The sequence below is a fragment of the Phalacrocorax aristotelis genome, chromosome 3, assembly GCF_949628215.1.
Source record: "Phalacrocorax aristotelis chromosome 3, bGulAri2.1, whole genome shotgun sequence".
NCBI classification, from domain to species: Eukaryota; Metazoa; Chordata; class Aves; order Suliformes; family Phalacrocoracidae; genus Phalacrocorax; species Phalacrocorax aristotelis.
In genome coordinates this window covers 50574937-50719115 of record NC_134278.1, presented here as the reverse complement: position 1 = coordinate 50719115, position 144179 = coordinate 50574937, and the positions used below count along the sequence as shown (strand labels likewise).

The following is a 144179-nucleotide window of genomic DNA, read 5'->3' as shown; positions in this document are numbered from 1 at the left end:
TTTCCCCCCTTCACTCAAGTCATTTAAAAAGCGCAGGCAGAAGAGGCAGGGAGAGCCACATCGGGAGGGGAGAGAGGCGGGGAGGGGGGGGGATATCAACAGCCACCTCCACACCGGCAGGAATCGAGATCCGAATTCACAGGAGGAAGAAGCAGCGCTGCTGCATGGCTCCTTGCTGCTCCTGCGCCTTCAGCTCCGAGGAGCCTTCCCTTTAAAGGCGAAGGAGGGGAAAGCGGCAAACCGCCCGCTCCCTCTGCTCGCAGCCGGCGAGAGGCAAGCGATCCGCCCGCGCCCCGCCAGCCTGCCGCCGCCGCCGCAGCCCGCCCGAGCAGCCTGTCACCCTGCTCGCCGCCGACTTCCACATCCCTCCCCCTAACAACCACCGGCAGCAACACAAAGTTATAGACACACGCAGGGAGCCTCAACCTAACCGCACGGCACGGCACGGCCCGCCCACGGGCGGAGTAGAGGGCGGGCGGGCACCGCGGAGGGGCCGCCCCGACGGGGCGGGAGCGCCGAGCCGGGCCGGGCCGGGCCGGGCCGGGGGCGAGCAGCCGGAGCTGGTCGGGCTGCGGAGGCCGCTGGCAGCCGGCGGGGAGAGCAGCTGCCCGCTCGCTTTCCCTCCGCTCCGGAGCGGCATGTCCTCCCCGCCGGTGCCGTGCGTCCCCCGCCGGGCCGCATCCTGACGACGGCGCCGCCCGGGCCGCGGGAAGGCGGCGGGAAGCCCTCGAGTCTCTCAGAGCGTCCGGGGTCTCTTCCCGAGGGTTACGCTGGCCCTGGCTCTCTGCGCTTGTCAGAACTCGAACGGCTAAAGGAGGCCGTCGCGCTTTTCCATGCCCCGATCCCTGCCGGGCCCACCCGGCCAGGGGGGAGCAGCGCTTCAGCCTTTGCCGCCTTTGCCTCACCACGGAGCCAGCTCTGGCCGCCAGTCACGGTCGAGCGATAGTGCGCTATTTCCTTCTCGACTTGTTTCTGCTGGTCATAAATTATTGGTGCACAAGTTAATTCTGGTAAACTTTAAATTCGGAGTCCAATTTTGTCATTTTTTGAAAACTTCCATTCTGCCTGTGGGTGATGGGGAGCAGGTTCAGACGTGTCTGCACGTGAATGTAATCCTGCTGTCCTTCCCCGTCGTAGGCCGTGCCCTGGCAGAGAGCCCTCCAAAGTAGCTCACTTGAAGACGTAGTTAATTATGGGTTGGATAAAGGGGTGACCCACAAAGCCAAGGAATATAGAGCTATTAATATAGATGTAGTTATAACATTACATAGCAATGTGTATGCATCAGTTCTCACCTAGCTTTGTACCGACTTAAACTATTGACTAGATTTAGCACAAAAATAGTGTTGTCTTCCACACCAGATACAGACAACTGCGTGCACTGAGAAGTAGGTGTGTTTCTGAAGCATTGCTAGGTAGAATTCGCAGACAAATTCGATTATTCCAAATTTATTTAGCATTATAGAGAAGCAAGGAAATTTGAAAATCATTTGGGTTGATTAGAAAACAGCAAGGCCCTCATGCTGCATGCCTTACACGTCCTGCTAAGTAAGGGCTAAGGCCCTCAGGGTCTAGTTAGGTTTCAAATTCAAGTGGCACTCAAGTTAGGAATAGTTCGGTGTGATTTTATTACAAGGGACAGCATTTCAGCATGCATACAATTAATCCTCAGTTATCTAAATATAGTAGGAGGCACTGAATTATTCAGAATGAATGCAGGTTCGAGTAATGGAAATAATTTTCACTGCAGCTCCATTTTGGGTCACGACGTTTCGTGCCCAGCCATGGCTTTTGTTGTAGCGTGGCCCCTTACAGGAATGCAAGGCAGCTCTAAAAGACACCAGCTACTCTGTAGTTGCGATACTGGCATTCATGTGTACGATTTAGCAGTTGGTCGGGGAGGAGAGCGCAGTAGCATTGAAGAGTCAGGAACCGAGATCAGACAAGCCCATGCACAATGAGAAGACGCTTAGACCAACATCGTGTGTCTGAGGAGCCTCTACTCGTGGCTTTCAGCGGTTAGCTGGAGAAGGCCGGCTGCAAAACTGTGACTGACGCTCAGCCCTTTCCCAAAACCTGCTGCTGCTTGGGGCTGATTTTGACCAGTGCAGAAACCTCTTTGTGGAGCACTTCCTTAGGTCCTGATGTTCCAGGGAAGCACAGCACTTTGACCTTGGGCTGGATTGCAAGCTGCAAATCTAGTCCTAAATGATATTATCGTCTTCATTTATTTATTTAATTGGCATTGCATTACTGTATGGGCATTGCCATTAGATCTCATTGTACTGAGCGAAGGCCCTGCATGTGGTAAGCAATGCTCCACTCCCTGGCAGAATTGCAGTCTAAGTAAGGCAGGCCAGGGCGGGAGAAAGGAAATAAGTAGTAACCCTATTAAAGAGATGATGGACTGAGGCACCGAGCAATTATGTGACTGTGCTGAGGTCATACAGGAAGCCCATGTCAGAACTGAGAAATAAAACTGGATCTCCTGAGTGCCAGCTCCAGACCTATACGGCAAGATTATCTGCCCTCTTCAGAATTCACTGGTATACCAGCTGTACAGCTGTTGTCACACAAGTCACGGTACCAGTTCTTCACAGCTCCACACAGCACGTGTGTGCCCATGATATTGCAGTTTAGAGGCAGAATTAAAACCACAGTGTAATTGCTCCTACACATTTTACTCACCAAACGTGCATGCACAAAACAGAAAGACAGAGGAGCCCTTCTTACTGCTGTTCTGTGGCTGGGCCCACCGAAATACGTATAAAAACTGATCAAAATTGATCTAAAGCCTGCACAATTTCCAGTCTTCTTCCTTTAAGTACTTCAATGCCCCAAGGGTGGGTTTTTCAAAAAGGCTCAGTTTATGGGAGTTTTATCACTGACTTCAACAGGAATAAAGCTAGGCCAGCCCTGAGGCCATCTGAAAGCCTCGCTCACTCATTGTGCCTACTTAGACTGCGAGTGTTCCATGGGAGCGCTGCGTCTTCCTCTGCATCTCCTTTCATCTCCTACCCCTGCTCAAGCCCATACTGTGAAGATGCGTACCCGTCACGGTAACCGATTATACGCATCCGGTGGGGTCACGGTTCCTTTGCGGCTCCAAGTCACCTCTGTGGGCAACCTCAGCCATACGTGGACTGTGCAAGACCCGCAGCATACTGCTTTGGGGAAAGTTAACGTTTGTATGACAGCACCCTGGGTGGGAATCCTCATATGTGATTTTTGCATTGAGATAACTCTTTTGAGCTGCTACATTCAGCTACAGCAGGCTACCATCGGCTCAGTTTTCATTCTCATTCTTCCATTGTGTCAATTCAGAGCGTCACCTTCCTGTAAGGTAAGAGCGTACCACCAGTTCATGCGGCTAACCCAGGTGCATTCCATCCTTCGCTCTGCCATAACCTGCATCCTCCCAGGCTGGTAGCTAGAAAAGTGCAGGTCACGTTACTGGCTTTACCTCTCTTACTGCAGAAGCACTGTTGGAGCTAAGGCTGCATGGTGGGGGTGGGGGGCCTGGAACTTCTCATCATTACATCATTACATCATTACAGAAATCTACCATAAAGTGTACTGCCGCTCAATAAAACGATGTTATATTGCAGTTACATTAAACAACGGTGGCATTGTCTACATGGACTTCACATAAACAAGTGTATGACGGGTAAGCCACCTGCAGCCTGGTCTCTGAGAGGCTCATGGCCACTGCAGTAACCCCATCTCCATCTCCTGCCCAGCCCGTGAGCCCGCGGCTCCCTCAGTGCATTTTTTTGTTCTTCCCACAGTCCCCTACTACATCCTTTAAACACAGGCTGGGCAAAGGGCAGTAGGTTTTGTGACTGATTCAAAGCAACCTGTGTGCTGATTAGAAAGAAATGTCGTCTATAAGCCAGCCAACTTCATACTTTGAGACTTTAACCTTTCTGCCCAATTTGGCTAAAACTGGCTAATGGGTTCCACAGTTATTACAGGGAGATTGGCTGACTGGCAGATAGACGCAGAGCAAGGGTCCAAATTGTTCCATGGAGACATGAAAGGTTTGCCAAAGACGGCTACAGAGTTCTGACTATAAAATTTTCCTCAAAGTGACGAACAGCAATTTAAAGATCGATTGAAGTTGGACTTCAGCCTGTGAACTGGCTGACTGACCACTGTAAGAGAGGGGAGGGGAAAGAAGAGAAGTACAGTAGCAGAAGGAAACAGTGACATTACTACCATGCAGAGAAGAACTCTTTCCTCAACTGATCTCTACAGTTTGGGGGACCAAAAGCTAAGGCTGGAAGCATTCAGCTCGGCATACACCTAAACGTGAGCACCCGGAGGAATTCTGGGCCTGTTTCTGCACTGTGTGGAGCTCGGTGACTGCAGCCATCCACATTAAAAGACAGGATCACCCTTCTGGAAGAAACAATGTTGACAACGAAACCTCAAAAAACCTGGCTGAGTAAGGAGCTGTGAAGCTGAGGAAGTGGGAAAATTGAACCCTATAGCCTCAAGTTGTCATTAAAGTGGCCTCATCTCTGCTGAAGCTGCATTGCCAAGGCCCACCAAAAAGCTGCCCCTCTTAGGCAGAGAAAAGTAGGTTTCTAACAGTGTTTCGTGCACTTGCTAACAACCACAAATAGCACATAGTGGTGTTGCCAGCTTTCTCAGCTTTACTTATGAGTCCTGAAATATTGGTGTTTTTCTGAAATCCCTGTTCTTAAAGTCCCATTGAAGTATCACCTCAGCTTCCATTTTGAACCAATAGCCAAGTTCCTGATGCTCCATGGATGTGACCCAAGTATGCTTTCAGGGCCAGGAAGAAAGGGGGGGGGGGGGGGAAACCCCTAGTTTCATATTTTTAAATCTTTTTAAACCTGGTTTTTAAGTTTATATTATGCTACTCAAAAGCTTGCATCATAATTTTTGAATACTTCGGAGTACATGCAGTTATCAACTCATTATCATTAGGGTGAAAAGAGTCAAACTGCTAAGATCTGGCAAGAAACTCCATCTTTTTATTATTACGTTTGGCTTAGATGATACAAAAGGATTTAATCCTCAGAACAGCAGCTTCGGTTAAGGATTCAAGGAGACATTTAATCACCTCCCCTTGCCTCCTGCCCCATCAGGACACCTCCACGAACCGACCTCTCCAACACGTGTTAAGACAGACAGGCAGACAGGCAGGCAGGCACACAGACACCAACCAGCTTTCCCGCTTGGCTCCGGAGCTGGAGCAGAGCAAAACGCCGCTCTGCCCCGCCACTGACTCGTTGTGCAACCCGGGCATGTCACTTAACCCGTCTCGGTTACCCCATACGGGCTTAACTATACCCACTTATCTCTTAATTACTCCATTATTAAAATTTAACACCCTCCTCCTTTGCCCACAGCCCGGGGGGCAGCGGCCCCGCCCGAGGACCCGCGGCGGGGTTACCTCAGCGCAGGGGTCGGGGGGCAGGGGGGTTCAAACCGGCGGTTGGGCGCCCGCACTCCGCGAGCCCAACGGTCGGCGGCTGCTCCCCGCCTGTTAGGACGGGACAGGACGGGGCGCCTCGCCGCTCGGAGGGCCTCCTGGCCGGCCGGGGCTTACCGACGCCCCGCCGCCGTCAGCAGCATCAAGGCGAGACGACCGGAGAGCCAGGCCGCGACCGCCGGTCCCGCCGCGGCGACTGCCCGCCCCCGCCCCTCCCCCTCGCCGCAGCCCCGCCCCCTCCCGACGGCCCCGCCCCCCGCCCCCGCCCCCGCCCCGCCCCGCCCCGCCCCGCCCGCACTAAGCTAGGCTGCGCCGTGCAAACAGATGATGTCATGCTCTAGAGCCGCGCGTGACCGCTGGGGCCCGCCCTCGCCGACTATTGGCTGGCCCCTCTCGCCCGTCAGGGCAGAGGCGCTTTTCATTGGTCGGCGCCTCCACCCCGCCACCGCCCACTAGAAAATAATAAACAATCGAGTAAAATGCGGCGCGGGGAGGGGGCGCGAGGCGGGGGGAGGGGTGGTCCCGGTCCCCCGATGGCCTTGGGCGGGCTTGGCCGGGTCCGCTCCCGGGCGGCGGCGGTCCGGGGGGGCTGGCTGGGCGCCGGGCCTGCTGCGCGCCTGGCCGCCGGGCTGGCCCGGGGTGAGGGCCGGTGGCCAGGCCCTGCCCGGGCCCCATGGCGTGGAGCTGCCCCTTCGCTCAGCCAAAGGAGAAAAGCCTTTCCTGAAGGTACCGCGGCCCCTGCGCTAAAAACTACCTTCAACCAGAAGCCGCGGCTGCACGGAGGGTCGGGGAAAGGGATCTCTCGGTTCCCCTTGCCTCGCAGCTGAGGCGAAGCCCACCTCTGGGGGGACCGGCAGCCCTGCCCGAGGCTGCCGAGGGCCGCGTGAGGTGCGAGAGAAGGGGACCGGGCGCTGGGATCCAGGGTGCTGAGGTAGGGCGCCGACAGGGACGCCTGAAAGCTACGCCTCTGAAACTGTGGCATTGCCGGTTGTCTTCGTGCGACAAAAAAGGTGGCTGTCCTGTCTGCCCGGTGCTGTGCAGAGAGATGGAGCCTCGATCTTTGCTTCGTTGTAGCGATGCTTACCCACCACAGCCCTAAAATAACCACCTTTCACAGTCCTGCTTCCCTCTACCTGTAAGCATAAGGCACACTCGTATAGCAGAGGTTTTAATCGGGGACCAGGTGAAGAGAATGAGGGCTGCTGGAAAGGATTTCCCTTTGCCGAGGCTCCCAGCCTGGCTTGGCCTTTTGAGAGCAGGTACCTACATACACCCTATTTCAAAGAATTAATTATTTTCTCCTGTATGTGTCCCCTGGAGGAAGACGTCCAAGTACCTCCCACTGTTATTCTGTATCTCCAGTGATCAGAGCACTTGCTCAGGAGCTGGAGATGTGGCTCACAGTCCTTTTCCCAGAACTCTGAGTTTTGTCCTCTGACAAATGTTCGATGTAAAGTACATAGAGCAGACTTGGAAAAGGGGACTGAAATCCAAGGCTGTTCCCTTCCCTTCCCCGTGGCAATGTTATTATTGCTAGGTCATGGCCTCTCCTTGATTGCTCCCATGAATCCTGAATCCCCACCCTTTCCCCCGGGCAGCAGTACGGGTTCGACAGGCTGGTTGAAAATGGAGTGCGTGTTAGGCTAGCCTACCCCCCGGGTAAGATACTCTTCAGGAAGGTCAGAGACAGGCTTCTGAACCCCATCTGGCAGAAGTGGGGAGACATTGACCTTGGGTCTCCTGGCGTGGGGGGCACTGCAAGGCACACAGCAGGAAGGAAGTTCCCCCTGGGGAGTTGAGAAAGGGTTCAAAGAAGCTGGTGAAGTGTTAAGCAAAAGCAGTCAGTGGCTCAGCACATGGTGGGGAAGTCGATGATAAGCATTTGCAGCTGGTTCTCTCTCTTTTCCACCCTGGAGGAACTGGGTGGCTGCTGACTCAGGAGCTGCATCAAGCTGAAGGAATGGGAAGGGGGTCACATTTTCTGAGTGACTGAGACACAGTGCAGCGAGCGATGGGATAGGATAGCGACGGGCACCTCCTACCTGTTGTCCCTTCTGGGAAAAGCCATCACAGCACTGTCCTGTAAGGAGATGGAGTCCGCTGGTACGTGTTGGATGTACTCTGAGCAGGCTGCGCAGCCGGAGCTGTGGGTCTCATCTTGCATGGAGACGTGTCTGAGCTCTGAATTCCAGTGCTGGGCTCAGGGGGAAGAGAAGAGAGGCATGGGGCTGCCTAACGTGGGGTGGTTCTGTGTATGCGAAAAGCAGAATGTCCTGTATCTTGGGATGCTGAAAGCCTAAAAATAGGACTCCAGAGCCTCCAGGATTAGGCGTGAGTTGAGCAGGAGCTTTTGGGAGGGCAGTTCTGAACTTTAATGCCTCAGTTCAGCCCTGTTCCTGCTTCTGGTATTAAAGGCCTTGCATTCCTTGCAGCTCATGTGAATGTCACTTAAACATGCTCGGGGCATGCAGTTATAGCTAACTGCCCTGTAAACTCCTCCTGGAATCTGAAAAGTTGAATTCTTCCATTCATGCGCACCCTCTCCTTCCCTGCAAAATAATTTTCTTCGGTCTAGCAAACAGCTGTGTTAGAGGTGTGTGTCTTAAGTTGTTCACTGCTGTTTTACCTGTGGAGAGCCAATGACAGAGTGAGACCTGATTTTATTCTTTTAATTACTTTTTGGGGGTACCATTTCAGTGAGCACTCATAATTGAATGCATGCCGAGAACTGATCTGCTGAAGAGTCTGTTTCTAAATACGGTAGCTACTCTTCCTAATAGGCATGTTAAACTTAAAATATATCTAGTCGGTATATTATGAGCCTTGTTTTACCAAAATGGATTTTTTTCGTTGGAAGTAAACAGGGATAACTGGGGAGGAACTGTAGCTGAGGTCTAACAGATGTTCAAGTACGTGAAGCTTAAAGAGGAACGTATGCTATTCAGTTTGCTCACAGAGGCTTTGTGACCTGTGTCTTCACAGTAATGATGACACAAGCTTTTTTGAATAAAAGGAAGAAATTAACTGCCTTGGCTAATTGTACCCTTGCTAGCTAACTAGCTAACCAAGGACACCATTTGACTGTGAAAATTGTTGGTGCACCCAAATCTCTCAGCTGGGGAGAATATCTGAAGTGAGAGTGTTCCCCTATCTGTGGGTTAGAAGGGCTATTTTAAAATCTTCCTAACAGGAAAATTAAACACTATTACTTCAAACCAGTGGTGCACTGCTTTGAAAAATTAAGACCATATGGAATCATTTATTACTTTTCAATATGTATTCAGTCTCTGGTGCAATTTTATGTACCTGCTAATGCATAAAGTCTTTTGGAGCAGGAATAAAGCATCACAAGGCATGATTTAATGCTATAGGATCACCAAATCTGTTTCAGATTACTGGATGTTTCAATCTGCTGAGAAGAAGGGGATGTCCCTGAACCAATGAAACAGTGATGAGGAGGTGGGGAAGCCCATACATCTGAAATGCTTTGGAAATATAGTGCACGTATTAACAAAAACTTTTAAAGGGTTCAGTGGGCATTTGGTCACATAAGAGATACAGTTATGAAACAAATTATACTAAGTAAGAGGAAAGTTAAAACAAAGTCAATATTAATAGTACAATATTTGCCATTTAAAGCATCTTAATGAATCATGTTTTCAAAGAGTACAGGCCCACACAAGCATGTGACTGAAAGAGAAAATAAGAGCAAGTAATCCGGGAGTGCACAAAAGTGCCTTTGTTTATAGTTCTGCAGTCACTGGAAGTGCCTATTCTTGTGCTTATTCACAAACACCTCTGGCTCTTTCTTCCAGAAATCCTATCCAAATGTTTTTGTTCTGACTTCATTAGAAGAGGACTTTGTGCTTCGGTTCTTTTCGTACGACTTCCACAAGGTTCAGTCTTACAGTGCCCTTCCTCTGGCACTCTGGCGAGGGACTGAGATGGTCTGATGCATTAGCTGCTCTCTCTTTTTTTTTTTTTTTTTTCTGTTTTTTTTCCCCCCTGAGTGACAAGCTGTGGGGCAATCTTTGCTCTCAGGGCCTGGGCATTTTCCCTTCACTGCTTCAGCAGTGACCAAGAAGAGGCCAAGGCTGACAAGGTAACCACGCATGGTCCGTGCCACCTGGCAATGAGCTCTGCAGGTGTGGGAGGCAATCTTTATGCCTTTATCATGAACCCGAGAGCAGCATAACTGTCTGGCTAGTTACAATTTAACAGAAAACCCATTTTTCATCTTGCTGTGTTGTTGTGCTTTCTTTTTAATGTCATTTGTAGAGTCTCCCAGTGAGTGGGAGCTTCAGTTTTGCTTTGTATTTCTTTCAGATGCTGACAAAAAATTTTTCATACGAACATGGTTCACTAGGTTACTGAAAAAGAGCCAGATTCTTTTAGAGGCATAGGCAAGCTAAAAAGAGTTCACAGTAACTTTTATACTTCAGTCAAACTATTTTGTCAGTATATATTTGTCATTTATAACCAGTAGATTAATTGACTCGTTCTTTTACTAGGGTTGAAATCTTACATTTTTAGAGGAGTTATTAAACAAGTAAATTAATCTTCAGCTTTCCCGTAGCACTGAAGCTTGTTCATCACTGTTGTGCCTTCCATAATTCATTAAACATTGGATAATCGATAGTAGTAATTTAAAATACATTTAGGTCTTTCATTTAAAACATATGGAGTATGCACGCTTCTTCTGGATCGACACCTTAACGTGACCTCTCCGCCCTGCTCAAATTATAGCATCAAAATAAAATTCTTCAGGCAAAATGAAGGCAGTTGAATGAATACATAATTAGGAGTAAGACAAATACCATAAGAAGTAATTGCTGTCTGGGTATAAATTTTATCCAGATCCTATTATTTAGCCCTTGAAAAATCTTAAACAATATTATCTTTAAAGTTCTTTAAAACTTTCCTGAGAGTAGTTGTCAGTTTAGGTATGTATTCTGACTTTAAGTATGGTTGGTAAGACTATTCCTTGCCCATAGATGGCAATAGCATTACACTGTTCAAGTAGCCCCCAGCCTACAAAATGAGGCTGTGATGGTGGTGAACTTGGGGAATGGAAAGAAAAAGAAAAGATATCTTGCCTTTTTGGGGTTTTTTGTGTGTGGGTTTTTTTGTTTTTTTTTGTTGGTGGGGGTTTTGTTTTTTCTTTTGGCTGCAGCAGTGGTGATGGGGACTGTTCTACTTGCAGGAATGTTGGGACTAATCATGTGAGAAAAGATCCTGGAGTGATGAGGCAGCATATTTCCCATGTCTGAGGTCAGGATTTATTCTGTGAAGCTGACCTTTAAAACAGCCTGAAAATGAGGAACGTGGCACCAGAGAGCAGAGCAGGAAGCATGAAATGATGTAAGATATGTTTCTTCTGCATGTGAAATACTTTTTTTTTTTTTTTAAAGCTCCAGATTAGTGATTTAACATTTTCTGCCACTGACAGAATATAAGAAAGGGGGAAACTGTGGAAATACAGAAATTGCTATTGTTCTAGTCAAAATCTAATAAAATATTAGCCATCAAGTATTTTTGTTCTCTTCTGTTGAGATGGGGGGGGTCGGTATCTTTTCCTCAAATCACTTTTCCCTCAACTTCCTGATCTGAGAACCCTGGAATGGTAGAAAAAGTGGTATTTAGGCTCAGCCTGGAGGCCTCATCTACCTATAAGGGGTGTGAAGTGCCACCAGCTTTGTTGGTATTGGATACCTGGGTGACTGCTGTTTGAACTCTGACAAGTGACAGCAGGACAAATGCTGCTGTGATAAGTCTTCAGGGTGCTGGTGCTGGGTGGATGTTTGATGCAGGATGGGCAGCTCAGGGACCCCCCAGGGCTAAAGCATCAGCCCATATGAGGTTGCCAGCCCAGGTTTGGTCCCAGCTGCACAGTGATGCAAGACCACAGATGTAAGCCTTCCTCTCTAAGCTTATGCAAAAGTGTCTTTACTGCCTTTTCGTCTTTATTTCTTGCCTTTTCTTCCTGTGTTCTTTCTCTTGCTGAGACTGCTGCACTGAGAGGCCTGATGTACCTGCTGGAGGCGCTGCTGCAGTGGAAATCTTGGCTCTCCAGTGCCAGTGTGAGCGCTTAGACCACCACTGGGTAGGAAAAGGATGCCCCAGCCTGTTGCTGCCTCTCTGATCTGAAGCCTGCTGACCTGTTAGGAAAGAGGGTTCGTAAGGACAAAACAAGGGAGTCACTTCATCCTTCTCCCTCCTTTGAGGCTGGTTCTGTTAAGATGGTGTTGTGGTAAAGGGAGCAGCAGTGGGGAGCATTTCCAGGTACTGGAGCTCAGCTGCATCCATGGCGAGACTGCAAATGGTGCCTGGCACAGTGCTGGCCCAGGCTTCTAGCACTTTCCCAAACAATTCCCAGGCAAGGACATAAAAAGTCTGGCTGCAGCCACTCTACTTTCATGAGTAAAGAGGGTTTAACAGCCTGGAGACAGCTGCTCTGTGCCCGTTGGCGAGTTTATCCCTATGGATGTGGTCTGGGTGCGCCTGGGGCAATCTGCACTCAGAGCAGGTACCCTGCGCAGGGGCAGCCTTGCTTTCCAACGTTGAATCACATCACAGTGGACAAGCAGGGAGACAGCCTTGTCATGCTTTCTCTTTACCTGCTGAGATGGCAGCGCCAGCAGAGGTGACTGATGGCTGTTTTTCGGTTGCTCCAAATGCCAGCCAGAAGGAAGCCGGCTTGCATCTGCCTCAGCCTCTGAATAGATTTTTTTTTTTTTTTTTTTAAGAGTCCTAAGGGATATGCAACTGGATATGAGCAAGTACTGTATTCGTGAGACCAGCACTGGGATGGCTTGTGTGTTTTAAATTGATGTTGAAAAATGGGTAGTGGAACATTAGAGCCACACAAAATGATTCAGAGCCTGAAGAAAATGCTTTGCGATGGGAGACACGAAGCACTCGCTCTCTCTAGCTTATCAAAAAAGACTGAGCAGGGAATTGATTATGATGGCGGAGGAACTTCCTTGGGAGAAAAATACCAGGTACTGAAAGGCTCTTTAATCTAGTAAATTATGGGAATGTGTAGCAGCAAGCTGAAACCAGATAAATTCATATGAAAAACTGGGCACAGATTTATTGGAATGAAGGTAATTAATCACTGTAACAAGCTGTCAGGGCAGTTGGCGTGTTTTCCAGATGTGTCCGAGCCAAGACGGGCATGTTTCTGATGGATGTGCTCTAACCACAGTTAAAAGCGTGAGTGACGCTGTAGTCAAGTCTCAGGCAAGGTAAGCAGGTGAGGTTTGAAGGGCTGTGATATACAAGAGGCCTGACTAACAGTTCCCAAAGGAGCCACAAATATCTAATGGTTCCCATCTGTCCTTAACTCTGAGAGACTGAGAAAAACAGCGGTGAGGAGAAAGCAAAGGAAAGAATCAAAATGACAGCCCCATCGCTGGCACACTAATGTGCCCTCTGTTTCTGCAAGGACTGAGTCTTTCACCCACTCAGGGCTTTACTAACATATTCGCAACACCCTTTGCAAGACCGATCTTTCTCCAGTCCACAAGCACTCTGTACAGATTGGTGTCAGTCTCTTTCATCTGAGGAGAGCTTGAGTAAAAATCCGTGGTGCTCAGCAGCTCACATGATAGCTCAGATAAGTAGTTTCTTTTTTGTTTGTTGTAATTTCATCTTGAGCTTCAGACTTGCCTGTTCTCCAAATAGTAAGTGAGAGTCCTGAGGTTATTTTTAGGGGGGGAGGGACCCAACTTTTTAAGAACAAGAAATGTTTTTAAATTTTTTTTTTTTTTGAGGAAATGCAGGCAGTCTTCCATGCAGTTTTCCAGAGACCCATATGCCTTGGGAAAGTAGTGGAGGTATTTCCATGAGCAAAATGCTCCAGCCCAGGAAGGTATAGAGAGTAAGAAGAATAAGAGTGTGGCTGGAGAGATGGAAATGGCTTAGTTGGGGCAACAGGTGAAGTCCTACAATGGCTGATCTTATCTGCAAAGATTGCATCTGAAAACAGACCCAGGCAGGAGCTGATCCAGCCTATTCCCAGCCTTTGGGGGACATTCAGGTGTGGATCTGAAGGAGCCGTGGTTTAGGCTGAACTGAACCCCTGAGTCTAAAACTTCGTCAAAACTCTGGGGAGATGTTGCTTTTGACCTCACTCTGTAGCTTGGATCCATTTGCTTAGTCACTGGCCAGATGAAGGTTATTCTCAGTGTCAGGAAAAGATCTACCTTTCTCTAATCTGAGCTCTCTGGCTCAGATTATCTTACTGTTGCCCACTGGTTTATCTGGTTTTATATGCACAGCCTGCTGCTAAATGTGGGTAAAATAAGCGGCTAGTCCTTTTACTCTCTTTCCTTTCAGCCTGTTGATCACAGGATTCAGTCATACGCATAGTAATGTGTAATTGAAGGATGGTGGCTTTGCCCAGCTGGCTTACATCTCACCTCAGGTAGTCTTCTTGAGTACCGGCTCAATTTTGAGTGGTGTGGGAAGCTCTCTAGGGCCCAGAATGTGAGAAGTAATCAATTCCTGTAGAAATGTTTCTGTGATGTCGTGGAATCCAGCCAAGAGACATGATGAAAGTGAAAACTGTTTTCTAGGACATCTAGTTTCATTTGATTTTGTCGTGCCCATAGAACTTCTCAGCAAACGTCTGTACCTTTCCATGTGTTGATTGTATCCTGTGTCCTTTTGTGATTTGGTTACCTTGGCAATCCAGCTAATTTTCCAGAAAAGTCAGCTCCATCAGAGTTCATTGACTTGTTACGTTAATGGCCTGCTTGCTCCTTCAGTAGACTTCAGCATCCGTTGATTGCAGGTTCTCTCATGGGCTTGGACCCTATGAGAAGAGATCTGCAGAGAGGGTTATGCCTTAGCGTGTTTGATTGGAGCTGAGTTTTTTTCCCCCTTGTTTCTTCTTCGCTCTAGCTGGACTGATCATCTTTCTTGTTTCTTGAAATACTGGGGCAGCTTTTCTACATATTACCAGCCTTCTGTTCCAGCAGGTTCTCTATAGGAGTGCAGTTTTCTTGTAAAAGTCTTCTCTTACATGCCTCCCTTCAACATGTTTGTACAATAGTTTGACTTGAAAAAGTCTCAACATCGTCTCTGCCTCTAGGCAAGCCACAGAGAGGCCAATGCATACCAAGTTCATCTATATTTTCCACTTGAATTTAGCATTTCCTAGAGCTTGAGGATTAAGAGATACAGCCTAAAACATACTTAAATATGCCACAACACTGAGCATTCAAATGCCTGGCTCATTGGATGCCACGTGGGTTGCTTGTGCTCTGTATGGGGAGAGTCAGAACAGAACCTGACTGCACAAGGAGCTGCTTGCACCAGCCAACAGAGGATATGAGCCTGGAAGGGGAAGTCACACGGGGAAGCCCATGCAGTCAAGAGCTGTGCACATTTTAAAAATAATTTTAAAAAATCAAAAAATAAAAATAAACCCCACCTAAGCATTAAACGTTAAACAGAGGTTGACCCACTTCCTTTGGTATCTACCTCGCTTCTTTGGCCATGTTTTGGAAGAGGATACAGCCTGCACGTTCTCCTCAGGTTACTGGCAATGGAGAGGATTGCTGCAGCCTGAACCACGTGGGAGGAAGAGGAGTGGAGAGACTGTGGTGATGAAGGGGTGGCAGAACAGGACTGGGGAGCTTCCTGAAGCTCTTACCACAGCAAGCCCAAGCAAGGGCCATCTCTTTTTATAGAGGCATAGTCATGGGGTTTTCTTTGAGGAGTCCACTGTAAACCAAATCCTATGAGCGCTCTGGATCTCAGAGCACTGGGGTTTCAGGCTTGTTCAGGCCCTCCCAGTTGGAAGGGCACTGGCTTGTACTACTGGGGGAGGAAACAGGGCTGTATCAACTCCAAATCTGTTCCAGGTGTTGTCATTTTTTGAAAGCAATGTCAGGATCCCAGCAGATTAATAAAACACATGGCACCAGGGAGATTTCTTCACTGAGAGCAACTTTTCATCGCAGCTGCCCTTGAAGCTGGGTAATTCACAGCTACACCTGAAGTTGGGTGATTCTCTTTACCTCATAAGGTGACTTCTGTGTGCAGTGAGCACCCCAGAATTAAATAAAATCCCAGGCATGGATGGCACTACTCACCAGATCCACTTGCCAAAGAAACCCCACATGCAGGGGCAGCAGTGACTCCTCCAAAGAGCTTCTGCACTCCAGGGTGGAGAAGGCCTCCCAGTACCAAGCCAACTGATAAAAAGGGTAGGCTGGAGACAGCCATCCAGGTAGGGATATGCCTGCCTGAGAAGTCACGAGGTAGCCATGCAGAAGCCCTGAGCTTTCCAAATGCTTTCAGGGGCCTGCCGGTTGCTTCACGCAGGAGCACACGTGCCTCGTACCCCGCACCGAGGGGTCCGGCGTGGCGGTGTGGCTGGGACGATTTTGGTAGAGCCATTGCAAGGCAGAATCTGGCTGTGGAGGGAAGGCTGGGACAGGATCAAGTGATGTTAAATACTATATTTACCTGACTATTAGGCAACCCCACTTCCAGGGAAGCCCTCACTTCCCAAAACCAAAACGAAGTAATAATTGAGTGGTTGTATATTAAAAATATAAATCTTCTGTGTCCTGCTCAGGGTCAAGTCACCCCAGTCCTGCATGAGGTTCCACTGCCCACCTGCCCTGCACTGCCCTATACAACAGCTTCCCCGTACCCCCATGCGACCCCTCTGCCCCGCTGTCTCGTGATGGCCCTGCCTGACACGGGATGCAGGCTGTCCCCAAAGCACCCGGTGCGATCACACACATGGCTTCTGCCTCCAGCCAGCCATCCAGCGTGCCCCAGAGCTGCTCCCAAAGGGCACTGCGGAGGCCCCTGACGTTTCTTTACATGCCAGGAGTGTGCGTATTATAGCCTCCATTTTTCCCCCACACTTTCTGAAAGGAAACTCTACCCAAGCTAGCACGGTATATTTATTTTACTTTGTTCTCAGTCTGAGGACAAGGTGAAAGTGGGCATATTTTACCCATTTCTTTTTAGAATTACCTTTGTAGAAGAAGCTAACACCTTTTGCAGTGACATCTGCTCCCCGGCCAGCGGCTGGGGCCCCATGTGCCGTGATGCGGCCCTGCCATCTTGTGGGCTTCGCCTTCCTTGCAGGCCACCTCGGTTGTCTTCACAGCATAACACTCATATGCTCATGCAGGGTACTGGGAGTTTTTTCATAACTTTTTCCAATGCTGTTTTAAAATTTGAAAGCTATTTTTAAAATAAAAGTGGGAGAAATCCTGAGGCACCGTCCTGGGGCACACAGCCCATTTTATCATCAGGGAAATGACAGGCGACAGAGCAAGTGGACACGTTTTCAGATTCCCCAGTAGCTGCAAGCTTTGTGGGGGTCATGGGCTGCCCAGATGTCTCCTTCCATTAGCCTAAGGACAGGTATCCCGATACGTCTTCGCCAACCTAGAATTTTATAGCCCCAGCTCGCTAATATTTTTACCATCAGAGAGTCCAGTGTATGCAGGTGCTGGAGAAGATGAGTGAAGGAGAAGAGGGAATGCATTTCAGTTGCAAGTGCTACTGAACTGCACAAATGATGAGCGTGATTTATGTGAAATCGCCTGCTCGGTACTAGCGAAACACCCCGCTGAAGAGAGTGCATTGCTAATACTCGCACCTTGGCATGGGAAAGGGTGAGGGAAAAAAGCTCTCCCCTGTGGTAAGAGGAGCGATTCCCAACACACGGTGGAGCTAGACGATGGCGTTTGATGCACCCGAGTACAAAGGTGTTCCTACAAAACAGGATTAGGGACTAGCTGTCTCTTCTCAGAATGAGGCTTTCATGCTAATTTACTGCTTATCCTGTCTTAGGCCGGGTTCGTCATTTTGCCTGGATTATGGAACAGTGGTGCCTCAAGTCACTTAAAATACAGCAGTGAACGCGTCTGTTGTCACTGATGGTGAATGCACCAAAGTCAGGGGCGAGTGAGCCACAAATCCTGACTGTGGGTCTAGCCTCTCCCTTCATCAGGAACATCTCAGCCCGGGTGGAACAGTAAAATCCTCCCGCGAGCTGTAGCGCATCCCCCGCCCCACTTCCCCCCCCGCAGGGCTGTGGGGTGAAGGCAACGGGAAGAGGGGAGTTTGAGTCTGGTTTTAAGCCAAGAAATGGGAAGCTCTGCTGAAACCCACTTCCCCCTGCTTTTAACCCTTGCTTACCCTGTTACACGCAAGACACGTGAATGCAATCATCTTCCTGATTAAAAGACAGGCGGTGCTAAAGCCCAGCTCCTTCTTTGCAGGGACCTACCTTCCCCTCTAGGCAGGTAGCCACGTACACTGGAGGATTTCGACCCAAGGGCTGAGGCTTTTGCAGCTCATTTCTCACTTGGGACATAGGCAGGAGCGTGTGGCATTAGCAGCTCAATGGCTTCAGCTCCAAAGGAGCTGGCAAAAGTGTTCTCAGCCCAGAAAGTTTTTCTGTTTTCTTTCCAGCTGTAGCAGTTGATCAGAGAGACACAGGTGGTTTACCAGCTGGTCACGCTCTCCTTACAAACCTCATTCCTCTTCCACACCAAGTCAGTAATGACACTTAGCCTTTGCTTCATCATAGCCTTCTCATTTTGGAAAACTTTAAGTTAAATAAACCCTGGCCCAAACAGAGGAGAACCGCAGAGCTGCCTGGATGCTAAACTGCAGCGGCGGATGGTTAAACAGGAGGCAGCTGGCTATCGAGCCTTTGAGTTTCACAGAAGGAAGAGCTGGGGCAGAGTGAGGCTGGGGGAAGAGGAATGGAGGGTGCCCGAGCAGCACCGTACAGCCGACCAAGGGCAACCAAAGGGGTGGCAGGCAGGTCCCTGTTCGGCAAGGGGACACTCATTCTCGGACCAGGAAGAGACACTCTGGCAAGGCCAAGGACACAGCTTTGCAGTGGTACGGGGGACCCCTGGAAAGACCGTAAAATGAGAACAATCAATTAACAAGCTGCTGTGGCTTCAGGAAATCCATTATAGACATACTGGTGTAATGAGCACATCTGATGCACAAAAGCTATTTAACCTTCAGCCTTGTGTGTGTTATAAAGCACCTCTGGGGCACTGGGTAAGGCTGTTAATTATTAGGGTCAACCTTACCAGACGGAGATGTCCTCAAGTATGGGTTGCTGTGATACACTCATATAATTTCTCCATTATGCCAATAACTAATTTCCTAAATTGTTCAAGAATTGACAGATTGGCATCCATTAACCAGGCCTTAACTCATGGCTGTGGGAGCAGTTACAGGCCACAAGGACTGCAAAATCCATTCATAAGCCCTTCAGTAAATATATATACACACACACCCCTTTAACGGCTTAGTGTTAGCCATCAGTAAAACAAATAACCAATGCATACAAAAAGCCTAAGCAGACCATGAGACATTGGCTTGAGCAGATGCTTGACCACTGTTTTCAGGTGCTCTGAAAGCAGAGGATGAAGTCAGTCTGACTTTAAAGAACTGTGTGTTTAGAAATTGTAAATGAACAGAATCGCAATCAGACCAAAATACCAATTCTATTTGCTACCAAAAGTTAATAATTTTTTTTTTTTTAAAATCTATACAGAAAACATTTAATGGATTTGATAGGCTGTGGCTTGTTACATCGTTCACCCTTATGCTGCAAGACAAATCTCAGCGCTCTTATTAATACAGGCCATATAATTTTTTGTACTTAAATGCAAACATTTTTCTTCCAAGTGTAGCCTGTGAAGAACTGGTGTATATGGAAACTGCAATGTAGGTAGGTAGGAAATCCCACTGAGTCACAAAGAAGTTTTATTGTTTTGTCTCAAAGCCAAGCACAACTGGAAAAGCAACTGTCCTAAGCGGAGCTGTTGTAAAGGGGTGCAGCGCTGACGGCTTCGCTGCCCGAGCTGGCACGCGACTTGTGGAGGAGAAGGGAAATGGCCGCATTACTGTGTCAGAGCATTGCATGTGCCTAAGCTTACCTGCCTGAGACTCCTCTGGCTGACTGCCTGGGTTAAATCAGAGGCGGCCAAGGAGAGACAGGAGAGGGGAGGAAATTAAACGATGGTGATAAGGCCTAATAATACCAACAGTCCTTCAGGGGATCAGTGGGGAGCGAGGTACTGGAATAATGGCTGCCAGCCTGCTGCCAGAAGGGTGACAAGCTGTTTTTCCAAGGCCAGAGATGAACATAGAAAGATATTAAACCCTCCCCCAGTATAAATGAAAGGACTGAGGAGTGGGGGGTGTGGAAAAGGGGGAAGAGAAGCCTCATAAGGAGAGATGTTACTGGAGCTGGAGATGTACCCAGAATGCTGGGGACCGATGGGCTGCGGGGGGGTTTCAGGGGCTTGTCCAAGCTGCTGGAGATGTGATGCAGGGGAAGGCCTGAGCACCGAGACCTCCTGCAGGCTTAGCCCTGTCTCCTGGTTTGCAGCAGGCTTTTGGCTGTACCACCAGCTGTTCTATCCCAAAGGGAGAGCTTCACCTGTCCATCGCAGGCGGTTTGGAAGGGAAGGGGCTAGCAGGCAACGTGTTCAAAGAGAGCAGTCCTGGTTTGTATCAACACAGTGAGTGGGGTGTGGGGGACAAAATTGGGTGCCAGCCACAGCGCTTGGAGAGAGGTGAACATGGCAGCAGCCCTCATCTGCTGAGCTTGTGCCCTGGGAGAGACGGCAAAGCCTGGATAGGGAGACACACCACGCCCCCACCTGGAAGGATGTCCAGCACTTTTTTTTCCCCCATAGAGAGCCTTTATTAGACCAGCTGCTACCACCTTCCCCCACAAAACTCATCTCAGCTGTGTCCTTAGACTTCCAGGGCCGCAGCATCACTACCCTACCTGCGAGCAGGGGGCGAGCGCCCACAGGAGATGCCGCCGGGGCAGAGCGAGCCCAGGTGCACCACGTGCCAGAGCCATCTTCCCACCGAAACTGGCCAGGCGGCTGTGACTGAAATTTAATTTGCCTGGTGCGTTCAGTGGACATTTTAATCAGCATTTCCTACAATCTACTTGGCAAAGAGGCTCAACTGGCAGCTGCCTGACTGAATGGGCTTTGCACCCAGTCTAACCTTCTCCATTTGTAATTTCCAGTGCTGGAAAACCTCTCTGTCTCGCTCTCAGAAGTTTCTATAGCAATCACGGCCGTCCTAGCGAAGCACTGAAAATGGCAGCCCATTCAGATTGTAATTCTGCTGGACAGTAATTGCTTCTTTCTCCATTGGCCTCTGAAATGTTACTTTTCAGGAGATATCGACCACAACTGGAGAAGACTGGTCCTGTGCCTATGTTTTCAATGAACTTCGTCCCCCTGACCCCAACTAACTTTGTTAGCTGTCTGCAGCGTGCTTGAACCTTGACTAACAGGGAAGCGTTGTTGGGCACACTGTACCTCAGCTACAGGAAAGATCTGATGTGAGCAATGCTCTTAACAAGCCTGCAGGAGAAAAACCTCGCCGCCCAACATGTCACGTTGTGACCTGAACATTATATCCATCACTGTAGGTAAAAAAGTTACACAAGTGTGTGTGGCTTTACTAATTGCAAAAGACTGGAGGATACAAAGAAAGCTTTTTCTTCATGTCATTGAGCTTACTTTTCCTGGTTCAGTTAACTTCAGCTTAAATAATCACTTGATCCTTTGTTCCGTGCTTCGTCTTTCAGCAGCTGTGATCTCTTTTAATTACTGTGACACTGCACGCTAAAAATATATTAAGTAACAGAATGAAAGGTTTTGCTTCTTGCAAGAAGAGGATGTGGTAGCATTTTACCCAGCTTGTGAAGGAATCGATCAACCATTTCTCAAGCTCTTCTAATAATCTTTCCCTATACTTTTACAGCTATTGTTGCCTGCTGGAAAAATTAGCTTGAAGCTGAGTAAGGGGAATTGTGGATAAGTGTTTGCAATTTGGCTTTGGACTGACACAGTGTGATTGCACTCAAAGAATTTGAAGTCTTTGCACTGGCAGCAGTACTTGAATCTGGGAATATAGGATTCACATTGGAAAAGAGTGGATTTTTATAACGATTTAAATGAACAATTTCAGCTAGAGAGTGGATTAACAGAGCCAACTAAACCCTTCACCCTGACAAAGAACTGGCGGGAGGACTATAGAAACTCATCCAAAATTTTACCAACATGAATGCAGAGTAATAGGTCAGTGAGAAGCATTTCTGTATTTTAATGGCGCTTTTAGAATTCAATTCAATTTAAAACAAAAGTTGTTTTACAAATACGTGGAGAATGCAGAAGGCTGGAGAGGGAGCAAGTGGCCTGCATCCTCCATCTGCTCCATCCTCCCCCTACTCTCGTGCAAGGGACTGTCACTGCAAGTCCTCCTTCTCGGCAGACAGAAAGGCAAATGCAGGCACTGCCCTAACCCAAGGATCAGAAACTTCTCCCATTCTGCAGGAGCATGGATGCACCCCCGCATCCCTTACCCTGTATTTCATGTGTGCCACAGCAGCAGGAAACTCAAAGCCCAGGGGTCTCGGGGAAGCTGAGCCTCCGCAGGCCAGTGCTCCTACCTCAGACATGAGGTTGCAGAACAACAGAAGAAAGAGGAAGTATCCCAAGATGAGCAGCGCTCTTCTCTGACAAGAGATGGACACGTTAGCGATTGCCCATCTCTGAGAGGAAACAGATTGGGGGATACGAGAGAAACATCCATTGGACAAACAGAATTGCAAAGGCACAGTGGCTGCATCTGTTCCTGAAGTATCTTGGAAGAATCAGCAAAGCATGCAAAGGGACTTTTTTTGAGCAAAATTGCTAATCAGACCCTGATGGCTGACCGCTGCAGGATGTTTGAGGCCAAAAAAAGAGGGATCTTAAATCAGTCTGGAGAAGGATCCAATGTTTACATGACTAACACGGCATGACTAACTTTTGGTAAGGATGCAGCCTGCTGCTTCACAAACCTGTGTGAATCTCTAACTGGGTATTAGGGAGTTTTCTGGATTCTCTTCTCAAACATTACACTGCTGCAAGCAAGATACTGGAGCAAATTGGTCACAGCTATCAAGCTGTGAGTATCAATTCAATAAGATGATCCCTCTCTTTGGAAAAAATGGGGAGATTGAGGGGTTACAGTAAAAGGTATGAGAGAGGGAAAACATCTGGAGACAAAAATAGAAATTGCCCCAAAATTAAACCCCTCCTGAAAATTTTTAAAGTGCTGGTTTCTCAAGCCCAAACTGTAAAACACTGTTGGCCATCTGTCAGGAAGAACAATCTGTCACTAGCATCCATGGAGAAGGGTCATGCTGCAGCCTTGCTCTCCCATTCACAACACTAATAGGTGCTGCATGAAGGCACCTGCACTGGGGTGCTGCAGCGACCCTCAGACCCTCCCGACCCATCAGTGCAGGGACTTCTCTACCTGCCTAAATATTAACTAACTGCTTCCAAGGGGGAATTTTCCAAACTGCGTAAAACCTGTAACAACTAACCACACAACTAATTGGCTGACAGCGAAAGCAGATCTTGAACAGTAAGATCCCAAATTAACAGGGGAAAAAAAAAAGAGCACTTTAATTATGGTTTGCACTCAGCTGGAGCACCGCACCCTCAAGCTGCTGAAGAAAAGAGTCAGACACGGAAAAAAGGTTCCAAGACCAAAAACAAGGGGTGCCGGCAGCAGTATCCGAGGAGGACGAGTCTCTGGAGGAGAACCTTTCTAACAAGCTCTGGATACACCTACCAAAAGCTAAGCCACATGTCGGGCAGTGGCCTGCGGTGCTACGGCTCATCCAGGCAACCAAGTGCCCAGGAACTGGCAGTGCGGCCAGTCCGGGGTTGCCACCTGGAGACAGAGATAAAAAAATACCCCAAATCTCATTAAGTAAACACAAAGCCTATCCATTCAGAACACATACCTTAAAAGAGCGTGAAAGATAAATGAAATGTTTATAAAATCTGGATTTATTAATTTTTCTTTATTACAACATAAATTATTCTCAAATAACAGCAGGATTTAACAGTGTTCAGCTTGTTATATGTTAAGACTCAAAATGACATATTTTAAAAAAAATTCTCAGTCTACAAGGAAAATCCCAACAGAATTTACAAAGGCACTGTAACTCACAGGTACAGTAGCTGAGGTTGTAATGAATCATATAGGAAATCTGGCATTACAGGTAGAAGACAAACTACATGAATTGGTTAGGGTTTTAATCACAAACCTCAGAATTTTTCTTTTTAATAATTCATCTATTTTAAGAAGAAAAATCATCACCACAAAGAGGCACGTGGTGTTTAGTTCATGGCATTAATTCTGTAACCCAAACAAGGAAACTAATCCACTTTGAGTAGCTAAATTATTTTTTGCACTGTTTACATACTTTACTGAAGTATTTTCATCCCAGAGCCTCAGCAAGCATCTTAGAATATTAATGAGTGAAGCCTGGCAGCACTCCAGTGTTAGCAAACAAGAAAATAACATCGTTCCCACTTAAGCAACAGGGAAACTGAGGCACTGGGATTATTCAGATCCAGGTAACTGCAGAAAGAAAACTCCTGGATCTTGATCCTCTTGATGGAGAGACTAGTCTTCCTCCTTGTTAGATGGCTGGTGACCGTGCTGAGCACTGTTTGAAACCTGGTCAGTTTTTTTCATGTTTAAATTGCTGCAAAATAGGTGACATTTATCCAGCTATACTGTCATTATGATCACCTTTGCTCAAAAAAAAAGCCATTAATAGTTTTCCTTTTTAGATCAAGAAGTGCACCTTCAATCCCTCCACAGAGCTGTGGAAGGCAGCTGTCTTGTTTCACCCAAAATACTGCAATTGTTCCCTTCATCTGTGCAAAGGTAAATACAGAAAACCCAGTAACTTTGAAAGACAGAATTGCATTATTCATACAAAAAAGGTAAGTAAGAGCAACTGCACATGAATGCGAAATGAAAACCCAGCTTTAAAGATAAAATGTCTATACGGATAGAGCAACTATGCTCACAGAAGCTGTAATTTAAATTTTCAGGCATTGGGAACATTCCTTTGTCAATCAAGTATTTGAAATAAGTTACCTGAGAGATTCTGAGCCAGGATGTGGCCTTTATATGCTAACATAAATTGTTTCTCATGGTCCATCATCACAAGGATTTTACTTCCTGTGACAGGAAAATATCATACCACATCAATAAGGTTACTTATGAAGACCTTTAAGAATAACTCAGCAATGATGTTTGCTAAATGACTAAAGGGAAGTAAAAACATGTTGCAGATTTGAGATTAAATGAATTTGCAAGTTAAGAAAAACCTGAAAAGCCAATACTTGAACTTGGGATAGAAGCATCCAGGATAAATCCAGCAATTTTAAGGCAATTAAGGAGTTCCGTGTAATTTATTCACAGGCATCTCACTGTTTACATTTTGGCAACTAAAACATCTTAAAGTGGCAATAAAAAGTCACAAACTGCTGCGCTCTGACAGCAGCGAGGAGCAGGCCAGGCAGCGGGGGACAGGACTGCTGGGAGCGTAGGTGAGCCAGTGCCCTGGGGCAGGACATGCCCAGTGTTGTCCGTTGTGCCCCAGTGACAGATTTTGGCCAGCACCAGTTGCCTGGAAGTTGTTTGGCCTCAGAAGAAGCATCCCCCAATTTCACTATTGGAAAGAGCCTTCGTGCATGCTACAGCATTATTAGCAGCATCGTAAAATAAGCATATAGGGCCTCACTTTCTTTAGGTAAGTGGACAGACATAAAGATGATGCTTCTGTGGTTACTGCAGGGATCTCTGCCTCGGCACGTGGCCTGGCTGACAAACTGGTCCCATCAGTCTCTCCTTGTGGTCCTGACCTAAAAGTGACAATCCACACTCTGCAGTGCAACCACAAATACTTCAAAGTGATTTAAGTAGCTTTTCTTGTTTACAGCCTCTTTCAGCCCCCAAACCCTTCTGGAATATTCTCTTGGTTTTTTTCTCCTTGATTACAGCTGGAACCTACCAATGACTTCCAACAAACAGCTTCCTTGCTGGCTGAGGAAAGACCGCACTGTGGTTTCATTTAGGAATATGCCCTGGAAGCAGCGCTGGCTCTGGAAGCTTTTGGGAACTTCCACTCTCTGGTTTGACAGAGCTTTCCTACATCCCAGGAGGCTTTCAATCACACCTGAGTCCCACAGCATTTAGGAACTTTCAGAAACCTGGGGTATCTGAGTTTGGGATGGGTGCTCAGATTGCAGAAAAGCCTCAAATACCACCATGCAAAGCTGCACCAGCTGGAGCAAAAGCACAGCTGCTCAGCGGGCTCCAGGAAGCCCCTGGTTAAATGAGGTCCATCATCACCCACACGGACCAGGGAGAAACACTTCGCTTCCCTGGCCCAAGACGGCCTCCGTGGGAATGCAGAACCTGCCAGAACCGCCCCCTCACACATCCCAACCATCTCACCTGTGTTCTGCAAGATCATGCATTTCCCCTGTACCACACGACAGAGGAGGACATACAGGCTAAACATATAAACAACTTTTAAAATAGTGCAAATAAATATCCAGGTGCAAGATGCTTTAGGGTATCTACCACCACCTCCCGTTTTCCCACAATACATTCTGGTTCAGACAAGGCAGGAGGCATCTGGGAAAAAAGTCAAGGCCGAAGCTTCAGGAGAGTTACCAGCGCAGGCCCAGGCTGATGGCTATAGACTGTCATGTATAAATATAGAACCACACACACTTAAATTATATATATTAGTTTTATCTATAGCTATATATATGCATAAATTAAGTATACATATGTGTGTGCATATACAGACACACATGCATGAATCTCAATAGTCCCTCTGTTGAGAAACCTAATAGAAATCTCTGCAAATATACACCAATTATTCAGATATTCTTAAGTATAAGAAATGTTTTCTGATTGGTTTTTCATAAATATGCATTAAAATTCTCCACGGTAGTCACCCTTGTGGGAATAACAACATAGCTGCGTAAGCTGTAAACTATAAATGTAAGTTTAAAAAATTCTTTGAAGAACAGGTATAGCCAGTATAAGTAACTTCCAGGGCAAAGAGAAGTGATCGGAACAGAAAGCTGGACTTGAACACATGGCTCCAAAACATCTGTATTGCCACAGCACACGTGAGTGCACAGGGACTCTCCAGTCCTCCCCGCGCCACAAAAGTCCCTTTTAAAAGCCTTCTGTAATTGTGATGGGAGTTATGAATAATACATTTTAATCAGGCTTAACAAAGGCAGAAGAATATTTTTGATAACAGATAAAGTACAAGAAATAGGTCATGTTGCAAAATCCGAGAAAACCCCTCAAATGTGGGGACAGTGTGTTATACATCTCCTCCCTAAGAAATTAGGGCAATCTTTTCAGTCCATCTGCATAATATTTTTCCCTATTCAGGGTTTCTAAAAATGGTCTTAAAATGACTTTTTGTAAAAATACTGTACAAGCCAATACACGCCATACCATATTTTGTTTCAGTTAGATTAAAACCAAGAATGATGTAATTGCATTTTTAACTAAAAGAAAGTTTCCAACTCAAACACGAGGCTGGGTGACGCGTTTGGGGGAATCAGTTAATATCCCATCTTTTCCACAAAACACATTCCTATTGTAGCACGGTGAATGGCCTCAGCAGCACTGTGTACTTCTCTGCCCAGATCAGAGCAGGTGCGCTAGCAGCAATGGTATAGATGAAGCATGAGAAAATTCAGGGTAGAGATATGTCACTGGTGCAGAGGCAGCATATCCAGGCTTGCAAGAACCGCAAAATTTATGAGTATTAACTTGCACTTATATGTTACAGAATACCCTGTCTTAGTTTCTCTTCCCATCCATGATTATTTAGATCTTAATCTTGTGCAGTTTCAAGTACCTTCAAGCTCCTCCTCAGGCTTCTCTCTTGGTTCCAACCTTTAGTTTTCAATGAACCAGACTGAGCAACAGTCTGATTACAAGAAACTCTTAGAGCCTGAAAGTCAGCAGATGGCTACACACAGAAATTAGGAGAAAAAGAAACAGAATACACTACAGAGGAGTTCCAGGATTCTAGCAGGGACCTATACAATATCAGGAGGTTCATAAAGAAAGCGTTTGATTTTTCTTTTGTGCAAACTGCATTGTACATGACAGAAGCAGTGCATGAACCACAAAGTGCCCTCTTCACGTGACATTATAAATCTAGTGTGAACCCTGCATGGCCCATTAACTTTGTCTCTAGACCAATTCTCCAGAAAAATTCTAACCCCATTAAACTTTCTGAACATTAAAGTTCTATTTTACAGAAAATAAAATGAAGGCAAAATTTCACATGTCCACACACTGGTGGTACAGAAAAATAACCAAGTCCTCATGCCTTAAGCACAAAAAACAACAGATGGAAGAAAACATGGTCCAGGTGATAAAGTGCAATTATTATTTCAGTTGTGCTAAAAAGCTTTCCAATTCTGTAGTTTTACTTCTTGGTTATTTTATTCAACTTCTAATTATAACTTTCTTTTGCTTCTGTCCCCATCTTTCCAGTACTGTTCAGTTTGCATTTCTGTAAGCCGTGAGACAGTACGCTGAAAGGCAAAGATTTCCTCTTCTCCTGTAAACATGGAGAGTCCTTTGGCAGCATCCTACATTAACACACAAAAACAGTACCACAGAACGGTGAGACATAGCTGTACTGAAGTGCACCCTATCTATCTCCTAAGGCTGAGTGCTTTACAGGCCTTGACAATACAAGACAGCAGCATGGCACCAAACACATAAAATCAAGGTCCAAAAACCAAAGAAAAACACCTATTTCAGCCAGGTAATCCTCCGAAGGAACACAGCAAAACAACAATTTGGGTTTAAAACATGACGATGCTAACCATCAATTTTTACTTTTCTGTTGACTAATTGTATTTAGACAAATCATTTAAAAAAATAATTAACAATAACGAGGGTATAGGGAAAAGGAAAAACAGAATAAGCAACATGCAGAATAGTACTGTTTGTGAGGATTTGTGAGGCAGTCCTATATAGTCTAGGAAGAGGTAGAACATACCATCTTTTATTTCTGTATTTTAAATGTAGGAGCTAAACTTACATCAGTATATTCATCCATGGTTAATCAGATATAATGATTAACAATCAAAATGACCCTAAAACTTACCCAAAATGGTTCTATATATTGTGACATTTTCTTTGACTATGAATAAATAACATAACATGCAATTATGAGAACGACAGACTGCAGAAAAAGCAGCAAATCGCTAGTTAAATGTTTACTTGATTCCTCTTCCTAAAACGCTGTTGTAATCATGAGACCAAAACCAATTTTGTTACAAAAGGGAGATGATGTTAGTATCACGTACCTGGCTCAAGTCCAAATCATCCATCAACACTCTGTTGTCCTCCAGCTCACCATTGTCATGTTCTACCAGGAACAAGCTTTGGAGAGGAGTCACTGCAGAACAAATAATACGCACCTGAGAGAAGGAAAACAGGCAACAATATCATCACTTCTGTTTTACACAAAAGGGATAAAATACATGTTTTATGAAAAGCAAACTTCAATTTACGACCTTGTTTTTTTCCAGGTGTCTTCCCTTTCTCCTATTAGCACTGCTGTTACAGATTCACCTGACTTACTCATTTGGTATATTAACCTTACAGGATGTTTTTCTCAATAACAACTCATGTAACTTTTACTCAGAGAACAGCGTAACCGTGCTTTTAAATACTCAGAATATCTGCTGTACAGGCAGTGAGTTCACAGTCAAGTTTCCTTTCTAAAATAACAACTATAAAGTATTAGTAACCAATGCTTTCTTTCCCCCCACAGTAAGTGCACTGCACACATACTTCCGTCTAAAGAATGTTTAAATTCCAAGTCTCCCAGAAGGCTGAGAGGAGCCACTCTTGCTTTCACCTATGCTACTCAAGTGCACATTATCTGATAATAACAATAATGATACTGTTTTCATGTCTGCTGGGAGGAGACACAGTGTGCAGTGAGATACAGTATCTCTGGGGGGCTGCAATGAAGACAGACTGAAATATTATTATAGGAGACACTTGTTGAGAGGATGCAGGGAAAATGTTTGCACTGTGGACAAGTCTCCACCAATATGTGCTCTCAGGTATTTCTTCCAAACAACTACTTCTGACAGAAGTTTAAGACTTGTGCTTTCCCTATGGAAGAATTAATAGAAAGCAGCTGGTCGCTTGTAATTCTTAACGACAGCACGTAGATACAGCAGACACACACACACGCCCATTTCTAACACACTCTTATTAGTTTATAAATATTAGCATGCCCTCTTAGAAACTGTCCATTTCCAAATCATAAAGCACAAAGAATCTGGCTGACTTGAATGAGACTACTCATACATTCAGTTAGTTCAATACCTTGCTGAATCGGGGATTTCTGGTCATCTTACATTCTTGAAAAAAAATTTCAATGGATATGTCCTGATTGCATAAATATTTAAGTGTGTGCCTATTTAATCACACATAAGATATGAAACCCTATCTTGTATTACTTTTAAAAATAATCTTAAACATTAACTTCTCTTTGTTTTGATAGTGCTGATTTTGCTTCCATGATTGAAACCTCTGTAAATCCGCATGAAGTGCTGCATTTATCATTACCATTCCATTAGCAGTTCTGCAACCTAATGTAAAGCCTACAGTGACTGTTTCCTTTAAACTTAATAATGTAACTATACTATTAACTCCTCAGTACCCTGTTCAGGAAGGCACTGATTCTCAACCAAGTGCCCATACAGATTAAAATTTTTTAAAAATTACATTTACTCCAGCACAGTTGGCAGCAGAATCTTTCATTATTAAAATGATAGCATAGCTTCTGTGGTTTTCCTGGATTAGGAACGAAATAACATCCCTATTCAAGAAAGGCAAATGAGCTCAGGCTTATATTTACGGTCATGCTTAATACTCACAGAAATAAAATACCTGCAATTTGCCTTTATTGCAATGGATCCTTTTTTGTGAAGCTGGAATGATATTTCTTTGCAGTGCTAGTTCATTCTGCTTATGTTTTCCAAACCATTACTATAGAAAGACCTACTTCAAGCCAATTATAATAGCCAGGGTTTAGGGCTCCCAATGTACACCTATACATATAGGAAAGGCTTGGTTCTTACCTTGTGCTCATAAAATGTATCAATAAGAGTAATGAAACGACGAGCTTGTGTCCTTTTTGCCATTGTAAGAAGTGGTATGTCATGAACAAAGACTGTGTCAAAATGCTTTGATATCTCCAAATAGTCACTGGCCCCAAGAGGCTGAAACAAATAAATCATAAGAAATGCAAATCCATGATAGAATTGTATCTTGATACAAACATTGTATCTTGAAATACTACAATTACAGAAGAGAGGGTGTAAAGTTCTGATCATATTCTTGTTCTTGTTTCTTCATACCTTGCTTCAGTAAGTTTGCCCTTACTGACACAGGTACGTATGGGTGCTTATTCATACTGTCAGCTTCACCTGAACAGCATCCTGATAATTAAAAATGTGACTCTTCTGCATCCTGACAATGTTATGATCTCTCTGACAACCTCAAACAGAATAATCGCTATAAACCATAATCCATAGAAGAAAAGAAAAACCATGGTTAAGCTACACAGTCAACCTAAAGCATGCATAATTTGAACAGCTATTAGGATGCTTTCCAGCAGCAAGATTTTTAAATGCAAATGCATAGGCTAATTCCTAAATCATAAGTAGACCTGCATTTAGTTCACCCAAGACTAACCCAGACTGAATAAAAATCTTATGTTCTAAGTACTCAAAGCAACAGGAAACAAACAAAAGTACAATTTCGTAGCAATTCCTTCATTCATGATTTCACCTGTAATGATGAAATAAAAAATCTTTAATAAAAATTTATTAGGTTCTATTTGTGTATCTAAACCATCAACAGAAGATACGCACAAATTGTAGTGTCTCATTCAAGTACACATTCAGATACACTAGTTTAAAATTACTTTTTAATTACACAGAAGATAATTTTTTCTGCAAGATCTACCCTATCAGTACTGCAGGCAGTACTTTACCTTGAGCTATTAAGTCACCATATTTAGGAGATAAACTTCATGCTCCTGAAACTTGTCCCATTAGTTTTACTGTGAGAGTACTTCAGTACCTTGAACACAACTATCCCACAGAGCACCACTGGCAGCATTTTGCATGATAACATCACAACTCCCTTCCCAGCTAATGAAATGCGCTGTATCAACAGTATGATCTGGTTATAAAGCACTGCAATACTATTAATATCTTAAAAACAGTAAATAAAAAGTATTTTCTCCAACTGAAACTGCTAGACAAATTTGCTGTAGGCCAATCATAACTGCCTAACTAGAACCCTTCTGCAAGAAGTTATTTTGAGCAATTAATGGCTGTCCATGATCAGGACTTTGGGTTTTATTTAGATGCAAGAATGAAAAACCCATAGAAATGGTCAATACACAAGCACAAGAGACTGAAGCCCTGATGGCATTCCAAAAGTTCTTGCGAAAATTACTGGGAACAAGCTAGGGCTTCTCACCAGCTAACTCCCCGGGCAGGTATTAAAGCCAGTTCTCCTATTTGGAGTCTCATGAATCACTCCCTGCTTTGCCATTCACAACCACACAACTTCCCTGTGACACCGATGGGAAAAAATTATTACAAAACCTTTCAAGTGTTTTTAGCAGTTTTTAAAAGTGGTAGATAATATATCCTCTCCTCAAAGTTATATAATATTTATAATATTAAAATAAATATATAATATATATGTATAATACATTATATAGTTCCATGCTATATAATATATATTATATATAAGTATATTTATTTATATTATCTATTTATTTTTTTTATTATATTATTTAAGTAGTATTTATTTTCTCCCTCCATTTCAGTCCCCCCAGCCACTACTATTGACTTCTTAACCAGAAACCAAGAAACTAATCATCATGAGGGCCACCAGCAACAGCTTCATGCATCACCTCGGACAAAAAGTCTCATCTGAACAAATTGTAGCTGAACTCAAAATGTTTTAATGAAATAAAACATGAAAAGGTTCAAGAAAGTGCAAGGAACTGCTGGATGGAAACATTACAGAGCTAGCCCACTGCATATCTCCCCATCAGATACAAGTGATAGCTAGCCGGACAACCATCATATCAAGTGCAAAAGAAAACAATGGAAGCACTAAAGGCAACACAACTAGGATGCTGCTGGAGATCTTAAGATTGGTGGTGAGCAAACAGTTTAGGTAACGGCAAATTTTATTCCATGCTTAGGACTGAAGCATTGTTAAGTACAGAGGAGACCAAGAATGCCTGCGTGCTGCGTACCTGGGAGGAACAACAGCAGTGATCTAATTGCATGGGAGAAAGGAAATAACTTCTCGTGTCTCTCTCCAGGTAAGACATTACAGACATCTCTGCTGTTCAGGTTCATTCTTTCATCACATGAAGAGCCAAAGTGCTCTTCTGCCAAAGCCCAAAACCCTAAGGAGTTATTCTGTCTTGCCCCAATGTGATACACTTTCTCACCCAAACCACATGAATACAACCTCATTTCAAAGTATGAAATATTGAAAGCTGATTCCTAAAATAAATAAAAAATAAAGGCTTCATACTTTTGCCAAAATCTGCAAACTGGAGCACCCAACTGCTGAGCTATACATCTAAGAACTTGGTGGGCACCTTGGTGGGCATCCACACATGAAAACGAGAAAACCTGGGGAGCTGGAGAGAGGAAACAGGCGGAGGACAAAAATAAGGCTAATGCGTTCCACATGGGAAGAAAGGAAGATGAAATACTTCTTTTCCTTTTTATACAGACACAGAACCGCAGTTCATAAAAGACTACGATATGCATCTTTATCACAGCCAAAACAAGAATTCAATCTACTTCAATCTACTTCAGCAGTATGAAAAGCAGGAATTTAAAAATTCCTCTAATTAAGGACATAAAAGGCAGATAATTTTGAGCTGTTTAACGGAATTTCTGAAACACCTATGCCAGCGCTGAATATTCTGTAACCATTGGCATAAACGTGCCTTTGAACACTCCAAAATTTTATTATCAGAAAGATCTGAGCATAGCAACCATATGTATTTTAATAGAGTAAGTTTGTACCTCCCTGCCAAGACTCAAGTCTGGTGAGATGCAACTGAAACCCCGAGTCAACCAGCCTGTCATTATATATGGCTCATTTGGCATCAGCTGTAGTTCTTTACCTAGAGGAGTTCTCAAACCCTCTCCTTTTAGAGTTTAGAAAGACATAACCCTGGAGTCAAAGATAAAGCTTTTAATCTTGTTTTCAACATTACTTATTCTCAACTTGGACAAGTCCTTTAATTTCCTTCTGCCTTACTCTACTTACTGCAAAAAGAAGGAACCACCAGCAAGTTTCCAAACGCTGTGGGGGCAGTTTAAAGCCCTTTTAGTATTCCTCTAACTTTGGTATTGGCCTAACTTCCATGCTGCCTGCAATTGCTTCGAAGCTTTTCCAACTCACCAGCTGCATTCAAAATGCTCCAAATGCAGGAGGGCATGATGCAGGCGCACCCCGACAGCTTCTCAAGTCACATTCTCACTGGCCTGTTGTCCTTGCAAAACTGCTACGAGGCTGGCACAAGCACCTGTGTACCAACTCTTGTGCCACACAGGAAAGAGCCAGGGAAAGTGGGTTCAAGGCCAGATTACACCCCTGTTAAAGATTCTGGCTTTAGTGTCCATACACAGAAGCTCCATAGAGGAGTGGATTTCTGCTGTTTCAGCAGCCAACAGCCCTCCCCTCACCTTTACAGTACTGCCTACAGACCCTTCTTCCTCACCTTGCAGCAAGTATTGGCTGGGTCCTGACTGCCAACGATACAGGCTTGGGACAAGATGACAAGACCTGTGGCAAATTATTTTAGACACTTACCATTGTCCTCTATATAACCCTCCAGGGCTGAAATTTATTTTATGAACTTTACTCAGTCACAGAAACTACTCCATTTTAGTCAGTAGCACACATTAAGATATCTTCTCAGAAGTTACTAACGAAGGTACAAATCCTCCTAACATTGACACATATATACGTAATCCTCTTAAAAAAAGTTTAGCCTGATTAATATGGTCCTCTGAACAGCATTCTAAAAATAACAACTTGATTTGGTGCATGTTTCCGGTACTCTCTGATCTTTTTTTTTTGTTTCGTCGATTATTGATCAAAACTCAGCTTCAGAACCATAACACATTTATGTAACAACTGTCACTTACCATTTGTTACCAGTTCTTTCACACACCGCAGTATTTGTTTTAAAAAAAGAAACATTAACAGATAACCATCTTTCTGATGGAATTATTGTTCCTACATGTGTATATAAGGTAAAACTGTTGTAGATTTTTGTCATTAACTCTGATGCCAGAAGTCAGTATTTTATAGGCACCGTACTAATGCAAAACGCATTAGCACTAACATCGGCTACCCTCCTGACAAAGTGTTTACTCCACTTCAGCCTGCTTGACTGAGTTCTCGCCTTCATTTGTTTTTGTTTCTCTGTCTACTTAATGCATTTCCAGCTATCATCATCTCAGTTCAAGTAGGATGTTTATTATTTGGAGCTCTCTGTGGACTGTTTCAGAGTTAGTCGTCTCCTGTTCCTATTATATATTCCATTTAATTGAAGTATAAAGCATCCTTCTTCTTTGTTCACTCATCAGTGACAAAGTAGCTCATCTTTTAGAGATTGTCTGAAGAACACAGAACGCTTTACATACGTTAGAACAAGATATTTCATCTCAAGAGAAAATTTATTTTTGTTTATGTTGGAAGATATTCCAGGGCCAGTTCTGATAACATCCTGAAGAGCTGTGATTGACCATAAGTAGAATTTAGTGCAGACACTCCAACACTCCAAAACCTCCTAAAACCAAAATACAGTTTTACAACTTCGACATTAAGCAATAATAAAATTACAGAGCTCGCTCTTTTGTTTCCAAAGGAGCCACACTCTACCACTAATAGGGCTGATAAAACATAACACTGAGGTAATATTTGAAAATCATCATTCCAGAAAGGATCAGAAAAACCTAAGGCATGATCTGTAGTGCAACTGCATGCTGAAGTTTAAATAAAAATGTAAGATAGATAGGGCACAGCTAACTTGGTTAAAAAAATTAGAGACACTGATGGCAGTGCAAATCTGTCAGAAAGCTCTGTAAGTCGCAGGCGAAGATGAGAAGTTCATTTGAAGCATTATTAATACACCGAGAATTTAATGAAGAAGGCAATTCCTCATCAAGTTTTACTGAAGGTTTCTGGTGGGGAAAATAAAAGGCGTGTCATTGTGTCATTAAAGATCACAGAGGGCACACTGAGGAAAGATTAAAATAACATGCAGTTTCTGTTTTGAGCTTCCTTCCTTGAGTCAGCCTGCAACTTTAAAATCATTATTTTAACTTGTTTGAGCGCTACCTGACATGAGGCTATACAAGTTGTTTCTTAAAATATTCATTAATTGAATCATTATTCTTTCTTTTAAAATATTCTTTAATGTATGTTTAAGTTACTTAGAGGGAGGCCACCAAAAATAAACAGACAAATGATGTTTCCAGCAGTAATCAAACAAATGAAAGCTGCATTTTAAAAACATTATTAAAGCTGAAAAGTCAGACACAGATGTTAGACAGCAGTTGCCTGGGCAACCTTAATCTTTATCTCTTGGATATATGCTATAGTCTTGACTTACATTAACTGATGCTTCCCCCCTCCCAGGACCCTTGACCTACCCAGTACACAGAACAGTGGTTCTCATGTAACACACATTTATCAATACATGTTTTGTCTCATTTCTGTTGTGTCACAAGATGTCATTTTTCATGGACTTTTCAAATGCTTGTGTAGAAGAAGAACGATGCATTTCTTCTTTGACTTTTGTTACCACAATATCTAGGTACTTCATCTGCAGTGATGAATTTATCACCACAACTATGTCTGTGAATCAAGAAAGTGATACTATCTTCATGTTACAAGCAGAGGACAGTGAGGGTAAAGTTAAAAGCGTATGCAAGCTCTTGATGCCAGGTGAAGGACCTCTGAAAGTTGATTTTTCATGTTTCACAGAACACTACCAATTCGAAGTAGAACACCCTCTGACTTCAGTTAGAGCCATGACTATGGCAGTCTAGGACCCAGTGCCTCAAGAAAAACGTCCAGAAAATGAGAATTAAAATTGCCAACAGGCAAAAGGTGGGGTTTTGGTTGGGTTTTTCTGGATTTTGGTTTTTTTTTGTTGTTGCTTTTTTAAAGTAAGAATAGTATCACACACTAACACTGATGCAGACTATGACAGAAGCCAATTATGCTAGGCAGCATTCAGCTGTATGTGGTCATGTAATTACAACATCACATAGCAACCAGTATTACTGTAGTGCCTATGCAGAAAGAGGGAAAAATTCAAGTAACACAAGCAACAGTCATTCTGGAATTTTCTAACTGCATTTTGGTGTTGACAGCACTTTATTTTATACCTACTGCACATCTTTTGTGTAAGTTGTTTTCCAGCTTTTTCACCCACATGGATGTTCAGTAGAGCAGGATCCAAGATCTATAAACCCTGTGGCAGAAGACATTTTCTGAATCAAGTACAGCCCCCTGCTATCTCAGGTTACCTCATCACAGAATCCTGGTAACAACTGATTTTGCTTGGTCTTACAGCAGAAGTTTTTAGTCACATTTCTCATAGTGGAAAGTTGTTTCAGACCTTTGCCTTTCTGCCAATTAAGATGACGTTTGTAACTTCCAGTTTTTTTTGTATTCATAAACAATTTTATATTCATGTATGACTGTTACTACTAACTGAAATAGTGCTTTTTCATTCTTGGTCTTTATTTGGAGTGACTGATGTGGATTTGGTTCTCACATTTATTTTTTTTTTTCCTCCTATGGGGAGAACATGCATGCCATTCTAGCCAAGACTCTCCCAAGTACGCCTTTTCTGCACCTTCTCTGCTTGAGCTGATTTCCTTGCACACAGATATATATTGCTTCAGTTATGGTATTTGCCCATTTCCCCATTTTATCCCAACTGAGTTGAAATGTCAGTCTCACTAGAGCACGCTCCTACGTTCATTCGCCATTCAGCACAATCACTCCTGCCTTAGAAGAGCTTATCTGTGGGGTATGAATTTGCAAGTAACTTGCAAATTCACCATTACGTGGTGGGTGTGGTTCAACGAATAGAAAGAGCTCATCTTAAACATATAACAAAGCAAACCTTATTTTTAAAATTTAAAGAACATTTTTTTAATCCAACAGCGGAAACACCCCTATTGTATAATTCATATTCAAAGTCACATACAATTACTGGGTTTTCTTACACATGGTAATGCCTGGGCTGACATTTTAACTGATGTAATCCTTGCTGCTCCCATACCAAATGTATTGGGGCAAGCACAACTCTCTCACAATTTTTTCCACCAATCAGCAAAGGCTTTAGCGACACAATTCTGTATCACCATTGCTGACACCAAGTTAATTGTGCAGACTTGCCCAGACTGTCAGGCCTGTGTGTCTCCCCCACCTTAGCGGTGAACCCTTGAGGTTTACATTCCCTCCACCTGTGGCAAACGGATGTCACTCACATTCCTGAGTTTGGACGACTTAAATATGTTCACGTATCCGTTTATATGTTCTCTCATGCAGTATAGGCAATGGCTGCCACTGGCGAAACTAGCAGACATGTACAAGCCCATTTCCGAGCCACTTTTGCTGCACTCGGAATCCCAAGTGAAGTTAAAACCGACAATGGCCCAGCCTACAGCAGTGGCTCACTTAAAACCTTTTTTCACAAATGGGGTATTCGCCACGTTACTGGCATTCCCCACTCCCCTACGGGTCAAGCTACAGTAGAACAAACCCACCACACAGTCAAACAACTGCTCCAAAAACAAAAAAGGGGAGATAGCCAAGAAACCCCGCACAACCGATTAGCAAAAATTTTATACGTGATGAACCATTTGTCACTACCATTCCAAAACGATGATACCCTGCCTATAGTAAAACACTATAAATCCATAAGCAAAGCCCTAGCGTCTATTGAACATTCAGAGCAGCCCTTAGTAATGATAAAAAAATCTAAACATGGGCCTGTGGGAAGGCCCTCATCTGCTAATAACTTGGGGGAGAGGGTATGCTTGTGTCTCCACAGGTTGTGGTCCCCGATGGATTCTGGCGAAAGGAGTGAAACCATGGCTTGCGGCCTCATCACCTTCCTCGCCATCATCAGCCTCTGCCATTCATGGGTCTCCGTCCAACCACGAAAAAATGTCTGGGTTACCCTCGCAAACTTAATGGGACAGGAGTCAATATGCCTGTCCTCAGCCAGCACGGATAATCCCTTTAAAACATGTCTTGTGGGGACTCATGGTCGACTGAATGGGGAATCACAGGATGGTTCAAGGAAATAGTAAAAATGGCTTTAGTATTTCTAATAATATTCCTAATTTTGCTTTTAATTTTGCCATTCTTTTGTCAGTGCTTGCAGTGATTAATAGAGAGAACAGTAAAAAATGTGTGGCTAATACAAAATAAAAATGGGGGAGATGTGAGGGATGAATTTGCAAGTAACTTAGCACTGTTTGACATGTCCTTGAACTGAAGCAAGGCGGCAGTAAAAAACAGAGACAGGAGTGTGGGAATGCCAAGAAGAATTTAAGTAAGCAAAAACAAATGAGGTAGCGCAAATAGAGCAGCTCATTAGAATGTAGCATAAGGCGCGTGCTTAGAGCTTGCTGACGAATAACAGACATTGTTTGTGCGCGTGATCGTGTGAGGAACATGTTGAAAATATATATAAGCAGTGAAAAGCTGACAATAAAGGTCTTCTGCAAAACATCTGTCAGGAGTCCGTGACATTCATCCCTGCACTTGTCTACTAAATAGTGACAGACATAGATACTGAACCTACAAGAAGTGAGACATCTCAAAGACTTCGCTGGTCAAAGCTGGCTACAGACTGATGGAACAGCAAAAGGCATGCTTCTGCCCCCAAAGTCCTCACTGCCAAATTTCAAGTTCCAACTCCAAAGTATGGCATTTAACAACAAAAAGGTCTCAAAAAATAGTTAAGGCTTTAATTAAAAAAAAAAGTTTCCGTTGCTTAGTACTGTAAGCAAACAAACCTACAATTCCAACAACTATAAGCACATAAAACACAAAAGGCCGTAAGAAAATGTATTACATCAAAATTACATTTAAGTTCCCCTTAAATAAGCTACTAGGTCACAACTAGGAGTGATCTTGTGATTTTGAAAGTTTTCAAAAGAACCTAGAAAGTATAGGAATTAGGTTTATAGGTCATTCTATTTATAGGTCTATTTAAATATTGGCACTTATTGTTAAGATTTCAAAACCATGGTCAAAGCTTTTAAAAAAGAAAAGTACATTCAGGCATTTAAAAACCAAAAGATTGAATTAAAGAGGCAAACCCTTAAAACTGCAATCAGCTTCAAAAAATCTTGTCTTGGGTATTCCCTGGTCTATAAAGTATAGGATCTAAAACCTCAAGGTTTATGCAGCTTTCACTGAACAGAGTGCTTTCTAAAATTAAGCCCTGATACACATAAAATAAGGTATAAAACAGAAAGGAGGTTTGAATAACAATACTACTACATTACTGTATTTCCACGTGAAATGAGTTTCTGAAATGTATTTTATAAATCATACTTGTGAGTTAGATAAGGCAACTTTTTTTGGGGGGGTGTAGAAGCTAATTAAATTTTTAAAGCAAATGTAGCTAACGAAAGACAGACTCTCAGTCCAGAGCTTAAGCTGCAAAAGCTAATCTCCTGCTGGGGATAAAACTAAGATCAAAATCAAACTAAGGAAAACTATGATACTAAAAAGTTACTGAAAATAGTACTCACTTTGGAACAACTCCATGGTATGTTGATTTACAACTATACCCAACAATCCTAAATATGACACCAAATTATACAGTGGATACGTTTAGCAGTTTTTAATGGAGGTGATTCCCTCAAAATGATTCAGAGTCATTAAACTGCAAATGCAGCTGAGTTGTGTCATCACGTAGGGGAGACATTCAATTGACTTAAAGATAGACACTTGCATTCCTAGATCACTGGCTGCCTTTGAAAATGGTGACCTTTTTGGTTTTTTTAAAGCTTAGTTACATCTTTCATTTTGAAGTGCAAGCTATTGAAGTTAGGAACCACATCTTCCTCCTGGTCTGCAGAGCACGCCTATTGCAATGGAACAACAACCTAACAGAAACCGTTTGCCACTACTTTGGTGTGTTAATCTACACAAACACTGAATTCTGCCAATTACAGAAATGCTAAATAACTTCCAGGAAAAAAAAAAAACCACATACATATTACATTTATTTTCTTAGCTTTTGATGCTGTAGTATGTTTGCTAATGGTTAGTAACACAAATTCCATTGCTGTTTTCCAGCTCAAACTGAAGCCATGACCTTATCTAAATTACTCTAAAAATAATAAATGCCATAGATTCACCTAGCCCCATATCCTCTAACAGTGGCCAGAAGCAGTTGTCTAGAGTGAACATAGGAATGGGATATGCACATGGCAGTGCTTGGCTGATACACTTTCCCAGGTACCAGTGACTTGTTGTTTATGAACTTCCAGGCATTTCTGTATTAGACCTTCTGCATTTAACATGCCTGTTTGTTCTTTAGTTTACCCATCCACAAAATCAGTTTTATAGACACACTTTCCTACATGTTAAGACACTATTCACTGGTAGTTGTCAGTTGGATGAAAGGATATACTTAATTACCCAGTGAAAAGACTATAGGATCCATGAAACAAATTTTCTCAGCCTTTGTAAAGAAAGGACTAACACGTGTATTGAAAAGTCAGTATTCCCAGCAGAGGGCAGTAGTTGCTACGCACAAGTGAGAGGAAGACTTTAAAAGATTACACTGTGAGGAAGACCGTAGCTCCTTACTCCCTTAGGACCTTGGAAGATTACATATAAAGGTACACCGTTGCCTAAATTATTTATAACAGATCAAGATTCCAGCTAAACTGTCACAATTACCAGGTTTTAGACAAAATTTTTAAAGGGAAGTGAAGAAAGGGGACTTGGCAGACAGTGATTTTTATTAAGGCATAATGAACCTTTATGTGTAAACACAGAGAAATGAAACCACTCTGATGCGGTAGTAAGACTTATATTTGTATGACTGCTAGTTTAGGATATTGAGATTTTAAAGTCAAGTTGATACCGACATTTTATTTTGAAAAGTATTTTCATCCGAACTTTGGAAATACAACTGCTGCAAAAAGGGATAAGGAAAAAGCAGCTTTCTATAAACACGTTGCTGAGTTCAAGTTATCAGATCTGGCCATGCAAAAAGCCTTCTAGAATTTGTCAAGGACAATTATAAACTATATTTGCTTGTCGAGAACCAGCTCCTTAGAATCCACTACTGTAGCAATTTTTCATTCACACACTAACTCAATGAAAAAATTAACCAATTATGTTTTGCAACAGTCTAACTCCATTAGTAAAATATTCGTCATTGTATAGATAGAGGAACTGACAGGAAGAAATTAAAGGCCACAAAGAATGGAGGAAGGTAACATTAGCATTAAAATTCAGGAACTACATGTTGGTATTCTGCTTGGTTCCTCTCCCAGCCTTCTCTGGCTACGTTTGTTCATGTTATGGGGCTTTAGAAAAGATGTTATGATAACAGCAATTTTGATGAAAACCAGGCATAGTTCTCCCAGGTGATTACAGCGGAGCACATTTACAGGACTCCATTCTGGCGAGTAGGTAACTACTTTCAAGCCATGACAAACACTGCCATGTGCCATACTGCCACACAAACCCTGCTGTGTCAGATCTGAAAAACTGCTTCCCACTTTGCTCTAAAGCAACTAAAATAGATCAATATCCTCTCATCCAACATTTTTTGTTTTCCACATGTTCATATAGCCAGTAAAGCAAAAAAGCTAAGTGTATGGGTTTGATATTAACTAAATTAACTAAAACTTGGGATTTTCCTCAACTGGGAAACTATGATTTAAAAATTGATACACACAGTAATGTAAGAAAATGCTTTTTACCAAGTCAACTGCATGTCACATCAGCATGGCATAAAATACATTCTCTGTATTTTATTTTTATAAAGGTTAACGGACAACTAAGTAATTACCATTATCTGATACGTTATTTTAGACAGAAATAGCTCCTTATATTCTTGCCATGAAAAAATTTGATGTTAACACATGAAACAAGAATACTAGAAAGGCACCAGCTTTAACTCCCAAGGTCTTCAGGTATTAATTACTACAGGAGCTATTCTGAAAATTCTACTTAAAGCTAGGATATGTTTCAAATGGTATAAAGTTACCAATTGCTGATTTGCTATTTTAATCTATTATGTATTGGCTGACATTTCATGAAATCATGCGATACCAAAGTGGAAAAATCTTTTAATATTTCCCTTTAAAACAGAATTTTTATTTAATTTCAGAGGAAACATCACTGAATTTGAAAAAGTTTTACAGACTGTTCATATGAAATATTGTATTACAAAAGTTACTAAGGAATCATCTGAGCAACTTCAAACACACCTCCTTAATCCTACATCAACAAATGTACATAGAATTTTAGGTCTGGACATTTATCCCTCCAGACTGCACTGTAACACTTACCCAAGACCAGACCAGAAGACATATTTTTGCAATGACGTGAAGGCAGAGTCATTTGGGTGATAAGCTATTTCTCAAACATAACAAAAGCATCCATTCTTTCACATGTTGACTCTTGCAAAAAATTAAATTCTTCTTTCTGGAACCATTAAAGGGTTCTGGAGAGCCAAAGGTATCAACTCACCAAGTTTTGAAAGCAGCGTTGTTCACTTATGCTGCAATGATTATAGAGAACCACACGAGCAGTGCTGTATGCCAGTTTCAGAAGACTCAAAAAATTTAATACTTCAACTCCAGCACTGCAGCAACTCAGTGTAACAAAAAATAACTTTCCAAAACAACTGACTGCCTTCATTACATTCACTTATCCCTCTACCTTAAATACTATTTTTGGAATTCCAAACCAAATGTAACAGAGGAAATAAGTTTAACCAAAGTTAATTGCATTAGCTAAATCAAATTATGTATATTTTGAGTTTTTTGTCGTAAGTTGACAATGTAAACTTTTTCCACACACACAAAAAATCTTGTTACCTTGTATTTACTAGACGGGAAACATGCAAACAAAAGTCTAAACAGAGTTGATACCCACCTTCCATTGTGAAACTAGTTTTCATCTTGCAAGTTTCTCATTCTGAATGGATGCCCCAAACTGACTTCACATGAATATGCATCTGTGCATGTGAATGAATATTTTTTTGTAGAAGTTTTGGTAAACTACTATATTTCTGAGAGTAAGGCTATTATAGACCTTGCCCCTCAAGTTAGAGTTCCCTTTAACAGTGGCTCAGTGAGAAGTTGTAGTGCTTCCATGCCGTGGACCAGGAATGTCAAATTTGGAAGAAAGGTTGCTTGGTGTCAGGGCATGTCTTATACACATCCTGTGAAATCCCACTCAAGAGTAAGGAAGTTACAAGCCTCGGAAAAACGCAGCCAGAACTCACTGCACAGATTGATAGTAGGCCAAGTATCGTCTACTTCCAAAAGCATGAGGGGACTGAGTGCAGGTTATCCTGTTGATGGACTGGGCACATTCCCCTGCCGGCTACTGAACTTGGTCACTGCACATGCAGGTGCAGTGGGACTGTTGCCAACAGGCAGCGGGGACCCTGACTCTCTCATGTCCCTAGTTTCAGACAATTTAAGACCAGAAGAGATCATGAGATCCTCCGATTTCCTGAATTTTAGAGACAGCTAAGCCTAAGAACTAGTACTTAGCTCAAACACAAACACCTCATCTTAAAATGACACCCAGTCATTTAAACTCAAAACACAGTACATGGAGGCTCTGCCACTTCCTTCACTGTTTCAAATGCATGAATGTGTGCTTTTTCTTCTTTTTAAAATCTGAATCTCTCTCTATCCTCTGTTTTTCATTATGCTGTCTTCTGATAGATTTAGGAGCCCACTAACACCTGTATTTTTTTCCTGGGAGGACAGCTGTCTGTTATAAAATAATCTCCAAGTCCTCTTTTTGATAAGCTGAACAAAGTGAACTGCAAGTCTGGCATCTGAGGGCACAAATTCTCTTGCTCTAACAATCTGTGGCTTTTTCAACAGCCTCTTCAGGTTTTTCAATGTCTTTTTAAAATTCTGATGTCAAAACCACACGTAACATTCTGCCAATCAATGTGAGATGCTTTCAAAATTAAAACAATCTTCTATGCTCCTGTTTATTCCCACCCTACCCATCCCAGATGAAATTAGGTCTAAATAAGCTTTTTAAAACACCTTTTGAGGTGCTTATCCATTACAATGATTAAATCTATTTCCAAGTCATCACATCTAGGACACAGTCTCCTTCTCCTGTAGGTATGATTTACATTCCAAATTTCTAGATGTAAAGTTTTGTTTCCTTAGATTAAAAAAAATCCAAACCAAAACAAACCCTCTCCCTCCTCCCCAAAATCTCAGTTCTGCTGAGAAAAGTTGTTGCACATAGCATCCCTGTTTTCACTGCTTCACCACCACCACCCCTGCCCCACCAAACCCCACTCTGTTTTTACAGCAAATTCATGTTAGCATTTATGTTACATTCAAAACTGCTAGGGGAAAAAAGGCTGTACTGGGCTTGGTATAAAAATGTGCTCATTAAAAATGCTACACTCAACAACAATCCTTCAGTAATAATTCTTTTTATATGTTAGTTAACTAGCTTCTCAATCCATTTGACATGTATTTTCTTGACACGGCATAATGACAATTTCTTAGTAAGAACAGCATCTACAAAACTCAGCATTTTCCACAAAATCAGGGAGATCCGAATTAATTTCATTTCCATTCTTTAGCTATCTGCTGTGTGAATCCAGAACCAGCATTACCATTACCCTTTCTGGACTAAAATCTGACTGAGAGCCTGCAGTTTTGCAAGTTATCATGTGTGTGTTTTGCTTGGTTTGTTTTGGTTTTGGTATTTTTTTTAATATTGGCACATAATAGCACTCTCCTAGTGCCATGGAATTTTTTGTGCACTTCAACATTTATCAAAAATGAAAAGCTAGTCAAACATCTCAGTCTAGTTTTCCAGGACTCCAATGATTCAAGATGTACTTGCAAGCTATTTTTAACATACTCCAACTATTAACAGACCAGCTCCCCACGCTATCAGGTGTGTTGGTGCAGATTACAAACCAGTCCACAGCGCTGTATGTGAAGTGCCTCACATGGGCCATGGAAAGTTATTTTACTATCCTTTAGTGAAACAAATATTTCACTCTGCTTCACCTAGAGCAAGTATTTTTTGCAAAACCTTTTGCTTTTCCACACCATTATTCAAAGTTTGGCCATGTCCACCTAAGAATAAGCCAGTAACATTCAGATAATATAAACCACGTCAAAACTCCCATTTTACTTAACAACAACAAAAAGTCTTATGGCTGAGCAGACATAATATTTGCCCATGACCTTTAGTTTCTCTTCAATTTTCACACACTTCGTAACTAGTTGCCATCCATTCTATACTATTTGATTCTGTCTTGACATTGACACAGGACATACTTTTACTACCTTCTTCCTCAAGAAGTCCTTCTTTTTTGTTGTTGTTTACACTTCCCTTACCAGATAGTTTTGGTTGTACTTCCCTTTTGCTTTTAAAAATTACTCTTCCTGAACACTCAAATATGTAATTTCACTGTTTGGAAGTAACTTTGACTCACAATGAATGTCAGAAATTATGGAGAAGACTGTCCCTATGCAACACAAATTTCTAGATGAATTCATCACTGTAAGGTCCCATAAAGCTGCTCAAACCAAATGACCTTGTACTGGATGTAGTACATTTTATACTACAAAATTATCATTTGCAATTTTCAGGCTAATTACATTTCACCATTTGCTGCATTTCATCTACAGCACAAGCTTCCCATACAACGCTATTTTTTCTTTATATGCTTTTTATAGCCAAGTGCTCAAGAAGCAATGCACCTCATTCTCCGTTTGCAACAGACCCCTATAAGTACTACCCTCTCGGGTTTGTTGATTAGCAGACTGATTGATATGTATTCAAGATCCTTGTATTAATTAACTTTAAGGCAGGTACCAGTGTCTTTAATGTTGCATACTGTCCTCCACCTCTTTCAGCCACTCTGTCCACAAGTAGGCTGTAAGCACTGATTTCACATTCTTACTTTATGAATTGTCCCACAGGGTTTCAATAATATAAATTATATCTCATTTTTTCCCATTAATGAGATTTTCCCATTTATCATGCTAGTCACCAGGTCTTATCACCAATATAAAACCAACTGCAAATCTTGTTTTCAATTCTGTTATAAGTTTAATTGGCTCCTACAACACCAACTATAGACTGCATTTATCTACCCAGGACGCTTCGCCAGGGCTGTCACTTAAGCCCCTTCCTGGTTGCTAAAGGCTCCAGCTAGGAAGATTCCCGGTCCCGTGTCCCTTCATACAATCTGCCTTCCCATGGGACTTTGTCCCCATGTCCTGCACAAAGAAACCTGCAGATTCACTCTAGCCAAAGCCAAGTTCCCCTCCAGTATTTTCTTTAGTGGATCTTCCTTTTCATTACATCTTTCTCAGCCTCCTAGTTTCCTTTCTCTGAATAGCTGTACTTATGACACCTGTCAATTTATCTATCATTTGGTACCACAAGCAGTACCAAATACCTTGTGGCTATGTCTCCTACAGCTTTCTGCTTTATCCCTCCACAAATAGATCCCTCTATTAGCCAGCTTACTTGAATATATGAATGACTTTATAGTTCCTGTCATGTTGAATGGCTCCTGGCTTTGGGGTTTTGTGGGGCTACAAACCACCAGTGTACTCTTCAGGGTCCTACCTATTTTTCCTTTTCTTCTGTGGCCTCAGTGGGAATGACTTCCCATTCTGACTGTTAAAAAAGGATGCTGCATGAATAAATTTTTCCCTCGAAGAGTTAAAAGAATTCGTTAAAAAAATGAACATAGTTTCAAGGTTTGACAACTGAATTTTTTTTTTTGCCTTTTAGCAGATTTTAAAGGCAACTGGGCTGGCAAAAGGAGCAACAGGGCAGAGAAGGTCTTAAATGCAGCTTCTATCAATGGGAATTTTTTACTATTGCTATGAAGCACTATAAAAGTTTACATTCGTGAAAGAAATCATATTAGAGACAACTCAAGCCATTCATCCAAATTTATTGGACAATTCTGAAGTTCATGACTATCCTTCTCTATCTATGAAGCGAGCACAGTGCCACCACCACACTTACCAATACACTACTGTAATATTTATGAAGGTACATCAGTATTCCGAAGAGAAAAATCATGGTAAAATAAATAATTATATATAACAATTAAAGGTAGAAACAAATGGAGGCATATGCAAAGAAAATAAGCGATTACTGAGGAAGCTGTTAAAAAAAGTGTTGTCTGCCATGTTGTTTTAGTGTGAAGCAGATGATAGTCTCTAACGGAATAATCACAACATATCTGCAGAAGGTATCTGAATTAAGACAGCATACTTTCCAAGTTCTGGGTGATCAACGTAAGAACAATACCGCTACATGATGTTCAACGCTTCATAAGGATTCTCTTTACTTGTTCTGAGCGCAAACCAAGCACCTCAGCTCTGTCACGCCAGGATGGTCTGAACCCCACATAATTCTTCAGCAGGATCAGAACCTTCAGACCCAATGTAGTGGCCGCCACCATGCAAGTTACCAGAGCACATCTTAGAAGCAATTTATCATATCATTTAAGTACATAAGGCATTTACTGAACCAAAGAATTTTACAAGTGTCTGCTGACAGCATAGTTTCCTGGTACATTAAGAGGCACAACGAAGAAAAAGTCTCAAAAGTTTTAGTGAAAAGCAAGTGGTTCTACCCATGACATACCTCCATGCTCACAAATGGCTAATGATTTTAGCTGAAACTAAAAACCTACAAAGCCTAAAACCCACGGTCTGAAACACAACAAGTGAAATTTCTGTCCAAATAGTTTTCACCTTGGTAGCTGCATGGAAGTGAAAACATAATGTTGTAACTACGGGACTGGTCAGCATCCTGAATCAAAGGTGCTATCAGCCCAGTTTAGAGTTGTGATCATTTCACAATAACTTCAGGTGTCAGCAGAGAGGTCACTGAAGTACAACACAACTTCTGGGGTAGTGTCTTCAAACCCACTGGAGGTCATATCAAAGAGAGCTTTTCAGGAATCACACCCCATGTTCAGTGGAGATTTTGGCAGCATGTAGGAAAATTTGGCAAATTTTGAGAAGGCCTGGGACTAAACAGCCCTTGCACAACTAGTCACAACTAAGGCACACAACAACAGCTTTACTCTAGTGGTGCCAGGATTACCACTCCTTTGCTTGAGTACCAACTTAAACCTCAGAGTTTAAAAACAGTATTTGCAGGCTACTTACATACTGATATGTTGTGACTACAAATATTCCAGCAATGATGTTAGCCCAGGCACATACTGTATTAGGATTTTTGAAGACAATCTGTGATACACTTAAAAGTGATTTTTCTGTAACATTAAAAAGAAAATAATTGTTGTTCTTTCGGGGTGTTCTTTCTTCTTTTATCTTAAATTCAAAATCTGTCCACCATGTTAAAAAAAAGCCCTTTTTAATTTAGTACGGCTTGGGAAAATAGAGCGTTTTTGTGTTTGGGGCTTGGGGTTTTTTTTTAAACTGTGAAAAGTCTGAGCATTAACTGATCTAGATTTGACTGGGTACTTACTCTGTCGCATAGCTCTTCAAATGTGAAGTCTGCAATGGTTCCACACGCTTTATTCAGCCTCAGCTCTCTGCCTTGCACTTTCAGAATCCTTGGTCTAGTTACTATGGGAACATGAACAAAGACTCAATCTTCTCTGGATAATTACTATAAAATTCATCTCTTACAGATAGGAAATGCATAGCTTGATGAATAATAGCACATGATTCAACACATAAATTAGACAAAATGCTGATACAATGACTGCCACTTGAGTGTGGCATCAACCCATATACAGCAATGGAACTTATTAATTGGTCAGTGGAGATTGGGCATTGTGTTCTAAATGTATTCTCTTTCAAGAGAAATTAACTTACGTACAATCATTTTGTTTCTGAGCCAGCTCATCAAACAACTTATCCATGACAGCCTCCACATCAGCTTCACTTGTGCTACAGTGAAAAGAATAATAGAATATGAAATTAATAACACTTGAAGCCAACATCAAACAGCTGCCTGAGCCTGCTTAGCTTTTTGCCCATAAAAAAGAGAACAGGATGTTATGCTCTAAATACAAATATTAGATTTAGAATACCCTTAAAAGTAGAGAATATTAACTCTCAGGTAGATGATTCTGCCTTATTTGCATACACTGAAAGACTTCTGTGTTTTGAGCAGTTTCCAGTAATGAGGCAATACAGGCAGAGCAGATCCATTAACACTATGTGTACACAATGAGAAATAGCGCTTCTGGCTCTATCTTGCATGCAAAATAAGAGCAAATAGACAAGGCAAGGCAGTCAAGCACCTGAAGAAGTATCCTTTGAAATTTCTGAGAGAGGACTTTGTGAAATTAAATATTGAGGCAGCTTTCTGGTGGTGGTGGTGGTGGTGGGGATATCAAGTCAACTGTTTGTATCGATCAATTTGCAAAAGTAAACTATAAAATTCAAAATACCAGCATGATGTCTGCAGTAGGAATTTTATCAGCTTCCCGCCTCTGGCCCCAATACTATTTGGGAAAAGATCAACCACAGACAGTGAAAATGCAATGTATCTGTGCTGGAAGCTGAAGTAAAGTTTATATTCATCTTCTGGTTTCTACAAGTATTATAAATCGGTCTGATTAGATAATATGTTTTTTGTCAGTGAATGGGTTAGAGGGCCAACTTTTCTGAGAAAATTTCTAGCAGAGTTTGAAAGCTGAGAATAGGCAATTAATGGTACAGTGGACATTAAGCTAGAACTAGGATACAGAACGCTTCACTGAAGTTTGCATGATCTCATTTGGTGTGAAAAGTCTGCTTTTACAGATTGTGGATGCACCCTAGTTGCATTGCTTCACACGGTTCTAGACCTCCTCTAAATGACAAGTGATGATCAGCATGTTACACAATTACTTGTCTGTTCATTAGGCCTTAAGCACCTTAAAAATGATAACAGCAGAACTGAAACAACTACTTTTTAGCTCAAGCTTAATGATAGCAAACCTGTAGATGCAAAGAATTTTGGAAAAAAAAAACCCCAACAAACAAAAACGCCCAAACTTCTGCAAGTGCCATTTCAAGCACTTTAAAAAATGTTTTCTGAATAGATTACATAAATTTGTTACTTCAGAAAAAGGAGTTTCTCTCAACATTAATATTTGTGTGCTACTTTCCTCTGACAAAATGACAAATGAAAAGGAACAGACAAAAGCAGACAAAAAGCCACAAAAGAGGGGAAAGAGTCCATATATATATATATATGTTGGAGAGTATGCACATATGTATGCATATAACTATCAAAAAGTTTGATGCAAAGGCTACAAGAAGAAACAGGTTAATATGATGCCTAGGTGGATATTTGCATCTAATTGCCAAGAAAGTTTGTTTTGAAAATAGACACCTGAGACTGAGAACAAGGATGTTGCTTTGATCAGGAACCTTGTAATTGTACTACACTGATTGCTTTCGGATGGGTATGAAACAGCTTTAAGCAACCCTTAGTTGCATATTTTAAATGAAGACAAGACTACACAAATTATGAAGCATCAAGAGGATTTTTAAAAACCATGTGGTGATGATGCCATAACCATTAATAGGGGAATGTAAACATGTTGGACAAGAACATTGGGGGGGGGGGGGCACAAGACTGCTAAATAAATTTCAAAGATCTGTAGCAAAATACTCTATAGTACCTAATTTTAAAACAAAACAAATCCCCAAATACTACGCTAGTTCTGCAGGGTTAAAAGCTCCGATGAACAAGTTTAATAGAGGAATGAATGAGATTCCCTCAGAAAAAGAAAGGATGATAAAATAACTAACTTATTTCCATTGACAGCTACAGATTTGTTTTTGCCCCCCCCACCCGCTTCCTAATGATTTACAAAGCAAGTTCTAGGGGTAACCAACATCCTTCCAACGAAAGAACATGAGACAGACTTATCACCAATCTCTGTCATTCACTTGATCACAAGTTTTACCGCAGAACACCATGAAATTCTTCGGCTGGGTACTACTTCTGGGGCTTATTCGTATTTCTCCTCTGAGAGCTGATGCCATAGTCACCTTGTTTAGCCTGTTACCCGCTAGAAACCACATATGTGCTCTTCCTTTCTTCACAGTATGGACAGCAAGAAAAGAATATGGTAGGTGCTCTCCACAATTATCAAACAGAAAGTCAGAGTGCAACAGGCACAACAAGCTGACCCGTAAGCTGGGACAGCTACACAGACATCAGAACAAGAGCCACAATGAGCAATTCTGAGATAACAGTGGAGGCTTCAAACTACTTCCAAGCAGACACTGCAAACCATAAAAGAAAGTGGAGGCAGGCAAGAATATAGACCAAGAGTTAACTTTTCTTGAGTATAGAAGGAGAACCTGCATTTGACCTGTTTTCCATATATAGAATTATTTCATTTCCTTCCAGAAGCAGAAAGTTACCTGTTGTAATTCTACTAAGCCGTACTCTTCCCTCCAGCCAAACAACTATTTCTAACTTTATAAAGTGATAGTGACATACTTAGTTTCAAATATGTGTCACACCAATGAAAATACTGCACTTTTCTTAACAGAAACATGATATTTAAATCAATATTGTATGTTCTGTTTAAAGATACAATGGTTATAAATCTATTTGGAAGTTATTGTTTTCTGCCTTGCTGAGGCTGTCATTGATTAAATAACATTATAAGAGCAAATATGAGATGGAAAAATATCTGCAATGCAAAGGTTTTAAAGTATTTTAAAAAAAAAAGAGACGATGTTTCTATTAGGCAGATATAGGCTGCAACCATAGGCACAACTGTGAAAGTATTTTTAAATGTATTTATTTGCAAATAGAGAATAAAGTGCTAAAGAAATCTTGTCATGATAAACAGAAACAATCTGTCAAAATAGGAGAGTGTTGGGGTTTTTTAATCCACAGCACTGGAAACACCCAACATTAAATGAATCCTTGTCATTGGATTTCTATAAATACTTAATTACTTAAATACAATAAGGATGTTGTTCTATTATAAGAGAATTGTGCAATCTCTTACAAGAGGATATTCATTACTTTCTAACCATCTGTCACTTCAGTTCTCCAAACACCACACCTCCCCAAAAAATCTAATTAGTTTTTATTCAGTCACACATTATAAATGATGCTAGTGTGGATACTGAAAATGTAGTTTAATGAAGTTAATATCAAGGCATAATGGAAGGCGGTTTGCTGAACAAAATGGACCAGAAGGCAAAGAAAGGAAAAGTCACACTCTGCTAATTCTACTATACATTTTTCATTTCCCATTGACTAGGAAATTATTGGCTAATAAGAAGCAAAAAGAGGGCAAATACCGTATCATAAATAAACTTACAGGTAGTAGAGTTTTCCAGCAGCAGGAAGCACTCGTTTCCTGTAGTCTATTCCAGAATCAAGCTGGACTGTGCTGCAGTATTTCTACGGAGGAAAAGAAAAAAAAAAAAAAAGAGAATAGCTTTCCTCAAGCAAAAGCTGTATTTATTATTGTCTGCATTAGAAGACACTGCTTTAATAAACCATCAGCATGAATATCATCTGCAAAACTGAAACCAAGATCACAAAATTCAACTCTCCTTTACAATTATCAAAGCAAAGAAATAAGCTGGAAATCATTCACATATTCAAAACAAGAAAGTAACCATTTTCAAAAGTCCATCAACTAGAAAATTAAAATAGATTGGGAGCACGGGGAATGAAATGAGGGTGGATATTACTCGTTCTCTCTGGGTAGTGCTTTGTTAGCGGGGGGTGTGAAAATAATTATTTTCACTTTAAAGAATATATATTTAGAAATAGAAAATTAGGAACAGTTAAAGTTTAACAAACCACAATCAAATTCTACCAACAACTGAAACTACTTCTACTTTATAAGCTAAAAATATTTTTTTCTTCTCCTTCTACTAAGAAGATTAAAAACTAAGTCAAACATCAAATATACAAACCACACCCAGCCTTGCTGCAAAATGGACTGAAGCATAAAGGGGAATAAACAAACCTCTATATAAAAAAGGTGGTTTTTTCGTTTCTCTAGTGTCTGAATTGACTCAGAAAAGGATCTTTTTTTTTCCCCTTTAAACAACCTGTAAGATTCCAAGTGTGATATAAATGCCCCCAAGTAGTCTCAATAGTTGCTTATGTTAAAAAACTCAAAACCAGCTGCACAAAAAGGTGCTTTTTTGATTCAAGGCCTGAGGCTGAGAGCAAAATTCTCACTAACCTCAACAGGATCAAGATTTTACACCCTCTGGCAAAGGGAGCAGCTCTGCTCATCTGTATTACTAGTGCCAACATACACAGCTTCTTGGTGCATATATATAGCTAGAAGCAAAATAAGCTATAAAAGAAACGGGGGAAAAGTTTTAATACTTTAGAAAATGTACCTCTAGCAACAATTTAATTAAAGCAATAAAACTTTTTTTGTACGCAATTCAACACTATTAGAATTCATTGGATTGCTAGAATCCACTAAATTACTCTGCTTCTTCACTGCATTAGGAACTACTAGTTTATCTTTAATACTCTTGTTAAGCATTGCATATTGTGTGTTAAATTTTTCAAAGCCTCCTTGACGACATTCAAATATCAAAATTGGAAATGTCAAATCTCATTTATAGTGACTACATTGCAGGAAAAAAAAAAGCCCCTTAAATTTTAGAAGAACTATCATCAGTGATTTAAGGAACAATGTCCCTTTTGAACAAATGCATTGCATAGGACTTACAGATTACAAATATCTGCAGGAGTGACTGTGATGACTCATTGCACTAATTTTTTACCCTTGGCTATTACTGAAGTCTCTATACCTATTTTAAACCTCCAGTTTCTCTGCAGAGATACAGAGCTGAAGAAAGAAGGTGAAAAAAAATCATCCTGAAAGCACAAGATCCCACAAAAATCCATGTATCTTTAATTACGGTAAGTGAAAAAGCCATGCTAATCAAATCATTATCTCGGGCTAAGGCTACTGCAAACACAATAGCATTGGTGCTACAATATTATTATAATCTATTCCCTTTCTTTTCATGAAAGCTTACAAAGAAAGAGAATAACAGAGTAGAAGAAAAAAGTTCCAGAGGCGTGTAATAATATGCACAAGGGAGGGAGGATGTTTTAGCTTTTCTTCAGCATCAGTCTGGCAGTCAATGCTAGAAGGAAGATTCCTGAAATTTCACTTAGCGTTTCTTTGCCAGGCACTAATGCTCAGCATCTTTCTGCCTTGTGTTTTATTTTTCCAAAGTAGTAGATTAGCTCAAGTATTATTTTCTTCATGTTAGCAGGGGAAAAAAACCCAAACATATTACTACAGCTATACAGACTATGAAATTATTTAGACTAACTTCAGATACTCAGATACTTAGTAACGCTGTTTATCATTTTGTTTTTTTTCCTGGATGAAATGAATCCAGGAATTCCTGCCTTGCATGAATCCAGCCTCATCTCTTTGGCCTTCAAGATGGGTTTACAAACTCTTCCACTCTCTCAGGGTGTTGTGTTGCATATAGAGTGAAGAGTGAACACAGAACTACATATACCCAAGAGTGTGGTACAGTTATGGTATGGCTGAAAGAAAAAAGTACACCTGAACACTGTAGCTCGTGTAAATTTATTGCACCGATATTTACAGCAGTGCTTGCGGTTCAGCTGCTAATGACTGCTGAGTAGGGCAGACTTTCTGTGCACTCAAATACAGACTGATACCGGGCTAGATTATGCAGGTCACTGCAGCTTGCTGAAATACTTATCAGCAGTTGGTGCTAGAGTATTTTAGTTCACTTGTGTTCTGCTTAGAGACTTACCACTCCTTAAATGCACTGACAGTCTTTTATGACTTCATGACTTAACATTACAATGAATGAACTCTGAAGGTAAGAACTGTACATGTAAATACTACTGACAGAGCTATGAAGTAGATGCATTTCTCCTGTCTCCCCTTTTCTCTTTCTTCAAAATAATTAGTATTATCACTATTCAGGAAAAATCGCTGTTATCAGTGACACTAGTTAAGAAGAGTTTGTGTGCTCAAAAGCCTGTTTTGGGGCCCTTTTTAAGCTACAAACAGTTGCCTAAATGAAAGATATTTCTTTTCCCTATGAACCTTGCCTTGTGTGTCTACACTAATGTACTACTATTGCTTCTAATGTGATATAACGTTACAGAATTTATTTTTAAAATGCACCTCTTAGATATTCTGGGCTACAGGACCTTTCAGCCAGAAAGGTAATAGCAGCACCCCCTTCAGAGATATATAAAATACAGTTGATATAGTCCTACTGATTTTCAGCTTCCTTAGGAGGCAAAAGTCAACTGAACCAAACATCAACAAAATGGAAAAACAGAATTGATATACAACAGTTTTCTGTAACACACAACGTATGCACTGAAGTAGGGGCCAGTTAATGGAAAGAGAGAGATACTTCATCCTTCAGAAAAAACATTTGGCATTTTACTATCCTACTTCTTGGATGTTCCCGATTAATTTCTGGTTTTGGTTTGGGAGTTGTTTTGGTTTAAATCTGTCCCATCTTTCAAATACAGTTCTGTCTCCTATTTTTCAAAGCAGCATTCTCAGTCAAATTCTGGTTTATATTTTACTTTGAATCTCTAGCATACTTTTCATCCATTACTGTCTCAAGAACCACTGGCTTGGATCTCTAAGCCAGTTTCTTCCCCTTCCTCCCACCTATTTTTTTGTCCTCTCCAGACTGACGCTCTGTTCAGGAAGGTACTCCAGCCCTTCAGAGCCCATGTTCTAAATAAAATTAAAACAGCCACAAGAATTTCCTAACTCTTTTACAGGTTCACATGAGTAAGTATCTACCACTGTTCATCACTAATTATTTTTACTGAGATTCAAAGATTACACACACCTATTCTATTAGGCACTGTATAAATATACATAAAATGGATGGCCCCTGCCATTAAAACAAAACATTATAATCTGCATTAGCAACACTCTCCCAGAAAACGTTCCTTTAAAACACAATTGCTGTTGTTAGGGTATAAGCTTTGTAGGGTAGGAGCAACCTTCTCCTTACATGAATTTATGACAGTAGAGTACAGATCTATAGGTGCTACTGGAAAATAATGTAACAAAAAAAAGAAAAACAAACAAGCGTGAATAAAGAAACTGATCATTAAATGACAATGTGGAAGAAATTAATGCCAACAAAACAGCGTACAAACACGCACTAATGCAGGCAACCCTATTTGCACAAACTGAGCTCTATGCAGTAGAGAAGAAAAAGGGTGTGACAGCAGTGCCCGTGAACTGAAGAGCGGTAATGGGAGGACTGCTTGCACTGCCCCGCAGTAACAACCACATTTCTCCTCCAAGTTAAGAATGTGGAGATGGTTCTAAAGGGGGTTTCAGCACATGGTCACCTATACTCAAAGACAGAGTCAGAAAGGTCACAGAGAAGCTATGTGCTGAGCAGAGATCCAGAAGTTTTTCCTTTTGGGGCTTCCTTTGTAGTCCAGGGTTCCCACTGTGGCTCTTTGTTCCTGCACATGTAAGCATTCGCTTCTCTGCTTCAAAGGAGTGCAGAGAGCAAAATGTTCATATTTGTAAATTTTTTTTCAAGAGAAATGCTTTAAATGTTAAAAAGACAGCATATAATCAGAATGTATAATAGAAGAAAATAAAGCACACCAAAGTGTTGTATATGTCCAAGCTAAACACTTAAAATACTACATTTACAAAAATGAAAACCAGATACATGGTTGCACAGTATAGAAAGACAAACACGGCTCACAACTGCAAGAATGAAATCCTGAGCCTCAGAGAGGGCACATATGTGAGTACCACCACATCATCTCTCCCCTCACAGGTGTCAACAACTTTACTCCTGCATCACAGAACTAGAAAATCAACATTATCATTTAGAAACCATGCAAACTCCGGGGGGGGGGGGGGGGGGGGGGGGATAAAAAAAAAAAAAAAGGTAGGCTTCTCTACATTTTACCCTTAATCTTTTTGCAGCATGGGGAAAAAACCCTACTAGTATTACATACAGAAGTTCTAGTTTCTCTCTTCATCTTTGGACTAACTTCTCCAGCACTGGACTGATTAAACCGTACAGATGTGATTGCATCCTCACACTCACTAATCACCACCACGGAATCCTAATCAACAGCCAAAGAACTAACTGGAGTGCTCAGATTGTTAGTACTTAATTGTCAAAGCCATGACTGTAACTATTGGTTTCCATTTTTTAAGACGAAGATTTAAACTTTCAAATTTCATTTACTTGGGCTAAACTTCTACTTTCCCTTTGACATAAATACTTAAAACTCAAGCTACAGTTAGTCTAGTGTGTTCTTGTGGAACCACCTACAGTTTCAAACAGATCTGTTGGAAATAGAATCTCTATTCTGTTGAGATATTTCAAGTCTGACTTACCCCATTCAATTCAAATGCATAAAATTAATTAGTCATACAATTTATTTTGAAGTCATTTATGTATTTATGTATACAATGAACAAATACAATTACAGAATTGAAAACGCAATTAGTAAGTTAAAAATACAGCATGATCATGCACTCATTTCCACTGAAGTGGCAGAAAAACTTTTTATTCCAGAAGGAAAAAAAGACAAAGCCTCAAGGCTCAACTCAAGAACAAACACCTAAAATGACAATCTTCAAATAGGATAGGTAAAATTAGACTTTCAGTATACCTACTGTAGAAAGTATTAAATATTGACCAATATAAACACATTTTTCTTCCTGTAAGCACCTCTATTATTCCTTTGTTGCTGCAATCAAGAATGGTAGGTATTAACATGTTTAACTGCTCAAAATATTAAAGTACGTGACATGATAGATCGTTAAGTAGAGGAACAAAGGTTTCAGAAAATTTCAAAAGGCAAAGTTAACTAGACAACCTGCAAGTTCAAGACATGTGTTTCCCATGTGTCACAAAAAGCCCTGAAATACTAATAGATGGCCACTGTTCTATTCTTTACTGTCAGCTCGTCTTGATCAGTATTTTAACAAAGATGGTTCATTCTTAAAACAGTTTCATGAATGTCATAATTACAGTCCACTGTATTAAATACATGCTCCTGGGAGCTCAAATCTTGTTATCAGCTCATGATCCTCAATAATGTGGGTAAGTAGATATCTCTTAATCTTACTGAAGTCCACTGTAAGTCAACCCAATTGTCATTCTCTCCTCTTAATTTTAATGGCATTAAAAAAAAAAAAAGAACCAACATTTAAACAATATTATATAAATCATCCTGTCGGCCCACAGGATCAGACAAACCCTATCTGAGAGCCTCCAGAGAAGGTGTACAGGGACAGAAAAGTAAGGATGCTTCACCTTGGGGTGATTATTACCTTAATTACCACACTTATTGAGTTTCCTCAGCCTTTCACGCTGGGGTCAAACCAGACACCTGCAAACACAGAGATAGCACTGTATCTGCAGTAGCAAACACACTTTCCATATGCGCAAAGAAGAGTATAGTCCTATCCCTAGGCATGCAAAGCTGCACAATTAATACTCTTGGCCTCTGATACAGTTCTTAACAAGCACATCAGAACACCTACTATTAATAACCAAGCCACGTCTACCTGAGAAGTGCAACTTCTAACCACTGTTTCTGAGCAAAAGGTATCACAATTTCCACATAGGTATCATGCTCTCTTTTCAAACACATTCTCAGCTTCTAACTCTTTGTATTAGCTTAAGGAGGGGGGGAAGTCCCAAACCACCCCACACCCATCCTGCTGATTTGGTCTCCATTAACAATACAGGGGGCCACTAATACTCCTTCCCTCCAGCAAATCAGAAAACAATGAGATTGTTCATTGGCAATAATTCTTCTCACACACTTACATCCACAGCATGTAGACACGTGATGAGAACCCTCAGCAAGCAACAGAGGAAGAGTTCCTCAGGTAAACAGAGTTCACTAGATGTAACCATTTTTACTTCTCATTATTTGACTCTATGTAGTGTTAGATTATCAACTAGAATATTATTTCTTCCTTCTTAAAAGATTTCAAGAAAATATTTCTTCATCCAAAGGGTACCATTACAATTGACACTTTCCCTAATGATTCATAACCGTGGTAGAACAAGAATCCTCTCGAACAAAAACTGTGTGTGTCATGAAAAAATTATTTCTGACCTACAAAGCATACCCACAGGTTTTAACTTTGGCATACTCTCAAAGTCATCAGCAAGTGACAATCACCAGCACGTTTCAGAATGTGAAACTGGTCCAACCGGGACTCATGAGCCGGGCAGGTCTGTCCACAACCTGCTGAGAGAAGTGTACGAAGTTAAGTGCAGTGTTTCCTCTCTAGTGCACTTATAAAAGGAGGTCAGCCAGACCACTAGTTACAAGCAAGCTTGGTACAGGTGCAGGACCTTCAAAAGGCTGCTCCTTTCATCCATGCTTAAAATTGGCAGAGACAAAGAGACGGAGGCAGAGAGAGAGAGAAAGAGTAGATCGTGTTTGTAACACTCCTAGCTTTCTACTACACCGACCCATGGGAACAAGATGTACTCAGAGGGAAGGAGAAAGGGTATCATCAGTTATTTGGTGGTGAATAAAAACTTGGTCCAAGCGTTGCTGGGCGTGCATACAGTTTTTGTCTCCCTGTTCAGATGTTGTTGAAACAGTAGACTTTAAAGAAAATGTCAATGAATCCTCAAAAGCACTATACATGACCTCTGGGGTAATTAGCAATCATTCAAAAGCAACAAGACTAAAATGTTCTATTCTTTATTACTGTCAGCTCTTGTCTTGATCAGCATTTTAATAAAGATGGTTCATTGCTAAGACAGTTTCATGAATCAGTCATAATTACATTCTGACACACAGTGAATAGTAAAGCAAAACTAAATATCACTTCATCAACCTTTCTAACCTTTATGCAAGTATTAACTGTAAATAATTTTTACACAATCTTACAACAGAAAATCTGCATATTTCTTAGCTTTGTACATACTCTACCCTAACTGAATTTCCTGTGACCTATACCTGAAAAAAAACACTTACAATCAGGCATAATTACTTAGTCTTGCATGATATTCAGGTTGCCTTTCACAGATCGAATCAACTTCAAGTACAAAAGGCTATGTGTTCTACAAAATAGTGCAATGCTTTAAGGGGTTAACTAAATTTTTTTAGTCTTTTCTCCCATATTCTTCATTACCTGCAATAACAAACTATGGGAAATTGCTACAATAGCCTCAGGCACTTCATGCTTGTTCCAATTTTAAACACTCTAACAAAACTAAACAAAAAAAAACCAAAAAACATGCAAACAAGTTTTGAGGAAAACTTTCAAATTGTCATCCAAGTATATTGTACCATATCAGGAAAACTAATCATGCTTAGGTTAATTTTGGATGACAAACATTTTATTTGTGATTTATTTTTTAAAAGGACCTAGAGCACAAAGACCGGGGAAGTGAAATAGTGCCCCATATAATTTTTTTATTTAATCTCTTTCTTACACTTGTGACAAGTACATTAAAACTTTAAACTGAAGAGTTTAGCAGAGATAAATTTAGTGATAAAACTAATTCAATGGAAGTTGCACAAGTTTACATTACAGCCTTCAAAACTAAGAAACCCCACTATTCTTGCTACCAGAAGGAACATATGATCTATTGTACAACTTTTCAATAACTTATTTTAATGTCTAGCTACAAATCAGCTACCCCCTAAGAAGAGGAAAAATAGACAATTAACTTGTAAAATAATGGTGCATGATTAAAGACAGAGACTCTGAAAATGTACTGTTCTGTGAATGGTATTTCAGACATTCAGACAAAAGTGAAAGAATTCAGGAGGTACAGATGTGGCTGTGCTGGGTAGGAGACACGTAGCCTCTCCTTTTTCCAGTCAGGGAGCAAAAGAATGACAGAGTAAACTTCCCTGAAATAAGAATTACACTGAACAGCTCTCCCCATTTCACATCGCTTAGGAAAAAATCTTCCTGGCAGAAAAAGTATTAAAAAAAAAAAAAAGCCAAAACAGAAACAAAAACCCCAAAAAACAACCCAACCCAAAATCAATCCACAAGCCATGTATAACATTTAGTTTTGCTAAAGAACCCGTAATGACTGTAACTTTCAATCTCCTAACAAACAAGCCATGGTGTTCTGTAAAAAACAAATGCCAGGAGTTCACTCTGAATATATAACACGGTGTTTCATAAGCTAAAGGTCAAATTCATCCCTAATATGTGTACTTCACTTGAATTATACCCTGGATGAAGTTACTTGTCTCGACTTCTTTTTTGCTGATTTTTTTTTTCTTTTAAAAATTTGATTTGTATTTCTTTTCTTAGTATTAGCCTTTGCTCCTGCCAGAACTGTTGGCAGGCGGGGGTGGGAAGTAGTATTGATTTACGAAACTGGATTTCCCAGAATAAAAAAAAAAGTGATTAAGATCTAAACAAAGGCTAAAGATGGCTTACACTTAGCTCTGATGAGGTCCACTACTTCATTACCAACAACTGAAAACTTCTGATGCATTTTGTTTCAAGGGAATCCAAAAGTCCTTGCTGTAAAGCAGGCTGGGGGGTGCAGGGTCCATTCAGTCTTTCTGTATCACAACCATTATGTAAGAAGCATAAAACACTGCCTTTATGCTGCCAAACCACAATGACTCTTCTTACATCAAAGCGTTTTCACCACTAGGGTTTTTTTTTCTCCGAAATTTATTCAAGCCAAGGGCAGGGAGACAACAATTCATACACGCTAATTACACCTAATTATCTATTCCTTTTTTTTTTTCCCCCTTTCCACCAGCTTCAGCCAGTGTTATTTGCTATCTGGGTTTCTCACAACCTCCCCTTGCCCTGTCCATCCAACTCAACAGTAAAGTCTTTGAAGAAAACAGTTGTGGCTTCTTAGAATTTTAACAATATGAGGTTCAACTCAAATTAAATTATTCTATTATTAGTTTTGACACATTTATGTGTTAAATATGAAGGCCTCTTGGTTTATTTGGCAAATTCCTCACATCTCTTCATGGCTAGAATTGCTGGTAACACCCTCTCTTGTAGGAGCTTCTCCTCATGCTTTCTTTTCATGATCTAAATGAAATGTTTATTGGATTAAAGTTCTTCTCTGTAGACCTCCACGGTGGCCTGTGACAAAGAGCTTAAAAGCTTTATTAATTGGCTCGGGCTTTTTGGGGGGAGGCAGGACCTCATTTCACATTACATCACAAGCAAATAAAACTGCCACGTGCAATTAGACTAATTTACCCTGATACAGCAGGAATCAACTATTCTATATGTATGATATGCTTTGATTTACTCATTTTAATCAAGGAGTAAACAAACCAAAGCAAGAACGCAGGAAATCCTAACAATTAAAGGAAGGGAGAAGGCAGGGAGCCCGACACTGAGCTACGGTAGCAACTGTTTTATCCTTAGATAAAGTTTTGATCTGCATCTAAACAAACTGCCTAGGAGCAAGCGGGTGTGTGTAAGGCAGACATAGCAGGTAAACTCAACAGCTCAATATCCAGAGAACAGACTAAAGCCATCGGTACATTATAAAATATTGTAACAGTTAAGTGCTCTCAACTACAGAATTCCAATAATCCTTGTGTTTAAATTTAAACACACACAAACTTAGAAAGCTGAATGCAGAAAGGGCTGGGAACTTCTAATCCGACACCTTGCATTCTATATACAACATTTTACTAGTTAACAGCCTTACAAATTTGTCAAATTAAAATTACCCAGGAATTATATTGATGTTCAACACAAAAGTACTTGCAATCACGCTTATATTTTCTGTTTTCATTTTTTTCTATGTTTAATTAGGTACACTTCACAAAAGATGAGTACTTCTATTACTTGCAGAGAGAGAGAACAAGAACAAATGCTCCTTCTACTTAGGAGTTTGCTTGGTTACATACTAAGAAGGGAAACAAAAGGCCCAACATCTTCAGTAATGAAAAAGTCAATTGATAGGCAAAGCCATCACAATATCAAAGGCCTAATCCCTGCAATTCTGACTCAGGTGACAGTTCACAGGGGTCAGAGTGGCTGACACTGACCTCAAAAGCAGGTTTTAACTATTCAACATACTGAAAGCTGCTGGGCTATCACACCATTAGACTGGAACAAACTGACAAATCAATTTCATCAAGGGGATGACTTTTTTTGGGGGGGTGGGGAAACAGGCAGATCTATCAATCAACAAATCCCTGCATTTCTCACAGGTGGTTGGATAAAAGCTGAGTGCTCCATCAAAGACATTTTCTATCTACCAAATGCCTTTATGCAAAACGAACACCCACAATTTCCTTAGGGACAGCTCTAAATGTTTTAAACAATTATTTTTCACATCTTCAAACTAAGTTACTGGAACATTAAAGCACTTTTAAATTCCTCCATTTCTTGCTTCGAAAGAAAGGTATATTTTAATTAAAACCAACCAGAGTAGGTAAATAATGATTAACCAATTTTGAGAAAGACAGCAAAGAATACACCCTATAAAAATACGTTGCTTTCTATTTGAGAGGAGTGTACAGTGCTTACTGTTAAGAGTCATTTTAACCAAATAGTTAAAAAAAAAATTTATTTGGTCCCTAATAGCAGAAGAGAAAAAAAAAAGTTCACTACAGGAAGCTTACGTAATTTCACGTCCTACTGACAACAGATTCTGGTTGAATCTTTTCCTTTGGTTAAAGCAAAATGCAGGTAGCCAAAGCCAAACATTTTATTTTAAAACTGTACCTTTTAATGGTATACTCACGCTACGAAAGGCCCTAAAACCTCCTCACTTTCAGTTAGAATTTAGTGCAGTGCAGGTCTACTGCATGAAGAAAAACTGAAAAAATGCAGAAGTTATGTATTTGGTATTTTGACTTGGCATGACTTTTTAAAACTTCACACTATGGTTCCAGGAAACCTTCAGGAACTCAAGAACTGCTCATTTAAGTTATCGTTTATACAAAACAAACTATTTGAGGAGCTTTCCTTCCTGTCTGAAAAATTAAGCATGGAACTAGTCACTGAATTAGAATTAGCATTTCAGAACAGTTAAGGGTTGAAGTAAATGTCTTCATTAAATGCCTGCAAAAATTAAAATGTTGCTAAATTTACTGCCAAATCAGTAACATAAAGCGTGCTTTCTTTTTTTCAGATCTTACATCAAGTTGTTAAAGATACATAGCTTTATTTGTAAGCCAGTTTTAAAATGTTTAGAAAAATTTTATATTTCTTATTGGTTTAGATTAACAATTTTTGGAGTATTTCTGCTCTAAGCGTTTGAAAAAAGTAACTGTTAGCAATTAATGTTTTCCTTTTCAAGACCTGCCTCTGTTAAAAAAAAATCACTTAGGAGCTCCATACACTTTAAAATGCTTGGTAAGAGATGCTGCAAGATTAAAAGCTCAATCAGAAGAGACTGAATCTAATTGCAATTACAGAATTAAAAGATTTTCCTTCCTAATACTTCTGATTTCTTTAAATGTCTATCTGTATAAAATTTCACGGACCAAAGAAGCACTCTTATCTGTTGCAGAAACTAAGCTGGGGGGACACACAGGGCAGGAAGAGCTGCCAATAGTCTTACTGGCCTGCCCAGCTACACAGGTGTGGAGCTTTTACGTGGCCACCAGCTGTAGGACCTGGAGCTTTTATGCAGCCATAAAGAGTGGAACTTATCAACTGCACCCCCCACCGCAGGCGTTCAGCAATCACTTGTCCCCAGTAATCTACCACCTACAAAGGCAATACAGACAAACTTTGCAAGAGAACTCTATCTCCCCTAAAGTGCTGTTTCACCTTTTTGCTTATTCCCCAGAAATTGGTTTGTAGTTATCTTTGTAAGAAATATGGACCCAAATACAGATACTGGAATGATACAGCCTGAAGGAAATAAAAAAAACATCAAGGATGAACATGGGCAATTCTAGATCCAGGAAAGTAACATTTCTTTTGACCATCTGAAGGCAGAGCAAGATTTTTTATAACAGTTACCAGGGTATCTAGGAACAATGCATTCCATTTATGAGAAATGAAAACAGCCTGAAATCTATTTCAAGTGGAACATATCTTCACAGAAATGTACTGTCAATGCTTCCCATTCACCCCATCTTCCCAAGAATATTTAAAGGAATTCAAAGCTCCTGTGTTAAGCTTGAACTACTTGTAGTGCTAAAGCCATATTTTAACATTTATGATCATATAAGTTAATTTCTGAAACAAAAAAATCAAACCACCCATTCACCCCCACTAAACTGCAGACAAAATCCCTACAGGAGGCTCTGAGCCTAGAGAAAACTAAGGCAGGAGTTAGTCTGAGTTGTCAAAGCCACTGCCAGGGAACAGGTTGGATGAGACTAACACTACCACAGACACACGTGGTTTGGAGTGAGGTAAAGGTAGAGAAGACAGTAAATCAAACATATGCAAGCATCCAGTATAATTTTTTTCCTTTATATTTCCATGTAAAACCCTGGAAGATACCATCTTTACATTTCCTAAAGTCACACACGGAACTATAAACAGCTGAGGCAGAAGCTACTCCAACCATTAACATCAATGCCATGAAACAGATTATACACACACTGGGGAGGCCTAAATCTGCATTTCCCAAACACCACATCCAGAGTATCAACTTAGTTCTATCCACGCCTTTGTAATGTAAAGATCACTTGTTAAAATCTTACTGTAAAATACAGTGTGGGTTTTTTGATTCCTACTTCTGATGTACTGAATTAAAAATGTAGATTTGGAATTTTTTTAATTATTATTTTTAATACCTTGCTATTACCCTTTCATTTTCCAACTAAGGTCAGAGAAGCATTTGTTGATAAGCTTCCTCTGATTCACCTTTCAGGCATTATGTTTTTGGGAAAGAATCATGTTGTATTGATAACATTTATTAACGTGACAATAAAGGCAGATATATTTAGAGCAGTGTTAAAACACAAAGATGTAGGGGAAAAAACAATGACAAGTAACTAGAATTTTAGAAAGGCCCTTGTGAATAGAATGTTGAGTGAAACCTTTTTTTCTCCATTCATTATCATGGTAATGTTCATCTACCTCTAGTCTGGGTTGTGCTACTTGTTTCTCTTCGCACTACTCCATCCTCTGTCACAGCTGTAAAACAACCCACCTTTAGGGCTTCTGTCGGCATTCTATCCACAAGGTCCCTTCTAAAAGTTCAGATTAATTTCCCAGCCCTGCTTAGGTGTTCTGTATGCATAAACTACATTTTACTTTTCTTCAGCTAGCCAAAAAGAGAAAAAAGGAAACTACAAATAAGCACATATGATAGATATTCTTTAAGTCTGACCATCAGTGAAATGGAAGAGCCTTCCATTTATCAAGGCAGAAAACTAAGAGTCAACAAGGAAGGGTATGTAGAAAAGAAAGATTTGCCATGCATGCTGCATTTCAAAAAGCAAATGCATATGTAACTACTACTATTCTTGAAAATGCTCTGCGATCAGGACCTCTCCTGCATCCAATGCAGTCAGCTACAGAATAAACCCTTTTCAAGAATCTGAAGTGGAAGTGGCTGTTCATTTATTTTTATGTTTCCTACTTTTATAAAGCTATCCAGGTAAGAACCACTTTCACTGGTAACCATCCTGACTTTATACACAGCCATTCTGAGATATATATGAGTGCCACATTCATGTCAATGGCACATTAACTTTGAAACCTGGTAATTGCTCAAATGTCAACATTAGACAGGACTTTCAGACGTGCTTAGACAATTAAGCAATCTTATGATTCTAAAATGCCCCACTGAAAACCCAAGGCACTGTCAACTGCTTTACTGATGACCACCTTCACAGAAACATCCAACCAATGTATTTATTCAGCAATTCCAAATTTCTTCTACGCCAAACCTACTCTGACCTCTGCCTTAGCTTTCTTTTATCTTAGATATTGATATAGATAAAATTCTTTGTGTGTTTATGCTGGCAATACTTTTGTGAGGCAGGGAAGTGCTGTTATTTCCAGTTTACATGTCATGTCAATCCAGGCAGAGCAGGACACAGGAGCTTTATGCCTGCCCTCAATAACAATACAATCATAGCTTGTGAATTAAAAATATCTGCGACTTGCCCAGAACTTAAAAGTGTGAGTTCAGCATGTGTTCTTTTTAATCACAAAATAAGCACTGACTGTATTGTTCACATCGAGAAAGGATGCTCCACTTTTTAATTTAAATGAAGCAACTGTAGTTTATGGCCTGCTACACCACAGCATGCGGACTCCAGGAAGCTTGCTTCAGAGCTGCTGCTGTTGAACGTCACAAGAAGCCTCAAACACACCCATTCACAGAACCACTTATACACGAGAAAGACCCCCCAGAAACAAGGTAACTGAGGGGTACATACCAAATGCTACTTTCCTTACACCAAAGGAACACCAAGTTTTTGTAGCATAATAAATGTAAGATGTCCACAAGTACAACACAGTATAACTGTTAGAGGAATAATGTTACACAGCATATATACACTGGTAAGAGAAGTCCTATCCAAACAAACAAATTGTGCTACCTAGGTCAAAAAGATAACTTTTTGTCACAGTAAAAATGTCCAGCTTTCTAGACATGTTAATTCTAGAGAGGAAGAGTTCCTTTTTGCCTTACCTTCAATTATTTTTGCCCCGAACAATTAAAGCATATACATCTTATCTGGAAAATAGTATCAAAACAATCCTGTACAAATCTCTAATACAGCAGGCGAAATTGAAAAGCATTTAACAAGTGACTTTCCTTACCTTCAGCACAGCAATGAATGGTACAAAATTAGCTCTCTGAAGACCATTTTTATAGAGATCTGAAAGAAAGGAAATCAGTACCATTTTGCTACTTAGTCTTAATCACAATGTCAGCTTGTCTTTTAGTCTGGCAAATAAAACTCAGTGTTGCTCGAGAGAGGAGGAACAAAAGGCAGAAAAGGAGAACTGAAATTGATTTCTCTTCTTTTGCTGTATGAAAATTCAATACATTCTTAAGGAAGAAAGGAACATTCTGAGAAAGTCTGAAAGAGGCAGGGAGTGAAAGATGAATTAAATCTCTAACAACATATAACTGATTTTAGCGGAATAAATAAGACCAGCATCTGTTTCAAAGCAAGGATATAAAAGAGGATTTGTAATGCTGGGTATTATTATAAGGCCAAAACTACGCAACTGCTAAGTCCCAAATATTTGGCAGAGGGGAAAAACCCAATGTGAACTAAAACCATGCTATTTGAATTTACAAAGTGAGTATCATTCAGTGTACTGTGGTACGCTTTATCTTCTAGCAATTCTACTAGGTACTCTCTCTTTTGCAAAGCCAGAAAAAGGGTCCCGGGGCGGGGGGTGTGGTGTGTGGAATGACGACAATTGATGAATATGTAAACTTTTGCAAAGCTGCTAAAAAATGCACTGAATTTAAAAAACAATATGTAACAAAATGAAAAATCTGAACTCAAAGAAAAGACAAATTATTTATAAAAACAAACTGCAAAGCAGCATTTTACATCTCATTTATCTCTACATTTTATACAGCATAAAGTTCTCTTCCTTGGAAACTATCCAACTGCCCACCATGTTCATTGAAAATGTTACCACTTAAACTGTATGATGGGCTGCTCTTTTTCATTAATATTAGGAAGCCTTATAAAAAGGCAGTACAGCACCTATGACTAACAGGAGGAATAAAGAGAATACAGACACCTGGCAGAGATGTCACCGAAATTCCCTGTGAAGACCATGTCAGGTTATTAATACCACCTATATTCCCCATAATGCCTGAAGGCTACAACTAGGCTAAAGTTTTTATGCTGTACCGACACCTCATGATGGACAGAACATATCGTACGCCTGAGAAACCAACAGGACACCTACAAAGTTGGATACGTACACAGAAACATCTAGGAAAACCATCAGTGAAGGCAATTCCACACCCTAATTACTAACAAGGTTGTATGAAGCCATATCTCGTTCTCATTCATAACTCTGCAAATCACAACAGCTATACATTTGTTTAAACAGCAACCAATTACATATTTACTTGCAAAAATTAGTGAACATGTAACTGTACTACAAGACAGCTACTTCTGTTAGTTGTTCTCGTTAGTAAGGCTGTGAGTTTTGTATTATGCCTCTCTTTTCTGCGGAAGAGAAAAACAAACAGTAATTTTGGTGGAGAAATGAAGCCAGGATTTGTCAAACACTGTGCCTCAGTATCTTCCCTCATATTCCCCTGGGGCAGAATTTTTACATGGTTAAGCATATCATTAATGGTCAGCAGATGGGTACATCTGCTCTCTAATTAAAAAGGCACTTTTCCCCTTTGTATCCACCAAAAACTAATCTCTCGAGCCAGTCTTAAACCTTGATGAAGCATACTACACTAACCCACCTCTCTTTCCTGCAGGAGGATTTCAGACACACACAGCATGCATGTAGGGGTAGTGAGGAGGGAAGAAGAGACGAGCATTGACCAACATCTGGACTGCAAAATAGCTCAGTTCTGGAGATGCCGTTCTTGACATTCTCTGTTGGGTAGCTAGTAGAAGCGGATATCTTTCAGGTTGACACAGTAACTTGGTATGGATTAAAAAACCCCATACAATGATAATGGTCACAAATGGAGATCTCAATTTAAGGTGTGGGATACAAACCCCAGGTTACAATGAAAATCTCTCCTGAACTTTAAAGAGCAGTGGTTCAAAAAACAAAGGGGTGGTTCTGAACTGAGTACGGCACCAGCGTCCAGCTTATCTGTAGTTAAGTCAACTACAGCAGTTATGATTTCATCTTGTTTGCTCAAACAAAGAAAATAAACCAGTGGGAAATTATTCCCTCCTCTAGTAAAAACATCTGAATGTTTTATCTTTTTTTTTTTTTTTTTTTTAAGATAAAGTGCATTGTAAATCGTTAGTGATTCTCTTTTACACAATTAATTTGGGTAGAAAAAATTAACTGGTAGTTACAGTTAACACCGTGACTCTTCAGTACTTTTTGCAAACATCTGAAATGAATCAAAGTTTCATAAAAGTTGCTTAGAAATTATGCATTATGCTAACTGCTAATGCTACACCGTAACAAACATTTTTCTCCTCTACAAAATAATTATAATTACTGCTTGCTTAAACCCATTTAAAAACCCCTTGCTTAAGATCTGGAGACTTTGTAGAAGGATCTACCCAGCTATTCACTATCTAAAAATATTGTTAGAAATGGAAACAACTCTCCACCTACGTAATTCCCAGTGAGTGACCTCAAACCAGGCTGTGAGATTGGCATCTTGATAAGAGGTTCTGCTTTTTGCTGGTGGACCAAGTCTCCAAGTTAAAAACTGGGAAGGATTGTACTCTCATTCCCCCTCTCTTCTGCAGAATACTATCTTCTCCTACCCTGGAATACATCCAAACCAGAGGCAATATTTCACCCCTCCTTAACTCTCTCGTATCCAAGTATCCTCCCACTGGTTTGGATAAAGTAGAGAAGATCAGAAAACACAGAAGGATTTGGGGGGAGGAGCGGGGAGGAACACCTTGTGTTTGAGAGAAGAGAGGGCTAAGACTTAGTGAAAAACCTTTCTTCCTTAAGAACAAGAAAAATGGGACAAATTGGAATATCTCAGATTCTTGACAACTAGACAGTTTATCAGTATTAAACACTATGTTTTTAATACAATTGTTTTTTAAGATACTGAGATTCATTGTATTCGGATAATACCAGTACCATGTTTGTTTTTACCTTCTGGCGGCCTGTTAGATGTTGCCACAACGACAACCCCATTTTGGAACAGATTTTCAAAAAGCTGCTTCAGAATCATGGCATCAGCAATGTCAGTGACCTACAGAAGACAACACATTTGTTTTATCTTGCTTTCAGCTTCTGCTGCAATAGATCTGCGAGTGGCTTTGTAGCTAGGAAAAATGCTTGTTAGTGAAAGCCATGGAGAAAAGATTCTAATTATTGCTTGGTGAGAAAAAAATAAAAGGGATAATTAATAAGCAGTGAATGTACCACGGTCTTTCAAAACTTGCCCACTCTTTATTGCGGAACTCCACCATTTCTTTACCAATTGTTAAATGATTCCATGTTAACTTCTATTATAAAACTACAGGTGGGAGACAGAGAAAACAGACCTAAACATTTAAGAGGCCTAATTAATTACAAACAACATGAAAAAAAAACAGAAGACACAAAGAAAATACACACCGGCTGTTTTACATTTCTATTACCTTTGAGGCAAAGGTTTGCAGAGGTGAATTTAAATGGTCATGGGACTTCAGAAATAAAGACAAGTAGCCAACTATACATAATCAGCTGCTGTTGAAAATAGAATGATATGACATAGATACTATTGTGTGATTGTTGCAAAAAACAATTCAACAGATGGCCCATCACAAAAATAAGCAATTTCATTGTTCTTTTTAAGTGCCTTCTATTACTGTCCATGAATAATCAAAAGGCACGGCAGTCACTTCCAGCACAGTCAGCCTCTTCTAACCTTCAGCCACAAAACACGAATAAAAAAATAAAAATGGGTTGGGACAAGTGATACTGGGGGAACGGGGGGGTGGCACCAACAAAAGACTAAAACAAAGAGCTATAAAGTACAATTTCTTTAACTATCTAAGCTTAGCTTAACAAACTTGCTTTACAGTACCAAGAAAGAAGAGGAAACAGAAACCACTCCATACAAATGAGAAAAAAAAGAAGTAATTTTTTTTTCTGTAAAAAGCCCATTGCTACAACAGCAATTTAGATTTTACAGAAGTTCACCAACTGCGATTGGAAATCCTAGTGCTACACTTGTTTCTCCTGCATTCCTTTTGATTATTATATAGACACTTGTTGCACTCTGACTTACCAAAACAAACCCCAATTCTGAGGAAATAAAAAGTAGTAGCATGCTGAGAGTTATACTCACTCATTACACAACAGATTGCTAGGCTTTCACAACTTTACATGTATATGTTGTCATAGTAATACAACTACAGAAATACTTTAACCAGTAAATTTTTTTTCCCTACTCCACTGCCACCACACTCTCCATATTATACTAGAGACAATAAAAGACTTAGGTTACATTTCTAACAGCTAGTTTGGAAGCAATAATGTTCATAAGGAACCATATGTAAACACCAGTTTCCTTCTTCCAAAGATTTGTTCTAATTAGTTCTAAGGAATGCATTAATATGGGAATTTTTGTCCTTTTCTAGAAACAAACTTTTACACAGTCAGTAACACACTCCTCAAATTTGCATGTCCCTGATCTCTAAGACTCAATATTCTAAAAAGTATGTAGTAATTCACTATTGTACTACATGTCTAATACATCTGCTTATGCACCCACCTATCGATAACTTATTTCTTCTGAATACTAAAAGTTAGGAACTTTCCCTGTTCCTAAAAACCAAGGCACACAAGGAATCGGTATGTAAGTGCATTCTGGGGGGAACTGAATTTCTTGTATCACAAGCAAACCTAATAGCCAAGTTTTTAAAATGTTTTAAAAGTTTTAAAAACAAGTTTTAAAACCAAAATATTTATAAATAATTTTGTTACCGGTATTTTTTGTTTAAAAATACTGTAAAGCATGCTACAGGGATGTTAGAAAACAGGGAAGAAAAGAATATTAATGATCCCATAATAATACAGCTTGGGAAAGAGAGGAAATTTCTACAAGGTAAAGCAGGTAGACAGGAACTAAAGCATTGTCATTTCTCATGTTTTTTACTGTATCCAGCATTCACTGCAACAGGGAACAAAAGCAAAGGCTACAAATTACCAATAAGGAGAGACTGCTAATGGAGAGAATGGAGAAATTAGCATTTAAGAGAAAAGATTTTTATGACCTAGTGCTGCTTTCCATTATGACTCATGAAAAAAAAAAAAAAAGAAAAAAGAAAAAACCACCAGACTAATAGTTAATTTACATGTGTGAGTGCCTGAGACTCAGTCATCCACTGATTGGTACAGTTCCATGTAATGAATGACAAACATAAGCATGTATTATCAGTAATTAGTATTAGCACAAAAATAAGAGCCTAATTTTTATTAGAGGCTTTTAATAGCATGCAGGTTAGTAAAAACTCCCTAAATTGTAGTTTGCTTTAAGCCCAAGTGGTACGAATGGTATACATAATGACTAACACTGTATGATCATCCAGCTTACCAAGAAGTAGGGATGCTGTTCTCATTATCAGTACTAGCATAGGTTACAGTCATATGGCAAAAATAGCACTTCTAACTACCTTGTATAGTTATTTGATTGTTAAACAATAACTAGTGTCTTTTTATTGGCCAACCTCTGTGTTCTGAAACATAAAAATTATGATTACAAATGGCTTAATTCTAGGGTTTTTTTTCCACAATGAGGACACATTTTTAGAATGGCTTAAGACTTTCGTGATTTAAAAAAAAAAAGACATTAATATTTACTGTAAACTGTATGACAAAGATCAGTAAGAAACAGCAATGCTTTAATAATCTGAGAGCGTGTGGGTCAGGCAAATGCTGACGAAAAACCTGCTTCAAAATGAACAAACTCAGAAGCTTGGTGCCATCACTAAGGTCCTGGCTATTGCACAGTATTTGCAAAAAGAAACATTTAAGATATAGTAATTATTTTTTTTTTTAATACAATAATATTTTGGAATACTCAAAACTACTTCTGAAAGTACTGAAGTACTTTTCTACATCAACTAGTCAACTCTCCACTAGTTCAACAGTTCTCTAGGCTTTGCAAGAAGATTCACTTCAGAGTACTTCCTTTTATTTTTTTAGCCTGCTGTCAAAGAGGAATGTGCAACCTCGGCAATGCTTTTGTATTTTAAAGTTCTGCATTTGGTTTCCTCTGAAATATGAGCGTTAACAATACTTTGCTGCCCCTATTACAATATCACTCGTCCATGTGTCTGATCTTAAGATAAATACATTCAGCTTATTCTCCTTTTTTTTCCAACAGGTATCTGAAAGCAACCTGAAGTGTTTCAAGCAAATCTCAATAGTTTTCTGATACTTCCTCCACACACAAAAGTATTTTGCCAAAGTAGTGTAGACCTAACTTGACACTTCATCTGTCAAAACAGACAGCAGCTTTGTCTGCAAGTCAGAGCAGTGTATATTTTGAGTCTCTGACTCTTTCCGGTTTCATTTTAATCTACCAATTCTTTAAATATGAGTGAATCAGATTGCAGTAAAATCTAGCCATTATCTCTACTGGGGAAATGAGCTGCAAACATCTTGAATTAGATATGGCTCCTTGTGTTAGTTGTATCACCATGTGAGCTGCTCTTCCAGTCACTGCACTACTTTATGAGTATTTAAGAAGATATCTTGTCCCCAATTCAGTGCCTTCTGCAAAATTTCAGAAAGCTAGGACTCCTCTTCAGTAGGCAAAGCCTGCGTAGTGTTCTGTGCTACAGAAAACCAGTCAAGAAATCCAGCTGTTCAGAAATCTGTGAATTTAGAACATTAGTACGCCCAGAACAAATACATTTTTAAAATTCATATAAGAATAAAAAGTCTTAGATAAACATTTTGAAGTTTAGTTCTTGTATTACTTTCCCAACTGTGACTCACCGACAAAACCAGGTGAATTTTACAACTGAAGTGACTGATGTACCTCAAGCAAGTCAGCAGGGGGAGCAGGCAATCAATTTGGAAACAAAAAATACCAGTCTCACCCCTTAAAATGTGGAAACATGACAGACAGTCTGGAAACACAGCACCACCAGGATATGAAAGCAGTGGGCATTTATACTGAAAAGCAGGTATTTACACCAATCCATGGTAAAGATGCCCCTGCCTACCATTTGAGCATTTGTCATTACATTCCTCCCTTCCCTCTTCAAACGTTCCCATTTCTTCATAGTGTAAATACAACTGTCTCTGTATTTAGATTTTATACTGCAAGTTTTGGAAGCACAGCATTCATATTCATGAGATAAAGCACAATTTAAATTATCCAAGAGCAGCAATTGCAATGATCCAAAACATTCTGAAATCATAGATCACAGGACTACCCCTTGTAAAAAAATGCAAGAGTAATTAAAACAAGAACACCTACTACTTTACAGCTACAAAAATCCCCTTCATGGGAGCTGATAATAAACTGGTTATTTTCTCAGGTGCACAGGCTTGTAAAATAATAGCTAGGAAATATAAATTGCTCTATCCATTTCAGTAATGTATTATTTTAAAAGCAGAAGACAATTCATAGTTAATACATGATTCTTTTCCTACTGGCGATTTGAGAACTAACACAGATCTGTTCTTAACTTGCTCTGCATTTTTTCTCTGAATTAAAAAAATCTCGGCTGATTAGAGCTGCCAAACACCTCTAGCCTCCCTCCTAACATTTTTTACACAGCAATTCTAACTTAAATTGGTGACATGCCTTTAAAACAAAATTCACAAGCTGTGTAAAACAATTGAAACAACCAAGTCTGCTTGGACAAAGATAATTTTATGAGTTTCTTTTTAATTTTCACATTTAATTCAACAAAAGTTCCTTAAAAATGTTAGTTACATTGATATAATGTGGCACTGCCATGCCAAAGGCTCCAGTAACTCTATGAAAGAATTTAGGTTGAATTTGACATGTTATTTCCACATCCTTAATCACATTGAGATGATTTTGTTGCATTATATAAACTACAGCAAAGACCAGGCATGCCAAGCAAGTATCAAATGACTACTCTCCCAGGCACTGTATAGACTCAGTACAGGATGATGGTCCCGGCCCTGAAGTACTCACAACCCTTTCAAACTCTAATACCCTCTTGTATGACCAGTAACTAGACTGATAGAAGAAAGCATCATAGGGCGACCTACACTGCTAACTTGCATCTTATCTCCTGGGAGAAAAAAAAATAAATAAAATCTGTAACTCCATCATCTTCAAAACTGTGAAATGGTTTCTACACTTCAACCTCTACAGTTTACTACCAGCCAGTGATTCAAATACTGTATTGGCAGTAACCTGTGTCATATTTTAAGATTAAAAGTAAATTTATGAAGTTGCCCCTGAAGCAAATGAGTGATCTCTGACTTCTCACCTGAAATTCATCAAAACATAAGAGAGCAGCTTCTTCACTTATTTCCTCTGCGACTGGTGCAATAGGGTCATATGATTTGGCCATAAATCCTGCTTTTCTTTTTGGCAAGCTCTGCTTAAGGCGATGTATTCCTAGAGTTGATAAATGGAAAAGAACAAATATTTCTTTTTCTAAGATAGGGAGAACAAAATTATTTAGCTACCAAAAAACAAGTAACCCAGTCCAGTAAAAAAAAAAAAAAGCTTAAAATTTAGTCCGATTTCAAGACAGCAAAATAGTTTTCAAACACATCCAGGCAACTATCAAAGCTTGCAGATTCTGTGATTCGTATTCTTGTTTAGAAATATCTAAAACAAAAAACAAAGAATGCCTGAATGCTAGGCACCTATACTTCATATTTTAAAACTGATATGAATTACAGTTTTATCTTGCTCCAATTAATTACCTTAGTTTCAGTTTCACTTTGTAATTTGGCATTTTCTGTCTTAATCTTCTGAGTATGAAAAACCCTTACGGTGATTACGAATCAATGGCACAGCCCTGTGCATTGCAAGCTCTGAAGGCATACTCAGAATGCATTTAGTTAAAAGAACGCAGACATAGCAACACAGTTATATTTTAAAATGTAACGATGATACTGGCACAAAGTAAGATTATTACATCCATACTTCCCTGTCTCATGGATTGCATTCCATCTGGCTATAAACAAGCATTCAGAAAACAAAAGATCCTGCAGTAAGAAGTAACCTTTGTTAAGATTAAGCACAGATGACAAGAAATGGAAACAAAAACTCTTAACAGTGACCCAGCGGTGACAGAAAAGAGGGCACTAAAAGGGGCAGAAGTTGGTTACACTGATGAAAGCTTCCCAAGAAAAATGCAGCTATTAAAATACTTGTAAATTACAGCGCCATTTAACAATTTCACAGTATTTTAAGGTCACAGAATTTAGAAACAGAAGCAAACTTTAAAATATCTAAACCAGTGTCTCAGTGAAAACGACTTGCCTTATTCACCCTGCCAGAAATATCTTCTGACACTTCGGATGAACTTCCTTCTATTATTTTTTCCTCTAAATTACTGATAGTATTACTAAGTTTGCCAGCCAGAACAGTTCTCATTCTCTTTGGCATTTATACCTGGTTTAGTTATTGCTGATTCAAAATGCAGATTGAATTTAACCTTTACTGTTTCAGTTTTAGCAATTGTCTTCTTCAGATTGCATGTAAGGTAGTTGGTTACTGGAGAACATTTAGTTAAGGATTTAATCCTATATACACACCCAAGTTTACTACACAATCAGGTATACAGAATCTTTGAGAAAAGATACTTCAGAAATAATATGCAATTAATATCTACTCTGGTATGACAGACAATGCTGAAATCCTTTAACTTCTAGTTTTTACTTTATTTTCTTAAATTCTTAGAATTACACCAATTAATATGAATATGAGAATGAGACAGACTTTTTAACAGATACCATGTTTCACAAAATTCTTATAAATACCTGGGTCTGCACTTACTCTGGTGTACATCTAGCATGAAGCCATGAAAATGGACTCTCTTTTTCCTTTCTACTTCTAAGTGGGAATAGAACATGTCCATCACCATTGTCTTTCCTGTGCCTTCAAATAAAAAACAAAAGAACACACCCAATAGGTAGTTAATTTAAGAACATTACATACTGATTACAATAATGATTGTTCATTAGCTTTGAACTAATGAAACTATATGCTTCCACAGAGTAAGTACAAGGCCAGACTGTTTGTGAAGAACAGTTATATTTGTTGTTCAAAACCTTGGAACAACTACATCTTTATTTTTCTGATTTAAAATTTTGATCCATACAGAGATAGTCCAAAGGTTGGACAAATGGCTCCATAAGCATCCAGAAAACGTCCTTAGTATTTCCTTTTGAAAAGCAAGTACATTTTAATGCTGCACTGTCACAATTAGAGTATATAAATACTCTCCACAGCCCCCTCAATTACTTCCCAAATTCTTAAAATGCATTCTTAAATATTAGGGAGTGGGTAATGCAAAAAAACCTACACATGGCAATGTAGTCCAGTCCAACAGCTTCCAGAATTCAGAGTGCACCTGCACTAAATAACATGATAATGTGGCAGAAAACTAATCCTCGAAAATTCGTTAAAGCAAGAATGCCACATAAACATAAAGCTTTTAAGACACTTCAGAATTCGAATAAACATGCATTTCGAAAAAAACTCCATTGGAATTGATACAACTGAAACTTACCAACATCTCCATAGACATAAAGACCTTTTGGAGGCTTGTTTTTTGCAAAGAGCTGCAAATCAAGAGAAAAATAATAAATATGAATATGGGGTAAAAGAAAAGCAAGCACATTGCTGTGGTGAAGTAAAAAAGTAGCTACACTAATCACCAAAGTAGCACTAGCTAGCAAAGTGTAACCTTGAATAAATCATTAGCTTAGAACCAGTAAGCTATCTTAATATTGTATTTGTGCAAATTCTATAAAAGAGGCCAAACATATATGCGGGGATAGGGTTGTTTGGGGTTTTTTTATCACTGTGAAAATATCCCCATCCCCAGTCCTAGCACACATGCCGTTTTACCAGAAGACATATAAAATGATTAAATGTTTCCTGATTATCGTAATCAAAACAAATCCTTTTCCTCATTAAGCCATTTGAACAAACAGTCCTAGGAAAAAGGATTTAAGCAGTATTGTAGTATTCATAGATATATGCACTATATACCTATTAAAGCTCTAAGATATAAACCATTAGGATTCAGAAAATCAGTATTTAGAAAGCCAGCAAGCATTGTAGGTCACCTTTCTCTCCACTTTGAGCCTTAAATGCAGAATTGTCTCTGGCTTAAACATGATTAAAATCAATGGAGTCAAGTCACATGGTAAAAATATGTATAGGTGAAAATATGTACCTATACACACATGCGTGTATATCTCTGTGTGTGTATATATATATATAAGGTTATTTTCAAAGTATGCCTTTTATTAATCATGTTCTCAGGTGAGTTATATTTACCTTGAATGAATACTGCTTAAGAATTTTTAATCTCTTCATATTGCTCAGGACATATGTTACGACATCTGATGGTTTATTCTATTCACTATGTATACATTCAAATATATATTTTTATGGAAAAACTTGGAATAACATCGTGACATTGAAGCAGTTTCCCTCCCTCCCCCCCCGTATTGTGGATAGCCACTTCCAAGTATAAATTTAGAAAGAAACAGTTTCTCAAAAACTGGAAATCTTAAAATTCTCATCAAATCCATGAAACTGAATTAACATCCACAAAATACTAAATACTCTAAATAACTAAATACTCTTCTACAGTGCTCCACTTTCAGAGTTCTATGAGCAGCGCCAAAACAGAGGAAAATTAAAATTGCAACCCTGTGATCTCATTTGGAGCTGGGTAATTGCTAAACAACTGGAATTTAAAGCACTTTCCAAAATACAGCGCCATGTTAAAGAAATCAGGGAGTCAGTAGCAAAACACTAATTAAATATGAAAGAAAATACATGACCAAAAGGTAGAGAGATAATGTCTCAGGTCTATAGTACCAGTTTATTCAGAAAATATGCAAGCGTAGCTCTTATATAAGACCCACTTATAGATTTAATTTAGAGCTATATTAACAGGATAATCAAAAATTTGTATCATCAATCTATGGTTGAGCAGCGTTTCAGATGTTCTGAAACCGTTCCATTAATAGACAAGGCTGCAACTATTTACTAGTGCTCTGAAAGCACTGCAAGACAATTTAACTGACGAACATTTTTCAGCGTGTACTTTTTAAGAGCTTGCGCTCATTAAAACTACTGATGCTCAAAGTTACACAGTGAAGAAAGGATAAATGGGAAAAAAATCCGAATGAGAGAGACAGTCATAGGAATTTCTTTATTTTTAATTTGAGATTAACAACAGTGATTTTAACATGACAAAAGACGAACGTGTTAAATTTATGACGCAAAAAGGCTGTATTAATGTGATTTGCAGTTTCACAATGAATGACAGAAAGCTAGAAAAACAAATCAATGTTTAGAGTACTGCTTTACCTATCTTTTATAAAGGTTATATAACCAAAACAAGTAGTAACACCTACATTTTTACACCATTTTTCCATTGTAAAGTGTATATTAATTACATTTAACCATCTTGAAGTTTGTCTTTTCAGGCATATTTTATTTTCACTCCAACACTTACCATTTCTAGAAAATACGTTGCAGTAAAAGGATTTTTTGGCTAAAGGAAATAAATATAATGGCTGGGGCTCCATAATAGTCTAAACCAACTTTTGTTTCATTTAAAGAAATCAAATTATGAAATTATAATGAATTAGTTTTTGTGAAGACAGCAATTTGAGTGATATCTATTTGCTTTGAAAAAAAACCCAAACCTATGGATATTGTGGCAGGTCCAAACATTTGCCGAAGTTGATCATCTCTAAAAGCAAATCAAATGGCAGAAAACCTCTTATCCTCTTTGAGCAACTGAAAAAATTTGTAGGAAATATTTTAGTTCCAAGCAAAGTTGTCTTTTGTATACTTCTGCCAGAAATGACACTACTGCCACTTTTAGGATACTTAATTCCACAATCCTGTCAGGTATTGTATAATACTAAGAATTTATTTTTATATTTTGGGGTTGGGGTTTTTTAGTATACATTTTATTTTAAAAAAGTAAACTCAATCAGTAGACTTTTAATACTGAAACTCAGACATCCTACAGGTTTCAAGCTGTTCTGCACAATCGTAAGATGTTGGGGGGGGGGGTTTTGTTGTTTTTTTTTAAATTATTTTTGCATCTTCTGAAGCCCGGAAGTTGTGCAAGCAAAAGAGCAACTTCTTCCACTAGGATTTATCATAAAATCCGATCAATGCTGTTGGCTCAACTTAGAGCACAGCAAGCAGTCAAGAAAGCCAGCAGTACATGGGGATGAACAAAGCAGAAGACTGATCTTGGTTTTATTGAAACACACACTCCAAAAGAACAAGGAGGGAGATAAAATGCAGAAGATCCTCCAGTTACCCTAAAATAAGGGTGCTCTTGTTTATTTCTGGGAGAGAAGGAAGAAAAATGGGACATGTAGGACTACAAACTAAATGAATGAGCTTGTCCTTGCCCCTTGCTTCCATATTATCCTGAGGTGTATTTGGGGGTCTCAGCATAATCATGTTCAAATGGCTGACAATAAATCTGGTTTTGCAACAATAAGATCTAAGGATGTTAAAGTTAATATTTGAAATGTACAAACCCAAAGATATTAAGGGATGCAAAAAATCTGAGTTTGAAGGGGAGAATTTAGGAATTTTTAAACATATATTTTGAATGCTCACCCCATCGTTTCAAATGAGGGCATCACCCCAAATGTGTCAAATCCCTTGAGTCCTCTAAGTTTCTTAATTCCCATAACATTTTTTGCAATAACTTACGAAAGCATAACTTAAGTGCTTCATCAAGTTTCTTTATTATCAGGACATGCTACAGTAGGAACCTTTTTCCATTCATAGATCAGTTGACTTAAAGACTTTTCTCTGAAAATTCATTCATATGCTAAAATAGTTACATTTCCATGAGAAGACACACACATTAGTGTTCCCAGATTTACAGAATTCTCTCCTCTACTACCAAAATGCTTTACACATTCCTGTTTCAAAACCGCATTCCTTGCTTTGATTCTATCACGTCAGATTTTTCTTTTTTATTGAAACTTCACTGTAATCAAGCAATATCTTACCTCACCTAAGGAATTATATTGGTCAAAACATCTCCTTCATTCTGACAACTTCCTATTCTTTTTAAAATATCTTTATGTGCCACGTCTTCCCACCTTCTCCCATACTCCCCGCCTCAGACACCAGAAGCAAGCGCCTCATTTTCTGGGAATGTTTACACACTGATTTGGGAAACTTTCAGGTGAAAATACATATCAATAATAAGGTGGTTAATTAAATATGCAAAATTCAAGAGCAAAGTCTCCAAACAGCAGATTTGCTTTTAAACACTAACAAAACTGCTGCTTTCTCTCATTCTTTTAGACCTCCTTTTTGGTTGCTGTTGTAGCTGAAGACATTTTCAAGGCCTTGAATGGTGTTTACTACTGTTCATACCTCTTTTCAAAAGATGAAATAAGCTTAATTATAAGTGAGGTCAAGTCATTAGTACAGCAACTCAACAACTCTTAAGATGTCCCAATTGGTATTATTTTGAAAAGCTAGAGATCTGAAATGTCTATGCAAACTCTTATGGCCTTGAACTTCAATTCAGAGAATCTCAAGATATCTCAACATACAAGGCCATGCTTTTACCAAGTTGAACATCAAAGTCACTGTTCAAATTCAAGTAATAATTTTGAAAAACAGAAACCTACCTGGTTTGCAGCAAGACTAATTGTTTTTTCCCCTCAAATTCATTCTAAGCTGATGTCCCCCCCAAAAAAATACACTATAGAAAAAAAGCCCCATATTTTTATTATCATAAAGGAAATGGCTGGTGTCATGTGTTCCCCAGCTACTGATTTCAGAAAGCTTTGGCCTGTGAGGTAATGCAAGTCTCTCAGATAAACACTGAAATCCTTCTATTATATCTGATAAATATTTCTCCCTAATCCTACTTTTACCATATTTTAGTGAACAAAACTATGTATATCGAAAGTGACAAATGAAGAACAAAACTAAACCCAAAGCAGACTATTCTTGTAATGGTTTGGAAGAGCAAGAAGTTTCTATTTCTAGAATAACTGTTATTTTAGAAGAGGTTTCAGCAGTTCTATCACAGAAGAAATCATGCAATAAAGTAGAGAACACCAGACTACAGGATAGGTAGACAGAGAGAGGCTTCTATCTCTCCCTCTCTGCCCCCTTTTCTTCATTGCAACCTCTCAACCACATTCTCTTCAATGACAGAGCCATGAAAAATGAGCATGCTTGAAATGCCATGCAGCACTATTTTTTATTTCTAAGAAGCTGTAATAGATTGCTTTCAGGAGACTTCATACTCAAAGTAGGTTAGTGAAGTTGCTAGAAACCTCTTGAAAAAGCAAAAAGTCAATCTACAAACTACTATATGTAACTGATTAAAGTTTTTGGAAATAAGTGAAACAAGTCCTTGAGTAATTTAAAATACATCCATTTGTTTCATTTACGTCTGTTAAAATCCATTAAGTATAAAATCTTAAGCAAAACCAATGCCAATCATTTTATCATAAAAACAATCATTAGCACCTATAGTATAAGGTTTATCTTTTACTTCATAGCATATTCAGAGTTACAAAGTACCAGTAGAGTGCCAATGAGCTCTTCATGAATACAGGATTTATCTGTGCTCTATATCATTAGTACTTCCTGGAGACGCCTTCTAGTTACATGAACTACCTCAACCCGTAAGCCTACACAAATCCTATTAAACCTAGGCCTGTTCCAGAGAGCAGTACTCACTACCTCCTGTTGGCACAAAAACCCTTTGTTCTACTCTTCAAAACTGAACCAAGTCTGCAACAGTATTCCTACCCTGAAGTCCATCATAGAAAAACATATATTTTGCTTACTTAGAAAACTCCTCGACAGATGCAGACGTATGACAAGCATATGATGCCATTGTCTACAGCTGGCATGTTGGCATAGTGCTGAATGGCTATGATTTTACCAACTACCTGTTCACAGCTCTGAGTCTTATTCTGATTAAAACCTTTGTTAAGGATGTTGATTACAACTTTGCTGAAGCAAAACCTGGCCTGCACTAGAATTTAAAGCGTACTTTATTTGGCTTCGTTTTATCTCAAAAGGAACTCTGAATGTGATGATGTGCTCCCTGCTGCCCAACCTCACCTTTTCCTGTAACCCTGCTCAAGCACTAACTACCAGTGGCAGTCATGATGGATGCATCCAGCTCAAAGCGGATTCGGGGGAGACAGATTACAACACAATAGCCAAGGGCTAATTTACAGCAATGCGCCCACCTGACCACAGTGCTGGTCCATGTCCAACTCAAGCCAAATTCAGAAGAAACTAACGTCTCCAGTTAGTATGTAAATATGACCATGACTCAGTCATCTTACCCACATAAATAGCGAGCAGCCCAAGAGCCCTTTGAGGTCTCCTGCACGGCAGCGGTCTACACACCAGGATCTCCACTCAAGTAGGGATGCCTTCTCAAGGTTCCTCCTCAAGGTTGAGACAATCCTTATCGCATCAAACACTTGGTAAGTGAATTGGGAATAGGCTCACAGAAGCTTTGTAATCTTAGCCAAGTGATATAAAGGACTGACTGCGCATGTATAGCCTTTCAGACATAAACTGTTGACCAAGTCCAGGACTTAGGTTGGATCTAGCCACACCTAGACTCCTCTAAGGGAAGGCATTTAGAATGCAAGGGAGTCCTCTCCGAACCTTGTGTCTCAACAGGAGGGTCTCCCTAACAGAGGACAGGGTCAAACAAAACTATGTAGTAAATAAGCAAGTGTACCTTGCCATCAAATCCTGTTAAACCACTGTTGCATTTACTATCAAACTTTGTTAAATACCTGTTTTATAGCAATAAACATATTGCTGCTTCTCTCTTACGAGTGAAATGCATCAGTCTCTCTATGACATTGAACTGGCAAATAACCTCCTCAAAGACAGCAGAAGAGAAACAAAGATGTTGTGATACTTCTCCATCATGAATCGTAACTTGTTTTAATTACACATGCTACTATGCTTTAACAGATTTACAGAAAATGCACTGCCCTCCTCCTTCCTGGGTTTTGATGTATGGCACAGCACCATACTGCTCCACCTGGTTATCAATCATCTTAAGATTTCCACAGAGACATCAAGCTCTACAAGAAAAACCTCAAACTGCACCAACACTTATCCCAATAGTAAGTAGTTCTACAGCTGCTTCTCACTGACTGTGGCATTAGTTCCCAGCTATCAGCGATCCATGCAACAATTTTTAAAAGCTGGTTTAAAATGAAAGCATGGAATTGAAGCAATGCTAAATGAAAGAGAGGAGTGCTTTAAACGAACTAGTGAAAACCACATTCTCAACTTAAAAAGTGGCATTTGACTTTTTGCTTTTAAGAAAGTATCAGTCAGGCTGGCTTTACTGAGATTAGCGCTCTTATACAGGGACAAAGTAGCATCACAATTTCCTAAATAGAATAAGATTGGTATTTGTTCTCTGCAATAAAGACTTTCTTCCCTATTCATGCTTCCCAATCAAAGAAACAGTAAATAACAAACCCACATAATGCTTGATCTACAAAGCCATTACAAGACACCTGCTCTAACAACTATAATGATTCAGGGCACTCCATTTAACACAAGTCAGCTCTCAAAACTATTCTCAAAGGCAGCACTTTTAGAACAGAATATACAAATGTCCAAAACAGTTTACCAGGAAAGACCAAAATGCTGTAGCCTACTGATCCTCAGGTTTAACAGCAAGATCAACACCTTCATCATAACATTTTCTCTAAAGAATGAAAATGAATAAAAGTCTGGCAGTATGTCCAAAAGACAACATAGGAGCAAGCCAGATAACTGGCTTCCTTTTGAGTTACCTCCTCTTCTACAGTCCAGGTACAATGTTCTAAAGACTATTTTGAGATAAGCAATTTAAAAGATTGAGCCCAACACCTAAGGCTAAAAAGAAGCCCAGATAAAAAACAAGCAAACAACAAAAAACCCCAACCAAATAAAAAAAAAAACCCACCCCAAACTTTTCACATCGAGCACCCTCAAGATACAAAACTCTGGCCTGCTAGATTACACTTACAGAAGTAGTTTGGCAAGCTGAATCCAGCTCAATCTCCTTACACTTATGCAAAAACTGTTCTCTTTCAGGCACACTACCATATTGGTTTGGCTAACAAAAATAAGCAATAACCACTTTTGAAAGAAGAAATTTTACTTTTTTACTTGGTACTTGCCCAGACTGAATCAGGAGGCTGGTTTAGGCTCAACAGTTAGCCTACAAAAGCACCAAGACAACATGGATCTGCAGGCACACAACCAAATACAGTATAAACGTTTTAAAATACCATAAACATACAGTTTTCAGATTATGTCTATCATTTTTACACTGGTTTTATGCTTTTAATAATTTTAATTAAAGAAATCCCAAAAGTAAAAACTTAGGTAACGTGATGAGCGGACCCACCAGCCAGAGCGGGCAAAAATATACCCCAAACCGTTTTTTGGCTCCAACCCCCACATCAGACTTAGAATCATTGAACGTGTTAGGTTGCAGGGTCTTCAGGGGATCATGCAGCCAAACCCCCTGTTTAAAGCTGGGTCACAGAGTATCTCAAGTCAGAAGGGACCCATAAGGATGATCAGCTCCACTGCTTCCAGAACAGAACTTCCAAAGACACGCTCATTCTCCTCTAGCAGCAGTCTTGCCTTAGCGCTTTGCTTCCTGGTCTTCATTACTCTTGTGTTTTCCCTTCCAGAGTGCCTGACTTGTGCTCCATGGAATTATTTCCCATTCAGGTTTCTTCTCATTGTATCTCAATAAAAAAAAAAAGAGGTCCTTCCTAGGTGTTTAGTCTGCTTCCTTTCATCAGGAGGCAGGAAGACATTTACGGCATTTCCAGTCAAGCATATGATTAGCTGGACTCCGGCTCCATGATCTCCAGCTACATATACGAGTTTAAAGCCTTCAAGGGACATTGGAGGCAGTCTGACAGGCCAGCATGTGTCCCAATGCTCTGCACCCTGCTATACTTGCCTATTTGAAAAAGGCACATTTACAGGTATAACACAGGCCATTTACAGGTATAATACTTGTTCTCATACCAACATTCTCTTCTTTACTTTTTCATGCCTTGAAGCTAATATACATCACAAGAGCCTTAGAGTGGTAACTTGTCATTTCCCATAAAGGGCAGAGGACAGCATGTCATTTAGAAGCACTTCAGCCCTGTAGGCTTTGGCTCCCCTGATCTCATCGTACGTCATTTAGGCTTGTCATGCAAACAAAATACAGTATTTATGCCAGGTAATAGGATAATTTGGAGCTGTAATGGGAAGTATATGGTTAGGTAACAAGCTCAGTAGAGTTAGATATTTAGATTTATGCCCATGAGATGAGGTGTGTTCCATAAAGGATGCTGAGAAAGCCTGACATGGAGATTTATTACCAAGGTTTTCAGCTGATGGCATATGTTGACAGTAAATGTGAAAGTTACTTCTGATGAAAAATAAAACCAAAATCAGTGCAAGAGAAAAAGAAAAAGGAAAACACTCAGCGGCTGGCTGGGAAGAGCAGTGACAGCTTCCAGAAATCCTCCTCTGAGGGGCAAGGAGGCATCTCTTCAGTGCAGGCAGGGAAAGTAAAGATAATAATAGCAATAAATATTTTGCCATGCTTTTTTCCCAGTGCTATACTTTTATCACCAGACTCAAATGCCCTATTCTTGTTGTTTCCCCTCGCCATGTTATGACTATTCGTGCTGACTGGAATATGTTAATCAGGTGCAAATAAAGCTTATTCACTGGTCTTTCAGCTTCTGTGCACGTCTAAGATTGCCTAATATTTACCAAGTAATTAAATGTCTTATCTACTTTGCTGGGTGCTATGTTTGGTCTTCTGGGATATAAACTCATATCTACACAACAAGAGACAAGGAAAGCTGAGGGAGGATTCTCACACCAGGTCTCATTGCTTCCCACAAGAACCTGCTGTAACAATGCTATCAAGATTTGCAGGTGCAAGGCCACAAGAGCAACAATCTGAGAATAACAGCATGAGAACAAGACATGAAAAATACTGCCACAGACACTCTGGAAAACACTGTGTCAACAGCCTCAGGGAAACGCTACAGAGCTGCAACAGCAGGCTATTAGCATTACTAATGCTAAGGCACTATGGTTGCTAAGGCACTATGCAACAGGGATGTGTCTGAATTTTTGTTAATACTTTGAAAAGGAGCTGTGATGCCCCCAAAAAATGCAACTGGGGTGCAGATCACACCTCTTCCTTCTTTCCATACCTCACCTGGAGACTAATAACACTGGAGAGAATGGACATTTTTTTAAAAAAAGTCACGTCTGACCTGTATTATAAGGTTTTGCAAAGCTGAATTATTTAGACTCTGCTGGCTAGTTTCACTTACATTAATGGAAGAACTTCTAGAACACAAAACATCACTGCTCAGTATGTGTAGCCCAAACACACGTGTTACACCAGTGCTTGAGAAGTAAAACCTGGTCTAGGCCCCTCTCTCCTATTGCCAAATGGCATTTTTGGAAAGGCGGATGATGGACATAACCAAAATATCAGATTTTCTTGTAGAATTATTTCAATAATATTTAATTTGGTTACTTCTACAGTGCCAGAGATCTAGATTTATACAAACCAAAAAAGAAAGAACAGAGATCCAAATATAAACAATGACCTATCTGTAAAGACTCAGCCGCAAAAAAAAGACTCACGTTAATGACAGAAACATGTGTATTTTAAGCACATTCTTATAAGAAAATATAAATGTAAAAAAATATTTTTATCATTATAAACCTTACCTTTGAGAAAATATTTTTTGAACTGATGCTGTAGCCTTTAAGGCTCTCATGCAACTTCTGCAGGTGCTGCACAACTCTTCTTTGTTGCTCATCATTCCTCAGCTCTTCTTGCTTAATCAGAAAGTCATAATGTTCTAAAGGTCCACTGCAAACCAATAAGGCTCTGGCATTAGCATCTGTTGGAGTACCGGGGACTGTCTTCTCATCTGCCTGAGCTACGTATGCTGTAAAATGAAAAGTAGATTATTAATAGAGAAGTTTTGAAAAGCATCCTCTTATATTCATAAGCAACACACATTCTTAATAGTTTACACAAAGACATATATATCACTTACCTATACAACCACTAGAGTATGTTATCCCTTCATTTTTCATTTAATCGACTTCTAACTTTACTACTAAACACCTCTAATAGTATGTTTTAACATTTCTTTTTATTATTAACAAGCACAGACACTAAAAAGCCCAGCTGGAGAGTGGTAAGATTTGGATGAGCTGTTGCATTTCTCTGAATAGATTAATCCTGTAGAGAGGGGTGGGCTAAACCAGACAGAAATAATTTAAAAGCCAGCAAACAGGAGACCAGAACAGGAGTACGGAAGCAAGTTGAAAGACTCAAAGACCACACTAAGCAAGGCAATGGCTGTGAAGCCCTGTAATGCCACAGCCTGCTCTGCTGGCATTATCTTCTGCCTACATGAGACAGGGATGTGCCCAAGCAGGAATTCTGGGGGTTTTTTTGGTTGTTGTTTTGTGGTTTTTTAAATAGCAGAATTGCTAGACATAAAGTGAGCTATAACTAGGAAAGGGAAGAACATACAGGATTACGAAGAAAGCTTGCTAAACTGTAAGATCAGAAACTCAATGGAATACACTGAAAAGGTGTTTACTATCTTCTTTGCTTCCACTGTCATTTAAAAGGTTAAACTTGATCATGAACAACACAACTTGCAGCAATGATAAACAGGTTTGAGTAGGAAAAACACGTATCATAGCTACATAGTTATTTTGAACGTTGTGAGATCTAAGGAAATTCATCCCTAAATGCTTTAGGTAAGTTTCTTAAGCAACACAATGGCCTCTAAAAGCTTTTTTTGATGCCTCACTGAAGGGAGGTGAGGTTCCAAAACACTAGGAAAATGAAACAATTTTTATCTTTAAGAAGGAGAGAAAGGCAAATCCAGAAATTCATAGGTCAGTCAAAACAACCTCAAAACACTCAAAAACACTGGAACAAGTACAAGCAGATTTTTTCTTTTAATAAAGCATTTAACAAGGTAACAACATAACAAATAAAAGGCAACACCAGCTCCTCAGGAACAGTGTGAGATCAATAAGTTTTCCTCTCTCATCAGGTAACATGCTTAGCAGGTAGAAGAAAAACATCTTAATTGCAGTAACACTTTTGTCATTGGGTCACACAGCATTCTCATATATAAAGTAGGAAACTAAGCTGCAAATGGAATCACTTTTGAGCAGGTACAAAAACAGCTAGAAAAGTTACATGTAATGAATAATTACTACAGTTAAACTAGGTGCATATGTGCAGTAGAGTTTCAGAGAGGGCTTTCAGCTTGGTGCAATCCAGAATTTCCACTCATTACCTGTACATGGCAAAATAAAGTACATCAACCGGGAACAAAGATAACAGCAAGTCAGGAAGGGACTGCAAACACCCTGGAAGACAAGGCAATTCTGACAAACTGGACAAAGGCTCTAATACAAATAGGATGCAATTCAACAGGGACAAAGTATGGTGCTTAGGGGAAATAGATAACTGAAGAGATGGGGAATGGCCAGCTAAAGAACAGCTCTGCAGAAAGGGATACAGGGGCTACACTGCATCACAAACTGACAGTGAGCACCACCATAACACTATTAGAAAATAAAATAAAATAAAATAAAATAAAATAAAATAAAATAAAATAAAATAAAATAAAATAAAATAAAATAAAATAAAATAAAATAAAATAAAATAAAATAAAATAAAACTTTCAAGAATACATATGAGGGGCAATATAAGTACATATGAAAAAAAAAAAACATGTTCTATCCAATACTGGTATAGTCTGCCCTGGAATATAGTTTTAAATTTTCACATCACATTTCATGAGAGGTATGAACTAAATGGGGGAGTAGAATATGATTTAAAGGACTGTTGGTTAAACCATGGGTCACAACCTACAGAGAAGTTCTAAGAGGCACAAGAAGAGTTTCAAGGTATTATAAGAAACATAAAATGAATATAGTTATAAGAAAGAAGGATAAAACTGAACAATTAGATCAAATTATGTTTATTTATTTTAAGTAGTACCTTAGTTTCTCCAAAGCAAGACAGTCACTGTTTACATCTGCAGCCAATAATTACAGCAAATTCTCCTGCCCTGAAGGAACTGAGTTACTGCTATGAATTAACAGTAATTAGCTCATCCCTAGCTAAAGAGATCACACACAGAGAGTTGAGTTCAAAGTCTGTTATTGCAAAAACTTGAGTAAAACCTTTAGAGAAGACTAAAGCACATAGCAATCTCCAGATACACACAGGGTACCGAGAAGAGGAAATAAACTGTATTTACACAGTTACCTTAATAACTGTAATTAAGGCAACAAAAATCGATTAATAGCCTAGAAGTTGTAAAACCTTCATTGATGGGGGGTGAATTTTAAGAATAAGTTTGACAAAAATCTGTCAGGAACAGGTCAGCAATACCTGACCTGACTCCAAATGGAAGGGCAAAAGGCATAGATGATCTCTCAAAGTTTTTTCATCTTGTCTTCAACCACTCCACTCCCACATGAAGTCAACCTCAGTCCTGCAATGTGTAACTCTAAACTACCCGTGCCTTTGAACGTCAAGAGTTTGATGGCTCTGAGAGCTCCAATGTGAAGGACAGACAGTGCCCCATTATACCATTGCACCTATAAAGCCATCAGTAACTGTAAAATTGGAGATAAGAAAGGGTTTGTGGCTCATGACCTTCCCGGCCACAGACAAAGCACACCATCAGGACTGCTCAGAAGAATGTTTTTTGTCTCAGATTACAAGTACTTACAGCTACCCATCTCAGGAGTGGAAGTAACAGGTGACAGAGATGGAGAGTATACGTGAGTGATGACAGAGGATCTCATGGGACAAATTACTCACTGTTCTCCTAAAATAATATTGAATGCTGGGATTTAAATATGGTCGGGTTACACTATAACACACTACCAGGAATCACCAAGTAACTGGTAAGTAATAAACTCAAACTTGTAGCTGCAAAATAAAGGCACGTGCTCTTAAAAAGCATGTAGAGGTTTTAGAGTTACGTCAACAGAAGACAGCTATTCAAGTGATAAACTACCCTGAGAGACAGAAAGAGACGTGGGTCTTCCATTCTAACCTGCATTCTGTAGGACAGATTGAAAAATCATTCACACGACTATGCATCTACAGTAATCTATTCCTGAACTGATAAAGAAAAGGAAACTTTAGAAATGTTAATACATAGCAGAGGAGTACCAGGCAATCACCTTCCATAATCTTGTATCAAGGAAACTACTGTTAGAATAGGAATCACCTACAATTCAGCGCATTAGTCGTAGTCCTACAGCCTTCTCTTCCATACTGCAAAAGATGGGTTTTCATTTATCTCTTCCTGTTTCATTATCTAGTCTTTGTATTGCATAAACTGTTACTCAATTTTTACTAGCTCCCTTCTGAATTCTTTAAGTGTCACACTCAGAAAAATCACCTTCTACCTCTATGCAGCGTCTAGATACAACCATAGAAAAGTACATTATTCACCCGGTTTTACATAAAACAGTGTAAAACTACAGATATATGTTTATTCATAACTATCTGACACTGCACGACAGTGTTGGATATTACCACATTCAGCCTGATATTCACTGTTTCTTTAAGAGTTGCCACCAGGTTGCAGGTTTTTATTCAATTCCTGTTCCTAAAACATACATGTTTAAGTGTAATCTCACTTTATTTCAAGCCATAAAATTAGCTGCTTGCATTTGCCCTTCTGCTTGCCTATCCAAGGATCACAGACAAAGCCACAGTGAAGACCTACTGTGATACACAAAAAAAGTCCCATCTTGGAGAAATACAAGGGAAAAAACTCACCAAAGCCAAAAAAAAAAAAGTTTTAATGTATAAATGCCAATCTGAAATTATAAAAATTTCCTTCAAAGTGAGGAACTTAAGACACCTTCAGTAAACTGGCATTAATTTACCACTGCAAGACAAGTACCTACATAAAAATATAAAAAGTGTTCTTAACTCCAGGGACCTTCTGCTCTGGAAAAGAGCAGCAAATTGAAAAACTAATCAGTATGTTATTGAGTTTTCCTACCGCCACTTAGAACTGATGTCTGAGATGACACAGGAAAAAGGCATGCAAGTTTCAATGACACCGCTTATGAGAGCAACAGTCACAGCTGAGGCAGGCACTAGAGTTATTTATGTAAGAAGACAATCTGAAATGGAAGCTAGGTTGTGGCATATCAAAAACTGATCTTGACAACAGCCAGAAGGTTGAGAGCACAGAAGGGTAACCGAGCTAAACACCACTCACCCTGGTAATACTTTTCCCCCCCCCCAGTAGTTGGATTTCATTATGTGAGGTTTTGAACTGTGATGTCTAAAATCTGTCAGAAGAGAATTCCCATGACAAAAATCCTAGGAGGTCCTTGTCTCCCCTGTATTTCAGGCCCTAGGAAAAGAACCTGGGCTTCCCTGACATGAATTTCATCTTTGCTATCTTTCCATGACTGCAGAAACTGACAATTTTGAATGTATTAATCTGTGAGTTTTCAAGTAATGCAAGAGACATGATTTTATGACGATGATTCACTTCTGGAAGAGAAAAAGTATTATACTTCCACAGATGAATTCAAATTTGGACTGCAAAATTTCTTACTGCCATCAAACTAAACATCTTTTAAACACGGTTAGAATTCTAGACCGGTAATGGGATGAAATATAAAGAAAAAAGAAAACCATGACAGATAGATAAAGAAGCAAAGATCGAACAAATGCAACTGAATTCCTTTTATTGCAAAAGGTAAGTCATGCTTCAGATTACAATATTCATGTCACTAGAGGGTCACTCACAGTACATATGAAAATGTGTATTATTAATTCTGGAAACAAAGTTGCAACAAGCACTTGAGGGGACTGAAAAAAAATCACCTTTAAACCTTGTGCTGTATGTATGCTTCAAACCCCTCCGTCATGGGAATAATTAGAATAGTTTTCACTCACAGAGATTAAGGCTGGAAGACGACATTGACCTTTCTAAGTATAAAGAAAGTTAAATTTATCTAATTACCTCTGAACTACACTCAAGAATTGTGTTTGATTACAGCATATTTTGAAGAAAATATATACTAAAGGCATAAGTGATGGAGATTTAACCATTTCCTGTGACACTTTGCTGTAGTGGTTAATTAATGTTGTCTTAAAGATAAAAAATATTTCCACTAATAGATGTTCAAGAACTGCATCTAAACCAAACTCATGGAGGTTATAACTGCACTAAAGTTAATGGCCCCACAATCATCCAACTACCACCTTTGCTGACAGTCACAATCAAGAAGCCGGAACAGGTTCTGCTAAACCAGTGTTAAGGCACCATACAGGAATCCCATCTATTTCATTACTGCTCTGCAAACCAAATTCTGCCTTGAGAGCTTTTCACAAACACTGGAATTTGTGTGGCAAGAGACCAAAAAAACGTAACAGAGGGCAACTTTTAAAACCTGTCCTGTTTTCAACAAGCCAAGCTGAAGTTCAGAATATAGGATTTGGGTCACAGTAAAGCCAAACTGCTTCAAAGCCTCAAACCCTTAATGTAAAGCTGCTAAAATTGCCTACGAAACACCGCTGCCATGACAGAAGATGACCTGTGACATTACAGGGCACTTTTATCAACAGACAGACGGTGGTATCAGAGACCTCACTAAACTCATAATTAAGCTGATAACAGAAGATGCTGCAAAATCTTTCCATCTAAGAAACGATACTGCAGTGACAGGGAAGGGCAATGGTACAGTCCTGTAGCTCCAAAGGTTATTTTCCTCCAAAGGTTATTATGCTACCTTCCTGGGAGTGAAGGTAGCATAAGATCAGAAAAGACCATTTTTTTGTATGCCAGTACCCGCAGATAATAATAATGTCCTTGTCTCATCTTTCATTAAATATATGTGCAAATTTTGCAGAATCAATCTCAAACAGGTAAACTGCCCCATGGTGTACAAGGATTTCGATGAGCTAAGCACATGAATTGAAGTTGAGCACACATGTAAACCTGCAGAAGAACAAAGACTTGGCACCTAAGTTTCTCAAGAAAGAGATCATATGTTGGTTATAAAGCAGAAAATACATCTATAGTCCGATAATAATGCCAAACAATTGATACTTTCAAAATATTTTACAATGCTTAATGAGAAGAATGGGAGAGGAGACTATTTGAAAGAATTATTTACTTTCCAATACTTAATAGAACGCTTAGAAAAGCAAAATCCAACCAACCATACTGGGGGGGGGAGGGGGGGGAGAGCCTAACTTATCTGCACAAATTGAAAATGTTAGGCTAATATCATGTAAAAACAAATGAAAAAAACACGCCTGCTGAAATAAGCAGTTCAAATCTGATGAGGCAGTTTGCAGCTAAGACACAAGAACAAGGACTGTCCTCCCATCTTTGTCTCATTATACGAGTTAAATCAATCACTGAACCTTGCCGCCTATTCATTCAAACAGCACGTGAAGCAGCACTTAAGCTTCTAGAGAAACATGAGTTGGAACTAGAATTCTGCTTTTTTGCACACATGCCTGTGACATTATTCTGAAATAAGACTACTTGTACTATTTCCATGCACACCCCATTTAATCTGACCCACAGATGAATGCAGAAGACGACAGAAAAGTGTACCAGTGAGATTGCAACTTTACGCAAATGCTACTTGTGAAGTCTTTTAATTAAGGAAATGGTATAAAAGTGTGAAAAGCAAATAATAAGAAAAAATAAGGGACTATAAACCATTGATCATAAAACCAAGATTATAAATCAATGCAATGATGGCTGCCCACCTCTGCAGATGTCCTCAAACAACAAATGTAAGAGACTACCTTCCCTTTTAACAATTAAGTAGAAGAGCTATGGCTAAAGCCACTGGATTTGCTCTAACAACTTTTTAAAAATGGTAATATGTTGGTAATAAAACACAGTCTAGGTGAATGTAAAGTGTTGGGCCAATAACAAATTTTAAAAAACCCAAACTTATACACTGTAGTAGTAGCCATAGTGCTTATTTAATCAACAAATCTATTTTCAGTCCATTTTCCTTTGGATGTATAAATATTGTACCGTCACAATATAACATGTGTGTGGGAGCACGTACCAGTGCTCCCAGATGTGCTGGCTGACCTTCAGACCTCTGGCACCCACCTGAACTCAACCAAATTCCCCCACCGGTGTCAGGCTGGCAGAGGACGAATAGCTCTCACTAAAGAAAAAAAAAGACCCCTGCTTCTAGCCAAAGCCTAAGTTAACAAAACCTAGATCCCCACAAACTAGTGTATTACGCTGACTTTTTCAGCACGGCTGCCAGACGGAGCTCGGCTCTATCTATCCACGGGAGGCCCCGCACGGGATGAAAGCCCCACGGGAGCCATCCGCAGCACGGTGGGAGCCCCGGCAGGGCCCCGCCGCCCACCGCGCCTCCCGAGGCCGCCGCGGCGCACTGAAGCCCTGTTCGCAAGGGAAAGCGACGCCCTTTGCTCGGGAAGCGGCGGGGCCACTCGGGGATCCCCCGCCGCTCCAGGGGGCCGGGGCCGGCTCCCGCCCCCAGCCCCCCGCACCGCGCCGCCCGGGGACGCGGGGCCCCTCCGCGGCTGGGCCGGCAGACGGGCCGCCCCGACCTGCCCAGCCGGGAGATCGTGGGGACGCAGCGGGGCAGGTCAGCGCGGCGGGGACGGGCCGCGTACCGGCGGCTGCCGCCCGCCCGGCGCCGGCAAACCCCCTACTCTCGGCCCGGCCCCCCCACCGCCGGGGCAGGGGAGACCCGCGGCGCAGCGGGGAGGGTCGCACCGGCTCCCCCGAGCGCTCGAGCAGCCCGTCGCTCGCCCTCCCTTCGCCCGGCTGAGGGCAGGGGCAGGGCCGGCAAGCCCCCTCCGGCGGCGGTACTGACCTCTCCGCAAGGCGGCGGCCGGCGCCGGTAGCAGGCGAAGGGCGCGGCGCGCCGAAGCCCGCAACAGGCAGCGCGCAGTAACCAAGGGCGACACGGGCGCCGCCATCTTCCCGGCCCGGCCTCTGCGGCGGGGGGCGCGGGGCGCGCTGGGAAATGGAGTCCTGCCGGCCCGCCGGGGCCAGGGCAGCGGTCCCTCGGAGCAACCGGGCCTCGGCCGGTGCTGGGCGAGCCGATCCGGCGGGGCGCCCCCGGCTCCTCGCCCTACCCGTGTCCCCCAAAGCGAGCTGCAGGCTGTGAGGCAGCTCCTGGGGAGCCGGGTGGCGAGCAGAGCCAGCCACGCTCCCCGCGCAGCCGCTCCAGCTGCTCGGCACAAATCAGACTTTGCAGGCCCACCAAGTGCCACACCGGTGCCACGTACTTTAAGGTACTTTAAGGCAGTACCTTACTGCCGTGTCCACCTACTCAAATTTTCCAAACTTGCTTGTCGCCTATGATTTGTATCGTGCCGCACCATTGCTCCATCTGATGCAGCAGCTTTCAGGCCAGCTTGGCTCTCTGAGGGGTTTTGGCAACTGAATTTTCATTTGTCGATGATTTCTAGCTAGTGTTGTTTATCTTCAGAAGCATGGACCGTAAAACATTAAGAACAAATATTCCTGGCCAGACTTACAGCCTATCTCCACACCAGCAGTACAATCACTTTTATGCCTATTAACATAGATTTTAACCCTAACAGCAAGATATGTTACCATAAAAGCAGATTTCCCTCAAGGTAATGCAAAACCTAGAGGCTGATTCAGCCGTGTATGGCCGCTGTGTGCTTAGCCCACTGTAAGCCTTCTCCTTGGCAGTATCAGTTCATGTACCCATGTGGGGCTCCTGATCGCTCCTCGGCAGAATGCCGACTGCCTGCCTTGTTTTGTAGGTACCTGACTGTCTTACCCAACCGCCTCTGTTGTGACTACAAAGCTCTTTTGACAGAAAGGCACCATGCGAAAAGCTACACTCCAAGGGAACGGAACTGGCCCTCGGGAATTGCTAACCGTAATACTCGCCTGTTCGCTGGCTGGCCTTCCATTCCCATTAGGAATGCACCCAAAGGTCAGATTGGGGCTTCAGAAGATGTAGCCTATGGAGCGCATTGTGCAAGAAATAGATAACAAAATGCCTGCTCATGGTAAAAGTGCAAAGGAAATGCTTTAACTGACTTTTGGGTTTGCAACATCATAGTTCCTGGATCTTATTCTAGAGTTAAATTTCTGTTCAACAGGAGAAAGTGAACAAGTGATTTTCACAGACTGTTGTTCAACTTTTTTTATATAAGGGGTATAACAAAAAGTTGCACCAGGGCACTATAGAACTGCTAGCAAGCAAAAGTTGATGATATCCTGAATAGTATCGCTAATTTTTAAAATAATGTTTTTGATATTGAAAATATTAACAGTTATTAAAATTACATTCTAACATGTTCAGCTGTTTTAAAATATGTAGTTGCTCCATATCTAATGTGTGTCTATATCAAATTAAGTATTGAACTAAAGTGCCAATTTATTACATCTTAAAAGAGCTGTTTTCAGTGCATTTTCTTTCATCTTTCCTTTATTGAGCATTTATTTGTTTCGACTCATTCTAGCATGTTACAGCTATCAACACCTGTGCCCATTTAGGAATGAATTCCAGTACAAACCATAGTGAATTGAATAGACGTCTCAAAGATGCATCACAATTGTTGCAATATTTTTAGAAACTCAAACAAGGAAACAAACAACTTCAGTAAAAGTGATTTAAATAACAAATAACATATCTTTATAAACAGCTTATCTCCTTGAGAACAAAGAATAAACAAGGCAACAAGAGCTGTTTTTTCTTCCATTATTAACTCAGATCACAATCCAAATGGGTGAAATGTCAAGAATAATTGGAGAAAATGACAGCCTAATCTTCAGCAAAAACATCTGATTTATTTAAATTGTCACTGTTTTTTTCTTAACCTTGTTATCCAAGGCAGCATAGAAAAACTTCCCATTTGGGTCTACTCTGACATATTCTACCTAAGTGAACAAACCCTCTGCAATGCTATGAGCCTTCTATGCATTGGCAAGCTCTGAAATGCCACCGTACACTGAATTGCACACCCCTGGAACTGAATCTGCATTGGCTGTAAGCACTTGACAAAACCACGTTTTGGCATTAACCTAACAGAGATCCATTCTGTGTGTACTTCATTACCTGTACCTATCCCTTTGCTCATCTCCAAAAATGTGACACTGCAACTGTGTAGAAATTAAATGGACACTTGTTCAATCCAGCTGCATTATTAGTCTGCCAGCTAGCCAAAAGTATAGGTGGTCTTCAACAGGAATGAAAACCAGGGGTGTAATAAAACCCCTCCAGAGGTCCTCTCTGGCCTCTAGTGGTATAAACTGCACTCCTTTTAGAAATCCTGATGTGCTGAACCCTATGGGGATGTATGTGTCCAAGGGTCTTTGGGTCTCTGCCAGACTCTGAGTTTCTGCAGGAGGGCAGAGTTTACCTGCCTGCAAGGCTCCAAGGTATTCCCACCATGGGAAACATCTTTGGCTCCCAAACATGAACGTACTTTTCATATAGAAAAGTCATTCAGCCTACTCTACGAAAATTGATTTTGTGGCTAGTTTTCATCGACACAGTTTCCATCAAAAGCCATTTTTCTGGGATTATGTCAAAACAGTTGATATTAACCTCGTCTATTTCAAGGCAATAAAATATGCTATTAACATTCTACATTCCTTATAAAGCCTCAGATTAATAAAGCTGCATAAATGTTCCCAAACTTACGGACTTACAGCCATTTTCACTATCTGTTTACAGCTTGCATTTCAGTCAGCTCAAACAGCTCCATGTGTTAGAAATTCATTGCACAGTTTTCCAGCTACATGGGCTCTATTCAGCATCTCAGAACAAGGAGTTCACAGTAGAAATTAATGCCATGTGGTGGTGGATGACATTTTAAACACTAAGGAATCTAGAACTGTGTACGAGAAGCATCCTTTGTTGAAATGGACAATACTGTGTAAAAAGAGAGAAGAGGAATTGAATGCAACAGTTAAATCTGAATATAAATATACCTATATAAACTGTGGATATTACAAATTTTATTTATAAGCTTAATATTTTTATCTGGCAGATAAATACACAATGCAGATATTCAAACACCGTGTTTCAAAGCACTGGCAGCTAATGCAGGGATCAGGAAGTCATTTTTCCACACAAAGCGTTGCACAACTAATTCAATGCCTTGTGGGTTTTGCCTTATCCTGAGTCAGCGTTCCCCACAGGTTTTGACAAAATATGCCTGTGATGACTAAAATGTGTTAACCTGGACACTTGCCAGAAGGCTGGAGAGTTCTAACCAGATAATGGAGAGATCTGGTTTCCTTTCCAGTTAAATGTGACTTTTTATTCTGAAAACAAACAAAAAATTACCTGAGAGGTATCACTATACCAAATTTAAGATTTAATCATCCATTAGTACCTGCTTCTGTCAGTTCATGTGATGAGACTCTGGCACCCATATTGCCACTTGAAGTTATGCCAGAAAATCTTTGTGTGATAGTTGAACAAGTAATGTATAGTAACAAATCCACGAGTACTTAATCTCTTGGTTGTTACTCTAAACGCTTGATTTCTTGCATCTAATCTTTGGACCTACAAACACAGCTGACCTCTCTCCCTCCAGATTTGAAATTTGGTCCAAAGTTCATGTCAGAAACAGAACTTTCTTTTCTGAATTTATGCTCACCTTCATCCTCAGAAAAGAACCTTTCTAGCAAGCAGAAATAACTGCAGATGGTGTAACTCCGGTCCCTTGGATCACAAAAAAACATTTGAAACACAATTCTAAATAAACAAATGCATTTTTCTGAGGGTTGGAAGAAAACAAGGAGGCTCACAGGACTCTGATTTTTCCCCCACCTTCACTCCTTCTCTTTGCCTCATTAGCCAGTGTGGCATGCATGCTTTCACGTGATGTAAGGGCGGGCTTGTCATGAAGCAGGGCATCTTCCCCTGTGTCTCCCAGGTCAGAGGATTTGTATTTGACCTCAGTTAAAAAAAAACAGAGATGGGAGACTTCACCGAACCACTGTTAGCTCCTTACTTGCCAACGCTGTTGACACATGAACACTAAAACCTTCGCTCGCTGCAGCTTGCCTCCATATGGCTCTCCACCACCAGTTATCTCTGTTAGGAAAAGCAGACAGAACGGTGGTGCTAAGATGGTATGCAGTGAGAAAAGCATTCAATTTAAGCCTCACTCTTAGTATTTACCCAGCGTGAGAATAAATTATATTCTTGTTTCATCATAGGCTCACCAACTTACCAAATGTACAGTATTAGGCACTTTTTTTGTTGTTTCTTTGGAATACATAATGAAATCAGGCTTGGCCAGGAGGCAGACAATATACTTAATACCAGTGTTCTGCCGTATTTTCACATTTGCAGTCAGATGTGGTAGCATAGGTTGTGTAACAAACAAAAGCCTATCCAGATGCGTGCATATGTAATCTCAGTAGAATTAATGAGTTTTTTCTTGCCTTGCTGCAAGACCAGTTTAATAACTAGTATAATTCAGGTAAGGCTCCCTTTCACTCCTACTTTCTAAAACACTGTCGGCTTAATTTCTGTTTATAATTATGAAGTGAATAGTTGGCAGCTATTAGCAGAAAGAAAGGAAGTAAGGAAGGTGCACTACTCGGGGAGAAATAATACTGGAGGAGTGATGAGCAGGCAATTCAGAGAGAAGTTACCAAGCAAACCACCTACAGCATACTGGTTATGTGGATGGGCTATTTCGGTACCTTGGGTTAATCTCTGCTTTCTGGTTATCTTTTTATTAACATAGACAACTGCTAACCAAACTTGCTGGATCTTAACTTTGAGTCTCTTGGATGTGATCTGTGGGCAGCCTGCCATTTTGCCTACTGCCTACACACAGATTTTAAGAAAAAATATAACAAGCTTTCCTACAGTCTCATTCTACCTGGATAGTAATGGAGCATCGCCAGGACTCTTTAATAAGGAAGGAAGGAAAATGATTTATGCATTTAATCATTAGAGGGGTACTGCTAACAGATATTAAAAAAAAAAATCTGGAAGACCTCTAAGATGATAGAGTCATTTAGAAATATTAGCCATGGGTTAACATTTCTGTTCACTGATGTCCTAGGTGCATCAAGAGGCTAAGCGTTCCACTTCTTTTGGTAACGTTTCCTACCTGTATTGTAAGACACCATCTACTTGAATCAGGTACTGAAGAATCAAAGACCTTCTGTCCTGGAAGGCAACAGTTGCATCAGCTCCCGTTCTTTCTCTCATTCTCTTTTTTTCTTTCTATCTCTCTCCAAGTTACTAAAACACCTTTTTATTATTATTATTTTGTAAATATGATTTTCCTTTCTTATCCTTTATGAGTGAAATGTGAACAAACTCTTGATCTTTGTAAGCTATGAGGATTATAAGATCTGGGCCAGTTGGTTATACTGCTATTCAATGTCTATCATTTGTGAAAATAATTTTTAAAGGCTTTAATGCTACTACAGACAACATTGCCACCTTGCTTGCAGCTTGGGTCAATGACCTAGACTTCATTTTCCATGCAGAGCTTTTTGTAGGCATCTCCTCCAGCCTCCATTTGTACCTGGCTGATTCCTTTTGCCTAACCTTTTGCATATACAGCATTCCCTCTCCAGTGTTTTCATCCTGGCTCCCACCATTCCATATCTTGATGACGGCATTGCCTTTTTCTCTGATCTTGATACGTAGAGTTTTGTTCATGTCCATCGACAATGCTGTTGCAAAAATAATTTCTTACTCTCTTACACCGAGATCTAGGGCATGTTTCTGGCTAACCTACCTGGTCTCCCCACCTGTAATAAACAGCAATCCTGCCTTTCTGCGCTCTTTCAGGGGGTGAAAAGTTGCAGCGGGGAGTAATGTGGCGTTACTGTCGTGTGCTGTTAAAACTTTCTTCTCTTTAAAAATAAATGGGTTAGATTGCTGCTGCGATGAGTGAATCGCATTGCGGCTGGCTGGCTGGCTGTCCGTCTGTGCTCCTGATCCCTGCCACGGCATCAGCAGCGGCCCCCGCCTCGGCCTTACCGAGGGCCGGGCCCGGGGTCGCCTGATGGCCGCACCGACCCCGACGCCGACCCCGCACGGGAGCTCCTTCCCCGGGCGAGATGAGGGAGCTCACCGCGGACCCCGAGGCGGGGGCACCCCTCGGGAAGACCTGCCGAACCCCACCGCTCGCACCCATCCCTCGCTCCCGCCTGCCTGCGGGCTGGCCGCAGCAACCAGCCCTCAGAGCCTCCGGCGCACGCTGGGACCTGTAGTTCGGCAGGCGGGCGGCCACGCCGGGCGTACCGAGCGGGGCGGCCCCCGAGGACTGCGTTGCCCAGCCTGCCTTGCGCGGGGGCGGCGGGTGCATCCGCTGGCGGCGGCGGCGGCGGCGGCGGCGGCGGCGTGGGTGCGCCGTGCCGGGCGGTCAGCTGGCGGCGGGGCGATAAGAGGGCGGGCGGCGCAGGGCGGCAGCGCTCGGTGCTCCCTCCTCTCTCCTCGGTCGCTTGCTCGCTCCTGCCGCGCTCCGGGGGCGGGGAAGGCGCCCTGCTCCGCCATGGCCGAGACGATCGCGGACACCCGCCGGCTGATCAGCAAGCCGCAGAACCTGAACGACGCTTACGGGCCGCCCAGCAACTTTCTAGAGATCGACGTGGGCAACCCGCAGACGGTGGGGGTGGGCCGCGGCCGCTTCACCACCTACGAGATCCGCGTCAAGGTGAGGGCACGGCCCGGCGGGGAGCGGCAGGGGGGCGCGGGGGCCTGCCCCGCTCCTGCTCACCGACGGGCCGCCCTGCCCCGGGCCGGTGGCTGGGGGCGCCCGGCGGGGTCCGCGCCCATCCCTCCGTGGCGGGGCCCGGCGCCTCAGGAGCAAACGTGAGGCGCGGGGGATGGGGGGGGGGGGGGGCGAACGCGGAGCCTGGTGTATCGGTGCTGGGCTCCGGCCGGCCCTCGTGTAACCGGGAGGGGTGTCCCATCCCCACCCCCGCTGGGGCCCGGGCCGGGGGGGGGGGCGGTGGCGGGCTGCCGCCGCCGGGTCCCTTCGGGGCCCGTGTCACCGCTAACGAGGGGGGCGCGGCGGGGGTGGCGATGGCTGAGCGGCGGCGGGCTTCTCCCGGGACGTGGCAGCAGGCCCCGGCTGCTCCAAGCGGCTGGAGCTGGGGACTCCGACGGTCTGGTGGCAGCTAGGGCATCGCGCCTCGGTTAAGGTGACCGAGGGACAAGTGCTTTTGTAGCACTGCTGGGCACAGCTGACGTCAAGACTGACGTGCTGCTGTCCTGTCAGCAATTGCTGGTCTGCCTTTAAGTAGAATAGGGCAAACTCTCAGCTGTCTGAGGTGTAGTAGCATGGGTGGATCTGCCCTGAGCAGGAGGGTCAGTTCAGGGTTCCAGCAGCCTCAAAACCCTCTGGAGAGAATGTGTAAACAAGTGTAGTGGGCACATGTGCTAGATCAAAGCTGGCTGAAGTGACAAGGTGAGTGTATATGGGGGAGAGCTTCCAGCCTTCTTTCGTACCTGAAATATAAATTGAGTGCCTGATAAACAGGGCTGTTTTTCACTATGTGCTACCAAATACTCTTTCTTAGTAGCGCTAGACTCTGTCCTAGCTGGAAGGGCTGTGTTCACTGACTTGTCCCAAAGGCTTAGTAGTGTAGAGCTTGAGAAAAAGCCATGTGAAGTCATTGCTATGTTCCCTGGTCTTTCTAGTTTCATAAACAGGGCCTGGAGGAGTGGACAGAAAAACATGATATCTACAGCGTTGTCCTTGCCTGGGGCTGGTAGGGGTTTGAGGCAGGGCACCCTTTTAATCTTTGCTGCCAGGGATAAGTTGCGTTGAGAAAGATGACCTCTTACAATATTATCTTTTTTGTAGCTTGTGGTTGAGTCCACTGCTTTGTATAGTTTTACTCTGTTACAGCTGATTGAACTTGGTCTGTTATTACAGGCAGTAAAAGAGGGCCAAGAGGCCTCGCTGATCCCCAGCACACATTCTCTGCAGTGCAAGTTCTTACACTGGCCACCATGGAGTGTACGTGCCTTCGTGGCAGGGAAGGCTTCAGCTGAGGGCTGCTGCCTTGGTTGTTAAAATTCTTCAGACAAGACTAAAACCCTCTGGGGGTTTTCTGGTATTAAAGGTCTAAGTTCTCAGCTTAGTGTAACTTTACTTAAAAAAGCAAAATGAACAGATTTGTAAAGCTACTAGGGAAGATACTACTTTAATTCTGATGCTCTTAAATTGTCATGTCCAGTAGCTGTTATCATGTTTCAGGATGTGTCCATAGGGCAGGAAGAATGAACTGAAACAATTTTAGTCTGTGTTTGGCCTCTGCATGAGGACAAACTAGAACTTGCCAATTTGTGTTGTATTACACTGCCCTTATCAGGACCCTAGCTGTCCACTTAGCAGAAAGATGTAACTCTACCTTGCTGGGAAGTATTTGTGCCTTAAGTTCCTGATAACTTTTCTTTCCATGAGACTGAGCATTTGAAATTGCTGGATCCAGGGACGATGATCAAAAGGGGCTTAGCCACGATACAGCCTTGGGAATGAGATCAAATTTGCTGGGATTAAAAAATAATTTTTCTTAAATCCCCAACTGAAGCTCTTCAGCAGAAAGGAAAGCAGGAAAACAGGTTTTGAGGCAGGTTACTCTTAGACCTTGTGCTGTTTGGGGTAGAAAATTCTGGATTCCTGTTGTAATGAAGGCCTAGAAGTGACTTGGAACAAACAGAAACTCTGATAGTACTGTGACCTTCCTCTGTTCTTCCTCCCACTCTGACTCCTGTATAAACATTGCTTCCTCCACCTTCCTTACTTGCATCTGTGCATGCCTGTATACAGGACTATCTCTTAGAATACGTGATCATTCCCTTTCCAGCTGTGCGCTACTGTACATATAGTGCATCAATGCATTTATAGCTGTCATGAACTGTAAAATTGAGTTTTCTGTCTATCCTGGAAGGCTACAGAGCAGGTAATACAAGTCATGCAGAATTATGTTCACTGTCTAAACTTGTATCAATTAACTGCTTCTCAGCAGAACACAGACCGTGTTGCAAGTTTCAGCATGGGAGAAGAGTTCAAACCTGAACTGCTGTAGTAATGTATTTCTGATAGGTAGGCCTTGTATGATAAGCTGATTGTTGGACCGTGGCAGACAGTATCCACCAGCTACCCTCTGGTTTGGCAAGTGCTTGTGGTCACAGAAAGTAGCAGCTGAGATTTGCAGTTTCCCCCAGCAGTGCTAGTAGCAGCAGCAGAACAAATCAGAGGAGGAGTGAGTTACCTGTGTCATATCTGGAAAGCTATGTCTTTAACTAGCATCAACATTAAAATGTGAAGTGGTGCAGAAATGGATGGCTTAACAGCTGCCAAATTCTGGTAAAAGCTATTGGATGGCCTTGTTATGGCTGCAGATCACACTAAGCCAGACAGAGGACAGCGTAAGAGAGGACACGGAGATTCAAGCTTGCATTGAAGCAATTAGACCTGTACCATTGTTGTGGTGTTTAAAAACTCAGTCCAAGGGTAATTCTGTCTTTATTGCTCTGTCTGAATCTCAAAGCTTAACTTTTTGGGGTAAGACTGAGCTTGCTAGCAGACTCTTGAACTGATGTCTGATAACTAATATCTTGTAAAACATACTTGTGTGAAATATTGCTTGCCAATAAAAGCTTTGGGGGAGCTCTGCTTTCTACTGGTGTTGCAGCTGAAGCATATCTGTTGCTTGGAAAGCAACAAGTAGAACAACCTCATGCTTTAGTTCTTGTGTTGCTCTAATCATCAACTTCTGATGGAAGTTGGAAAGCCTAATGGAGAACCCAAAAGTTTTGGGTAGACTGCTTAGTGTACTACTGGATAAGCAATTAATTTGTAGTTCGGTACTCAGGAAAGCTTTTCATAGCGTGTGTCTCTGCAGGTTAGCTGTGCATTGTGATAAATACATTTCACAAGCAGTTAAGCTCTCAGTGCTGCAGGTGGAACCTATATAGCGCTTCCAGAGTGGCAGCTTACTTCACAGATGGTCAGTTGGCCAAAGTATTGACTTTCTGAGCCTGAACTTGCATTAAATAACATTCTGTTCTTAGCAAACTGGACACGGTGATGGGGAAACCTTTCCCCTGTAACTACCATTATAAGGCACAAAACGCGGCAGTATGTCACTAGAGTGCAGCTTGGCAATGGAAGCTAAATATCTTGTTCAGTAATGGTAAATGATGGAAAATGCCATCCTGCAGTGCTAAAATAGGAAATTTGTGGGACATGTTCTTGACAGGCTACTTGAGAATTTGCTTTCCATCAGCAGTGTTAGGCAGTGTGTTTGTACCATTCTAAGGTATCCTTTGTGGTGAAGGCTTAGGGTGAGCTGAAAAGGAGAACAATGCAGTAGGGTATAAAGCTCCAAGCGCTTTTTCTAGTGAACTAAAACTTGATGAAGTAGTCATCTCATCTAAAGGTGTATAGATGATCCCAGTATGGTGACTGTGCAGTGGTTAAAACTTACCAGTCAACTAGACTGCCTGCTAAAGTAACACAACAAGTTATTTCATTGCCCTCTACCTCATGAAGCAGAGCGTGAACCAACGGTTAAGTTCTCTGTGTAAATATGTATATGCATATGCTGTTTCTTATGAGTCTTCACTAGCTGTTTACTCAGGAACCCTGACCAGAGTGGTGGTGGTTCCCTCCTACATGTTACACCCTTTTCAGGGCTTGTGGGTGGGCTTGTGCAGGTCAACATGCTTCAGCAAGAGCGTGCAAATACCTGTTACTGTTTATGGGCTGTAAGCCAGTCATCTCTCTGAATTCCAGGAAGCAAATGTAGAACAAATGACAGTTTTCATATTATCATCCTACAGCATGTCTGCAGTCCTCAATCCAGTTCCAGGTATCACTTGTATTCTCCTGTATTTGAGACATAATTTTCCTGGTAAGTGGGTCACCAGGAACACCTTTGCTCAAACAAATTCCATGCAACAGCTTCAGTTGCTAAATCCTTTAAGGAGACAAGCTTTACAAGTGAACTCTGATCCCAGCAATTGGTTACTTTGGAGCTGTACACCCACTGTAAAAGCAGTGCCATAAGAGATAAGCACATTGGTTAGAATAATGTCAAGGAAGCATGTGGCTATCCAGGAACTTGCTACATTTGGAAAAATATCCCTTTGTTAACACCACTTCATGTCTTATTTCTGTAAAAGTGACTTCTGTGCTGCCCATTTTTAGCAGGGTTTGTCACTTAGACTAAAAGATTAAATTATCTGTTTATGGTTAGTGACAACTTGCAGAGAAGTCATTAACAGTCAAACTGACAGACCTAAAATACCTGTTACAGGAGCTACTAGTCCAAGTAGTTAGAATTATATTTAGTCAAACCAAAGTTAAAAAAACCCTTTGTCGTCTTAATTCTGTTCTTTAATGTTGAATGGCCTGTTGCTTCTGATTGGTGTGATTTAAGTCGGCATTAAGGCACACCTTTAGCTTCTTGAGGTTCCACAGCTCAGTGGCTTGTCTTGAGGTGTAGAAAGGTAATGCCTTACTGCTGTGCTTCCAGGTGTTGTGAAATGCATCACTTGGGTGGTGCCAATGGTCTTTAAGGCCGCAGTCACCTTTCCTGTAACTTCTGCAGAATGATTTCTGTAGACCTGCAGAGGTTCTTGACTGCATAGGCCCAGTGTGGGGAAGGAAGTGAACGCACAGGCTGTGAAGTGCCTGCTGTGTTAAGAATAGTATTGCTCCCAAAGGATTGGGGAAGTATATCAAAGTACTGCTAAGTGTGAGCTGTTTTGAAAGTCTGTTCTCATATCAACCCATTTTTTTTTCAAAACCTAGCTTGGATAAAATATTTGCATTTTTGCATACTTATAATAGTCTGACTTGAGTGACTGATTTGAGTCTGAATTCTGTGATCAAATAAAGTCAGAGTAAGATGGTAAACAAACTGAAAGTGTAAATTGTTCAGAAGTACTTGTCTTATACCGTGGTTTTGCAAAGTGGCACTCTTGATCTGGTGAATGTATCTTTGAAATGTTCTGTCCTTGAATGGTACCATATTTCCTGTCCTTCATGTGTTTAGCAGCGTTTGAAGTTGCAGGCTCTTCTCCCACCATGAGAAGAATCAAATCTGCTGGTACATGTAGTTGACTTAAGCATTGTTCAGTTTTGTAGTCAGTGAAGCTTGTGGTGGAGTAATGACTAAACACTGACTCAGTGTGGATGTGTTCAGGAATGCATAATCAGCACTAATTCCCTTTTTCTACTACTGCAAATCTTGCATCACACTGCAAGTCTGCTTTAACTGTAGGTAATTAATCTTTTAATATCCTGTTCTAGACACTGCTACCAGTTAGATATTTTAAGACTCCTCTTCAAGGAATAAAAATGCGCTGATTGAGGAGACTTTGTTTTTCTGTTCTACAGCCCAGGTACTGTACCTTTACAAATATTAACTGTTCCCTTGAGCAATAATTCAGAAGAGGATAGCTGGAGGGCTAAGAACTTCCCAGGACGCTGACTAGGGAGACACAAGTGGAATGGTTTGGATGAAAAACCTCCAAAGCAGAGAGAGTGGATTTACAAGTCTATTGCATGTTTTAGCTCTGAGCAGCTGATTTTTCTGTAGAAGTTTTTGATTAAACTAGGTTCAAGAGCCTAGTCCAAAGGTACTGAACTAGTTTGGTGTTGACATCTGTTACCATGTAAATAAAATAACAAAGTCTCTGAATAGTGCTTCATGTTAGTATATTAATTTAACTGGTGACTTGGACTCTTCTTTTTTATTTCTGCACATACAATGTGGCCCTTGATTGTCATGTATCAAGAGTGCCCTCTAGTACAGTGATGAACAGACCAAATCAAACAGAACAATGACTTATCTTTGTAGGACAGATGGCTGGGATCCAGGTAGGCATGTGATGCTGGAGTATTTTGATACATCTTTATTTTTAGATGAGTTGCCAAAAAAGTGTTAGCTTGAACTTTAGAGCAGCACTCAGGTCTCTACTGTTTTTCATCTGGGAAAATAAATAATGCAGTACAGATTTATGAGCTTCTAACTGTAGGGGAAGTATTTTCTTTAAAGTTTTCTTCCATTGGTAATGCAAAGCCAGTTGCACTACTGGAGGCTGTTTTAGCAAGTATGTAATCTGAATGCCCTGTGGAGCTATAGCACTGAGTGAAGAGACTGAAGCTGCTGTAACTTTTTTGATGTGAGAAGGATGGAAAAACCCTAATGGTCTGGTCAAGGTAAAAACCCAGATATTTTACCAGCTGAAGACAGGTCCATGAAAATATTATTTCTGTGGCTGTTTCTTGAATCCAGTTCAACTTCTGTCATGGGAGGATCTTCTGGGGCATGTGACAGTGTAGTTTGTGTTGGCCACAAAGCCAATCTTGAAAGTATAAGCTAGTGTAAAATCCAGAAGAAAATGAAGCTGTATCTCAAGTGGTTTAAAGCTACCGCTATATCTAGAAATAAAGCTTTGGAGACTATTTCTATGGGCGTAAGCTGCAGCACCCCTTAAGTGTTAAGATGGGCTACAAGTTAATGAACAGGAGCTGTCGGCCTTTCTGTAGCTGTTAGGTGGCTACACAAGAAGGTGAATGTTACTGCTCCAATAAAACTGGAAATATGAAGATAATTATTTGCTACTTAGTATACTTCAATACTAGTTATTTATCTCATTCCTTGTGAGTTTGTGAAGTGTAGGGATACTGGGCTGTCTCCGGTTTGCAAAGCACATTAAAACTTCTGTTCCTGATAAACTGTCAGTTGCAGCAGTGCACTGCAATTTTGTCGGCCCCATTGGATCGTAGCTGGTAGATGTCAGCTAGTGATGCTAAACCATCAACTTAACGTGATCCCTCTTCAGTCATTCGCAATGAGAAAAGAATGGTAACCTTACAGTAGGCCAAACTAGAGCGTATGGCAGTTACACCTTGCAATTGTGTAAAGACAGCAATCCTTTCTCTTTAAAATGAATATTTGGTATTTCAAAGGAGGCTTTGGCTTGCTAACCCTGAAATAATTATCTAGAGTTACTAATTCTGTCTGGCTGTTGTAAAAACCTTTGCCTGAATGTGTCCTCCTTAAAGTGGGCTCCTGTTTTTACCCTTGGCTTCTGAGGATGCAACCTGAAGAACAAAGGATTACTAAACAATCTGTTTTTCTAGACTTACCCTGCTTTGAGCCTTTTGACTGTGGCATGCCATAATCCAGCTGTTCATGATGTTGGTGATCTCGATCAAGTGATGATAGATGCTGCTTGGCAAAAACCCAGACAACCCTATGCTAATTTCATGGAGCAGCTCAAGGCATTGGACTTGGCAAAGGTTAACTCTTGTCTAAAGACTTATTGTCTTTGTGGTTGTGTTGCTACTAGGATCTTACCGCCTTGGTCTTTAAGGTGGAAAACATCCTAGCTCCATGTCTCAGTACTGTAGAGCAGGAAGTTTTGTAGGTTTTGGTATAGGTTAAGTCAGCGTTGTATCCACCCAAGTTTTAAACGTATGGTCAGGTTTCAGTGTTCTATTACTTTAGATTATTTTCTTCTTGCATCTAATGTACCTTCAATAAACCTGGACACCAAGTGGATAAAAAGGGAGATAGAATTCTGCTTTGGTCAAAAGGACTGAAACTTAGAAGAATAACATCACCCTATCTGACCTTTTGCAGTGGGAAGAGAGTTTCTCCTTCAGTAAAGTCACAGCAAAAAGCTGAACTTCTAGCAACTGAAGTTTAGAGCATGTTTGCTGCCTTTCTTGCTTTTTATAATTGTAGGAAATGGGGAGGTAACTGCTTATGTCAAGTCAGGAAGGAAGCAAACCACTGGCAAGGTTTCTGCAATAACAGTGGACTACTGGAGCCATAAAGGGCAGCAGGCTCTTGAGTTAAGAAAACCATAATACTTTTTTATCCACCCTGAATGGTACTTACTGTAATACCCCAGAGCTCCCATTGGCTGACTGTAAATGTAGCCAAAGGGTGTAGTCCCTTGACAAAGATTACAGTTTATAATGAAGAGATAGTAAGAAGCTTGAATTTAGCTTCTGAGAGTCAAGGCCACAAACTTCTATCAGAAGTGAGCTGAGTGCTTTCTTTCACTCTATTTTAATGGAAATAGAGTTGTATCAAGGCTACTATAACCTACTTGAAAAGACAACATCAAAGTAGATGCTATGGCAACAGTGCAGCTTTATTCTCAGTCTATTAGGAGTGGGAGACATGGGCAATGCAGTGGTGCTGCTGAGCGCTACATTGGCAGATGAGGAAATTAATCAAATTTACCTCAAACTATCCTGGACAACTACAGCTGTGGAGTTTCTGCAGTTGTGGGGGTCGACTGGGGTGCAGTGACATTCAGAGCCAGTCTTGTGGAGTGTCAGCATGCTCTTTGAAGGAACCCAAATGCTATTTGCATTCAATTTATGTCTGGAGATAAATTTGTATTTGCAAGGCTTTTTCCACTCACTGGATAAATTAATTTAGTCTAGATAACAAAACACTTAATTACTTAGAATTATAAACGAATGTATTTTAAATAAAGTACTCTAGCTTTCTTCCTGAATTTATGGTAACTTGTAAACCAGTATGGCAGCATCGGAGAGCTGTGTATCTTAAGCTGAATGGACAGTATTGACTTGTACTCAGACTACTTGCATTCTGCCTGTGAAAGTCTTCTCACTTGGGTATATAAGCAATTTCTGGAATTCTAACTGGGCATAGCTTCAGGATTGACCATAGTAACAGCTATAAGACTTAATCTGGTTATCCAAGCTACTGTCTTAGGACTGTCATTTGCTTCTGAGGTGAATTGGGAACCTCCTGAGCTTGGCGTTGGATATGTTGAAGATGTTACAATAACATACATGTCCCTGAAGAAACATGCTTTCTGTGAATACAGGTTTTACCTTGAAATATATCAGCAGGTGACCACTGCTTCCCATTATCGGTTTGTTGAACACTAGCCAAGCTCTGTAGAAACTCATTTGGTGTCTGAGTGGAGGAATGCAGGAGAGCGACTAAAGGGTCTGGGTTTGTCACCTGCTGTTTAACTATGTAATTTAACTTGGCACCAGTTCTGACAATGTTTATTCCAGTGTATTGGCTTGTCCATTAACACACCCAGCAGAATACGGACTCTTAGTTTGACAGTAGTCACAGAAAGCCTAATGGGTATATACATGTAGTCTGATACAGAAACAGTGCTAGACAGAATCTGTCTTGTCTTAGCCCAAAACCCTAAGCATAGAAAGACGCTATGTGGGACTTCTGCAGAGCTGGTTTATTGGTCCTTCTGGAATAATGCTTTATCTGCAATTCTGACTAGTGACTTTTGATTGCCTCATCTTAGGGTAACACATAATCCTTTCAGGTTGAAGACTTGCATTCAAACTTCTAGGAGGCGTGATTTTGGAGTGGGAAGTTGTTGAAAATGCTTTTGATAAAAATGAGACTAATTATTACACTGTAGAAGAAAAAATTGCTGCAGGAATTATGCTAAATTTATGAGAGGAGTGAGCTATGCTCCAGGGGCTGTGCCAAACCGGGTCATGAGTTTTATGACAGACTTAGCAGATCAGCGGGCCAGAAAACAGACACTATAATGTTGAGCGAGTGTGGGGAGGTATGTTTGTAAAAATGAAACTAGCCTGACTTCACGTTTTGTGCTTCAGTCTCATCTCTGTTCAAGCAGGCAAACAAAGCACCAACAGTGTTCAGAATAGCTACTGGCACCTCAGTGACTAAACAAAGATAATGCTCAACATAAACTGTGAAGCTGAGAGTAACTTTGATATGCTGTATGGTCTTGAAATGACACATCAATAGAAATTGAAAGTTTCTGTTGACACCTTAGCGTTGTCTGCTTCTACCAAATTCTTGCTCAGTGATAGCCCATGGTTCAGCAGCTGTCTGGCTTGCTTAATGAGAAACATATCTCCATGGTAGATGGAGGCAGTAGGACATGCAGAAACCTTTCCCTCTGAAGGAAAAGTGGTCTGCTCAAACAGGGTAATAATCCTGAGTGAAAAAGGCACATAAAGTAACTTCAGGTATGAATATATCCTGACTTAAAAATAGGGACCCAAGATGTAAATATGTTAAGCAGTATAAAACAGGACTCTAACTTTTTTTAAATAGATCCTTTCTAACAGCTGTATATATGAAGAACACTGCTCTATCAGTACTAATTTCTGGAGGGAGGAGAGTTGCTGCAGTTTCTAGGTTTTAAGGAATATGAGGTTTAGAAGTTGATCTCAACAGATAGCTCTAAGTCATATCTAGACCAAAGGATGGGGATGCGCACTTTCTATTAGCATGTAGTTGTCAACTTGTGACTAGTAAGCCACTTAATTTAATGGGAGCGTTCTAGCATACACTTCAGTTTGAACATTTCCAGTGCTTATGATGAAAATTGGAGAAGATTTTTTAACTTGAAGGGAAAACAAGTACTCTTAACTGTCTTTATCTCCAACTTCCTAGCTGGGCTAGCACATCAAAAATTCAAGAGAATGTAGAAGGTAAAATGAGCTCAGTTGGCACTTCTATCCCCACATTGTACCTGTAAGCCTGATATGTTCTTTAGAGATTAGCTTTATAGACTTTGTGCCCAGAAGCATGAAAAGAGTTCCTGGAGACCTGGGAACTCATGGTTTTTTAGCTGCTTTTATTCAGTTCTAATCCCTCTTGTAAGTAACTTGAGAGGAGAATGGAATTTTTTTTGCAGGTGAGAGCCTATATGTTAAATATTGTAAAGGACTTCCTACCCAAGACACTGACAAAGAGTTAATGTTGTAATGTGGAAGGCTGAACTTGATTAAACAGCCAATAGCTGAAATAAGAGAAAAATAATCCAATACTTCACTTCTGGGAATCTCCTTCATGCACTCTGGGGAACCTAGCTTTATTCGTTCTTGAGTAGAGTATTCTTATCCTCAAGACGAGAGTGTTTGTTTATAAAGCCTGACTTCTGACATAATAGTCTTAAGTGCAATTTTTTTATTAGTCATTAGTACAATCAACAATGTCTTACCTGGGAAGGAGAGCTTGAATACTCCATAAACAAATACTAAACATTTAGCAATAAGAGATTTCATAACAAAATACTGTTCTGTACTTTATCATCTGTAAATTATGAACTAAATACCATAATGTGAAAGTACACAACTAACTTCTCAAGTACTTTTGGACTGTGACAGCCAAAAACTTGTTATTGGCTGGCAGTAATATCATGGCCTGTAGTCATAGGCCTGCCTAATGCAGGAAAGTATCTCTGCAATTAAGCCTGCTTTGAGCAGCCAAACGTATCACACACAATGACAGCTGGAGCATAACAGCCTATAAATTACATTGTACAGGGATATCCACTCAAACTGGGACCAGAAGCTGAGTGAGATGGCTTACAACTTAAAAAATAAAACAACCAAAAACAGAAGGCACTAGCTGAGGATGACTGCTGTGCTTCTGCCAACAGGAAGAGTGAGGATAACTGTAGTCCCATGTGAACATCAGCTTCCTAGGGTGCTCCTCGAGGGTCATCTTTCAAGGTGTATTAGACAGTGAATGTGCAGTCTGACAACAGTAAACTTTATTCCATTAGCACTGGTTATGTATGGCAAGTAGATGCTTTTAGTAGGTCATAACTCCTACCAACATTTTTGTAACACTAGCCAGTTTGCCACCTCAAAGACATTTAAGCTTCAGATTGTGATCTTGGAGCTTTCCATTCTGGAAGTGTCATTAGGAGGGTGCTCTCTTGATGTGTACTCTTAAAATAATGTGTGAGTTGGATTACAGCAATGGGATAACCCTGCATCCCAAGGATGAATAGAAGTAATACAGGCTCTTACACAAGTTAGTGTAAGGACACCTATCAAAATGCTTATGTATTTAACATGATCTTGTGCAGCTTTGTAGCCTGGCTCCCGTCTGATGTCTCTTTCAAGGGTGTTAGAGTTGGGTGCTGACTCCTAGCCTTGTTCAGGAAAGTTCTGCCTTATGAAGCTCTGCTTGGCTTAACTTTGTCACAAAACAGTCTGATCTCATCAGCACTGAATGTTGTGTTGCATCTCAGCCTTGCTGGCTTCTCTGGAGCTATAAAAACTTGGCAGCTTGTGCTAGCAAATCTTCAGCTTCATCTGTCTTAAATGGTGGATTCGCTATAGGACTTCTGATTTTGCTTTTGAAGATATTGGAGGCCACGTTGTATCAGGTAGCAGAAAAGTACAGGAAGCTTGCTTAATGTCCTGTGCTGGTACCTCAAACACTCCCTTGAATGAAATAAGAGGAGCCTGCATGGACGGATTAAGATGACTTCCTCCCCTCCTTTCCTGCTCTGATTTTATGTGTATTGGCATTGGGAATCCAGCACCTGAGACAGCAAGAATAGAAGATGCTTGTGCAACCTTTGAAACGTCTCCTCAAGTGACCAGTAAATCTGCTATTCTGCTAGGTGATATGGTGGCAAAATACCAGTGATTAGGATGCCATATAAATGAGACCCACAGTTAAGCAGTTTAAGGCACAGCTTACTCATGTAGCTTACAGAAATAGAGATAAAGCTCTTGAGTATTTTTCAGTACTGTTGCTGTTGCTGAAGTGGAACTAGTTTGTAACAGCCTGATTCTTGCTTCTGCTTCTCAAAACTTCTAATTTGTCTAATCAGTAGCTTATGTTCTTGTTTTCAGACAAATCTACCTATTTTCAAATTGAAAGAATCGACAGTCAGAAGAAGATACAGTGACTTTGAATGGCTAAGGAATGAACTAGAAAGAGAAAGCAAGGTGGGTAAAATGAAAGGTACATACAAAGAGTAGTGATGCTGAAATGTTGTCATTATGTTATAAAGCATATATATTATAGAGCAGATATAATGGTTGAAAATGTCCAGAACTAAACCACTGTCTTTCATCAAGTCTCGGTTGTACAATGCTAGAGGCTGTTTAATGGTTTTGAGTTAATTCAGAGTTAAACTACATTAATTCAACTTATCTCTATGGCAGATACTGTTCTTCTCTGGTCATGTTTTATTACTTCACTGGGGAAATGATTCAGTTGCATCCTTTAGGAGGAAGATGTAGCACAGGAGGAATATAAACTTACAGGTGGCACTTAAGGACACTTTTCTAAATCTTTCAGGTTGTGGTACCACCTCTACCAGGAAAAGCTCTTCTCCGTCAGCTCCCCTTCCGAGGAGATGATGGCATATTTGATGATTCCTTTATAGAGGAAAGGAAGCAGGCTCTTGAACAATTCATAAACAAGTAAGTGTTGGGTATAGTTATCTGGAGAGAGACCCAGAACTCAGCTCCAGAAAATTGAATTAAAGCTGCTAATCCCCTAGCTGCACTAGGTTCAGAATAGTAACTTTCCCGTAATTTTGCAGTAGGACACACGAATGTTGCTCATTCAGTGTTTAGTTTGGGTATCTTAATGCTTACCTGAACAGCTGAAATGAATGTTAGTGTTGTTGTTAATTTATGCAAATTACTACCAAAATCATAGCATTCAAAATAGTTCTACTTTTCATTTCCGAAAAGGTATCCTCCATTGGGTGAACAATGGAGCTTACAATGGACTTAAGCAGTTTACTTTGATTGCAGATGTGCGGTATTATCAGCTTGTGTAATGATGCATATTTTCTCTAATCATCATGAGAATCTTTCTGAAGTGTAAAAACACTACCTGAGGTATGCACATGTATAGTTTGAATTAGACACTTTGGGTTTTGTTCACTGCCATTCAAAAGGTGAGCAGAAATTACAGTGAAGTCTTATGATTATTTTTCTAACATCTGACACTGCTAACTGCTCTCCATTTAGTGACCTGAAGAGCTACTTTAATCTTTTTAACAATGTGGATCTAAACAGTGAGTAAGAAGGAATACTGTCAGTTAACCAGCTAGTTAACTTCTGGTCTCCGGAGCTAACGCTGTTCAGACCAACTGGATTTGGGACTGCTCCCTTTAAAAGTTCAAGCTTGTCAGTTCCACTAGTATTTTAATTTTGTTCAATAGGAATGCTGTTTAACAGGGATAGAGGATGTCTGAGTTAAGCCAGAACTTCATCTGCCCATCAGTTATTGTTAGTCAGTTCAGGCATGTGGCTTGGAGTTGCAAGTGACTAGTTCACTAGAACTGTCCGTCTTGTGCAAGTAAGCTAAGTGCAACTGTAAAAAAGTCTCTCTTTTTTTCCACATCGTTGCTTGTTAGCTCAATTCAGAGGTATTGCTAATGGTTCTGAGCAGGTAAAATGCTTCAGAATGCTCTTTCCTGTGTTCAAATACAAGTGGAATGAATTTCCAAGGCATCTAACTTTTCATTTACACTACATGAAGGCAGGTGTGATTATAGTAAGATAGAATGTGTTTTTCTTTAAGGCTGCACAATCAAGGTAGTCATGACTGTGAAGTACAACTTTTATCCATGCAGGCTTGGGACTCTACACTAAATGTGGAAGAAGTGCACTTACTGAAAGTTCTGTATGCTGAATCTAGCAATATGTGGCAGAAGGCGGCTGTTTATGTGTTGAGGTAGCTGACAGTAAAACAGTCATCTTAACTGGAATCTCTGAAAAACTCAGTATAGTTGATGGAAATGGAGTGGCTAGTTTACTGGTATCACTTGTTCAGTCCTACAGCAAGTAATACATGGGTTTTGTGGAAGCGTAAAGCTTCTTGGTCAATTTTTCTTCCGTTGAAACATAAAAGCAGGCTGTTAATGTAGATATTGATGTAGTGGCAGGCTTGAGTACAGCTGGAACAAGATTCTTCAGGCAGAATTCTAGCTGTTCAGTGTCATCAATTTATTCTAATGGCATGGCCAACTCATCAAGCAGGTATTACTAATGAAGGTTTTGAACCATGTAGAAGCTTTAGGACTTCTACAAAGTACTCTGAGTACTAGTGAAATTAGTCCTGAGGTTAGTTTGTGTAATATAGTCACATTACTGCATTCTCAAAGCTGGTCTCTGCTCCTAGAATAAAGAGCCCCTCAGATAACTGATATCACTGTATCCAGAAAAGGTCTTAATGCACCAATGCCGGTTCTTGATATCCAGGATGATGTTGAGAAGTTTTGTCCCTGTAGATGTAAAATCAAGGAGGACTGAATCACAGCAGCGCAGCTTGCTTGAGTTCAGCTCTCTTGGGCCAGTTTGCTGGCACCACTGTCATACTACCTACAATGACATTCACAGGGGTAGCTATGTTGCAACACACTTGTCTGCCTGAACCTCCCTTTGGGATACATGAAAATTTTTGAAGTAGTAGCTGCTCTGTGTAAGAGCCACCTTAGAAAAGAGTATGGAGGGAAAAGCCAATGCAGAGTGAGGTATTCATGTGAAACCAAGAGCTGAATCTGAAAGATCAGATCTAGTCTTGCAATTCAGCCACCCATTTGCAAGCCTTCCTGAAAGGGAGAAGTAATATGCTGCTGCCCCTTCATCTTCTCCTGTATATCTTTCTCTTGAAGCTCAAGGCCAGCAGCTCCAGTCTGATGGGGGTGAGAAACTAGTTATCCAGACTGCCTTCCTTGTGAACTAGTGCTTGAGACTGCTGTCCATTTACTAGAACCTGTCCAGATTGATAGATTCAAGTGCAGTTATAAAACCTATCAATGCTGAACAGGAGAGCTCAGCTTCCTTATTAGCAGATACCCTCAATGACAAGTGAGTAGTGACAGGTGAATCTGTCCTGTGGTGAAGTAAGCACTATAGATACATTCGGAAAAGATGCACGAAAGTGCTTAGAAGTACTGATGCTGAGCCACTGGTGTTGACTATGCATTACGTGTGTTCAGCTATATAGCTTCCATTTAGAGTATAAATGTTCTGACAGATATGGAGGCCATGAGGCTGATGCAAGCTGTCCTACGGAGGATAGCAGGCTTCCTCTCAAAGGAAGAAGCCTGTCTTGATTGACCAAACTGAATGTAACTTCAAAACAAACTGCTTTAGTTTTCCATACTCATAAGTGACCAACTTCCAGGAATTCTGATTCTCTTGGATTTTTACCTACGCAGAAGCCTGCATGCTATTTTAAGGGTTTAAATGCAATACCTTGTGGCTTTCTTCCAAGCTTGGGAGTGTCTTATAATTGAATTTCAGCTCCTTTACTGTTTAAAGGATGGTGGCTCAGTCTATATGTAGAACAAAACTAAATCTACAGTAGAGGTGCTTATCTCTTCTAGAAAAGACAAGCTCTGTGCCTCCCAGGTTTCATATCTAAAGACATCTGCGACTAACAGAATGGCCAGTACCTTCTGGCTGTGCATCGGTGCTGCTTGTATGTGCTAGGAATAGTGACCATGGTAAGTCAGTGCTTTAAGCAGTGTCAGACCCTTCAGAAGACCTTTGCACCCCCTGGTGGACTAAGTCTTTAACTTTGCCTGGGCTAACTACTATTGACTAGACTAAGAACTAAGGGGTTAAGCTGCCTTTAGAAAGGTGTTCTGTGCCAAAGGTATCAAGACCTGCAAAAATCCCCTTGGCTTGCTTAATTCTGAACATCCTAGCATTAGGAAATATATAGTCCCCTCAATTTCAGGTGACAGATGATGTCATAACATACTTCCAGATGATCAGAGGTAGCTCAGAGTTCCTATGGACTAACTTCATCTGGGGAAGAATGACAAATCTTGCTGCCAGATATTATTCTGGTCACCAACAGTGAACTGGAAGTGGAATCTATGGCTAAGGCAGAACCATAGGTTATTAGTATAAAACCTTGCTCGGCTGCCTACTGCAAGTAGACTCGATTTGTTAGCACTAATGCTTGTTTTTTTCTTCTCCAGGGTTGCAGGCCACCCCCTGGCACAGAATGAGCGCTGTCTTCACATGTTCTTACAAGATGAAGTAATAGACAAAAACTACACACCATCCAAAATAAGACATACTTGAGCTCTGAAACCATCTTCTCAACATTAGTGGTTCTTATGCTTGGTTTTAAGAGGTTGTAGTTTGTCTTAGCATGCTGAGGATAAACAGGCACAACGTCTCCACTAACATCAATACACTGCTTGGTCTTTGTATATGCTTTATAGCATTACAGAACTCACTTGTCTTCTAGCTAAATCCCTCTGAATCGTTGATTTAAGAGTATTATACTATGAGACCATCCACTCCTTGCAATGTCTCACAAACCTTTCCACTCTTATTTGCAATGACTTAACAATGTTTACTGACTTGGCCTTACTTGAACTTGCACAGTTGTAGTGTCACGTGTTCACCTGTATTAGACTGAACTGCTATGCTGTTTCTGAGGTAGTAATCTGTCTGAACTTCTGTAGAAAGACTGCTTTATTTCTGATACTCTGTGAGAAACACTTAGCAACTGTCTTCGAGCTTGTAAAACACTTTATACTGAAGTAATGAGGGAATTATCTTTATATTCTGTAAGAGGAAAAAATCAGATTTATATACTAAGGTAACTTGTCTAAAGTTTTGAAATAAAAGTGAAAATGCACTTCAAATGTTGTCACTCTTGACCTTGAGTGTGGTGTATCTCATGCTTTGAGAAGCAGGGACTTGACTATACTAAGTGAACTGGTGTTTCAGCCTTGCTGTGATGCTCTTCTGTTATGTAGTCTTGTGTTACTTACAACCAGCACTAAATACCTTAGATGCTGGCACACTCTGCTCAAGTGTTGAAGAACATACAAAGGTATTGAAGGCTGTTCCTGTGTTGTGGAGCCAAAGCTGAAACCCCATTCATGGTAGGCAGTCAACAGATCTGTGGCTTCAATATGTTTGGGAAAAGAGTACCTTTCTACTTAGCCTGAGAAGCTTCAACTAGCAAGTGAAAATTATACCGTCCTACAGAGATAGGGATGTTGACATAACCTATAATACATCAGAGCTTTGGTCCTAGATTAATGTAGTTCTGCCCTACAAATACAGTTAGGGACACGAAGTCATACAAGCCTGCTATAAGATGTGATCATAGACCACTTCCCTGAACATTAAAGGAAGGGGAAGCTGTAGTATTGTGCTTGTATGACCGCTGGTGAAATGCAGGTTGATGCCTGAGCTGCAGTCCACAAGCAACACTGCTGAAGTTGTCTTTCTCACTAGAAGCATCTATGGCTGGAGAAGCTTACTTAGTGTTTCCAAATGTGATGTGGGCGTTACCTATCCAGATGCTCTTCAAAATAGGTTCAAGACCATTCTAGTAGCAATCTGATCCAGTGTATTGTGCTATTTGGTAACAGTATGTGTTGGTGTAGGCTTGGCTCTGCTCTTTTCCCTTACAATACTTAGACCTGTCAAGAACATCCTGCAAAGTTCTTAGTTAAAGGAAACTAGTACCATTAACCTATTTTATGGAAATCTAGATGTAAAAGATTGAACTGACAAAACAGTGGTGGCTGTAGTACTAGCTAAACCGAATAGTTAGATGCTCAAATTATTTTTCTTTCCCCATCATACTTAACAAAGACTGTGCTGAACCTCCAACAGTCCTATTCATGGAACCAGGGACCAAAACTGACAGAGCCCACTTGCAGCCTAGAGCTGTCTAGCTTTTCAAGGAGTTTCTGATAATGTAAAATCAATTCTAAAATTCCCCATGCTTGTTGAATCACACTGAGAAGTTGAGTTACTCTTGGAAATGGGGAAAGAAGGACTAAATGTACATGAAGTTCTATTATTTAGTTTTAGATACAGAGTAAGGTGTTCATTCTTTTTTTTCTTGAATGTTCTTTTTTGAGAGAAGCTTCTTTCAGAAATCAGAGTAAATGCCCCATCTTATCCCTAAAAGGTGATGACACAATCTCTAGCATCTGCTGTGGAATTAAGCTGAAGAGGGAAAAGCTGTATGCCTCATGTTGAAGTATTCCTGTTTCTGAAGTGAGGACTTTAGAGTGTTAACCTCGTGAGGTGACAGGACACCTGCTCAGGACTCTGGGATTTCAGCTGGCCTTCAAGGCTAACTGGAGACACTAATTCTAGTGTAGCATAACTGGTTCTGCTTCTGTGCAACCTGCAGTACTGGGAGGAAGACATGGTCTGAGATGAGCTGCGCCTAAACCACAGAGATCTGGGCATTGTTCCCAGCTTGTGAGTCTGCTCTGCAGCTGGGCTGGGTCCTGCAGGTAAGAGGATGAGATATGGGTGTGCACCTGCTGCCCTGCTTGCTTTGCAACTGGGAGAAAGCCAGTATAATTTGTCACATCCTCTAGTCTGGGTGATCTAGGGACTGGGACTAGGGCATGCTGCGGAGTGCGGTTGCATTGGGGCATGCATGCAGTTCGTGTTTACTGCTGCTCTGGGGCAGCAGCATGAATCTTACTGAAATGAGTATTCTGTCATGGGTTCTGCACAGCAGTGGGTTCAACTTCTTTAGATCAGAAACTGAATTGTCAAAGAATGGAGAGACACAGTCGATTTTCTGCCCTGTTCAGTTCTTTTTAGTGTAGAGAGCAGTAAATGCTTGATGATTATTACAGGTGCAGTAAGAACACTTCATAAAGTGTTTGTTGGTTACTTTCTAAGAATGTGCTGTGCCCTGTGGTAAACGCATTCTGAAGTGCTCCATGCTAGTCTGTATAGAAGATGCTTCAAAGTCCTGTTGTCCGTGCTTTGTCTCCTGTCTTTTATCAAAAGAATCATCTTGTATACTTTATGGTCTGGCTGTCTTGGAAGGGCAGAACGTGAGACCTAGCAAACTGCACAAATGGAAGAGAAATGAGGTGAAAACTGAGATGCATGAGATTGTTGTGCTTGGAGTCAATGGAGCTAGGACTTCACTTGTGATCTGTATTCCTTGACACTGAAAACCAATAAGCCATTGATATCTGCTGTACGTTTCCACCTGTCATCTTAGTGTGCATGGCTCTTCGGTCATTCATTGCCCTATGAACAATATGTTATATTTCCCTTCTCCTATTGCCAACTCATTCCTGTGCATTGGGAGTTGCCTACCTCTTTCATTGGTGTGATTACACAATTGGACAGCTTAATAAAACCTCAGAATATTTTTAATTGAAGCAGTGTTTTTGTACTCATCACCCTTTGTTAGCTGCACAATTCACCAATATTAAAAATTGTAATAACGTGAAATGGAAGACACATACCAGGTTAGATGCTGATCCATTTAGTATTGTGTCCTAGAAGAAGCTCTGTGTCAGCTCCTTGAGAAGGAAACTTCACAGCAGGTGTATATTTGAACTGTAGAAAATAGCTCTGTGCAGGACCTCACGGTCCTTCACCCCAAGGCAGGATCACCTAAGCTATTCCTTAAATGTTTGTCTAACCTGTTCTAAAAAACCTCTGATGATGGAGACTCCACAGCATCCAAGGCAGTCCCTTTTAGTAGAGAGAATATTTCTGTTCCCTGGTAAGTAGGGTACAGTGGAAGAAACTAATCCAGAAATAGAAGGACAAGCATTAAAAGAAGAGTGGAAAGTAATTTAAATTCAATATATTTTTATTCTTTGTAAATACAATGAGTACAACTTTTTAACTTCACGAATCAGTTAATCCACTTTGTACAGGAAAAGTTTTACTCATTCTATGATAGTCCAAGTGCTGATTTTTCTCAGTGCTAGTTCCTAATAACAAAACAAATTTTGAAAAGTACAGCAGCTATCTTTAAATGGTTTTTTTCCTACATTTTTTTCATACATCAAATAAGCAGCTTATAACATTTTTGTGTGTGAGAGGGTGTAGGCAAACAAGGCTTCAAAATTAGAACCTGGAGTTTTCTAAAAAGGCATTGGAGACTTTTGGAAATTGTTAGCATTGTATCAGTCAACAACCTTTATTTCTTTGAAATAAAATTCCTTCCACTGATTTTTTTTTAATAGTCATTTCACTTCTCTGCGCATCTCATTGACAAAGAGTTTGGCCACCGTTGCCTTTGGTTTCAGCACTGTGCCAACGGGACAGCCAGCAGGTCACTGAAGCGGTCATCTCCATTGTATTTGGTTTTGCTGTTTTAGTCTTCCTTTCTTGACTTGTATCTTTTCAGGTGTGTATGTGAATGTGTGCCTGCGTGTGTGGAAGAAGAAGGAGGGAAGGTCGGGGAAGAAGTGTATAAAGCTCTTCTGTCTTTGAGATGGTAACCAATCAAACTGTGGTGACATCCGCATCAGAGATCACAGTTCATTTTGCAGGAAGAATGGAGCTGCCGTCATAAGCTACTTTTTAATCAGTTCTGAAGGCCACTTCATGTTGTATTATAGCAGAAGCAGTGTTTTGGTAACCTGGTCTTAAATGTTGCCTATCATATTAAAAACATTTTCCCAACAGAGGCTACTTTTAAAGCAGTTCTGAAGGCCACCACATCTCACATTACAACAGAAGCCAAGTTTGGTCACCCGGTTCCAAATACTGAACAAACCAAAGTACCTTCTTTCACATTTTGTCTCAGATCTGCCAGTTAAATGAGAGAATAGCGGAGTCTTTGTTAACTATGACTGGCATCTGAATTGCCTCCATCCTGTAGTAACAGGAATAGCAGCCAAATTCCAACCACTTTCACTTTTTCTGTAGAACAAAGCATTCTCTCCATGATCTAAATCACTCTGTTGAGAGCAGCAGAATCATATCTACTGGGGTATTTTTTGTCAATGGGTTTAAAGGCTAAACATTCCCAGGCTTATGCTTCCTGTAGATTTTGTTAGTTGAGGCTTATTCTCCATAGATAAAAGTTCTTCTCAAACTGTCCATCCTGATTGTTTATTTTAAGGTAATTTATATGTCACTGGATTTGTACATATCTGAAAGCAGTCTTGTAATTGGTACATTCCCAATGGTCTTTTTGAAAAACACTTCTTCTATTGTAGATGGGCTAATCGAACGTAAAGCTGGTAAGAGCAATAAAAGTTTTCCAAAACGACAGGGTTGCGTGGGATACCTGGGAGACAGAGAGAGAAAAACCTGTTGAAGTTTTTAGGTATTTTTCCAAAGGAAATCTTTCACTTTACAGAAAAGACCAATATTCAGCAAATTCTACAGACAAGTGCTACCTGTGCCAAAACCCTGTGTTTTGTACTCAAGTGAGCAAGAAGGTTGACCCCAAGGAAAACTGTCATAAGGGAGGTTTGCAGAACATAGGCCAATGTCTCTGAGTTTCGATTAGCTCCTTTGTTTATTCCCTCAGAGCAGTAGCAATACAGGGAGGGGATCTGCTCTGACTTGTCCCTCAGACAATAGCTATGTGCTTGATGCAGTTCAGGGAAGAGCTTGACCTGTAATCAATACCCTGTCATTTAAAGTGCAATTTAATCCTAGCTGGATTGGCATGGTAATAATTTCCCCCCCTTTTGGTTGCCTTACACATTGAATACCAATTGACATTTAGAAATTTGTTGTTGTTGTTGTTAAAGAAGTTGTGTTTTATCCCCAGGTAATATGTTTGTGTAATAGGGTGTTTTCCATCCTTTCTCCCAGCTTTTTGAAGCCAGCACAACATAGGATAAGTATTCTGTCTGTGTTTATGCTGACTTTACAGCAGTGATTCTCAAGCCTCTGCTTACAGTGGTCTCCCTAAAAGAAGGACTAGGACGTTCAGAGAAACATTTTACTTCTCCAGTCAGCCCTCCCTGGCGTCCTGTTGAAGGTGACTCCACTGATATCAAAGGGCTGCTACAGCTGTAACACTGGCAGGGAGGTAAATTCAGGCCTGAGGTGGAAATGCAAGCTGAAAGCCCTATCCCATTGGAGTCAATGTGACAGTCCTTCAGTGGGCTGCACTTTTTTCTTGTAAAAGGGTATCTTTTACAACAAATACTGCTCAGCCCAGTAGCGAAATATTTCCAGCAATGCAGAAATACAATGGGAAAGTCACCATGCCTGGGCTGAAAACCATGGCCATGTAAAACCATTGCTCCTGGCTTTGCTCTCCAACAGGCCTTGCCTCACTCAGAGTCTCCAGGGAGCAATCTTCATGGAAAAGGCCTTCTGTAAGATCAGGAAGAGGTTGCTATGCAGCGGTTATTCTTTTTGCTCTGAATTAGCCATAACTGGATGGTATTTGCAGTTTTGTTCCCATCCCCAGGGCAAGCCATTTCCTTTAGACTAAACAGAAGTGCTTCAGAGACTGCTGCCATCTAATCTCTGACACTGAGTGGACTTCTGCTAGACAGAGCTATTATGAGAGCAGATCAAAGTTTCAGAAGGAAAAAATGGTATAAAAGTTCATCTTCCACCACTCCATCTCCCACTATGCTGGTCTCATGGACCTCCACTGCAGCTAAAGGACTGAGACATGGACTTTATAAGACCTATCACAGCTCTCCCCGGAAGACCTGAACCAGCCAGAGCAGCTGTTGCAGAAGATGTTAGGTGCACTCTTCTGGCTCTTCCCCTGTCCCACCACTCTCAAGTGGTTCCTAGCAGGAGGCTACTGGTCTGTTCACAGCCAGCTGTTCTAGAGCATGGCGTTGTATTTTGATTAGTACATTTCACGCAATCCTGGGCTTACCCCTGTACACTTTGTGGGATGACAACTACAGCTTTTACAGCAGGTTTTAAGATTTCTGTATCCCATGTATCCTGAATGAGACAGAGGAGATGTTTTCTTCCCAAACAATTGGGTGCTGTGGCACCAAAATGGGATTCACAATTTCTGGATTTTTCATTTCAACCTGGAAGCGGAGTCAGGGTAGCGTCTTGGAAGAGCCATTTAACTTTCTTGTGTCTCAATTTTCATGTCTGCAATACGAGGGAAATGACATGGGATATTGGAAATCAGGGGTCAGAAGCACCCATGCTGCTGTGAGATGTGATGTTGTTTTGAGCATCATCACTATTAACAGTGTTTAACTGAATAAAATGTAGAAGAAAAAGCAGCCTTCTGAAATGCAAAGTGTTCTACAGCAGGTATCGCTTCCCAGGGGAAGATCTCTCCTTCTACCACTTTTCAATTTGTCTGAATAAATCCCACGTTCCTCATTTCATCAGGAAATGCCAAATCCCAGCAGGCAGACAGCCAAGGTATACTTGCTGTAACGGCCCAGTCCCCATTTCGGTCAGTGGAAGTGTCACCTTAGCTACAGTGAGAGCGTGATTTTACCCCTACATCTGCAAGAAGTTTTGAGAGAAGACACTGATCACCTGGTATGAATGTAGCTGTTCAGAGTGAGCTGGGCTTCGTCTTGAAGGGCTGCTATGGCGGCAGCATTTCGGAAGCTCCTCAGTTCGGAACCACTGTGTGTAGGCACTGGAAAGCAGATCAGTTACTAGTTCAGCTTGACTCTTGGGTGGGTCAAAACAGTTCAGCTAGTGCTATCAATGGAAATTAAACGTTCCCATTAGTTCCCCAGCACTCCACCGTCACCCTCTCAAAATGCAACACCAACTATTGGAATTCAATACTGGGAAACCTATTGGATGATAAAATGCTATGTCTGGTTTAAAACATCATTTTTGCTCTAAAGTAGCAACCTCATAGTTATCGGACGAGGTGAGCAAGAGATTCTTTCTGCTTACCAGCTTTAAAAGTGACAATGCATTTGAGACAGGCAAATTCAGTAGCATCTAGACGAAGTTGTCTAAATCTAGCCACAACCTCTTGTAAAGCCTGTATTTCTGAAATTATTTTATTCAGCTTCTGAGAATCTGTATTGTCACCATTCATGCCTAAAACAGAAACAGATGAAATAAATAATATTAAAGGCATTTCCTTTATTTTATATTGATTTCTGACAAAATCCTCTGTATCAATATCCACTCTATTGTCACACTTGTCTATCTGGTTCCATGTAAACTGACTATATTGTATGAAAGTTAATATAAAATCTTCTCTTGGATGATAACAAACACAGTAATTTGCATTTAAATGACAATGCAAGCAGTCATGAATACAACAAAACAACATTATTTGCATTTAAATATAGATTTATAAATGACAGGTATGCTCTATTGTTCAGTAGGAATTTGTTATTCTTTACATGTTGTTCTTTTTTCAGTAATGTATTTTTATGGTAATTTTTGTAACAAAGTCATTAAATTGTGCAATTCTTACCAGATACAGCCAGTAGGGTGTTAGCATCAACTGGAATGGCCCATTGTGCTATTCCTAGAACAAACAGTTCTCTCCAAGCATCTTCCAAAAGCATCAGCTGTCATACAATAGATGTACAATATAACATAGTGTATAATTTATAGATTTATAAACAATTTAAATATGTAAATTTCTGTTATTTTAAAAACTACTTTAAATGCCTGTCATGGTGTTTTCCCCACAGCATTTGTTAGCTCTTCTCTTAGCTTTTTGAGAAGGTGTCTAGAAATAAGTCTATATGCATTGTAGAAAAACGCTGAGGGTTGGCTCACTGTGTGCCATGTTGTGGACCAAAAGAGAGGAGAAAGAGAAAGCAGAGTGAGAACTCCTGCCCCAGAGAGCTTGCTCACAATGTGAACGCTCGCCTGTGTTTCTCAGCACAGCATGTGCTCTCTCCTCCTCTCCTTTGGCCGTCTAGGACAAGTTGAACGAGTGCTCCCCTATTGCTCTCTAGGGATTACCCTCCTTTCCCTCAGGAAGGCAGGATTTGTGAAGAGAAGCCTGGGCAACATCCTGAAATTACATTACGCTGTAGGGAGCACTGCTTTAGAGTACGTATGTATCTTTAACCCCTTGCATACTAAGCAAGTCTTCAGCTCTTTCAAGAGCAGCATCTGGACACACATATGGTTTCTCAATGTCACCTGTTTTCCTGCTTTTTGCTTAAAATCACTCAGAAATTCCAGGCACTAAGAGCTATTTCCTTTCAGGGAACTGAGTATCCAAGCGCCTAAGCTGACAGCATTGCGAGTTCTCTGCAATTTTTGTACATTGCCTGGTTGTATGGAGCATGTGTTTTTCTCTGTTGGGAGGCAATGCCTTTGCTTTCCGTGGAGAGGCAGTGGTGCATCTGAAGAGGAGACATGACTCCTGATAATGCAGACTGGCAAAGCCAGAGCAGACACATTTAGTCTTGAGGGCATCTATGGATTGTTGGCCCAGACCAACTCTTAAAAGGGGTTTGGAGGGCCCCGAGTTCAGCTGAAGTTCATGGCTTAAAGGACATGCTGTGGTACGTACGCATTGCTGGGACCTCATATCTCTCAATAGGGCGGGAGAGATTTGGAAGGGTGAGAATTATAGTGGACTCAGGAGGGATCATCTGATGGCTCCATGTAGTGAAAACATATTGCCCAAAACTCAAGCAGAAAAACAAAAGCAAACCAACAAGTATTAATATTGCTATGGTCCCTGAAACTATCAGCAGCTTAGCTTCTTAGGAAAATAAGGAGGAGGGTGTTTTAAGTCTATAAAGATTCTGTAAAAGGGAGAACAAAGTAAAAAAAAACCACCTTACTGTCCTGATTTCAGCTGGCAAAGAGTTAATTTTCTTCTGAGTAGCTGCTATAGTGCTGTGCTTTGGATTTAGGATGAGAATAATGTTGATAACACACTCATGTTTTCATTATTGTCCAGCAGTGCTTACATGAAGTCAAGGACTTTTCAGCTTCTCATACTGCCCTGCCAGCGAGCACGCTGGAGGTGCACAAGAAGCTGGGAGAGGCCACAGCCAGGACAGCTGACCCAAACTGGTCACAGGGATACTCCATACCATATGACGTCAAGCTGAACAAAAAAACTGGGGGGGAGTTGGCTTGGGGGACACAGCCACTGCTTGGGAGCTGGCTGGGCATCAGTCAGCATCGCACTGTGCATCACTTATTTTGTATGTTCTTTTATCATTAGTATTATTATTATTTTCCCTTTCTTTTCTGTCCTATTAAATTGTCTTTATCTCAACCCACGAGTTTTACCTTTTTTCCAATTCTCTCCCCCATCCCACTGGTGGAGAGGGAGCGAACGGCTGCGTGGTGTTTAGCTGCCTGCCAGGTGAAACCGCGACACTTAACAAATTAATTATGATTTCCTTGGAATCAGATGTGTGAAAGTAATAGATGATAGAGAAAGCAGGCAGTAAGAGTGAATCCTTTATCTAGGTGCTAACTCTTAACAGTATTATGAGTATTTTAAACCACCCTGTTCAGAATGGGAGGAATTGCTTTCAGAGTCTCTGCTCTCAGCTTATCACTGCGGGCTTTTGCCCATTTTCTGCCTCTTTGTGCCATGTGCTTTGCAGAACTTCTGTATGACTTGACTAAGGAAATTGTAATGGGAACGTATTTCTGTTTCTGTCTGCATATAGTTACTGTTTGAAATAATAACATTGGGTTTTACATTACTGGAAGCTGCCCAGGTCACTATATGAAATATGGAGGGGGAAGGGAGTCTAGGGTGCAGTGCCCATCTCAGCTCTGTTCTGAGAGCAGCCAAACCTGCTCGTTAGTCTCCTGACTGCTGCTGCCTGTGAACCCAGCCCCTCTTCCAGATAATCCTGCCTGATGAATGTGCAGGTTTATGTATGACATAGGAAATGATTCGCCAGCCTTTCATCTGCCTTTGTAAAAGTTTCTTTGTCATTCATTCATGCAGATACAATGGTAATGAATGGTGGTTCCTGAAGGATATCGATTTCATATGTTCTTTCCCTCTAAGTCTTTAAAGTCAGAAGACTTTAGAAATAAGAGACTATTCCAATAGCTGAAGCTTTCTTCATGCCTATGCGTAAGTCTGTAAAACCACCAATTAAAATAATTCATGATGAAGTCATACTCAGCCCTCCTTCTTCAAAGAAACAAGAAATACCAGGCTTTTTGAAGGACTGCTTTTTGCTTTTTAATCAGCCCCATCCTGCTAGTATGACCTTTTGTTGGTGGCTTGCATTGGGCCAACCTGTTTTACTGACAAGATGGACAGGTGTGCTGGCCAGCAGAACTTGGAGCATGGCATTTTTGTTGTGTGGCTTCCAATCCGCGATGGGATTAACTCTCAGGAGCTGGGAAAGGGACGCAGCCTCTGTTTTACCGACGGTAGTGACACAGCAATCCTCAGACTTGGGTTTTGTCACCAGTTTTGTTTCTACTTATTTCCTTGCCTTCAAGATGAGTCTGTCACAGAGTCCTGGAATCACAATGCACTTGCCTTTTCAGAAAAGCACAACAAAAGCAGAATCCAGGAGAAGGTTTTAGACTCTCCTCAGGCAGATGTCAGGGATACAAAAAGAGAAAAGCAGACATTTGCAGCTGGGCCACTGTCAAATTAAATAATGCAATGGCATTATTAGAAAAATCAACTGTCTGTTTATTCATGAAATAAGGTGATTAAAATCAGAGTTACTTCTTCTCCAGTTCTCCTGAATATGACAGTGGAATCACGCAGAAGGAGGCCCAGGTCAGGGCCTTAATGCTGAGTAGCTCTAAGTTTTGAGGAAGCTGGCTTGCAGTGAGGTACAGCAAGTCAAGACGATGTTAAAGAAAGGCTGGGATTTTAATATGTAATTCACTAACATTACTCCCTGATATGAAAGTGAAAGAGGCAGTGGGTTATTTAAAGAGAACACTCTGGTATCTGTGGCAGACGAGCAGGCCTTGCTGTTCGAGGCATGCTTGGGTATGTGCAATGGAGACTTCCCTTGCTCCCAAATCCTGCTGCCCCGTCCTCAGCACACTAAGAGAGATGACCATATGGGGAATGTGCCCATTGTATGTCAAATAAAGCCTTGGTCTAAGGACGCCCCTGTGGACATTACTTGTCTAAAGGCGGACCCAGCCTCTCCCCATGCGCTGAGGCTCCTGCTGAAGCAGCGTACTTGCTGCTTGTCCATGATATTTGGGCCTATTTCTTTGGTTGCTTAGTTGGACAGACCCAGTGCTCCAAGGGAGTAGTGGCAGCAGAAGGCAGCGCTAGAGAACAGCATGCTGCACTGGGACTGCTGTCTTCCTCATGGTGGTGTAACCTCCCGGGTCCTATCTTGTTGCCCCCTCATGCTCACTCCATAGCAGTACTGCAGCCAGAGCTGGGCAGCATCTCCTTTTGTCTAATTTCATGACAGGAGTTTCAAAACGTGGGTGTGGTGCTAGAAAAGGAATATTTCAATGTACCTTAGCTTTATATCACAGCGTGACCATCATGATTTACCTTTAGGTAGAAAGCACTATTGATTTCCTAAGAAGCTCTTTTCTTTCAGTTCAAAATATGTAATTGCATATCAGCTGCAACACTTGCAACATGCATCCATGGAAAGGAACTAGTTCCTCCGATAACTGCTATGTAGCATCTAAGGTACAACGTTTCTAGTTACCATTTTGGGAAATTAGCTCAATCATATCAAAGTATTAGATGTCTTTTATGATTGGAGCTTTGCGTAGGTTTGCCCCCTGCCATTTTATAATTATCTGATTACTTTTTTTTAAATTAGTGCATTATACAAAGAACACCGAGTCCTCATCAAGAATCAAGTCATTAAGAAACTGCTTCAGCTCGTATGGTTCACATATGATTTACCTGAGGCAAAGGCAAATTGTCATAGAGGAAAACAAGACAAATTAAGGAAGATTGCCATTAATGGTGAAAAATATTGGGGCTGGCCAAATTCTGCTTCCACCATATTGGTGTAATTGCAAGTGCACTGAAGCCAACATGAATAAGGAAAAAATGTTGACTGTGTGAATAGGAGGAGAGGAGATGAGAGGAGAGGAGAGGAGAGGAGAGGAGAGGAGAGGAGAGGAGAGGAGAGGAGAGGAGAGGAGAGGAGAGGAGAGGAGATGGTCTTCAGAAATCACCTCACTCATATCCTGGACCATATGTTTAAGTGCTTCTCATCCCCAAATAGCAAAGTAAAATGCTGTTCCCCATTTTTTGGAGGGCAAAGTTGACCCACAAGTGGAGATGCAGTTTGGGCACACTGAGTTTGGTCTGCAGCCTGGTGACTTTTCCTCTAGAACTTGTCCTCCCATGATATTGGCTTTATATTATATTTTCTTCTGGCTTGATTTTCACTTGCTTCATGAAGTAACAGTTGGAGGAAAGCAGTTTCTAAATCACTGCCTGCTTTTTAGGGGTAGACCAAAACTCTGCCCTGAACTTCAGGACTGCTGAAGTCCATTATGGATCTAAAGGTCCAGGGCTGAAGGTTCAGGACCCAATCTGAGCTCTGAGCCTTCTTTAACAGACAGGCAAGGCCAATGCCATTCCCAGTGCAGGTGCCTTACCTGGTCTTGTAAGGACAAGGTGGAGAAGGCTGGGACACTCTTGGCCCACTTGATGCTCATGAACAGAAGTCTGGCTGCTGACTCACAGACGGATTCGGTGGCGACTTCGTAGAGATACATAGGGGTACCGTTGACTTCATGTGGGTACTAATGTCAAAAAGAAAATAAAGCAACTTCATACAACATCACCAAGGCAGCCTGGTCTTCCTCTCCCATACAGCTGCCATTCAGCGCATCATGTTCAAGGCCGATAGAGAGCATGCACTCTCTTATTCTGCAAGCAGAGGGCATTGCTTTCAGTGGGCCCACTCCAAACCGCTCTCTGCTGCTCATCCATGTGGATGAACTGTACTACAGAACCAGTTCTCTGGAGGAGGTTGAAGGGAGAATGAAATTATTACATCAGGGGAAAAAAATTATCAGTTGCCATCCTTTACCCTGTTACACAATAGCACACCTCTGGTAGCAGAGTTAGAAGAACACAAATTTGATTAAGAATTTGTGGTTTGTAACCTGTGCTTCAGAAGCTGATTTAGCACTCCAGCCTTGCTCAGCAAAGCAGGAAATACTCATTTAGCCTTAACCCTTTGTCTAGCTCCCTTACTGCAACAGGCTGTAAGCAGATGCATAGAGCTAAGCTCAACTACCTAAGGTTTTCTAGGATTAGAATGGGATTATATTTGTAAGCATGTGCTGCTTTCTTGCAAAATAATTTCTGATTCAGCATTATCCAAAATTATAAAACTATATGTTACAATCATGTTGACAATGGATTCTGCCAAGCTACCAACTCTGAAAATGCTGAACTATTTAAGTTGCCCCTTCTATGATTTTCTTGATGCTGCCAATATGCAAAATGCCATTGCAAATAGATTAATGAAAAACAGCACCTTACAGCTAACTCCTGTGCAGTTGAGGCCACAGCAGTACTTCCTCTGGGCTGCTTAGGAAATGTCACAGCCAAGAAGCGCAGAGTCAGCTTAGACACTTTTGTGTCTGCCTGGACAAGCAACAGGCTTTGGTCAGTACAGATAGTACTTTCTGGACTACACCACTATGGAGATGGGAATTTTGCTGAAGAAAACTCAGTGGTTGCAGTTCATCTTCATGAAACAATGTTTAAAATTTACTTGTGGATGGGCCTCAGGCAGGAGGGGCACCTCTGTAACCACGAAGGTATAAGGTTGTAGGAGAGACAGGTTTTGTACAGAGCAGGTTATCAGTTGGTCCTTCTGCATACCCCTTCTGCAGAGGGCCTCTTACCCCTTGCACTTTGTATCTTCAGACCTTTTAGGGGCATGACAACAGAGGTGCCCACCGCAACCCACAAGGCCTCAAGCCTTGCTCTTTGCCACATCTATCCCAGAGGCAGGAGGGAGCTGGTGGGTTGCAGGCACCCCAGCAGCGAGGTCTGCAGGCCTGCCAGGGGCTGGGGCAATGGCTGACCTTTGGGGTGGGCTGTGCCAGGCCCACCAGAGTCTGCCTCTCAGGGGTGCTGGCGACGGCGGCCAGCTCCAGGCCGTGGGGCTCCAGCTGGGAGACGGCAGTGAAGAAGGCGGGTGCCGGCAGGGCGGTGGTGGGGAAGTGCGGGGCGCCGCCGCTCTCCTCCTTGTGCCCACGGAAGTAGAGGGCCACCTGCTTCCGTATCGTCGACGTCCGGGGGCCCCGCTCATGCTGCACCGCTGTGGGGCACCAAGGAGAGGCGAGGGGGTCACCACAGGGTCCTGCACTGGGTGCCGCGCACCTCCCCTCAATTCTTTGGGGCTGACCCCATGCCCCCCACCCAGGGGGAGTCTGGGGAGAAGTGGGCAAAGCTGCCATGGACTGGGGGTCATTAGGGGCCCAGGGCGGGGGGGACACACATGATGCCCCGCAGAGACACACTGCTCCCCCTTCAGAGTAAGGCCCGGCTCCCTCCTGCCCCCCAGCCCCAGCCCCGGGAGACGGGGAGCAGGTACCGTCTTTGTTCATGTTGACCTCCAAGCACTTCTTCAGCCGGCAGGCCCGGCACTGGTTCCTGTGCGTCTTGTCCACCGGGCAACCCCCCTGCAACACAGCCAGCCGTCGGGCCGAGGCGGGGAGCGGCAGCAGGGCGCTCAGACCCACGGACCCCGGCGTCCTCCCCGCGGCGGCGGGAGGCACGGAGGGGCCGCCCCTGGGTGCGCGAGGGGCCGGGCCGTGGCGGGGTGCGTGGCCCCCATGGCGGGACGAGACGGGCCACCTTCAGCACCCGAGACAGCGACGGCGGCGCCGCCCCCTCGGGGCGCCCTGGTCCCCGGTGTGTGTCCCCCACCCCACGCCACACCGCCCCGCCGCGTCCCCAGCCCCGCATCCCCGCGGGGACGGTCCGCGGGTGGAAATGAAGGCGGTGGGAGCGGAGATGCCTCCGGCCGAGACGCGGGCGCGACCCGCCATGCGTGGAAATGATGCCTGTGGTCCATGGCCCGGCAATGACTTGTGGCTTTGCTGAGGGGGCGCCCCTCCCTTTCCTCGCCTTCCCCCCGCCCCTTCTTGAGCATTCCACCCCCTCCACGAGGCGCACCGGGGAGACCTCCCGGGGGGCGGGGGGAGGAGGCGGGTTGGGGCAACCCGCGCCCGGCCTCGGCCCGGGACCCCCGGGGAAGGGGCTGAGGGGGCTGCGTGGCCGCTTGGATCTTCCTCCCGCGGGTGTTGGCGTGTGGTGGGGACGGGGACACGCAGTGCGGGGCCCTGGGGAAACGCAGGGTGCAGGCGGTGAGGGGACAGCGCTGCGGCTGGTACCTGATTTCCCGACTTGCAAACATAGGTCCTATTCCTCCTGATGCTCCGCTTGAAAAATCCCGAGCACCCATCGCAGGCGTACACCCCATAGTGTTTCCCGGAGCTGCGGTCCCCACACACTTTGCAAGGGATGTCTAAAATGCGACCTGAAAGCAGAGAAGGGAGAGAAGGAGAGAGCGAGCGCTCAGCAGTCTGACCTCCGGAGGGATTAGCCCCGGAGCCGCAGTACAAGCAAATAATGAAGTGATTTTATAGCCAACTTTCTTTTCCTTGAGCAAGTGTCAGTTTTCTACAATGAGCATTATTCATGCCCCGCTACGTTTATTTGGATCTTCTATAATCGCCAAGACCCATTTTGGAAGGGAAGATTACAGCAGCGGGAGCAGCAGACTTGCCTGCGAGAAGTGGGGGGGCGGGGGTGTGCGTGTGTGAATTGGGGAGGGGGGGAGGGGGGGCGTTTCCCTCGCTTTCCGGCGCTCGGCAGACAGGGGACGGCACTCTCCCTGGGCAGGAGAGCAGTCAGGAGAGCGACAGCCACAGAATAAAGCAAAACAAAATTAAATGACCGGGAAGCCAAGTAACCTCCTCTCCCCCCTCGCACCCCCAGAGAAAGGGGGCTGGCTCCTGCCACAGGCGAGCCCTGCTGTTTCCTTCACCCCCGAAACCTGCAGCAAAACTTTCCGCCTCGCCTTTGTGCGCGGCCGCGGGCTGCGGGCTGCGGGCTGCAGGGTGCGGGGTGCGGGGTGCGGGGTGCGGGCCGGGGCGGGCGGGCGGTGCCGCTCCGCTCCCCTCCGCGGCGCCCCGCCGCGCCCGCAGCCCCCGCTCCGCCGGGCGCTGCTTTCGCACCGACTCTGACTGGAATTGCCAGTGCTCTGAGGGTGGTGTGAAAACTTGAAGGGAGATGATTGCAGCCCGGTGCAAGAAACGCGCCAAAACCCCGCTCGGTTTCTGCCTTTTCTCCAGTTTTGCTCTTCTCTTTTTTCCTTCCTTCGTTTTCTTCTCTTTTTTCTTTTTCTTTCCCTTTTTCTTTTGATTTCCCTTTTTCTTTTATTTACCTTTTCCTTTTTCTTTCCCTTCTTTTCTTTCTATTTTTCTTTCCCTTTCCCTTTTTCTTTTTCTTTTTAATTTTCTTTTTCTTTTCTTGCTATTTTTTCTATTTTTCTTATTTTCTTTTCGGTTTCTCTTCTCTTCTCTTCTCTTCTTTCTCCTCTCTTTTTTTTTCTTCCCTTTGATTCGCTTTATTCTCTTCTCTTTGATTCTCTTCGATTCTTCTTTCTTTCTTTCTTTCTTTCTTTCTTTCTTTCTTTCTTTCTTTCTTTCTTTCTTTCTTTCTTTCTTTCTTTCTTTCTTTCTTTCTTTCTTTCTTTCTTTCTTTCTTTTTTTTTTTTTCCCCTCTGCCTCAAACAACCTTCTTCCCTCCTACCACAACTTACGCTGGAGATTCGGTCCCTCTCCCCAAACCTTGGTCTCCAAACTCCAACAGAGAGCGTTCGGGGCCGCTATCTTTGTTTGGAAGTAGTTCAGGGAGGGCCCCGGCTGCGGGTGGATGAGGCTGAGGCTGGAAGGGGGAAGGAGGCAGCATGCGGAGCCGTGCGGGGGGCTGCTGGAGGCGGGGGGGGGAGCGGGCTGGGAACAGGCCGCAGGGGCTCCTCTCGCTCCCTAGAGAATTTAGGAGCCCGAGATACTTTCAGACATGTCTACGCTGAGGCTCTAAGACAATGCCTGCTGGCAGACAATAGGGACTTTAGATAAAGTGTTAACTTAATGATTTTGCCCATTGAAACTCGTTTGACTGCCTCCAATGAGCACAAGCTGCCAGCTTCTCCCCTAAATGAAACCCGACAGCTGCTATACACAACACGGCGAGAGGGACGGGGATTAGGTTAGGGACTGCCAGAGGGAGGGGGGGACGGGGGGGGGAGGGTGGGAGGGAGGTAGGTTAAAGAATAGAAAACTTTTAGGCAATTAATAAGGAGCGGGGCTAAGGGAAGCCCCCCCGCCCCACTGCCTGCGAGCAAGCCGCGGCTTTGGAGCTGCAGGTAGGCGCCCGTGAGGAGGGCTGAGGCCAAGGCACGGTTTCTGGGAGTGTGTAATTACAAGCCCTCCTTGCCACCTGCCTATTGGGGCACCAGTGACCCGTCAAAAAGTGTAGCATGGGAATTCGGATATCGCACAATGCGAACGGGGGAAAGCGCTCGACTTCCCTCTCCGGCCCTTACCATCCTCGGGGAGAGAGGGTCCGCACGCACGCACACAAAGGAGGAGGAGGAGGAGGAGGAGGAGGGGCAGGCTGGGGGTGGGGGGAGAGGCACCGAAAGCGGGACGTGCAGCGGTGGCGCATCCCGGCGTAGAGCCGGGCACCGCCGCGCTGCCCCCGCGCGTCCCGGCCCGCCGCCGCTCCTGCCGCCGGGGGGACCCCCCCACCCCACGTCTCGCTCCCCCTTCGCGCGGCAGCGGGCCCAGCTGCGGCCGCGCACCCGGGCCCGCCGTGGGGCAGCCGCGGGTGTCCCCGCTTCCCCGGGCGGGGCAGCCGGCTCGGCTTTGCGGGCGCTGAGAGAGGAAACTTGGGCTGGTTTTGCAAAACAGTTTTGCCCAGATGGATTTTAAGTTTGGAAGCCGCTTTAGGAAAAAAAAAAAAAAAAAAGCATATGCATTATATAGATGGATGTATCCACACCACGCGTGCAAACTTATGTTCAGTATATCCTTTACACGCCCGCCTATTCCTGTCCATAAAAACGGAGCACCTGGAGCATCTCTTCCCAGCCCCAAACCCCACGTTTCCAGCCGTCGGAGCGGCGCGGCCCGTCCGATGAGCTCCGCGGCCCCCGGCGAGGCGACGGGCGGGCGGCGGGGGTGGGGGTGGGGGCGGCGGAGGGAGCGGCTGGAGCCCCCCGCCCCGTCCCACCGCCCACCGGCGACTCCCCACCGCCCTCCATCCCTGCCCCGCCGAGGCTGTTATGAGAAAATTTTCGTGCAGGGCAAAATATGAAATAAGTAGAGGGGGAAGAGGCAGAGCGGGGGGGGTGGGAAGGAAAAAAAAAAATGTAAGCTTGACACGGGGTCATGAGATAACTGATTAACTCTGGTTAAAAGCGCTCCGGTTCCCCGAGGTACCTCTTCGTCTCAGAAGTTTAGCGCTAAGAAAATGGGATTTCTGTTCGGCTGGGAAACCGTTTTGAACATCCCACGACGGGGGGTCCTCGGGGGCTTTTTTTGTGTGTCATAATTGCTTAAAGGATATATGGCAGCCCCGATTACTGTAATTACCATCAGAGGCTGTTGAAAGAAGTTAGTCTGGGCTCGGGGGACGGCGGGATGGGGTCTTGTTACCACCCAGGCGGACACGGCAGCTGACATCGCTAGACGCCCACCGCCGGGCAGAGAAGCCAGGCCGGAACCCACTTGCCCGGGAGCCCCCTGGGACACCCGGGACAGGCGCCCAGGCCCCGGATCACCGGGTCGGGCTTTTGCGTGCGCTGCCGAGGCCGGCGGGGCTCGGGCTCGGGCCTGGGCCCGCGGCAGTCCCCGCCTGTCCCCGTCCCCGCGGGGCCTGGCCGGGTCGGGCCTGGGGGTCCCCTCGGGCGATGGCCGGGGGTCTGGGGAGGTCGGGGTCAGCAGCAGGCGGCGGCGGTGGCCGGGGGGGGGCCCGGCGCCGGGTCGGTCCAGGAGGCGCGGTCGAGCCTTGCGGGTTTTCTCCTCCGCAAAATGTCTCCAGCAAAAGCTCCGCCGTCCTTCGGGGACGAGGCTCCCCGCCATTCCTGCCCCGTCCCCGACGCCTCAGAAGTCTGCCCAGAGCCCCGACAGCGTCCCGGCGCTGCTGGCCACGGGCCCGATCCCGCTCCAGCTGCCCTCGCACTTCCCGGGCCGTTCGGGCAGCGCAGCCGGCGGGAAGCAGAGCCCCGGCCGCCTTTGCCGGTGCCCCCCTTCCCCTCCGCCGGTTACCCCGACCGCCGCCCCGCCGCTATTTTTGTTTTTCCCCTCGGGTGGGGGTTAGAAAAAAGCCACACTCAGCCCCACGGGCAGAGAAGACAAGCCAATCCACGCCGAAACGGCGGCAGCTCGGCCGCAGCGCCGTGTCCCCGCCGGGCTCCGCGCCGCCCGCCTCCTCCACGCGCGACTTCCACGCTGCGGCCCCACGGCCCCGCCGCCTCCCGGCTTCCCCGTCCCCGCGGACAAAGGGCGGGCCGGGGTCAAGATAGGGGAGGGCAGCGGCAAGGAGAAGGCCGTGAGGTGTGGGGGGGCGGCCGCGGCAGGTACCGCGGCGGGTCCCTCCTGGTTCTGCCTCCCTTTTTCCGCCCCTCCGCAACCCGGGAGCCCGCCGGGGCGCAGAGGAAATAACTGTCCGATCCATCACTTGTCAGACATTAAATTGGATTGGGTATTCCCCCCCCCCCCCCTTTGTTACTGACTCCATCCATATTACAAACTCCGAAAGTCCCATTGGGATTATACGGATTGAGCCATTCTGTAAGAGCGGTTAGTCATGCTTTAAATTCCCCAGTTATGAGGTGCATGGATTTAGGATTAAGGAAAATGTGACTTTTAAGTTGTTTCTGCTTTCCTCGTTGCAGGATTATTTGTTGTAACTGGAAATGGTGTGCAAAGTATTGCATTTAAATCCTCCTTCAATAGAGTTGTTTACGCGATTCGGTGTAATTGAGCGACCGGAGTTTCAAACTCTTAAAAAGAAATTATTATGTCGCAGAAGATTGCATAAAGTCCGTAAGAAAAGCAGCACGTTTCACCTCCGTAAAGCCCGTTACCGCCAAACCTTTCCCCCGCCCCCCTCCGCCCCGGTACCGGAGAGCGGCGGACAAGGGCCGGCGCCCCGGCGGGATGAGCCCCCTCCCCGCCGCCGGCCGAGCTGCCTGCCCCGGGGCTGCCCGGCCGCCTCCGGGCTCCTGCCCCCGTTCTCGGGGCGGAAAGCCGGGGCGGGCAGCGGGGAAGCGGCTTTCTGTAAGCCCCGGGCCCAAACTCCATCGGGGCAACTCCGAAGCTATATCTTCGTTGCCGCTCCGGATGGAAACATAGGCTTCTTTTTTAATTCGGGGCGGGGGGAATGGGGGGGGGAATGCAAACCCAAACCACAACCACCCCCCCCCTCCCTCCCCCTCCACCTCCCGCCCCCCCAGGCCAGGCTGCAGCCGGTCTCGGAAAGGCTGCTCGAAGCCTCTACCGCGTTATTACCCACTTGTTGATCCCGCCGGCTTGCTCATGCTCGAAGCCCCCGCGAATCGTTAAACTCGGGGCGAAGTGTCGGCGCCGGGGCGAGGCGGTGCCCCCCCCCCGCCCGCCCGCCCGCCGCGGGGCAGGTGCCTCCCTCGGCCGCTCAGTGCCGCGGGGGCCGGCGCATCCTCGCCGCTGCCCCGCTCCCCACCGACGTCCTCCCGAGGGACGGAGACACACGGCGGGGAGGCGGCAAGGTGGGGGGGGAAGAAGAAAAAAAAAAGAGCAAAAATAAAAAAAAATAAAATAAAAAAAAGAAACGAAATGACCCAAAGTCGGCGGCGGGTCGCTGCCCCCCCTGCGAGCAGATGCTGTCGGGACCCCGGGAGGGTGCAGTGGGGTGCAGGCGGGCTCGCCGCCGCGCTCCTGGAAGGCAAAAGCGAGAGGCACAGCAGCCAGGACAACAATGAGCCGGAGGAAGAAGGTAGGATGGGGAGCGGGGGCTCTGCGCCGAGCGCCTCGGTGCAGCGAGCAGGGAGATCAGAGCCTGGAAAAATAATGGAAGGGGGGAAAAGGCGTCAGAGGAGGCTGTCTCTGCCTCTCAGAAACTGAATGGTATAAAAAGGGAAAGGTTTCCAGAAGTTCATTACACTGGCTGACTTTGCGCTTTGAGCTCCGGGCTTCGGCCCCTATAATATCGGCGGAGAGGCTGTGACAGGCAGCGGCGGGGAGGGGAGAGGGACGCCCCCTGCCCACTGAGCTTCCCTCGCTTTCCCCCCAACTCCTGCCGCCGCGTGACGTCACCCCGCGCTGGGGAGGGGAGGGGGCAGGGAGGGGGTTAAATGCTAATGATATTAACGAACACCCGAGCGGCTTCCACACAAAATGCAGCGGCTGCCGAGATGATTCCGCCTCCTCACTCGCCTTGTGCCCTCGCTGTCATAAAAAGGGACGACCACCCCCCCCCCCAAAAAAAAAAAGGAAGGGAAAAAAGAAAAAAAAAAGATAAAAAAGAGGAGACAAAAGAAAAGCAGAAAGAACAGATCAAGATCCCGTTTCTTTTGCATTTTCCCCTGGCGAGGTGAGGCCCGCCTGCGGTTCGCCCCTGCCCTTGCCCTTGCCCCGGCCCGGGCAGCGGCTGTGCCGGCGGGGCCGGACGGGAGCGGGCCGGGGCTGCAAGCCGAGCCGAGCCTTGCCGAGCTGAGCCTAGCAGAGCCGGGCCGAGCCGAGCCGAGCCTTGCCGCAGGGCGTCCGGAGCTCCCTCCCACTGCGGGAGCCGGGGTCGGTCCCCGGCGGCGTAGGACTCCCGGCGGAGCACGGCCGGGTGTGCAGGGGGAGCAGGGCGGGAGGGTTGTTGTCCCCCACGGGAGAAGCGGGGAGCGCTCTGCCCTGCCCCAGTACCCCAGGTTGGAAAAACCTCTGCGTCTCCCAGTGCCTGGAGCCGGAGCCGCCTCTGGCTGCCGCCCGCCGAGCCGGCCCGGCCCCGCCAGGCAGGGGGCTCCGCCGGCACCCCCGAGCCCAGCCCCCAGGCCGGCGGCCCCCCGCTCCCCGGAGCCGGGACTTGTTGCACGGCGGCCGTGCAGGGAGCCCGCCCGCAGCC

General features: G+C 42.2%; 3 protein-coding genes and 1 long non-coding RNA gene across 5 annotated transcripts; 2 read left to right on the top strand and 2 right to left on the bottom strand.

Annotated features, from left to right (window-relative positions):
• The first annotated feature begins 5963 nt into the window (after positions 1-5963).
• On the top strand, positions 5964-10996 carry LOC142054615 (uncharacterized). Of its 2 annotated transcripts, XR_012659613.1 has the most exons (4): positions 5964-6723; positions 7381-7567; positions 8856-8923; positions 10668-10996. It is a non-coding gene; the product is annotated as an uncharacterized LOC142054615 (long non-coding RNA). The 2 variants fall into 2 exon arrangements; XR_012659612.1 differs by having other exon boundaries at positions 5964-7567.
• Positions 10997-23351: 12355 nt separating this feature from the next.
• On the bottom strand, positions 23352-97631 carry AFG1L (AFG1 like ATPase). Its single transcript, XM_075087405.1, has 13 exons — positions 97504-97631; positions 89317-89540; positions 79046-79097; positions 78310-78411; positions 76787-76917; positions 71469-71568; positions 68493-68551; positions 53091-53173; positions 49625-49695; positions 49268-49368; positions 30526-30666; positions 28732-28845; positions 23352-28005 (listed from the first exon to the last, which is right to left on the bottom strand). Exons 1-13 carry the CDS (start codon positions 97607-97609, stop codon positions 27871-27873), a joined length of 1419 nt encoding a protein of 472 aa, XP_074943506.1. The 5' UTR covers positions 97610-97631; the 3' UTR covers positions 23352-27870.
• Positions 97632-103959: 6328 nt separating this feature from the next.
• Positions 103960-122067, top strand: SNX3 (sorting nexin 3). Its single transcript, XM_075087406.1, has 4 exons — positions 103960-104317; positions 117287-117382; positions 117738-117862; positions 121390-122067. The coding sequence occupies exons 1-4, from the start codon at positions 104156-104158 to the stop codon at positions 121493-121495; spliced, it is 489 nt and encodes a 162-aa protein (XP_074943507.1). The 5' UTR covers positions 103960-104155; the 3' UTR covers positions 121496-122067.
• Positions 122068-125380: 3313 nt separating this feature from the next.
• Positions 125381-141169, bottom strand: NR2E1 (nuclear receptor subfamily 2 group E member 1). The gene is made up of 9 exons (XM_075089729.1): positions 140681-141169; positions 137411-137635; positions 136609-136696; positions 136097-136332; positions 134651-134797; positions 129564-129660; positions 129029-129178; positions 128654-128759; positions 125381-126452 (listed from the first exon to the last, which is right to left on the bottom strand). Exons 1-9 carry the CDS (start codon positions 141167-141169, stop codon positions 126290-126292), a joined length of 1701 nt encoding a protein of 566 aa, XP_074945830.1. The 3' UTR covers positions 125381-126289.
• Positions 141170-144179: the final 3010 nt, after the last annotated feature.

What these genes read in the sequence shown, in the direction of transcription:
- SNX3 (XM_075087406.1), top strand. Translation starts at nt 104,156, where the DNA reads ATGGCCGAGACGATCGCGGACACCCGCCGGCTGATCAGCAAGCCGCAG. An exon ending in AACTAGAAAGAGAAAGCAAG is followed by an intron (nt 117,383 to 117,737) that starts GTGGGTAAAATG and finishes TAAATCTTTCAG; the next exon opens with GTTGTGGTACCACCTCTACC. An exon ending in CTTGAACAATTCATAAACAA is followed by an intron (nt 117,863 to 121,389) that starts GTAAGTGTTGGG and finishes TTTCTTCTCCAG; the next exon opens with GGTTGCAGGCCACCCCCTGG.
- AFG1L (XM_075087405.1), bottom strand. Translation starts at nt 97,609, where the DNA reads ATGGCGGCGCCCGTGTCGCCCTTGGTTACTGCGCGCTGCCTGTTGCGG. An exon ending in ATACATTTTATGAGCACAAG is followed by an intron (nt 28,846 to 30,525) that starts GTAAGAACCAAG and finishes TCCTTCTCTCAG; the next exon opens with GTGCGTATTATTTGTTCTGC. An exon ending in ATGATTTGGACTTGAGCCAG is followed by an intron (nt 28,006 to 28,731) that starts GTACGTGATACT and finishes GTGTTAATGTAG; the next exon opens with GATGCTGCCAAAGGACTCTC.
- NR2E1 (XM_075089729.1), bottom strand. Translation starts at nt 141,169, where the DNA reads ATGGCGGGGAGCCTCGTCCCCGAAGGACGGCGGAGCTTTTGCTGGAGA. An exon ending in TTTGCAAGTCGGGAAATCAG is followed by an intron (nt 136,697 to 137,410) that starts GTACCAGCCGCA and finishes GCTGTGTTGCAG; the next exon opens with GGGGGTTGCCCGGTGGACAA. An exon ending in GGTCAACATGAACAAAGACG is followed by an intron (nt 136,333 to 136,608) that starts GTACCTGCTCCC and finishes GGTGCCCCACAG; the next exon opens with CGGTGCAGCATGAGCGGGGC.